This window comes from Pristiophorus japonicus, chromosome 18 (assembly GCF_044704955.1).
Source record: "Pristiophorus japonicus isolate sPriJap1 chromosome 18, sPriJap1.hap1, whole genome shotgun sequence".
In the NCBI taxonomy this organism is placed as follows: domain Eukaryota; kingdom Metazoa; phylum Chordata; class Chondrichthyes; family Pristiophoridae; genus Pristiophorus; species Pristiophorus japonicus.
Window position 1 is genome coordinate 18954498 of NC_091994.1, and position 144179 is coordinate 19098676.

Below are 144179 nucleotides of genomic sequence, written 5' to 3' on the forward strand. Positions count from 1 at the left end.
AAAATGCCAGACGCTGGAGTTTAAATCCTCCTGCTGCCACTAATGCATGAAATAAATTTAAACCGAGGCCCCGTCTGCTCTCTCAGGTGGACGTAAAAGATCCCTTGGCACTATTTCGAAGAAGAGCAGGGCAGTTATCCCCGGTGTCCTGGCCAATATTTATCCCTCAATCCACATCACTGAAACAGATTATCTGGTCATTGTCACGTTGCAGTTTGTGGGAGCTTGCTGTGCGCAAATTGGCTGCCGCGTATCCCACATTAAAACAGTGACTACACTCCAAAAGTACTTCATTGGCTGTAAAGCACTTTGGGACATCCTGAGGTCATGAAAGGCGCTATATAAATGCAAGACTTTCTTTCTTTTACTACAGCACTAAGTTCTGACTGTGGATGTTCTCCTTCAATTTGATTTTTCTAGTAATTACTGAGATTCTCTTCTGTTTTGGTGCATCCTTTAAGGGGGCTCTCCTCCCTGGCACACCCATTTTGGTGAGAGGTGTCCACCCTAGAAGTTAATCTGTCTTTTCTCCTTTAATTCTCGATTGACCTGCAGTGGCATTTACTGTTCTTATTACTGTGGCTCAGTGGGTAGCACTCTGGCCTGTGAGTCAGAAGGTTGGGGGTTCAGGTCCCACGCCAGAAACTTGAGCACAAAAATTTAGGTTGGCACTTCAGTGCCATGCTGAAGGAGTGCTGCACTGCCAGACTTTCAGATGAGATGCTAAAACAAGGCCCGGTCCACTATTTCGAAGAAGAGCAGGGGAATTATCCCTGCTGTCCTGTCCAATAATTATCCCTCAATCAACATAACAAAAATAGATTATCTGGTCATTATCACATTGCTGTTTCTGGGAGCTTGCTTGTGCGCTAAATGGCTGCTGTGTTTCCTACATTACAACAGTGACTACACTCCAAAAGTACTTCCTTGGCTATAAAGTGCTATAAGATGTCTGGTGGTCGTGAAAGGCGCTATATAAATGTAAGTCTTTCTTTTACTGATAATTAGTTTTTAGCACTTTAAAAAATATATGTTTAATTGCATCTGCTATACAAACCTTCTTGGTATGTTTTGTAAAAGTGTTAGCTGTGGCTTAGTGACAGCACTCTCATCCCTGAGGCAAAGGTTGTGGGTTCAAATCCCACACCAGGGACTTCAGCACAAAATCTAGGCCAACACGCCAATGCAGTAATGAGGGAATGCTGCACTGTCGGAGGTGCTGTCTTTCAGATGAGATGTTAAACTGAGATCTTGTCTGCCCTGTCAGATGGGTGTAAAAGATCCCGTTGTACTATTTTGAAGAAGAGCTGGGGAGTTCTCCCTGGTGCCCTGTCCAATATTTATCCCTCAACCAACATCACTAAAAATCAGACTAGCTGGTCATTATCACATTGCTGTTTGCTGGAGTTTGCTGTGCGCAAATTGAGTGCCGCTTTTCCCACATTACAAAAGCGACTACACTTCAAAAATACTTAATTGGCTGTAAAGTGCTTTGAGATGTCCTGAAGGGTGCGAAATAAATGCAAGTTATTTCTTTATATTAAAAAGTGCAAGTTGGTTTATGTGTATTTGATTTGCACACTATCACAAGGTCGGAGACATCGCTGGTGGTATTTCTCCAGCGACTTGAGGTGTCTACTGTACATGGTCCACATCTCTGAGCCATACAGGAGGGCGGGTATTACTACAGCCCTGTAGACCATGAGCTTGGTGATAGGTTTGAGGGCCTGGTCTTCAAACACTCTTTTCCTCAGGCGGTCGAAGGCTACACTGGCGCACTGGAGGCAGTGTTGGATCTCGTCATCAATGCCTGCTCTTGTTGATAGGAGGCTCCCGAGATAAGGGAAGTGGTCCACGTTGTCCAGGGCCACGCCGTGGATCTTGATGTCTCAAGTCGCTGGAGAAATTCCACCAGCGATGTTTCCACAAGATCCTACAAATCTCCTAGGAGGACAGACGCGCAAACATTAGCGTCCTCATCCAGGCCAACATCCCCAGCATTGAAGCACTGACCACACTTGATCAGCTCTGCTGGGCAGGCCACATAGTCCACATGCCAGACTCGAGACTCCCAAAGCAAGCGCTCTACTCGGAACTCGTCCACGGCAAATGAGCCAAAGGCAGGCAGAGGAAACGTTACAAGGACACCCTCAAAGCCTCCCTGATAAAGTGCGACATCCCCACTGACACCTGGGAATCCCTGGCCATAGACCGCCCTAAGTGGAGGAAGTGCATTCAGGAGGGCGCTGAGCTCCTCAAGTATCGTCGCCGAGAGCATGCGGAAATCAAGCGCAGGCAACGGAAGGAGCGTGTGGCAAACCAGGTTACCTGCCCACCCTTTCCCTCAACGACTATCTGTCCCACCTGTGACAGAGACTGTACAGCCACCTAAGAACTCATACTAAGAGTGGAAGGAAGTCTTCCTCGATTCCGAGGGACTGCCTATGATGATGATGATCACAAGGTGCAAAGTATTATTGTTCAAACAAAGACAGATGACAAATAAAGCCAAGATTCCATTGTCTAGAGCACAGTTTGTGATATAGATTTTACCTCTTAAGAACACTCACCTTTACTGGGTGTAACAGCAGCCATTCGAAAGTATTCATGAAGGCAGATTTGGTGCATAGGAAGTCCTTAAGGGATACCCCATCTGCCCTTCATAGGGATTGAATATACCAGAACATCAAGATTAGGGACTTATGAATCATCATTTTTTTTTGACTTGTTCCCCCTAGTCTCACCAGTTTGCTGAAAGCCCATTTCAATCAAATCTGCTTCCAAAGAAAATCAGTTCTGTTATTCACTAGAATGTCTTGTGAACGGGCACCAAACCTACACAAATAGCAAGCTCTTTCTTTGCGGTCAGCAGTGCTGTCTGGGCTCAAGGCATCAAAACTGGCTTAAGAATGTAATTACTAATCAATTTGATGAGGCAAAATAATTCAGTCCATTACAAGTGGAAAGGCCTGGCTGTCACCGCCGATTTGATTAGTACTTACGTATGCATCACTTGGTCGAGAGGAACACATTGAGCTGGGATTCAGAAGGCCACAACAGATGCAGCTCAATGAGACAGGATGACCTATTTCGTTCGAAGCTGACATCCATATCCACTCCATTGACATGACAGGTGTTAGGAGAAGGACAATGAATGACATTTATGCCAACATGTCCCTAATGAAGGAAAACTGGAAAAGAGACACGTTTTGACATTTTGGCATGTGATGACTAGAATATTACTCATTGAAATTAGGTTTTCTTTCCCTGACTAATCTATAAAACCTCCTCTGGATTCTTGTAACAATTTACTTAAAGGCTGAGGGGGAAGTCTTGTCACTTCATCTGTACCATTAGAAACTTTATAGTGAGACGAACGAGTGGTTAAAATGCTTTGGCTACGTTTGCAGTTTGATCGAAAGTGTCAAATTAAATTCTCACCAACTAAATGTTCCTTTTGCTGGCAATTCAATTTGTAGTTGTGAATCACTGATATATCCCACTGTGTTTTGTTTCGATTTCCCCTCCCCATTGTTCTCTTAACGTTGGCAGTTTCATTTCTTCTCTTCCTCCAACACAGACACACACACACAAAACAAAACAATCTGGTGCATACACATAGGTATACAAATACATACAGAAATACAAACAAGCACAGATATTCAAATACACGTATATACATATACACAGACACCTGCCTCTATCGGCTGAGTAGGCACAACAGTCTTGTTGCAGAGAATCACCCAACGTGACATCAGTGAAGCAGACGGACTCGTTCAGTTTACGCTAGACCCGCAACATGTCGGAAGCTCAATTAAAGACTGGCAAAATTCACCCCCGCACCCCCAACCACCCCAACACCCTCGCAGCCCCACCCCACACCCCAGCATCCCCACCCCAACACCCTCACACCCCCATCCACCTCCATCTCCCCAACACCCCCACCCACCCGAACACCCCCCCGTCCCCACCCACCTCAACACCCCCACACTCCACCCCCACACCCCGCACCTCACCCCAACACCCCTGCATCCTCACTCACCTCAACACCCCCGCACCCCACCCCACATCCCCACTCACCCCCACATCCCCACCCACCCCAACACCCCCGCACTCCCACCCCACACCTCCGCATCCCCACCCACCCCAACCCCTGCCCCCACATCCCCACCCTCACACCCCCACCCACCTCCATCTCCCCAACACCCCCACCCACCCCAGCACTCCCCGCACCCCACTGCAGAAGAAGCTTGGTTTAACATCTCATCCAAAAGCCAGCTCCCTCTCAGTATTACACTGGAGTGTCAGCCTAGATTTTTATGCTTAAGTCTCTAGAATGGGGCTTAAAGCCACAACCTTCTCACTCAGAGGTGAGAGTGCTACCCACTGGGCCACAGCTGACCCACACTCAAATGCAAACTGATTCTGGTACCAATAAGCCTAATCATCTTATACTTGATGCTCCACAGCCCAAAGACATTATTTTGACCAAGAGATGAGAGTATGGGGCCAGCTGACAGTGGCAATGACCGGCGGCGGCGTTCCCGTGGGCCAATTTCCCACGGGCGAATTTCCAGCGTGGGACGGAAAGTGGGTCGCCGCCGGCCAGTGTGGGTGTGGGGTCGGCGCGTGCCCAACAGGCGACAGCACAGGCATCATGGAAACCCGTTCCTGCTCTCCCGGCCTGGGGCCAATATAGGAAGGGTCGGCCCATCCGTCTGCCCCCAGTCGGTACAGCCTATCCGCTCCGAGGGGCAGTAATGGAGCTTAAGGAGGGGGACAATTTCGGCCCCTATGTCTTAGAAATCTAAACACTTTTGTGAAAAATGCACAGTCTTGTTAAATACTTTAATTTTCTTCTTTAAATCAAATTGTTGGATGAATAATCCAATGGATGTGGTGGGAAAATTTAGCAAACTGCTTGTTTTAATCTGCAGTTTATATAAATCCTGATCCCAGACAAATCCTTATTGTAGTACAATATTTCTTGGCAACCCAGTCACATAGTTGTAAGGATTCTACTATACTGCTCTCCAAAGTGTTTGTTCTACATCCCACAGTGTGCTGAAATAAATAATTTTTGCGCCTGTGTTTAGGCGGTCCATTTTTCCATCAATATCGAGTTATACTTTTAATTTACAAATGCTCTCCCCTCGTCCCCTGAAGATACGTGGGCTAGAAATTCGACTTCCACACAAAGCGGGCGCGAAGTCGGGGCAGTGAGTGCAGTTCCGCTCATCGGTCCGTGTCGGCTTGATGCCTGAACCAAATTCGGGTTTGGGCCTCGTGTAATCGCTGTCGGCTCCCGCAAAAGTTATTTTGCCCCCCCCCAACCCCAACCCCCGCAAAAGTTATTTTGCCCCCCCCCCAACCCCAACCCCCGCAAAAGTTATCGCCCCAAACTTGGCGCTCCGCAATTTCCAGCTCAAATCATTTTAAACTAATTCTTTGTCCTCGGGTGTACATTAAAGTTTAATCTCTGTGCATTTTATGTGGCTTTAGCCAGGGATAGAAACATAGAAAATAGGAGCAGTAGTAGGCCATTCGGCCCTTTGAGACTGCACCGCCATTCAATATGATCATGGCTGATTCTCTATCTCAACACCATATTCTCGCCTTTTCTCCATACCCCTTGATGCCTTTTGTTTCTAGAAATCTATCTATCTCCCTCTTAAATATATTCAGCGACTTGGCTTCTGCAGCCTTCTGTGGTAGAGAATTCCACAGGTTCACCACTCTCTGAGTGAAAAGATTTCTCTTCATCTCGGTCCTAAATTTCCTACCCCGTATCCTGAGACTGACCCCGTGTTCTCGACTTCCCAGCCAGGGGAAGCATCCTCCCCGCATCCAGTCTATCCAACCCAGTCAGAATTGTATCCGTTTCAATGAGATCCCCTCTCGTTCTTCTAGGATGCAACAGGGGAACACAAGCTAGTAATAAACGATGTTGTGCAGGATTGACGGAGTAATCGCCTTCAGGCTCGCACATGCAGCTGCCATAAAAGGCAAATTCCCAATTCCAAATGGGTCACATGGGGGCAAGGGGCTCACTTCAAGGAATGGAAAGGTAATTCCCTTCCTGGTTACCAAACAGCGTTGTTCGAGGCCCGAGTGTGAGGAGGGAGAGCCATAAACTAACAGGGAAATGGGGGATACAGAGATAAATTTAAAAACAGTGTAAATCTTGAACTTATCTATTATCTACGTGTTTGACCTAATCTTACCACCGTTTTTTAATACAAGTGAGCTTGCCATTCTTAAGAACAGCGAGTATAATTTTGAAATGTACATTAGCCCAATGTAACATGTTTACAGTCCAGCAGAGGGTAAAGAATGAATGCGTATGGAATTGCTTGCAGTTAACAAGGGTTAACAATAGTTTAATATTTCAGACTGTGCACATAATACATTCTTTTAACAAATTTACAACTGTGACTTTTTTTACACACATTTGTGGTGCTGGTAACTCTCAGTCAAAATGTACAACAGAAATTAGCGGCGAAATGATTATTGTGTGTTTAAAAACAGGAAAAAAACATCCTGAAATAAAAAAGGAGTGAAGGGAGGTGGTTCACACAAATTTCAGTAAAACAAAATCTGTGTGGAATCTGACAATTTAAGTGGAACAACTAAAATATTCTGCTGTGGTCTGATGCTGAGCAAAACATAAGTTGTCCAGCCTGCTCATTATTGTAAGAAATCATGAATTGGAAGAATTAACTTGAGACCAAAAAGTCTCTTCAGACTGGTGTTGGAATTGAAGATTCTGTCTGAAAACACTTATGAACCTAGAAAAGACTCTTGACAACATTAGTGCTTTACATGTTTTCATGCATAGGTCTGTCCACTGTTTTGATGCAGGCGTTAACCTACTTGCTTTAAGTGAGCCAGTGACTCATGGTAAGATATCAGACAGAAGAACTCAACGGTAACAAATTGGGGTCATAATTTGTGGCACGTACGGGCATAGAAACATAGAAACATAGAAAATAGGTGCAGGAGTAGGCCATTCGGCCCTTCGATCCTGCACCACCATTCAATCTGTCAAAATCCTTTTGACAGATCCAACGCATCCCTGAGAAAAGGGCGTTTGCGGGCAGAGAGTTGGACTATTTGCCCAACTTCTGCCCAGAGAATGCCCGTGAAATTCTTACGCCTGTTTCTTAAAAACAGGTGGAAGGCCTACTTTTACCAGGAGTTTTATAAAATATAAAAATGACTTTTTTCATTCATTTAAACATTAAAACACATGTACAATAGGTAAGGTTATTTTTGGCCCTTTTAAAACATTTAAATTTATTTTTCAAAAAATTACATTTTTGCTTTAAATGTTTAATTAGATTGTATTTTAATTCATTTTAAATATGTAATGTTTTTTTATTTATTTGTCATCTTATATATTTTTTATGTGATCCCCATTCATGCTTATGGGGATTCCGTGTGGAATCCATAGGGAAGCCTCATGAGCATGAATGGGAATCTCCTTCTTTGATTGGTTGGCCGGTCCACATGTTCCCAGTGGCCCTTGCAAACCACATGTGCCCCTGGGATGCGGGGGCATCGACGCAGGCCTACGCATAGAGGCCCAGGAGCGCCAGTCTCTGTGGATCCCGAGGCAGAAGGTCAGTATGTAGATTTTTTGCTGGTGGGAGTCATCTGCCCTCGGGAAGACTCCGACCGCAAATTCAGCCCCTTGCATTTCTATAGCATATTTAATGTGGTAAAATGTCCCAAGGCGCTTCACAGGAGCATTACCAGACACAATTTGACAATGAGCCAAGTAAGGAGATTATTAGGACAGGTGGAGGTTGGTTTTAAGGAGCGGCGTAAAGGAGGAGAGAGAGAGTTAGAGAGGTGGAGAGATTAAAGGAGGGAATTTCAGAGCTTCGGGCCTAGGCACCTGAAGGCACAGCTGCCAATGGCGGAGCAATTAAAATCAGAGATGTGCAAGCAGCCAGAATTGGAGGAGAGCAGAGATCTCGGAGGAATTCAGGGATTCTCCATAAAATCGCATGAAGCATCCATCCGGTATTATCATCAACAGAAATGTCAAGATTATAAAGAGATGTTTAATGGAGGTTTGTTTGTTACAAATTAAACAAGTGAAAATCCATCATTCCTTTGCTATGGCATGTCTGTGCTTTTGCCTCTCTGACATACCCGTATGATACCGAACCATTTACTTTGCCAGCCTGTTGCAAACAGTAAGTGACACTGGTGAGAGATGATGACAGCCAGCACATCACAGCTTTCCTTTTCACATGTGTGATAGAATCATAATTTGTAAGAGAGGCGGACCCCATAATCATGTGAAAATGATCAATAATGGAATAATGCTGCCCTTGCTTTTCAGGTCATTATTCTTGTCAGGGGTTAAAAGATTGCAGAGTGAATTGCATATGGAGGACAGTAGTGTCAGAAATGGTCTCAAAATAAATTGTCTCACCGCGGTACATTACCACATCAGATACTGTGAACAAAACAACTGCCAACTGGTGAATGTCAGCTATTACATCAGTAGTGGTCAGCAGTGTGAATTATTTTATCAGTAAATTAAAACGTGACAGGGTGAATCATCCTTTCTTCCCACAAGTGAAATGGTCTCCCCCCCCACCCCTCTGTCCCCCCCCCCCCCCCCCCCCCGGAACCCACCCCCATGAATTATTCAGCTCAGCCCATGTCTGAGATATAAAGGTCAAACAATAGACATCTGAAACCTCTGAATACATGGAGCTGTATGAGTCAGTCTGGGGTTTCGCTGGTTAAGAATAGCTGTTATTTCACACGCTTGCTTTGCACTATGCTGTCATAATAGTGAGCTCTTTTGCATGGAAACATTAAAACAGTGTGAGTTGTCAGTGTGTGACAGGACTATCAGTGGCCCAGTATGTCAACAAAGAAAGGAGATGCAAGTTGCTTTTGCATCTGTTGATTTTTTTTTTCCGGTCCCCTTGCATTTTGCAGGTAGCTAAACTCTTTCCCTGCCATCGCTGTAATAACCCACCGCTAAGCTCCAGGCTAAGAGTATGTGTTTCTTTGAGATAGTATCAGTTTTTTGTGGTACAATACAATGAATGAAAGAAAGAAAGAAAGAAAGAAAGAAAGAAAGAAAGAAAGAAAGAAAGAAAAAAAGAAAGAAACAATGAAAGAATGAAAGAAAGAAAGACAGACATACAGCGTCTTTCATGACCACTGGGCGTCTCAAAGCGCTTTACAGCAAATAAAGTTATTTTTTTGAAGTGCAGTCATTGTTGTAATTTGCTCACAAGCAAGCTCCCACAAACAGCAATGTGATAATGATTTTTGCAGCGTGACAGCTGCAAGAAAAATGCAGGGAACAGCGCCAGCCCTTATACATGGCCTTCTTCGACCTTACAAAGGTCTTTGACACTGTCAACCGCGAGGGTCTGTGGAGCGTCCTCCTCCATTTCGGATGCCCCCAAAAGTTCGTCACCATCCTCCGCCTGCTCCACGACGACATGCAGGCCGTGATCCTTACCAATGGATCCACTACAGAACCAATCCACGTCCAGACCGGGGTCAAACAGGGCTGCATCATCGTCTCAACCCTCTTCTCAATCTTCCTCGTTGCCAGGCTCTACCTCACACTCAACAAGCTCCCCGCTGGAGTGGAACTAAACTACGGAATCAGTGGGAACCTGTTCGACCTACGCCGTCTCCAGGCCAGATCCAAGACCACCCAACCTCTGTCGTCGAGCTACAGTACGCGGACGATGCCTGCGTCTGCGCACATACAGAGGCTGCACTCCAGGACATAGTCGACATATTTACTGAGGCGAACGAAACCATGGGCCTTACGCTAAACATCCGAAAGACAAAGGTCCTCCATCAGCCTGTCCTCGCCGCACAGCACTGCCCTCCGGTCATCAAGATCCACGGCACGGCCCTGGACACCGTGGACCATTTCCCATACCTCGGGAGCCTCTTATCAACAAGAGCAGACATTGACGACAAGATTCAACACCGCCTCCAGTGCACCAGTGCAGCCTTGGGCCACCTGAGGAAAAGAGTGTTTGAAGGCCCTCAAAACTGCCACCAAGCTCATGGTCTACAGGGTTGTAGTAATACCCGCCCTCCTGTATGACTCAGAGACATGGACCATGTACAGTAGACACCTCAAGTCAGTGGAGAAATACCACCAATGATGTCTCCGCAAGATCTTACAAATCCTGTGACAGGACGGATGCACCAACATTAGCGTCCTCGACCAGGCCAACATCTCCAGCATTGAAGCACTGATCAGCTCTGCTGGGCAGGCCACATCGTTTGACACGAGACACCCAAAGCAAGCGCTCTACTCGGAACTCCTTCACTGCAAACGAGCCAAAGGTGGGCAGAGGAAATGTTACAGAGACACCCTCAAAGCCTCCCTGAAAAAGTGCAACATCCTCACTGACACCTGGGAGTCCCTGGCCAAAGGTCGCCCTAAGTGGAGAAAGTGCATCTGGGAGGGCGCTGAGTACCTCGAGTCTCATCGCCAAGAGCATGCAGAAATCAAGCACAGGCAGCGGAAGGAGCATGCGGCAAACCTGTCCCACCCACCTCTTCCCTCAATGACTATCTGTCCCACCTGTGACAGAGATTGTGGTTCTCGTATTGGACTGTTCAGCCACCTAAGAGTAGAAGCAAGTCTTCCTCGATTCTGAGGGACTGCCTATGATGATGATGATAATGACCAAATAATCTGTTTTTTTTTTATGTTGATTGAGGGATAAATATTGGCCCCAGGACACCATGGATAACTCCCCTGCTTTTCTTCGAAAAATGCCATGGAATCTTTTACATCCACCTGAGACGGAGCCCCGGTTTAACGTCTCATCCGAAAGACGGCACCTCCGACACTGGGGAGAAATATAGTCTGTATTCACTCAGGGATATCCACCACTCACAATTCAAACCACGGAACGATGTGAAGCCCAGTTGTGTACTGAGCAGCTGATATGAGAATGGACCTTCCTCATGAAGTCTTACCGGCTTGTAAGAAATTTTAATGGGGAATTATTAGTTTCATGCCCAGTTCACGGCACATAATTTGTGAGCTACACTTGACTCAGTTATTGTTTGTCCAGAAAACCATTCCTCTCAGACCCACCCAGAGTGACTTGTTTCCATTCATTGTGTAATGTAAATGTTTAGAAACATCTGGGTGGGAAAAGGTTAACTAAAGCCATCATCTGTATCATCTACAGCAGACGGAGATCAAGCCCAGTAAATACTGTGAATCATGAGAACATTTAAAATAATATATGGCATTGTGCCTCAATTCTATTGCTCTAAATTCAGACATGACATTGTTCTGCCATGGAGTTCTGGCCCATTTGTATAAGCAGGGTCTGCTCATTAATTGGACTTTCCTCCTTTACTGGAACAGTTACGTGTACAAGCTTTGCTGCAGATACTGGGCCAACTTCTAAGCCTTCTCTAATGTAAATCACTGATTCAGTTCCAGGAACATTCACCCATGGGTCACACAGAGGTGATCAGGCTCACATAAAAGTCAATATGTTCTTTCAGATCGTATGTTGTGGTTCATTTCTCTTTCCTTTTGATTTTCATCTTATATTAATCAGAACATTTATACAATTGATAATCTACAAATGTTGTATGCTCCTGAAAAATAAATCATTGTTTAATTAGTTACTCACTGGTTATTCCATTCTTCTTTGTATTTCATAATTATTCTTCCCTGGACACTTCTTGTGCATATATATGTGTGCGCACTCGTGCGTGCATCTACATCTGTGTGTGCATGTGTGCGTGTGTCTGCGTCTGTGTGTACATGTGTGCGTGCGTCTGTGTGTGTGCGCGTTTGTGTGCGCATGTGTGCGTGCGTCTATGTCTGTGTCTGTGTCTGTGTCTGTGTGTGCGTGCATCTGCGACTTTTTGTGTGTGTGTGTGTGTGTGTGTGCGTGTCTGCTTCTGTGTGCGTGTGTGCGTGTGCCTGCATCTGTGTGTATGTGTCTGTGTGCATGTGTGTGTGCTTCTGCGACTGCGTGTGTCTGTGTGCGTCTGTGTACATATGTGCGTATGTCTGTGTCTGTGTATGTACATGGCAGGGGTATGAATAACAGTCTGAAAGTTACAGCTCCATGTGGCTCAACCAACTGAAGTCATACTTAAAATGGAATTGTATATTGGGGTCAATTTTAACCTAACCCGTCTGGCGGGAAACTGACGGGATGAGATGAATTGCACATTTTATACCCGACCCGATTATACGTCATTGTCTTCAATGGGCAGGGTGTAACACAGTCAGCTGATCCATTTCTCACTGCACTGAGTTCTGAACACTGCAATCTAGTTGTGAGTAGCATGTGAACCTGTATTAGAATTTTAGTAACTAGGGAATGAAAAATGTCGATTTGACCCATTTTTAATGACTCAGACACAACATACACTGCCATGGCCTGCCCTGATCCGACTCTCAGGACGTTCTTATGTTCTGGTCTGAATGAGCCGATGTCTGTCTGATGATAACGTGAGCAGAGTATCAAAAGGAATTCCAAAAATGGCTAAATTTGGTCAAGTCTCGCGTGCAATCAGGTGGGTTTCTGACAAAATGTACTTCACACTGTTGGTGTCCACCTTGTCAGTAAACACCATTGCCCATGCTTCAATCGATGGCACCTGGGACTTCAGAGTTAGTGCGCCAACAGGAGAGTTGAGCTTTGATTGTTCAGTGAAACAGCATCAGTGGTGTTGATGGAGTTTGTGTTAAGTCTTTCATTTCACAATTGAATGTAAATCAAATTAACACTGGAGAAGAAGAGCTAAGTGGATTGCTGATAATATCTACTTTCAATTTCAAGTTGTTAAGACAAGATGAAACCCTGTTGTTTCAACCAACGCTTTGCAGTTGAAGCAGCTAATAAAGAACGAGAAAAAAATCTCTCCTGGGCACAATGCACCATGAAGATACCCAACTTTTTGCCGTGGGAGATCATGTAAAGAATGTGCCGCATTAACGTCATCATTTTTATCTCTAGTTCTCGTTTCTTGGATACCATCTGGGCCTTTCAGCCTCTCACTTGCAACACCCCAAATCTTCAGCCATAACTTTTCACAGATGTGATATGGTTGACTGCCAACAGGAAAAAAAACTGTCTGCTGGTGAAGAGTCTGATAGAAGGTGTGATTTAACTGTTTGTATCTCAGAAAATTATCAAAACATTGCTTTTATTTAAAAAAAAATGCTGTCTCTTGCCAGGCACACAATCTTTGGTACTTTAATTCCGATTCGCACATTTACATGTATGGAATGAATCGTTGTTAAAGTCAATTGCATTGAAATGAGGCTCTTTGAACATTAGCATGAAGCTTAACACATTTAATTGGGTATCTTCATTGTGCGTTGTGCCCAGGAGAGATTTTTTCTCGTCCTTTATTAGCTGCCTCAACTGCAAAATCTTGGTTGAAACAACAGGGTTTCATAAGAACATAAGAAATAGAAGCAGGAGTAGGCCATATGGCCCCTCGAGCCTGCTCCGTTTTATCTTAACAACCTGGCCAATATTTATCCCTCAATCATATCACTATAAAACACATGTTCCTTTTTCCACTATTTTAATAGAGGTGGCAAACCATTTAAAGCAATGGGTTAATCTCTCCATTAAAATAGTAGACAGAGGTATAGTGCACATGCATTAATATTTGACGAGCCTAATTTATTCTTAATAATATTAACAATAATATATTTTATTTATATAGCGCCTTTAACGTAGTAAAACGTCCCTAGGCACTTCACAGCAGTGTTATAAGACAAGACAGATAAATTTGACACCGAGCAACAAAAGAAGAAATTAAGGCAAATGACCAAAAGCTTGTTTAAAGAGGTAGGTTTTAAGGAGCATCTTAAAGGAGGAAAGAGAGGTAGAGAGGCGGAGAGGTTTTGGGAGGAAGTTCCAGAGCTTAATTTCAAGATAGATATTTCACCACGACACAGCAAGGTGGGTTTGCACATGCTTGTAAGGCTCCCAAGGTGCCTTCTATATCATAAGAGTCCCTGGTGGAAATTCAGTCATGCCTCTGTTGCGACATTAATCCAGGTGGAGCGGCAAATTTTGCGCTGGGAAATGGTTTGCGTAACCAGCCGCAAAATTCACCAGCTGGGACCTGAGTGTGGAGCGGGGTGCTAAGGGGAGTGTTCCAAACCTCTCTTAGGGTGCTAGACCGGCTGAACAATGGAATATCCCGATCGTACATGGAAAGAAATAAGAGCGAACATTGCATGTGATGCTGCCATATTACTATATTCTTCAAAAATGTCAACTGAATTTTGCAAACAACATTGAACAAAAAAAGGCCTGTCTTTATAAATCAACCAATGGAAAATGTGAGCCTAGGATTGTATTATTTCTCCCTTTGATGATCTGCCCTTTTCCTGAAGTTGGGTTCCATGGGCACTGGTCATTCTCTGATACTTTGTGCAATTGGCAATCTTCATGTGTGTCCCTAAACAATGATTGTTGTCGGGCTAATTGATTATTGGGCAGGAGGGAAGGGGCATGAAATTCAAGCCGAGCACCTACTCACCTGCCCATTCCAGCAGGAGTCACTAGATGGAACTCATAAGTGGCAACCCTGACTAATTTATCCCCTCATAACCCAAGTCACTGAGGTCAATCCTGGCTTCTTAATGCAGCAATGGTTGATCCTAGCTAACTCAGCACAGATTTGAGGTTGAACATGAAACCTTCCCGGTCCATGTGATTGGGTTTCACACTCGACAGTACACTTCCTATCTCTATTGATTTTGAAACAGCTTACAAATGATCTTGGAGCCTTTAAAGGATAAATATATGTCTAAATGCCCAGGGTTCATCACTTTGTATCTCAGTCACTACATTATCAGTGCACAGTAAAATGTGGCTGCCTTCTGTCAAATGTCCACTGTGGCTCAGTGGGTAGCACTCTTGCCTCTGAGTCTGAAGGTTTGTGGGCTCAAGTCTCACTCCAGAGGTGTGAGCACAAAATCAAGGCTGACTCTCCAGTGCTGTGTTGAGGGAGCATGGTGCTGTCTTTCAGCTGAGATGTTAAACTGAGGCTCAGCCTGCTCTTTCAGGTGGACTTAAAAGATCCAATGGCACTATTTTGGGTGTTATTCCTGGTGTCCTGGCCAATATTTATCCCTCAATCAACATCACTAAAAGACAGATTATCTGATCATTATCACATTGCTGTTTGTGGAACCTTGGAGAGTGCAAATTGCAAATTACTTTACATCAGTGACTACAATTCAAAAGTACTTCATTCACTATAAAGCGGTTGGGATGTCGTGAGGTCGTGAAAGGCGCTATACAAATGCACGTCTTTCTTTCTCATAGTGAGAAATCTGTAAGTTTGGAGATTGCATAGAAGATGAAATATTGACATAGCCTACACACATCAAATATAATTGCTTTATTCCACATGAGCCAGATATGATGAAGTTCCTACCAGAGTGACAGACCAGAAATGTCTCCATTTGTATTCATGCGCAGAAAAGATTTATCAACATGAAATGTCAACAAGTGACTGATTGAAAATGCATTATAAAAGTGAGTTTGAAATATTGAAAAATTTAACCTGCAACAACATAGCATGTTGACTGAATAATTAACCAGCTTTTCACTCCATTCCCAGTGAGCTAAACCATTAGTTTCCCATTTTTCTGTACGGTGAACTTGTTGCAAATATTGACATCTACTGTGTCCTCGAAAAACTTAGAGGGAACACAATACAATGAATGATTCAATCTGTGCCCTGACCACACCTGCCAGGTTGGAATTGGAGGGGGCGGGGCAGATAACTTTGGAAAGTGAAAAGCAGCTAACATTCAGATTTACACTTAAAAAACAAAATGTCCTTTCCTAGTTGAAAGATCAATGTGAGATTAGTAATGATCAAGTTCTTCAATACGTGCAGCCAATCAGCTTAACGTCTCATCTAAAAGACAGCACCTCCGACAGTGCAGCGCTCGCTCAGCACTGTACTCGTGTCAGCCTAGATTTTGTGCTCAAGCCTCTGGAGTGGGACTTGAACCAACAGTACAACTGGAGCATCGATGTGAAGTGGTTTTGCTTTGTATTGTTATATCCATACAGTGTACGCAGCCTGAATCTGGCATCAAGGTTCAGGCTGACATTGCAGCAACAGTGAGACCCCTGGCAGTGGAAAGTCTTGCTCTGCTTCGATTTGACTCTCAATATCAGATTTACACTCCATGAGGTTGACAACCCGAGGGCCTCCGATTCTGGTGTTAAGTGCTGGGTTCGGCCAGCTACCCACTTCTGCTGCTGAATCTGCCCAACTTTCTGGGGTCAGGAGGCGACTCCTTCATTTTTCAACATTCTGCTGTGCCACTCAGGGCACAGGTTTTGGGTACCTGCCCAATGGGAGAAGCCATCCCGGGGGGGGGGGGGGGGTGGGGGGGAGGGCAGGGTTGCCACAACCACCACCCCCCTTCTTTCTAGAAACATGTCATAATGTGGTTCATCAAACCACTGTAGAAGAAAAAGGGCTTTGGGTATCCAGGGCAGCTTCCAGGTACATCTCCTTTCACTGGGTCTATCAGCCACTGCTGCTTTGCCAGGCCAGGAATGAGGAAACTTGCAGCCTGGGTTGTCCACTCCCTATGCCTTGTCCCCTCTGACATGGGTGACCTTGTTTGGGATGGACGGAAGTTCACCCCAAACCCACTGGTGGAGAAGACCAGGATCCTCCCATCACACTCATTGTAGGAATGCACCAGAGAAGTCGTAGGTTTTTGCCGCTCACAAGTATAGTCAGGGGGGAAAGCTGGAATTGCTTGGCACTAACACTAAATTTGTAGCGTGAATAAACTCTAAGGGGCTTGGGTAAAGGCTTACACAAGTTTCCCCACCCAAGTTTTGAAATTTTGCCAATCAGATAAGATCTTTTTTTTGTCAAAAGTGACAAAGTCCACTCCTTCAATGGATTGGCCTGCTTACATCGAGACAAGGGAGGTCACAGGTTTGACCGCTGGTCTGTGCTGAGCTGGCTGACCTCAGTCCGAATGGCGACAGGAGCACTACACATTAGGAACAGGAAATTAGCTAAGGACAAGGGCTGGGTTGCGATGGCCCCTGTTACTGAATAGCCCAGGCGGCGCTCATTGTGACACCTGAATAATGATCACGTGGGCAAGGTGTGGGAGGGGGCGACGGGCACAGGTGAACACGTTCCTCAGTGAGGGGCCAACTCCTTCAGGCAAGGAGGGGAGGGGAGAAAAATTGGCGAGGAAAATATTTGCTACATGATTCTGGAATTGGCACTTTTAACTAGTCACAGCTGCTTTGTGGACAGTGAACTTGGGGATTGATACTGAGGCCACTAGATGGCGCTCTATTTGCACCAGTCATAAACAGAGCACGTTTATTCGGATAAGCAAAGCTAAATGCAGCTTAAAATGACACATAGGATTACTCCATCACAGCCACTTAAAACAATAGGAAAGGTGTTAGAAAATCAACCTTCTGGAGACATAGTGACTGATGAGAATCTTTTGTACACTCTGTTGAATCACCAGAAGGAAACAAATGTCTTAAGAAAGGAGAAGGTTTTTAAACTTGTGAAATTCTACACTTCCATAGGCCCAGCCCTGTGTGTACTGGGCTGTCCTGGGAATGTACATTTGTAAAGGAGGATTTGCGAGGAGGATGCAAAGAGACTTCAAGGGGATTTAGACAGGCTAAGTGAGTGGGCAAGAACATGGCAAATGGAATATAATGTGGAGAAATGTCAAGTTATCCACTTTGGTAGGAAAAATAGAAAAGCAGAGTATTTTTTAAATAATGAGAGATTGGGAAATATTGGTGATCAGAGGGACCTGGGTGTCCATGTACATGAATCACTGAAAGTTAACATGCAGGTACAGCAAGCAATTAAGAAAGCAAATGGTATGTTGGCCTTTATGACAAGAGGATTTGAGTATAACAGTAAAGATGCCTTATTGCAATTATATAGGGCCCTGGTGAGACCACACCTGGAGTATTGTGTACAGTTGGGTCTCCTTACGTAAGGAAGGATATACTTGCCACCGAGGGAGTGCAACAAAGGTTCACCAGACTGATTCCTGGGATGGAGGGATTGTCCTATGAGGAGAGATTGAGTAGATTAGGGCTATATTCTCTAGAGTTTAGAAGAATGAGAGGTGATCTCATTGAAACATACAAAATTCTTACAGGACTTGACACGGTAGATGCAGGGAGGATGTTTCCTCTGGCTGGGGGGGTCTAGAACCAGGGGTCACAGTCTCAGAATAAGGGGTCGGCCATTTAGGACTGAGAGGAGAACAAATTTCTTCACTCGGAGAGTGGTGAAACTTTGGAATTCCCTACCCCAGAGGGCTGTGGAGGCTCAGTCTTTGAGTATATTCAAGACAGAGATCAATAGATTTTTGGATATTAAGGGGATCAAGGGATATGGGGATAGTGCAGGAAAGTGGAGTTGATGATCAGTCATGATCTTATTGAATGGCGGAGCAGGCTCAAGGGGCCGAATGGCCTACTCCTGCTCCTAATTCTTATGTTCTTATGTAAAGCACAACAGTTCAGAAGCTATCAATATTAATGACTCGTATAGATGATGAGGGGGGAAAACAAATGTAAAGATCAAAAGCTGAAGGTCAGTGGAATAAGTCTTAAATCGCTTTAAAAAAAATGATTGAAGTGCGCCTGAGCAGAGTCATATGGGTCTCCCTCCATTCTCCAGGGTAAGGAATCCATGCTCGGGGTACTAACTGCCCGAACATGCGAGTCTATGAAAGTGCTGACGACTTAAGGGAGCCTGAGTGAAACTTCTTCACTCAGAGAATTGTGAACCTGTGGAATTCTCTACCACAGAGAGTTGTTGATGCCAGTTTGTTAGATATATTCAAAAGAGAGTGAGAAGTGGCCCTTATGGCTAAAGGGATCAAGGGGTATGGAGAGAAAGCAGGAATGGGATACTGAAGTTGCATGATCAGCCATGATCGTATTGAATGGTGGTGCAGGCTCGAGGGGCCAAGTGTCCTACTCCCGCACCTATGTTTCTATGTTTCTATGAAAGTGCTGACGGCTTAAGGGCGCCTGTTTCAGGAAAGTAAATGCAGGCAGCAGCCGATCACACCTGTTTCCACAGATATCACAGTTGGGTCTCTTTGTTTCACAGTGCTATTGTTAACAGTAAAAGAGGAAGAGTGATACGTAGCAGTCCCTCTCCCCAGTTATAATCAGGGATGCTAAGTCACATTGCTGTTTGTGGGAGCTTGCTGTGCACACATTTGGTGCCATGTTTCCCACATTACAACAGTGACTACATTGCAAATATACTTCATAGGTGGTAATGCGCTTTGGAATGTCTGGTGGTCGTGAAAGGCACTATATAAATCCAAGTCTTTCTTTCTTTTGACTCAGCATCCCTGATTATAACTGCTCAACCATTGGTGGCTGTGCCATCAGCTGCCTGGGCCCCAAGCTCTGGAACTCCCTCCCTAAACCTCTCCGCCTCTCTACCTCTCTTGCCTCCTTTAAGACGCTCTTTAAAACCTATCTCTTTGACCAAGCTTTTGGTCATCTGCCGTAATGTCTTCTTACGTGGCTCCGTGTCAAATGTATTTGTTTTGTCTTGTAACACTCCCGTGAAGCACCTTGGGACATTTTACTACATTAAAGACACTATATAAATACAAGTTGTTGTTGTTATTGTTGTGTCCTGAGTGTTTGCTCTAGGTTTGTACTCACTGAGAGCGTGAGAGGGCAGTGTTTGTTTATATCCTTTGCTTTGTCTCGGAAAAGGTTAATTTCAAATCATTTGTGAAAATGCCACTCATGAAATAAAGAATGCTTCCTGCCAAGTGTTACCCATGACCTATTTCTGACTGGTCTTTGATTGTGTATTTCCTAAGAACAATCAAAGATGAAATCCAATCCAATCTTGATAAGTTAGTGACGAAGTAACTTGCCAGTAGAATTTGATACGCTGCAAGGCACTAATTTCCAAAGGGAGAGCTGCATGTATCTCGCACTCCTCAATTCCTCACAATGTCCCAATGCATTTCACAGCCAAGGAATTACTTTTCAAGTGTAGTCACTGTTCTGATGTCGGCACACACAGCTGCCAATTTGCACACAGCCAAGTCCTGCAAATAACCAGATAATCCATGTTAATAATGTTGGTTAAGAGATAAATGTTGGCTAGGACACCAGGAGAACTCCCTTGCTCTTTGAATAGTGCTATGGGATCTTTTACTTCCTGAGTAGGCATGTAGGGCCTTTGTTTAACATCTTATCCATAAGGCAGCCCCTCTCAATACTGCACTGAGGCATCAGCTAGATTATGTACTCAAGAATCTGGAATTGGGAGTTGAACCCGTGACCCTCTGACACAAAGATGAGAGTGCTACCTCTGAGCCAAGGCTGACACCTTAAGAAGGATTATTAATGGATTTCACTTTGGATGTAGTACGATAGGGAGAGATATGTTTTGTGCGAACTGACGCGAATTTATGATTCAATACAGAAATCGTACATATTAAAACAATCGCCAACAGTAAAGGCTGTCATTAATGGTAGACTAAGCTGACCATACGTCCCCATATTCCGGGGACAGTACCCTGGTTAGTTACTGTGTTAGGCAATTAATGTCCCCTGGCGAGTCCCCGGTTCAGAAAACTCGTCCCCGTATACAGTACATTTTTTTTTTCAACGTAATGTACAGGAACCCTGGGCGGGGTGGGAGATTCTTGGCCCCTTCCCGCTTGAATTAAGCTCAGGAACTGATTCCAGCAGCCCATTGAATGGAGGTGACGATGGCGGCCCCGCCTTCCCACAATGCAGCGCGGTGGAGACAAGGCCCCATTGATAGCTCAGGCCACACTGCACTCTGGGGGATTGAGTCTCCTGACTCTGTGTTTCGGCCAATAGTGACTGGCCGGAGGGCAGAACCTTTGAAATGCATGAGGGAAGCCGAGCGTGCGGTGCGAGCTGGTGGGTGAGTGGATTTACTTTACCTCAGATTAGTATGGTGCAATGTGAGTTACGGAATAAGGCAAGCTCTAAGTTCTCCCACCAGGAAGAGGTTTCTGAAACCTTCTGAGACAGAGGGTGTCTCACACATTACGTGGAAAATCTCAGTCTGTTTGGAACAGATTTAAAATAGAGAAATTAAAAGTTAGGTTAGTCGGGGACGAGTATAGATGGTACAGCACTATTCCTAGAATACACACAAGATGCGAGATTCGGTGGAAAGCGAAAGTGACGTTTTCTTTACGCGTATTCCACTCGCAGAAGCAACAAAGTCGTCATGCTGGTTTTCTTGACATGCGTCCTGGCTACTTTGCTGTGCTACCACCCTGTGTGTCCCCAGATTCGGTTTAGCAAATATAGTTCCCCTGTGGTAGACAGTCGTTAAATCAATTTATGAGCCCGTTTCTCACACACACAAACACACACAGGCGCATACATAAACACGCACACACATGCACAAGCACATACAAACACACATAATTACACAAACACATGCATGCGCAGAGCAATTTATTGTATTTCGACCCATTATAGCCTATTTGCTGAATGAGGCAAAGTGTATCCTGTTCCCAAGATGCGCCTTAGTGATAAATCTATATAGTGAAGCGATATATAGCATTGCGCATCAACTGGAAAGCTCTTTGAAGTTGTAAAAGCTTGTGTGTGTGTGTGTGTGTGTGTATGTGTATACGACTGCACACATGAAACAACAAGATATCAGCTGCCCACACTAATTGCAAAAGTGTTTATTTCAGATCCCCACTTAAGATTGCTGAACGTTAAACATTGATTAAATAAGAGCTCTTACACAACAGTGCGGAATGGCTGGAAGACTTTAAAGGGTGCTGCGAAACAGAGATAGCTCACCCACCCTGCTTGTATTTCCACACTCTGCAGCACTGCAGAATATTATATATCACTGCTTTATGGTGGCCTTTTCAATCAGTAGTCACATACCTCCACACAACTGTGGGCGGGAGAGGGGGATGGGCAGTTCCAACCAGCCCACGCAAAAGGGGGAGCTGACAGCAATGAAAGCAACTTTGTCCTTCATATGCTTTTATTTTAAGTGATTGTTGCCAACCACAGGCAAGGCAAGTCAGGTCAGAGAAGTACAGAAACAGTTCAACGGTGCACAGATGACAAAAGCGATTGTGAAAATCTGTTTTCCTTCGATCTGGTCTGCAGGGACCCGCCACAGAAAGCTCTCGGGAGTATTAGGGAGCTTTTCTTTCTTGCTGTGCCATCGAATACCTGCGGCAGATACATATTTGCATCATAGAAGAATGAGAGGTGATCTCATTGAAACATGCAAAATTCTGACAGGGCTTGACAGGGTAGATGCAGGGAGGATGTTTCCCCTGGCTGGAGAGTTTAGAACAAGGGATCACAGTCTCAGGCTAAGGGGTCGGCCATTTAAGATTGAGACAAGGAGAAATCTCTTCACTCAGAGGGTGGTGAATCTTTGGAGATCTCTACCCCAGAGGGCTGTGGAGGCTCAGTCGTTGAGTATATTCAAGACAGAAAGCGATAGATTTTTGGATATTAAGGGAATCAAGGGATATGGGTTTAGTGCAGGAAAGTGGAGTTGAGGTCGAAGATCAGCCATGATCTCATTGAATGGCCTACTCCTGTTCTTATTTCTTATCTTCTTGTGTCATCAGTTTTAATTTCCTGCAGTGTCTGTAAATAGGGCTTGAATTCTGAAAACATCATCAATCTCATGCAATGGGAGATTGTTTAAAATGCATCTTTACATTCAGAGTTAAAAGTTACAATAGTTCAGTACTTATGGTTTACAGGAGTAATTAGAGGGTGTTTCTAGATTTAAAGATTATACAGTGATTCATATGGCCACCTAAGTTTTAGAAATGTGTCATATAAACTGCGTACACAAGGCCACATTTCTTGGGTCAGGTCAGGAACCACTGCATCATCACGCTAAATAAATACCACGTTAAAATATATGACTACATAATTTGGAGAACTGCAATAAGGATTAGTGTCTCCTCCCCCACCCCTACTGCCCCACCCCACTCCCACAGAACGTGCATGCCTGTGGAATCTGGGGGAGAACTGGATTTGATTCGGCTGTGATGCCCTTAAACTGTTGAAGAGCTTGCCCAAAGTCACTGTCTAAGCTCTCGAATGAAGGTTGCCCATTGGAGTGAGGTGCTGAGAGGGGAGGGGGAGGAGGGGGTGGCCTGCCTGGACTGCAGAAAATGTCAGCAGAAAAGGAGGAGAAAATTGGAACCAAAAATGTAAATCTTAAATGGCAGTAGCATTGCTCATAACAACACTGGTGAACAAGCATCCCTTGCATCTTACGTTGCTATGACGCAAATTATGGAAACTATATCAGATGATGTGTGTCCCTTATTTGCGTATTATTACAACATGGCCGCACATATAAGGAAGAAAGAACTTGCATTTATATAGCGCCTTTCATGATCTCAGGACATCCCAAAGCACTTTACAGCCCAATTAAGTACTTTTGACATGTAGGCACTGCTGTACTGCAGGAAACACAGCAACCGATCTGCGCACAGCAAGCTCCCACAAACAACAATATGATCATGAGCAGATGATCTGTATTTAGCTGTTGGTTGAGGGAAAAATATTGGCCAGGACAGATGGGAGAACGCACCTGTTCTTCTACGGATAATGCCTTGGAATTATATTCGTCCACCTCTGAGGGCAGAAGGATATAAGAGGGTATATACTGTATGAGTCCCGACCCAGTCGATGGGAAGGCAGCAGGAGCGAACGCAGAGCCAGTGGATTGTCTTCCATTGCGTTTCCCCCCCCAGTCTGCTCCGACCACGTCGGGAGGATCCAGGCTTATGTATCTACTGTTTTTAAAATTCGTTCCTGGGATGTGGGCATCGCTAGGAAGGTCAACACTTATTGCCCATCCCTAATTGCCCTTGAGAATGTAGTGGTGAGCTGCCTTCTTGAACCACTGTGGTGAATGTAATATAGAGCTCCACCTTGTGGACTATTTTGGTAATGGAACTGCTGCTGTAAATACAATAAAAGCATCATGTGACAAGGTCACCTGACATGTTCCTGTAGAGCCATCTTGTATGTGTGTGTTTGTAATGTCATAAAGAAGATATCACAGTGAAGCTACTCCCACAGTTCTGTTAAGGAGGGAGTTCCAGGATTTTGACCCCGTGACGATGAAGGAACGGTGATATATTTCTAAGACAGCATGGTGTGTGACTTGGAGGTGATGATGTTCCCATGCATCTGCTGCCCTTGTCCTTCTAGATGGTAGAGGTCGCTGGTTTGGGAGGTGCTACCGAAGAAGCCTTGGCGAGTTGCTGCAGAACATCAGAGTTGCTGTAGATGGTGCACACTGCAGCCACGGTGCGTCGGTGGTGGAGGGAGTTAATGTTTAAGGTGGTGGATGGGGTGCCGATCAAGTGGGCTGCTTTGTCCTGGATGGTGTTGAGCTTCTTGATTGTTGTTGGAGCTGCACTCATCCAGACAAGTAGAGAGTATTCCATCACACTCCTGACTTATGCCTTGTAGATGGTCATATATTCTTTACAACATCACAAACACACATACACACAAGATGGCTCTACAGGAAGCTGTCATATGACCTTGTCACATGATGCTTCATTGTATTTAAATCAGCAGTTGCATTACCACAGTAGTTCACTCGGTGGAGCTATATTACACGCCTCCCTCCTTAATGAAAAAGTAATCATAACAAAATAATCATCATACATAACTTGCATGGTTATACACAACAAAAGATATGGACTTATTTTGCCATATTTACAAATCAAACTTTACCACTGGTTTTCTGTTTCAAAGAGGATACCTTCGCTCTCGATCAGAACTTCCCAAACTTGTCAAACTTAGACTCATTCTAGGCTGAGCCTGAGGAGAGTTTTTCTCCAAGGACTGACCTTGATCTACATTTGGACTCTACAACTTCAGGCTGTTTGTCTGCCTGACTCGGACTCAGACTTAAATTCTGACTTTCTCTTGGATTTGTTTCTAGTACATCTGCTGTAGGATTTGCTACTGGTACTCTACTTGTAACAAGACTCCAGTGAGTCAGAAATAATCGAATCATTCCAACTTTCAACTCCTTCCATATTTGTGGGTAAAATGTGATCAATGTGAACAAACCTAACGTGTCTATGATCAAGCAACTTGAACAAATATATGCAAGGGCCACATATCTTCACTGCTCTTCCAGGCAACCACTTTAACCATTTATGGTGATGGTTCTTTAGGTGGGTGGAAAAGCTTTGGGCAGTCAGGAGGTGAGACACTCACCACAGAATACCCAGCCTCTGACCTGCTCTTGCAGCCACAATATTTATGTGGCTGGTCCAGTTAAGTTTCTGTGTGAAAGTCAACAGATTTCTAGTGGATTATATTTGAAATAATGTATTACGTGTAAGAATGCAAACTGGTGTGTTAAAAGAAGACTTTCAGTTTCCAAACACAGCGATTGATCATGTACCAGCTATATATCGCGCACCTCGATGCTGATGCAGATGGTGTGATTGCTGTAGAGAAAGATGCCATTCATATATTTTTCTGCACAGGAAGATACATGCATGGAGAGTATAGGTTTAAGATAGGGCGACAACACTGTCGCACTGGTTCGCCGAGTGCAGCTCCCCCCTGGGAGCACAGTTGTTGAAGGAAGGGTGCCCGGGGGGGCGGGGGCGGGGGGGTGGTGGTGCGGGGTGGGGTGTATGGGCTGGGGGACTGAAGAAGGTCAGAGTCAGAATGGAACTGTCATGGTAGTTGCTAAGCAGCTGGTGTAGAGGCGATCCCAGAACGCAAAGCAACGCCAACAGCTTTACTGGCATTGTCATCAGGCCAATTACTGGCAACCTGCCATCAGTTGAACGCAACAGATCTCGCCAAGAGTGACGGCCAGCTGCCTCAGGGAGTCTCTTCCTCAAACTTCACTTTATGGAAACACAAATGTGGGTTACACCCTTTATGATGCACATTTGCTGGGACAAAGAATCTTTCATTAATGAGCACATAAATCTAGGCTGACACTCCAGTGCAGTGCTGAGTGAGTGCTGCACTGTCGGAGGTGCCGTCTTTCAGATGAGACGTTAAACCGAAGCCCCGTCTGCTCTCTCAGGTGGATGTAAAAGATCCCATGGCACTATTTCGAAGAAGATCAGGGGAGTTATTTATCCCTCAATCAACATAACAAAAAACAGATTATCTGGGCATTATCTCATGGCTGTTTGTGGGAGCTTGCTGTGCGCAAGTTGGCTGCCGCGTTTCCTACATTACAACAGTGGCTACACTCCAAAAGTACTTCATTGGCTGTAAAGCGCTTTGAGATGTCTGGTGGTCGTGAAAGGCGCTATATAAATGCAAATCTTTCTTTTACCCCTCTGGTTTTGCTTTTTTAATTTCTGCTATTACTTTTATTGGCCTTAATTCCTCTTTATTTTCTTTATTTGCTCCTCCAGCTTCCTATTTTTCCCCCTTCTCCCCTTTCCTTTTCCTTTGATCACAGGCTTTTATATTCCACCAGGTTCAGCAACATTGGCCCTCAGTTACATTGCTCGGCAGTGAATTACATGCTGATCCCACACTTCTCAAGCTGGAACAATTGCCTCTCACCTCCAGTAACACAGCTGACAAACTAACTTCACCATCATAGGTACTGAGAAGTCTGCAGAGTAATGTGTAATTCATTTTGTAATGAGGTGCACCTTTTAAAAAAAATCTTTTAGAACTTTTTTTGTCTTATCAACTTAAACTCATTCTCCGCTTCAGTTCCATCACCCTCTGGTAGCTCAGACAAATGTCCATTCATCATCATTTTGCTGTGGGCCTGGTGAATGTGGGTTCCATTTTTCCTCTGTTATCCAGCCCGAAAATGGATGGGCTGGCATTGGAAATGGAGGAAAGATAGAATGGTGAGGGCGACCATTGCCCTTACCCGCTTCACCAGGACTGCAGCTGGCTTGCCCCTTTCCCGGACAGCACGTGCAAATGCCTACTGCCAAGGAATGGGGGAGAGTGGGGAGTAGTTCCCGATGGATCAGCCTTATACCTTCTTGCGCATCCCCTACTTCCTTCGGGCCACCATTGGCGACCGTGCCTTTAGCCGCCTAGGCCCTAAGTTCTGGAATTCCCTCCCCAAACCTCTTTGCCTCTCCATCTCTCTCTCCTCTTTTAAGATGCTGCTTAAAAACGATTATCTTTGACCAAGGGTTTGGTCACCTGTCTCTTTCTTTGGCTCGGTGTAAATTGTTGTCTGTACGCTCCTTTGACAGCGAGTCACATACAGAGATATTCGGACAGGTGACCAAAAGGGTCAAAGTCTAAAGGATGAGGAAGAGGGGAGGTGGAGAGATTTAGCGAGGGAATTCCAGAGCTTAAGGCCAAGGCAGCTGAAGACACGGCCACCAATGGTGAGAGAGGTAACATACCTCATTTCGGCAGACATTCTGAGTGTGGGAGCTCCCATTCCCAAAGGGGACTGTGCCAGCAGACGACAAGTGGCGAGACGATGCAATTTGAAGGCCCAACTAACCGTTATGCTTGAAGGCTCTTCATCGGCGCAGTATGTCATACTTTACGTGATACTGCATGAGAGAAGGCACGGCAACATGATCGGGAGCCTGCGTTGCCTGTTTAGCCACACCTGCCAAGATGTCACCAACCCTTTCCACAGACCCTGGCAAACCAACCGAGTAATGACCTGCTCTCTCCGGGTCGGGGACAGCAGATGCTGAGCTCTGTCACCCAGCTGTAAGGACACCCGCGCTTACCTTACAGTTTGCACATGTGCAGGGGCAGGAATGCTCAGCTTTGGCCTGATACATGGCTGCACCTGCTTGTAGGCCCACTGCAGGGCTGACCTATGTGGTGGGCAAGCACAACCGTCCTCACGAGTACCTCACGCAGCACAAACGTTGACTTCACCCTGCCGTCAACGAGGAAGCCGGGTGCCAGGCTGCGCTGTCACTTGTCTACAGGCTCAGGCCTGCAACTAGGGGCTGAGTCCACACTGCGGTGCGCGCAAGCTCGTGCAGCGGCCTGGGAGGTGCCGTGCAGGCCGCTCACCGGTTTACATTGTGGAAACTGCGTAAGCGCAACAATTTAATTGGGCCACACATTGGGGGAGGCGGGCCACGCAGGAGGCAGCGCAGCTTACGGGGGGCATTGCGCGGGGTCCATTTTATCTTAACCTTAGCCTGCCCCTTCTTATCATCCTCATAGGCAGTCCCTCGGAATCGAAGAAGACTTGCTTCCACTCTAAAAATGAGTTAGTTGGTGACTGAATAGTCCAATATGAGAACCACAGTCTCTGTCACAGGCGGGACAGATAGTCGTTGAAGGAAAGGGTGGGTGCGACAGATTTGCTGCTCTTTCCGGTGTCTGCGCTTGATTTCTGCACGCTCTCGGCGACGAGACTCGAAGTGCTCAGCGCCCTCCCGGATGCACTTCCTCCACTTAGGGCGGTCTTTGGCCAGGGACTCCCAGGTGTCGGTGGGGATGTTGCACTTTATCGAGGAGGCTTTGAGGGTGTCCTCTGCCCACCTGGGGCTCGCTTGCCATGAAGGTGTTCCGAGTAGAGTGCTTGCTTTTGGAGTCTCGTGTCTTGTCAATGGCTGTCGATGAGTCGAGATGCCTTTTAATGCTCTCCAGAGCTTTCTGATATTTTTTTGGTCCCCTTCCTTGTGACACTCCCCTTTAATTGTCTCTACACATTTAAATTTGACTCACGTACTATTTTCCTCCTGTGCCTTAGTGTCATCTCAGTTGGCACCTGGAGTGTGAATAGTTATGCAAATGAAATCAGACCGGAAAATTGAGTGCTGTTTGCATGTGCGATTCAGTAGGGCCGTAAAGGAGTACAAAACAAATGAGAACTGACTCACACCTGAAAATAAAACTCGGCCTTGCTCCAAATCTATCAGCTCTTGTCGGCTTCCATTTTTATTGTACTGAATTCAAAACTTGTGTTTTTTTTTAATACACCTCAGTAGTACCGAGGAGAGTGATTTAGTCTCAAAATGCTTTTCTTACATTATCAGTAACTGGTAGTTCTATGCTCAAGATCTTTCCTATCCCATCCCCGGCCATCCCCGGCCTTCCCCTTGGACCCCATGCAACCTGCACTCAAGTAGTATCACAGACACAAATTTGTAAACATGAGTGTTAAAAAGGATCTGGGTTCACTGCATTGAGATTATCCATACCTAACCAGAAACTGGAGCACAACAAATCTAGGCTGACACTCCAGTGCAGTATTGTGGGAGTGGTGCACTGTTGGAGTTGCCGTCTTTCAGATGAGACGTTAAACCGAGGCCCTGTCTGCCCGCTCAAGTGAACGTAAAAGATCCCACGGCACTATTTCGAAAAAGAGCAGGGGAGGTATCCCCGGTGTCCTGACCAATATTTATCCCTCAATCGACATAACAAAAAACAGATTATCTGGTCATTATCACATTGCTGTTTGTGGGAGCTTGCTTGTGCGTAAATTGGCTGCCGCGTTTCCTACATTATAACAGTGACTACACTCCAAAAGTACTTAATTGGCTGTAAAGCACTTCGAGACGTCCGGTGGTCGTGAAAGGCACTATATAAATGCAAGTCTTTCTTTCTTGTTAACATGCTCCTCGATCACTAAAAGCCTTTCCCACTGGCTCCAAAGTGATAAGAAAACATAACAGTGCGTTCCTTCCCTGTGTGATAAGGGCGCTGATAATGGCTGTGTAGAGAGTGGGGGGAGGGGGGAGCAACTTTAAATCAAAGGAGCTCGAGTTGTGGGTGTCGACGAAACAGCTTCAATTATCTCACTCACCTGAAATTAATTCCGCCACTGCTTTGAAAGGTTTATTGAATTCCAGATAGCAATGGAACAGAAGGGTGGCTTTTGACCTTTCAAAGTTTCGGTCTTGTCACAAAATGTACAAACGTTCACACGTGTGGAGAAACAAAATGCTAATTTGTAGGTGACAGTGCTTAAAAATAGAAATCCAAACATCGCACCTTCCAGGTTCTGCATGGCAAGTTTTTTGATGCGAATAAGGTTAAAATATTTGAACCACTAAACCGTAAAATGTTTCAGTGTGGGATATTTGTCACCTGCATGCATCATTGGTACTGGCTCAACGAGTTCTGCACCCGGGCCCCCGCTGGACTTAAAAAGAGGGTCCAAATATATTTTTAAAAATCAAGTGATGACATTTGAAACAAAACAAAACGTAAATATTGAGAAGTCACAGCATTAATCAGCATTAACTTTTGCTGGCTTCCTGTCCCCACCCCCCCCAACTGAGGATCCTCCCTGGTTTTGCTTCTCATTTTATTCCCCCTGATCAAACCGACACAGAGGTCATGTGGCATTCGTTGTGAGATGCTGATTTGGCCTATCCTTCTATCCCCTGACTGTTTGTCTACTTCTGAGTATCACCCCTTTAAGATAATCCTTATCTACCCACCCACCCTGACCTCCCCAAACCCGCTAATGCCCCTCACCCCTCCCCCCGCCGCCCCCCACCCCCATTGGAAAGCTGTTCCGCTGGCTCCACATGTCCATTCACCCCAGCCCCAGAAGCACTTCTGAGACCTTCAACATAATGTTCCTGCCCAAATAACAACGTATTTAAAAAAATATTTGTTCATGGGATGTGGGTGTCGTTGGCAAGCCCAGCATTTATTGCCCATCCCTAATTGCCCTTGAGAAGGTGGTGGTGAGCCACCTTCTTGAACCACTGCATTCTGTGTGGTGAAGCTGCTCCCACTGTGCTGTTAAGTAGGGAGTTTCAGGATTTTGATCCAGCGACGATGAAGGAACAGTGATTTATTTCCAAGTGAGGATGGAGTGTGACTTGGAGGGGAACTTTCAGTTGATGGTGTTCCCATGCGCCTGCTGCCCTTGTCCTTCTAGGTGGTAGAGATCGTGGGTTTTGGAGGTGCTGCCAAATAAGCCTTGGCAAGTTGCTGCAGTGCATCTTGCAGCTGGTACACACTGCAGCCACGTTGCGCCAGTGGTGGAGGGAGTGAATATTTAAGGTGGTGGAAGGAATGCCAACCAAGTGGGCTGCTTTATCCTGGATGGTATTGAGCTTCTTGAGTGTTGTTGGAGCTGCACTCATTAAGGCAAGTGGAGAGTATTCCATCACACTCCTGACTTGTGCCTTGCAGATGGTGGAAAGGCTTTGGGAAGTCCGGAGGTGAGACACTCGCCGCAGAATACCCAGCCTCTGACCTACTCTTGTTGCCACAGTATTTACGTGGCTGGTCCAGTTAAGTTTCTAGTCAATGGTGACCCCCAGGATGTTGATGGTGGGAGATTCGGTGATGGTAATGTCATTGAATGTCAAGGGGCGGTAGTTAGACTCTCGCTGATTGGAGATAGTAATTGCCTGTCACTTGTGTGGCGTGAAAATTACTTGCCATTTATCAGCCCAAGCCTGAATGTCGTCCAGGTCTTGCTGGATTTCCCGGTGAGTTGCAATATTGGACACAAGACACGGATGCCAGTGTGCCCCAGATATCCAGTGTTGCTAAGGGCCTGGGTGGGGAATTTAAAGTTTAAAGGGCCACTGTCAAGTATCTAATCCTCACCATTATGGTGGAAGGACAAGCAACAACAACAACAACAACAACAACAACAACAACTTGCATTTATGTAGCATCTTTAACATAGTGAAACATAATACAGGAGTGTTATGAGATGAAAAAATTTGACACCGAGCCGCATAAGTAAAAATTAGCACAGGTGACCAAAAGCTTGGTCAAAGAGGTAGGTTTTAAGGAGCGTCTTGAAGGAGGAAATGAGATAAAGAGGTGGAGAGGTTTAGGGAAGGAGTTCCAGAGCTTGGGGCTGAGGCAACAGAAGGCATGGCCACCAATGGTTGAGTGATTATAATCAGGGATGCTCAAGAAGGCAGAATTAGAGGAGTGCAGACATCTCGGGGGGGTTGTGGGGCTAGAGGAGATTACAGAGATAGGGAGAGGCAAAGCCATGAAGGGATTACATAGAAACATAGAAAATAGATGTAGGAGTAGGCCATTCGGCCCTTCGAGCCTGCACCATCATTCGATAAGTTCATGGCTGATCATTCCCTCAGTATCCCTTTCCTACTTTCTCTCCATACCCCTTGATCCCCTTAGCCGTAAGGGCCATATCTACCTCCTTCTTGAATATATCCAATGAACTGGCATCAACAACTCTCTGCGGCAGGGAATTCCACAGGTTAACAACTCTCTGAGTGAAGAAGTTTCTCCTCATCTCAGTCCTAAATGGCCTATCCCTTATCCTAAGACTGTGTCCTCTGGTTCTGGACTTCCCCAACATCGAGAACATTCTACCCACATCTAACCTGTCCCATCCCATCAGAAACTTATATGTTTTTATGAGATCCCCTCTCATCCTTCCGAACTCCAATGTATAAAGGCCCAGTTAATCCAGTCTCTCCTCATATTCAGTCCTGCCATCCCGGGAATCAGTCTGGTGAACCTTCGCTACACTCCCTCAATAACAAGAACGTCCTTCCATAGATTAGGAGACCAAAACTGAACACAATACACCAAGGCCCTGTACAACTGCAGTAAGACTTCCCTGCTCCTAAACTCAAATCCCCTAGCTATGAAGGCCAATGTACCATTTGCCTTCTTCACCGCCTGCTGTACCTGTATGCCAACTTTCAACAACTGATGAACCATGACACCCAGGTCTCGTTGCACCGCCTCTTTTCCTAATCTGCCGCCATTCAGATAATATTCTGTCTTTGCATTTTTGCCCCCAAAGTGGATAACCTCACATTTATCCACATTATACTGCGTCTGCCATGAATTTGACCACTCACCTAACCTGTCCAAATCACCCTGCAGCCTCCTAGCGTCCCCCTCACAGCTCACACCGCCACCCAGCTTAGTGTCATCTGCAAACTTGGAGATATTACATTCAATTCCTTCATCCAAATCATTGATGTATATTGTAAAGAGCTGTGGTCCCAGCACTGAGCCCTGCGGCACTCCACTAGTCACTGCCTGCCATTCTGAAACGGACCCGTTTATCCCGACTCTCTGCTTCCTGTCTGCCAACCAGTTCTCTATCCACATCAGTACATTACCCCCAATACCATGTGCTTTAATTTTGCACACCAGTCTCTTGTGTGGGACCTTGTCAAAAGCCTTTTGAAAGTCCAAATACACCATATCCACTGGTTCTCCCTTGTCCACTCAACTAGTTACATCCTGAAAAAATTCCAGAAGATTTGTCAAGCAAGATTTCCCCTTCATAAATCCATGCTGACTTGGACCGATCCTGTCACTGCTTTCCAAATGTGTTGCTATTTCATCCTTAATAATTGATTCCAACATTTTCCCCACTATTGATGTCAGGCTAACCGATCTATAATTACCTACCCGCTTTCTCTCTCCCTCCTTTTTTAAAAAGTGGTGTTACATTAGCTACCCTCCAGTCCATAGGAACTGATCCAGAGTCGATAGACTGTTGGAAAATGATCACCAATGCATCCACTATTTCTAGGGCCACTTCCTTAAGTACTCTGGGATGCAGACTATCAAGCCCCAGGGATTTATCGGCCTTCAATCCCATCAATTTCCCTAACACAATTTCCCGCCTAATAAGAATATCCTTCAGTTCCTCCTTCTCACTAGACACTTGGTTGCCTAGTACTTCCAGAAGGTTATTTGTGTCTTCCTTCGTGAAGGCAGAACCAAAGTATTTGTTCAATTGGTCTGCCATTTCTTTGTTCCCCATTATAAATTCCCCTGAATCCGACTGCAAGGGACCTATGTTTGTCTTCACTAAATAAGAATGAAAATAAAAATGAGGCAGCTGAAAACCGTAAGGACTAAGTGTGGAGCATACATCCGCTGCCCCTGCCAAAGATGGCAGGCGAACCACAAGAGAGTTCTATCCAATATCCAACAATGGATGGATGAGTATGGTCGCCTCATCATCAGGCATCAGCTGGATGAGTGCAGCTCCAACAACACCCAAGAAGCTCAACAACATCCAGGACAAAGCAGCCCACTTGATTGGCACCCCATCCACCACCTTCAACATTCACTCCCTCCACCACCGGCGCACTGTGGCTGCAGTGTGTACCATCTACAAGATGCTCTGCAGAAACTCGCCAAGCAGCACCTCCCAAACCCCCGACCTCTACCAACTAGAAGCACCAGGGCAGCAGGTGCATGGGAACACCAACCCTGCAAGTTCCCTTCCAAGTCACGCACCATCCTGCCTTGGAAATATATCGTCCATTCCTTCATCGTCGCTGAGTCAAAGTCCTGAAACTCCCTCCCTAACAGCACTGTGGGAATACCTTCACCACAAGGACTGCAGCGGTTCAAGAATGCAGCTCACCACCACCTTCTCAAGGGTAATTAGGGATGGGCAATAAACGCTGGCCTTGCCAGTGACGCCCACATCCCGGAACAAATTTATTAAAAATCACTCAGTCAAAAAAAATGACCACTCTTTTTAGGTTTGAAATGTGCTCCCCTGAGAGAGCAGATTCATGTTCTCTGCCCCTCCCCCACCTTATCTGGGTGTTCCACTGCTGTCACAAAAGGAATATCATCCACAATGTTTAAACATCCTGATTCAATTTTCCGGGTCAGGGCTCCCACCTCAGGCCGGCTGGAAGTCCCATCCCACTGCATTCCGGTAGTGGAACAGGATCACAAGAATTTCAGGGGCCCTGGACTGGAGAGTCTAATCTGATTCTGGACTAAAACTGGATTTTCGTCAAAAATTCTATTGTGCCTTTCTTTCTGTCACAATCCTTCGCGCAGTAACAACATTTTATAAATTACTAAATACAGTGTGTTACCTTTTAATGGACCAAGAATAAGATTACAATCTTAGACATGACAGTAATAATATTTATTTTGCTTTTTCTTATCAAACGGGCGGACCTATTAGAATAATACTGGCTTTTATACTGCGCCTTTCATGTTTAACTGTCTCAAAGCACTTTACAAAATGAGTTTCTTTTTAAGTGTAGTTCTATGTCGTCTCTGAAGCTAGATGTATCTGAACTCCTATATACTGCTTCCACAGAAAGTGTTCTTTTTAATCTATCCGTATCCTGCTGTACTAAACTCCACTTTCTGCAAATCATGTCAAAGCTTTATTAAATGAATAGCTTGTTGCACAGCAGGGTATATGTTTTAGTTTAGGAGCGCTTGATAGTTGTATTATTTTAGTCATTAAGTAATGAAATGGAATCTAATAACCAGAACTTTGTGCCATATTACAAAATCCATTCAGTGAACTGATTAATAGATGTTCAGCAGAGCCTCTGCTATCTGTAGATTTTTGAATATGAAGAGAATCAAGGGATATGGGGATATTGCAGGATAGTGGAGTTGAGGTCGACGACCAGCCATGATCTCATTGAATGGCAGAGTACGCTCGAGGGGACAAATAGCCGACACCTGCTCCTAATACTTATGTTCTTATCTATGCCTCTGTTTTCTGCCATCCTGTCTATCCATCACAATGTTTACAGGACAAAGCTTTGACATCACCTTTTTGCACACTTTTGTTTAATATTTGTATTTCGTTTCATTTTCCAGTTGAATAAAACTACATAAAAGGGTCGATTTTGCAACATGGTCACCCAAATGGATTGAATCGGGCATTCAGCGGAAGTGAATGTGTGCCGTTTGCATGCAATTTTTCACAGTCAGCTCGTTCTATTTATGCACAGCTTCAAGTGCAGATTTGGACATGTGCAGGGAGCAGCCGGGTGGAAATTTGTGTAAAGGTAAAATGTAAAGAGGTGCAGATGAGTAAAAGGGAAGTGTCAGAATTGTGGACCGCAGATCCCGACTGCCTGAAAGGCAAGAGGGCTCAGACATGGCAGGCAAAAATGAAATGAAAGCAAACATAAGGTGCAGACGTGTCTTCAGGCAAGTGATGGTGCAGATCAGCATGCTCTCTGTCTGATGGATGGTAGTGGAGGTGGTGCTACACAGGGTGGTTGCAAGGAAGGTGATGCACCTTGTCATTCCATGGCATAATCTCCATAGAAAGAAGAAAGAAATACTTGCATTTATATAGCACCTTTCACGACCACTGGACGTCTCAAAGCACTTTACAGCCAAGAAGTACCGTCACTGTTGCAATGTGGGAAACGCGGCAGCCAACTGCTACACAAGCAAACTCCCACAAACAGCAATGTGATAATGACCAGATAATCTGTTTTTGTTATGTTGATTGAGGGATAGATATTGGCCAGGACAGCGGGGATAATTCCCCTGCTCTTCTTCAAAATAGTTCCATGGGATCTATTACATCCACCTGAGCAGGCAGAATCTCAGTTTAATATCTCATCTGAGAGACAGCACCTCCAACATTGCAGTGTTCCCTCAGCTGAGATTTTTGTGCTCAAGTCTCTGGAGTGGAACTTAAACCCACAACCTGTGACTCCAAGGCAAGAGCGCTACCCACTGAGCCACAGCTGAGAGATAACATTGGAGCATGTTTGCAAGGAGGTGAAGGTAGGTTTGAGGCTTGTACTAGCACTGGCTGCGCCTGAAGTGATGCATAATTCCGATATTAAGAGGCCCATGTAAGACTGGGTCCAATAAGCGCACCACATTACATGATGTCCCAGCAGCAAATGGCACAACTCTGCCAGTAGCCCAGACCCTGTGAAAACAGTTTCCTATGGCTATGACCAAGTCAGTGTGACAATGTCTGCACTCATGTTTGATGCCAACTTGGCAGGTGTGGCCAACCAAGCTACACTGCCTGTTGATCACTCCAGTATGCCTTCTTTCCTGAGGCACTACTAAAAATATGGCACACAGTAACTGCGGAACCTCCAACGGAGCATTCCTGTAAGCAACGTTCTCTATACGCTGCGTAGCCACGCATCTCTCTGTCGGTCCCACGCAGCCTAGGACTGGCTTTGGCAATGTTAAAGTTTGGCGCATTGGAAGAGTTACGCCCATTTTTTTTTGACCCCGACTACTCAAAAAAAAACGAGCAAGTTTCCCCATTCTATTTTTTGAAATTGGCGCGCGCAGCCTGTCCTTTAGCTTCGGGGATGGAACCTAATGTCTGCAGCAAAAAAACTATGCCCCCACCCCCCACTTCTGCGGGAAATTTTTTTTACGTTTTTGACGTGATTGCTATGGGCGCGCACGCCCAGTACAGCTCCCGGTCTGCATTCGGCCATTTTTAAAGAGCCAGTTGTGTGCGAGAACTTTAATTCTCAGTGGAAAAATCGGAGCTGCAATTCAATTTGCAACGCGGCTCAAGGACCAAGAATTTCTCACAGGATGAAGTGGAGGCACTGGTTACCGTGATTGAGGCCAGATGGCACGAGCTGGACACCAGCAGAGGTCACTTAAAAGTTTCACCAAAAGAAATGAAGAAACGCTGGAACCAACTTGCAGAAGATTACTGTGCAATGGTGAGCACCCCCAGGCTTGGAGGCCAATGCAAAAAGAAGTGGCAAGACCTTAATCAAGTAGTTAGTATAAGAAATATTTTCATTTATTTACTGGAATTGCAATTGTAAATGTGATCATCTGAATATATCCCACCCAGCAGGAAGACACTCTCTCGAAAAAGTTATATTTTCATCTTTGCAGAGGAAAGTGGCACACAACAAAAGGAAAATAACTCGAAATGGAGGCCCGGCAAATCTGCAGCCACTGACACACTTGGAAGACAGGGTCGCTGCTTTGATGGGTCCTGCCTGGAGAAAAGCAACCACCACTGCACAAGCTGGGCCCACACTCGAGGGAGAGGGTAAGTCCTGCAAATTCCACAGTCTGGCTTTGCTAAATGTTAAATGCTACGCGGGCAAGCCATGCTTCGGTTCATGGGGATGTCTCCATCAGCTACGCTTTGGTTGATGCAATGTGCTAGCATTCATCGTGGTCCTTCAAATGAGCCTGCTGCCTGCACTGTGTGAGTCCACTCATACCACCCACCCTGCCCCCTCCTCTGCTGCTAACCATTTGTCTGTCCTGTTATATTTTGCAGAACTTGAGACTAACCCTGACGAGGCTGAAGCCGATGCAGAAGAAGATTCAGACGAGGACGAGCCTGAAGAGAACATCTTCCAATCCCACCTTCCAGACCAAGAGCATGGGGGTGAGGGGAAAGGGGAGGTGAAGCATGAAGCCCCCACTGTTGTACTCAATCTGGCGGAGGTGCAGGTGCCGCCCATTGAGGTGCAAGGCCCTTTCCTGAGTGGTACGAATGTTGGGAAATTCTATGGCTGCGGGTCCCAGTGGGATGCAGCAAGCCACACCCAGGGTGAGGAGGGGTTGGAGAGTTCGACAGTGCTCTCCCCAGATGCAAGATTTAACAACAGATGTGGTTCAAATGATGGCAATGAGTGGGGAGAGCATTGACCTTACCCAATCACGTCTGGACACCATCAGTGGGGTGGGTGATGAGGTATCGGGACTGTCGGGAGAAATAACAACCCTCTCACGAGAAATGGGAACACTGTCCAGGCACATGAGGGAGGGAATGTCGCAGGTAGTTGAGACACTGTCAGGGCACATGAGGGAGGGAATGTTGCAGGTAGTTGATACACTGTCGGTGAACATGAGGGAGGGAATGTCGCAGGTAGCTGATACACTGTCGGTGAACATGAGGGAGGGAATGTTGCAGGTAGTTGAGACACTGTCAGGGCACATGAGGGAGGGAATGTCAGAGGTAGCTGCTGCAATAAGGGAACATGCCCAGACCCCGCGGCCATTGACAGAATCAACTGCCACTCCCACTCCAATCCTCAAACCAGCCTCTGAAGAGGCCCAAGCCAGGTCTTCCACATTACTACCTGCCCACGTCCCCCATCAAGAAGTGCGCATTACCTGAGATGTTTGAAAGAATAAGCTTGGTACCAACCCGAGAAACACTGTGCCTCCTCCTGTGGGCAGGGGAGGGGTGGAGTCAACAAGACCAAGCGCAGTGGGCGGTCTTAGAATAAGGTGGAGGAGAGATGGGTGCAGCCTTTCCTTGCTGCTGCTGCTGTTGTTGTTATTATTATTGTTGTTACTGTTGTAACTGTTCTCAAATTAAAAGTTTTTTGTAAGTTATGTAAATTTACAGGTTTAAGGGCCCGAAATTGATGCCTTACCGCCCACTGCCGACTGCCGCCCACTGCCGCCGACATTTCTCTGGTCGAACCGCCCAGTGCTTCTTTCGTCGTGGCCTGGAGCGGGCGGGAGAGGAGAGCCGTCGGGAAGCGGACGGCCGATGCGCGTAAGTAGACTCCCGCCTGCCGAGACGCCAGACTGGTGCGGGCGGGAGTCGGCAGGAGTCGGCGGCAGGACGGCGGTGGACCGCTGCATGGAGGCTACTCTGTCCTCAACGGTAAGTGTGAAGGTGGGGGGGGGAGAACAGGTTAGTGAAGTTTATTTAAATTATTTCTTTACAGGTGGGGGTCCCCTGAAGGTCATCAGATGTTTTTTTTTTGTTTTTGATGCTTTTTATTTTTAGTTCTCCGACCCTCCCTCGGCCCGACTCCATCCTCGGCGGCACTTGGGCGGCAAGCGCCTTTGCCGCCGGGAATGAGAGCTCCCGGCGGCTGCTGCCCAAATTGGCGGCGTACATTACAGTTTTACCGCCTGCCGACCATCGCGGGACCTGAGTGATGAAAACCCCGACCAAAGTACCGTCATGTTCCTTTGGGCGGCACTTGGGCGGGCGGAGGCTTTCATCAAATTCGAGCTCTAAAAGTTTGTAAGTGATCTTAAAGTTTGTAAGTGATCTTAATTGAAAACTTTAAAGTTTGATACAAGAATATTTTTATTAAAGTTAAGTACAAACAAGTGTTAAACTTGTGAATAAAATATTTTAAATTAAAACTGAATAATTTACATTATTTGCTCCATTATTAACACAACTTTTTGAACTGAAGAAGAATCATTTCCATTATTTGTTTCATTATTAACACAATGTTTTGAAGTAAAGAAGAATCATTCTCATTATTTGTTCCATTAACACAACACAACATTACGGAACAGGTCCAAACAGTAAACATGATCCATTTGGAATAGTTGGTGCTGAGCCTTCAGGCAGTAAAGTGTTCACGGATGAGCTGCTGGCGCAAGGCTCGAGCAATCGTTAAAGGGGCACGACGGCCCGCCCTCCTCCGCCGTCGTGCTCCGGGTTCAGGTAGTTACGTGGCTTGCTCATCCTCATCCTCCTCCTCCTCGTCATCTGCATCTTCCTCCTCATCATCAGCCACTCTCACCTCAGGTGAGTTTTCTACTACAAGCTGCTGCTGCCTCATGATGGCTAAGTTATGCAGCATGCAGCACACAACAGTGAACTGACCGACAATCTGAGGAGAGTATTGCAAGCAGCCTCCGGAATGGTCCAGGCATTGGAAATGCTGTTTCAAGTCCTCTCCTTTTTTGCTGCGCGTCGCAGTGTGCGACATGTTTTATTCCCGGCCAGCTTCCATCTGGGTTACGCGTAGGGGCGTCATGAGCCAAGTGGCAAGGCCGTACCCTTTGTCCCCCACCAGCCAGCTCTGCTGCTGCTGAAACATGGCAGATATAGTGCTCTCGCCTAGGATGAACGCATCATGGGTGCTCCCAGGGTATCTCGCATCAACTGACAGTGCCATTCCTCGCGCAAGCTTTCTGCATGATGGTGCTGTGGAGTTGCACATTAACGGAGTGGAAGCCTTTTCTGTTCCTGTACATCTTGGAATTCTCCAAAGGTGCTCGCAAGGCGATGTGGGTACAATCATTGCAGCCCTGTAGCTTTGAGAAGCCAGCAATCCTGGAGAAGCCCACAGCTCTTTCACGCATTGCTTGGGCAGTCATGGGGAACTTTATGTCGTCAATACTCCGGGCATATAGTGCAGCAGTCACCTGCCGAATGCAGATATGTGTTGCATGTTGAGAAATGGCGCACACATCCCCAGTTGTGGCCTGGAATGATCCAAATGCATAGAATGAAAGTGCAGCTGTAACTTTCACTTCAACTGACAAAGCAATCCTCCTGACATTTCTAGGTTGCAGGTCTGCTTTTACTAACTCACAGATCTCAGTTACAACTCATTTGCGGAAACGCAGCCTTCTCACACAGTCTGCATCACTTAGGTGCAGGTACGAATGCCTGTCTCAATATACCCAATGTGGGTAAGGCCTCCTGACCATCATCCTATGTGCTCTGAGGTTTCTCATGCAATGACGTCGAATTAATCGTCTGCAACGCAGCACCATCATGCAGAAGGCTTGCATAAGGTATGGCATTGTCAGTATTGTCCATGATTAAATTATACATTTGCAAGAAGCTCAAAACAGCAGGTCAAAGCACTCACACCTCTTCTTTCCTCTCTTTCTCCAAGGTGGATGCCCTAGTATGGACCACACCCTGGTCTGCGCATGCGCAATAGGCTTGCTTAGAACAGGAAGCTAGGCATTCAATGAGGACATTTGGGGCAACAAAATCTAATGCAATCCTTTAATTTTAGATTTTTTTCAAAGTATCGCCCCACCACCGACCAAATGTCTCCTCACTGGGCTCGAGGGCCGGCCGGCAGAATGGCTCCCTCGCCCGGACACAGGGGCTTGGCAAACACCACCCCGCCTCCCCACCCATGGCTTCTTTTGAAGCTGCTGCATAGTGTAAGGCTTCTCATTCCTTCAGTTGAGCTTCCACACCCTACCAGGTTTCTTTTCAAGCCGAGTCCCGAGCCCCAGTTTCCGACCAAGGGAGCAATTCTGCCGTCCGATGCTCCGACCCTCGAGCCCGGTGAGGAGACGTTCGGTGGTGGCATGACACTTTGAAACAAATCCAAAATTATAGAATTGCATTAGACTTCCATCTTTTCTGTTTTAAGTTTGAAATATTAAGCTTCTTGATGCATATTTAATGTCTTCTTGACTCCCTCCAAAACATCGCATAAAAACAATGGCGTCTTTCTGTGCCGATTTTTCAATGTGCACTGGTTTTTCTTAAGTGCCCAGAAGGTTTTTTGGGAGTGATCACATATGCCGTCCTAGAAAAAATGTAGGTTGGCCAAACTTGCATAAATCTGAAAAACTGGCACCCAATGATGCAAAAAAAAAACAAACCGAAAAAAAATCGTAACTAACTGAGTTACGCTGGTGCAGAAACTTGGGGGAAACTTGGATATTTTAATTTATGCCAAAAAAAGTGGCGTGCGCCAAAAAACTGGTGCAGATAACTGGGGACCATTGAGCGCCATGAATGGGCCGCGTAGCTCCTTAAAGGGGCGTGCACCCAAACAAAAGTTAAGGGAAACATTGACGGTAAGTCAGACATTCACATATCTCATTCGTGACGCTCATTGCCTCTGCATGGACTAATCCTCAATCAAAGAATGGTATGTGCACCACCGAAGGTGCAGCTGAGGAGATGTCGGCTGGTGAGCACAGAACATCTCTGGTGTGGCCTAACCAGCCTAGAATCCTTGGTTGCTCCTCCTGTTCTTCCAGAAAGCTGACACATGGAGGGGATTCCCACTGCAAAACCCATTGGTGGCAGTAAGGCAATGTAAGAAAGAAAGCAGCAGAATAATTGGTGCATAGCTTCATCTGAACCTAAATGACTGAAAAAACAATAAAGGCCTAGAGTTTTCATTAAAACTGCAGAAATAGTCAACCATTGCTCACAGTTGATTCCCTAGCAACCCTAGATGGCCAGAAACATTAGTGTGCATGAGTTAAACATTTTAATGAAGTTCCAATCTGTTTTATGTGGCCACTTTCTATGTCTGTTTTCCTTGATCCAACCTGTACGTGATGCGTTATGTGGGCAGAAATCGTGTTACTGATCTTCACCCAATTTTCCATTATTTTCCCATTTCACATCTGTAAATCAGACAGATACACTAATTTTTGTTTGTTTATTGGGTTGAATTTGTCTGCATTCCAGTCGCTGGCAGATTGCTTTACTATTCATGTGGAGCCACTATTAGGGGACTGTCAGTTATCTTCCAATTAATATTATTCACCAGGGTAGAAAGCCTGCTCGATTATAGTGGAAAATGGACGTTATGCTGAACAGGAGTGTGTGATTTATTGTAAATGTTACTGTCAAAGTTCAGTGTGAATGATAAAATACAGAGGAGCCAATTAATGAGGAGTTTGCTTGGAAGTGGGGCAGGGTTGGGTCTGACAGCCAAGTATTTTTATGTACGTCCAGTCTAGATTCTGTTTTTTTTGGGATGGGGTTGGGGGTGAATGAAGAAAGAGAATAAGAGAAAGTTGTACACCGAGAAAAAGGTTCATATAGGACAGACAAAGACAGAGATACATATAAACTGTGTGAGAGTGAGTGACAAACAAAGGTACACAATGATAGTAAAAGGCATTTAGAAAGTAATATGTCTTACTATACAGTATAAATGTATACGAGGCCCATACTTGAGAAAAGTTCACTCTTTGACCAGTTACCTTTATTACCAAGACCTCAAGAGGCAAACGGTGGGTGGAGCTTCCCCTTTTATACCGGAAAGTCCAGGTTACGAGTGTCTCCAAGTTCACCCCCTGTGGTCAGTGTTCTCAAGGTATACAACTTAGGTCAGCTTATACATGGGTTACAATGACAGTTGAATACATGACATCACCTCCTCCCCAAAGTCTTATTGGGATCACAGGTTAAGTCTCTCTGGTGGTTTACGCTCCCTTGTAGAGTGCCTGAGTTGGGGCTCCGGTTGTTGGGCGCTGGCCTAAGTGTCTGCTGTTTGCGGTGCCTCAGGCCTGTCCGGACTGCCCACAGTGACTGGGCTCTCCTCCACTTGGTTCCGGTGTTCGGTCACCTGTGGTGGAGTAAACTCTACGTCGTGTTCTTCCTCTGCTTCTTCTATGGGGTTGCTGAACCTCCTTTTTGTTTGATCCACGTGTTTGCGGCAGATTTGTCCATTGGTAAGTTTAACTACCAAAACCCTATGCCCCTCTTCGGCAATCACAGTGCCTGCAAGCCATTTGGGCCCTGCCGTGTAATTAAGGAAAAAAACAGGGTCATTAACATCAATACATCGCACCCTCGCATTTCTGTCATGGTAGTCACATTGTGACTGATGCCTGCTCTCAACAATTTCTTTCATAGTAGGGTGTATGAGGGATAATCTGGTTTTGAGCGTCCTTTTCATTAGCAGCTCTGTGGGTGGAACCCCTGTGAGCGAGTGTGGTCGGGATCTATTGGCCAATAGGAGGCGTGATGAGTGGCTTTGTAGGGAACCCCCTTGGATTCTGAGCATCCCCTGTTTGATTATCTGCACTGCTCATTCCGCCTGGCTGTTTGAGGCCGGCTTGAACGGTGCCGTTCTGACATGGTTGATTTCATTGCCTGCCATGAAGTCCTGGAATTCAGTGCTTGTGAAGCATGACCATTGTCGCTGACCAAGACATCCGGTAGACCATGTGCGGTGAACATTGCCCGTAGACTTTCTACTGTGGCAGAGGATGTGCTTGAATTTAAAATGGCACACTCAATCCATTTGGAGTAGGCGTCTACAACAACCAAAAACACTTTTCCCATGAAAGGACCTGCGTGACCATGGCTTGGCGGGCCAGGACTAGGGGCTAAGGGGAGCTTCCCTGGGTGCGTTGCCGAGCTGGGCACACGTGTTGCACCTGCGAACACAAAGTTCCAGGTCTGCATCTATCCCTGGCCACCAAACGTGTGACCTAGCAATTGCCTTCATCATGACAATGCCCGGGTGCTCATTGTGAAGTTCTTTGATAAACACCTCTCTGCCCTTCTGGGGCATGACTAGTCGGTTTCCCCACAGTAGGAAATTGGCCTGAATCGAGAGTTCATCCTTGCGCCTATGAAACGGTTTAAACTCCTCAGGGCATGCCCCGTACATGGCTGTCCAGTCCCCATTCAGGACACATTTCTTAACTAAAGACAGTAGCAGGTCTTTATTTGTCCAGACTTTAATCTGATGGGTTGTCACAGGTGAGCCTTCGCTTTCGAAAGCTTCAAGAGCCATGACCATCTCAGCATCATGCTCAGCTGCCCCCTCAGTGATGGCTAGTGGGAGCCTGCTGAGTGCATCGGCACAGTTTTCAGTGCCCAGTCTGTGCCGAATTGTGTAGTCATAGGCGGCTAACGTAAGTGCCCACCTCTGTATGCGGGCCGATGCATTCGCATTTATGGCCTTGTTGTCGGCCAAAAGGGACGTTAGGGGTTTGTGATCTGTCTCCAGCTCAAATTTCCTGCCAACCAGGTACTGGTGCATTTTTTTTACTGCATTCACACATGCTAGTGCTTCCTTTACTACCATCCCGTAGCCCCTTTCTGCCCGGGACAGACTTCTGGAGGCATAAGCTACCGGCTGTAACTGACCATTGGCATTCACATGCTGCAACACACACCCGACCCCATAGGATGATGCATCACACGTTAAAACTAGTTTCTTACACGGGTCATATAACATTAACAGTTTGTTGGAGCATAACAAATTGCGTGCTCTATCAAAAGCCCTTCCTTGGCTGTCCCCCCAGACCCAATCACGACCTTTGCGTACGAGCACATGTAGTGGCTCTAACAGCGTGCTCAATTTGGGAAGAAAGTTGCCAAAATAGTTCAGGAATCCTATGAACGAACGCAGCTCCGTCGTGTTACGGGGTCTGGGTGCTCTCTGGATCGCTTCCGTTTTGAACGCAGTAGGTCTGTTCCCGTCTGCTGCTACCCTCCTCCCCAGGAATTCTATCTCTGGAGCTAAGAAGACGCACTTCGCCTTTTTCAGTCGCAGCCCTACCCGCTCCAGTCTGCGTAGCACCTCCTCCAGGTTGTGGGGGTGTTCTTCAGTATCGCGACCCGTGATGAGGATGTCGTCTTGAAAAACCACCGTCTTTAGAATCGACTTGAGGAGGCTTTCCATATTTCGCTGAAAAATCGCGGCGGCCGAACGAATCCCAAACGGACATTTGTTATACTCAAACAACCCCTTGTGTGTTGTGATGGTGGTCAGCTTCTTCGACTCACTCGCCAGCTCCTGGGTCATGTAAGCTGAGGTCAGGTCCAATTTTGAAAAAAGTTTGCCACCGATAGCGTCGCAAAGAGGTCCTCCACTCTTGGTAGCGGGTACTGGTCTTGGAATGACACCCAATTGATGGTGGCCTTGTAATCGCCACATATCCTGACCGACCCATTCGCCTTGAGCACCAGCACAATCGGGCTCGCCCAGTCACTGAATTCGACTGGTGAGATGATGCCTTCCCTCAGCAGGCGGTCCAATTCGCATTCTATCTTTTCCCGCATCACGTACGGCACCGCTCTGGCCTTGTGGTGTACTGGCCTGGCGTCCGGGCTTATGTGAATCACTATCTTGGTCCCCATGAAAGTGCCGATGCCGGGTTGAAATAATGAGTCAAATTTGTCCAGGACCTGTGAGCATGATACTTGCTCCACAGAAGAAATTGCATTGACATCGGCCCATTTCCAGTTCATGACAGCAAGCCAACTCCTCCCCAGTAGTGTGGGACCGTCCCCCGGGACAATCCAGAGTGGCAACCTGTTCTCCGAATCTTTGTGGGTCACGACTACTGTGGCACTGCCTAGCACCGGAATGATCTCCTTTGTATATGTCCGTAGCAGTGCGTCAATCGGCAATAATTTTGGCCTCCTGGCCTTGGACACCCACAACCTTTCGAACTGTTTGATACTCATCAGGGACTGGCTGGCTCCCATGTCCAGCTCCATTCATACTGGGATGCCATTGAGGAGCACTTTCATCATTATCAGTGGCGTCCTGGTATATGAACTGTATATGTGCTCCACATGAACTCACTGAACTTCAGCTTCCAGCGATTTCCCCCAGTATTCATTTGGCCTCGTAGGGCTTACATCGGGCCTGTCCTCCTCGTTCATCAACCTGGCTGCAGGCTTCCTGCACATACACACCAAGTGACCGCTGACGTTGCAGTTTCTGCCGTATATTGCTGATACCTGCAAGCTCTGGCTGGGTGTTTGCCTCCACATCTCCAGCATGAGCTGGAGGCGCCGTTGTTGGAAACAAAAGGTCCATTACCAGTCGATCATCTCAAACTGTCTCTGTAACTGTCCTTAAGCGCACCATTAACAGATGTTGATGGCCCCATTACTGGCCGCATTATCCATTGCGATGGCATGAATCAGTGTTCAGCTAGCGATTGTCTCTATTGAATTCCCCCTTTGGGTTCGACTAAATGCTTGGGCATGTCCGATTGCTCCTGTCTGCCTGGAGAACTGTGTGCCGCGTTAACAATGTTGACTCCCTGGTCGTTTACCGCATTTGAGCCAAGATTTTTGCCATAAATCATTCTGGTCTCTTCCTCCCCTGAGATAATTGTCTGGGCTATCAGAGCCGCAGCTTCCAAGGTCAAGTCTTTGGTCTCAATCAGTTTCCTGAAACCCCCAGTGTGCCCAATGCCCTCAATAAAAAAGTCTCGCAGCATCTCCGCCCTGCATGCATCTGGGAACTTACATAGGCTCGCCAATCGCCTGAGATCTGCCACAAAGTCTGGTACGCTTTACCCTTCTCGCCGCCGGTGCATGTAAAACCGGTGTCTCGCCATGTGCATGCTGCTCGCCGGTTTAAAGTGTTCCCCGATCAACTTACTGAACTCTTCGAACGTCTTGTCCGCTGGCTTCTCGGGCACTAGAAGGTCCTTCATCAGGGAGTACATTCTGGATCCACAAACCGTCAGGAAATGAGCCCTGCGTTTGTTGGCCGAATCCTGTCCCAACCATCCCTTAGTGACAAAACTTTGCTTTAGTCTCTCAATAAAGTCGTTACCAACACAGTACCTCTCTTCTGTGTGCTAGTGGCCATGCTCGCGTGGTTTAAATCCCATCCTCGTCGCCAATAATATGTCCTTACTATACAGTATAAATGCACACGAGGCCCAAAATTGAGAAAAGATCACTCTGTGGCCAGTTACCTGTATTACCAAGACCTCATGAGGCAGACGGCGGGTGAAGCTTCCCCTTTTATACCGGAAAGTCCAGGTTAGGAGTGTCTCCCACAAGTTCGCCCCCTGTGGTCAGTGTTCTCAAGGCATACAACTTAGATCAGCTTATACATGGGTTACAATGTCAGTTGAATACATGACTGAATGCTTATGAATTGATTAATTTGTCCAGCTTATTTTGTTATTCCCCATCCTTTTATCAATGATGTTCTGTAGCAGGTCACAGAAGAGTTGCGGAAATGTGAGCTCATTCTTCCACAGCAGAAGTGCTTTATATATCATTCATTCTGCACCTGCTCTGATTCCCCAGCCAAGCTCAGGAACTCATCATGAAGGAAATCTGATGTTCCACTTCTCCATGATACAAAGGCCTGGATTTCATTCAACCCATCCCAGGAGGGTCGGAGTGTCTCTTCAGCCCTGATCACACGTGACCCTGAACCAGTTTCCAGGTTCTGGGGTCAATAGCAATACAAAGCTAGCTCGCCGCCACCAAGAGTTAGACCACCACTAGCGCCATCCTTACCTCCTGCCACATATCCGCGGCATAACTAAGACCGCCTATTTCCACCTCCATAACGTCACCCATCTCCGCCCTTGCCTCAGCTCATCCGCTGCTGAAACTCTCATCTATGCCTTTGTTACCTCGTGACTTGACTACTCCAATGCACCCCTGGCTGGCCTCCCACGTTCTACCCTACATAAACTTGAGGTCATCCAAAGCTCGGCTGCCCGTGTCCTAACTCGGAACAAGTCCCGTTCACACATCAGCCCTGTGCTCGCTGACCTACCTTGGCACCTGGTTAAGCAACGCCTCGATTTCAAAATTCTCATCCTTGTTTTCAAATCCCCCATGGCCTCGCCCCTCCCTATCTCTGTAATCTGCTCCAACCCCACAATGCCTTCCCCCCCCCCTCCACTGAGATATCTGCGCTCTTCTAATTCTGCCCTCTTGAGCATCCCTGATTATAATCGCTCAACCATTGGTGGCTGTGCATTCTGTTGCCTAGACCCTAAGCTTTGGAATTCCCTGCCTAAACCTCTACGCCTCCCTACCTCTCTTCCTCCTTAAAATCGCTCCTTAAAATCTATCTCTTTGACCAAGCATTTGGTCACCTGCCCTAATTTCTCCTTATGTGGCTCGGTGTTAAATTGTTTTGTCTGATAACACTCATGTGAACGTTTCACTACATTGAAGGCAGTTTATAAATATAAGTTGTTGTGGTTGTTGTTGTTGCCACTGACAAACCCCAGGGACCATTAGTAGAGTGGACCAATAGTCTCTGGGATAGCGCTTGAAGCCCTACTGGACCCCTTTTGGACGGAGAGGTCTCTGTCCCTACCTTCAGGTCCAACCATTCTCTGGAGAAGGCCCTCAGCCCAGTCCGAGGTCTAAATGAAAAATTGAATGCTGATCATCAGGGATCTTCTGTCCCCTTTATTTGGTCCCCTACTCTTTGGCTAGTCGGCATTTCCCGTTTCCTGGCAGTGAAGATTTTGCGTTCTTCAACTCTTCATTGAAGATATTACATTTTTGATCATGCAAAAAAATTTTATCGGTTAATTGAACTGTACCCTAAACAGAGCAATTTTGAGCGCATTTTGGCCGCAATATCCCGATTGTGCCCAATGAGAAAACTCTATCCCCAGATTTTAGCTACACCCCTCCTTCATTGCACCAGGCAATAAGAACATCATCATCATCATAGGCGGTCCCTCGAACGAGGATGACTTGCTTCCACAAGAGTTCGCAGATATTTCGATGAAGGATCTGATGTTCCAGTCCTGAACTCCAATTGAGGGGGTGGAAGATGCCTGTGCGTGGATTTTTTTAACATGTGGTGACCGTTGCACATCAGCCACCACACGAGCTCGACAGAGCTAGGCCTTTATCCAGTGGCAAGGGTTAAACCAGGACGACTGGAGACCAGCTCTGTTGCACGGACCTAGTGCTCACACATATCGCAGTGTGGGCTGGCCCGTGGTGCCTCTGGACTCTTGACTCTTCTGAGCCCCGTAACCTCATTCACCGCACTTTCACCCACGATGTTCCAGGACCCGGCGCTCCAGCTCTATTTATAGCCCCGACCTGTGGTGGTGTTCTCACACAGGTCGCGGCGGTCCATGATGTTCCAGGGTCGATACAGGAGCAGGCCATTCAGCCCCGTGAGCCTGCTCCACCATTCAGTTAGATCATGGCTGATCTGTGCCTCAACTCCATTTATCCGCCTTCGCTCCCTATCCCTTGATATCATTACCTAACAACGATCCATCAATCTCTGTCTTGATAGCTCCAATTGTCCCAGCATCCACGGCCTTTTGAGACCTGATCTAAAATTCAAGCGACAGAGAAAATAGGCAGCACAAGCAGAGCATGTTCGCTTCCTTTATGTTACACGCTGAAAGTTCATAACGTTTCAATCAAGGCTGGAAAGTGCAGAAGGTTCCCTGTACAATATTTGATCAGTGACGTGCTGTCTACATGATTTCATGAAGTGAAGCTGCTTTTTGACATCTGAGAATGTGGCTGATTACATGGGTCAGTAGTCATATTTGATTAGCTATCAGTTCAGGCTGTGTTAGCAAAGTGTAAAGATGCAATTGCACATGTGGAGTCCTTCTGCAGAAGATGACATGGCAGATTTAGAGATTAATATAATAATGAAAGCATCTGTTGCAGAACTTTATGATTGTGAAATGGTACTTCATGTGAAAAATTGACGAGCTGACATTTCTGTTTTTTTTCATATTATGCAGGTATTTTGTCCTTTTTAACCCTTTCAATATAAGACATTTTTTTCTACTGTTAGTAGACTGAGCTTCTCTATGCAATCTGCCTGTGTGTACCTTGTTATCAGGTATTCTTTCTGTTTCTTGCTACTTTTTAATGATTTCCTTCATTCCTGTAACAATGCAGCTTGCCTGCTCGTATTTATCTATCTTTTAGTTGCTTTCTACTTCCCAGCAATGCTGGAGTTTGGTCTTGATCCGACACTGGAATGGAATTGTGTGAATCCCCCTCACGGAGGCCATAAAACCTCACAATAGCAGAAGGAAGCCATTTCGTCCATCAAAGCTGTGCTGGCTCAATGAATGAGCTATCCATTCAGATCCGTTCCCCTTCCCTTAACTCATATCCTTTTATTTTTTTATTTTCTACATCTACTTCTTAGCTATAGTGGATTCTGCTCCAACACTGTTTCTGGTCGGGCATTCCACGTTAAAAAAAAACTCCCATTGTTTTTTTTTGGTAATGATTGTGAATTTATACCCTGTAGTTACTAACTCACAACCATGCAAGTAGTTTCTTTCCTATTGAATCTATAAAAGCCTCTCAGAATATTGAACACCTCTGCCAAATTTCCTCTTTGCCATCTCTTTTCTTCTGAAAAATAGAGTTTGACACTATACAAGGATTATAACCCCAGTGTGACGTCAAACTGGGTTTTAAAACTATGCAGAAGGTCTCTTGTACCAGGTCTTTCTTAATGTTTTCAGAATGTGGAATGCTTCTAATTGTGTTTTCAACAGAGTTAACATTTATTAGCTCGATTCAGAGCCAGGCAACATAAATGTGTTTCTGCCAGGCTCAAATTGATTCTATCGCTGCCAGTAGATGTTGGTTGTTACAGTGCAAGAACAGCTTAACATCTCTAAGATTGGAAAGAGTAAAGGAGAAAAACATATTGGTTCACCGATACACTCTTTTCTTCTTAGGAGTCGAGGATGACTTGCTTCCACACTAAAATGAGTTCTAAGGTGACTGAGGAGACCAATGCAGGATCTACAGTCTCTGTCACAGGGGGGGCAGACAGTGGTTGAAGGGACGGGTTGGTGGGGTGCTTGATTTGTCGTACGCTCCTTCCGCTGATTGTACTTGGCTTCCGCTTGCTCCCGACGAAGAGACTCGAAGTGTTCGGCGCCTTCTCCGATGATTTTCCTCCACCTTGAGCAGTTTGGGCCAAAGATTCCCAAGAATCGGTGGGGATGTTGCACTTTTTCAAGGAGGCTTTGATATGATATGTGTATCACTGCTGTGATTTCTGCACAGTGAGGTCTTGGCCTTGATCTTGATCTTGGCTTTGCTCCATGGCTGGGGGAAAAGATGGAATGACAGGAGGAGAAAGAAACTACTTTCATATTGGACTACCAATGTCTGTCAACATACAGTGAAAAGAAACCCAATTTAAATCATCTGACTAACATACTGCGACTACAAGATGGTGTCAACGCAAGTGCACCATTTATACAGAAAGGTCAGTTTACATGGTCAGCGAGGGCAGCAAGTGGGTGCAGCATGTCCTAGAACATAAGAAATAGGAGCAGGAGTAGGCCATTCGGACCCTCGAGCCTGCTCCACCATTCAATATCATGGCTGATCTTCTACCTCAACTCCACTTTCCCACACTATCCCCATAATCCTTTGATTCCCCTTGAGTCCAAAAATCTATTGATCTCTATCCTGAATATACTCAACGACTGAGCTTCTGCAGCCCTCTGGGGTAGAGAATTCGGAAGATTCACCACCCTCTGAGTGAAGACATTTCTCCTTATTTCAGTCCTAACTGGTCTTATTCGTATTCTGAGACTGTGACTCCTGGTTCTAGACTCCCCAGCCAGAGGAAACATCCTCCCTGCATCTACCCTGTCAAGCCCTGTAAGAATTTTGTATGTTTCAATGAGATCACCTCTCATTCTTTTAAATTCTAGAGAATATAGGCCTAGTCTGCTCAATCTCTCCTCATAGGGCAAACCATCATCTCAGGAATCAGTCTGGTGAACCTTCACTGCACTCCTTCTATGGCAAATATATCCTTCCTTAGGTAAGGAGACCAAAACTGTACACAATACTCCAGGTGCGGTCTCACCAGAGCCCTATATAGTTGCAATAAGACATCTTTTATCATCATAGGCGGTCCATCGAATGAGGATGACTTGCTCCCACACCAAAAGGGATGAGTTCATAGATGTTTCAATGGAGGACCCCATATTCCAGTCCTGAGCTCCAGGGGTGGAAGATGCCTGTGCGAGAATTTTTTTAACGTGTGGTGACCGTTGCACATCAGCCACCGCATGGGCATGACAGAGCTAGGCCTTTATCTAATGACAAGGGTAAACCAGGAAGACTGGAGACCTGCTCTGCTGCACGGACCTAGTGCACACACATATCACAGTGTGGGCTGGCCTGTGCTGCCCCTGGGCCCTCAGCTCTTCTGGCTCCCACACCCTCACTTGCCGCACGACAATACTGCTATTAACTGCATTCGCAACCATGGTCTGGATATCTTTCTTCAAAATATTTAATTGCACCAAGCACAATCCGTATGTTAAAATACTGATGATTCCTAGTTTTTGGTAAGAAAAACATGAATCAGGTCAGCAAAAGTCCTCAGGGGAAGGTCCAGCAAAGAGCATTAGGAGCAATTCCTTCCCCCATCAAAACTGTGATAGAGCCTCCAAGGCCAAAACCTGAAGAGACACCAGAATGCTTAGCCTTTCCCATGGCATGTCATAGCATCCTCTGGGGAATATATCGATTGCTATGAATAATAGTGAATCAAGATAAACAGAAAGGAAAGGAAATCCGATGTGCCTGTCACCTCAGCCTGTTCGGACTCTGAGCAGCCAACTCAAGGCTGGTACTGGCAGGTGTCTGGAAGCTGGTTGTCAGCATGGATTTATGAAAGGGAAATCATGCTTGACAAATCTCCTAGAATTTTTTGAGGATATAACTAGTAGAATGGACAAGGGAGATTAGTGTGCAAAATTAAAGCACATGGTATTGGGGGTAATGTATTGACGTGGATAGAGAACTGGTTGGCAGACAGGAAGCAAAGAATAGGAATAAACGGGTCCTTTTCAGAATGGCAGGCAGTGACCAGTGGGGTACCGCAAGGTTCAGTGCTGGGACCCCAGCTATTTACAATATACATTAATGATTTAGACAAAGGAATTGAATGTAATCTCCTCTAAGTACAGAATGTCAGTGTTGCTTGCTATCATTATATGGAATTCATTATCCAAGTTTAGCTATGTGTTCGCTGGATTTAAGTATTCAGTATCTGGAATATGTGATGATGCCATTCCCTCAATACAATGATCATCATGGTACTAGTAATCATTTGGGCTAAGACATCTTTACTCTTATACTCAAATCCTTTTGTAATAAAGGTCAACATGTTTTCTTAATTGCTTGCTGTACCTGCATGTTAACTTTCAGTGATTCATGTACAAGGACACCCAGGTTCCTCTGAACACCAACATTTCCCAATCTCTCACTGTTTAAAAAATATTCTGCTTTTCTATTTTCCCTACCAAAATGGATAGCTTCACATTTCTCCACATTATATTCCATTTGCCATGTTCTTGCCCAGTCATTTAGCCTGTCTATATCCCCTTGAAGCCTCTTTGCATCCTCCTCACAACTTGCATTCCCACTACAGTCCGGGAGTTGCTCTGTTGCTGTTCTCAGTGCTTTACAGAAAGGAAAGGAAACCCGATGTGCCTGTCACCTCAGCCTGTTCGGACTCTGAGCAGCCAACTCAAGGCTGGTACTGGCAGGTGTCTGGAAGCTGGTTGTCAGCATGGATTTATGAAAGGGAAATCATGCTTGACAAATCTCCTAGAATTTTTTGAGGATATAACTAGTAGAATGGACAAGGGAGATTAGTGTGCAAAATTAAAGCACATGGTATTGGGGGTAATGTATTGACGTGGATAGAGAACTGGTTGGCAGACAGGAAGCAAAGAATAGGAATAAACGGGTCCTTTTCAGAATGGCAGGCAGTGACCAGTGGGGTACCGCAAGGTTCAGTGCTGGGACCCCAGCTATTTACAATATACATTAATGATTTAGACAAAGGAATTGAATGTAATATCTACAAGTTTGCAGATGACACTAAGCTGGGTGGCAGTGTGAGCTGTGAGGAGGACGCTAAGAGGCTGCAGAGTGACTTGGACAGGTTAGGTGAGTGGGCAAATGCATGGTAGATGCAGTATAATGTAGATAAATGTGAGGCTATCCACTTTGGTGGCAAAAACAGGAAGGCAGAATATTATCTGAATGGTGACAGATTAGGAAAAGGGGAGGTGCAACAAGACTTGGGTGTCATGATACATCAGTCATTGAAAGTTGGCATGCAGGTACAGCAGGCGGTGAAGAAGGCAAATGGCATGTTGGCATTCATAGCGAGAGGATATGAGTATAGGAGCAGGGAGGTCTTATTGCAGTTGTGCAGGGCCTTGGTGAGGCCACACCTTGAATATTGTGTACAGTTTTGGTCTCCTAATCTGAGGAAGGACATTCTTGCTATTGAGGGAGTGCAGCGATGTTGGGGAAGTCGAAAACCAGGGGTCACAGTCTAAGGATAAGGGGTAAGCCATTTAGGACTGAGATGAGGAAAAACTTCTTCACTCAGAGAATTGTGAACCTGTGGAATTCTCTACCACAGAAAGTTGTTGAGGCCAGTTTGTTAGATATATTCAAAAGGGAGTTAGATGTGGCCCTTACGGCTAAAGGGATCAAGGGGTATGGAGAGAAAGCAGGAATTGGGTACTGAAGTTGTATGATCAGCCGTGATCATATTGAATGGTGTGCAGGCTCAAAAGGCCGAATGGCCTGCTCCTGCACATATTTTCTATGTTTCTATGTTTCTAAATGGTATGCGATAGAGGGGGTTAAGTTTGATATCGTCATCTGTAATACCTTAGCAGACTGACTGGCCACAATAGCTCATGGGACACAGGTTCTCAATTATTCCTTCCTCTGCTGCTATACGGCCCCTGATTTTCACCCCCACCCACCCCTCCCCACCCCCGCCTCCCCACTCCCCCTTCTCCTCGATGCTAATTCTAATCAAGGAGCGTGGCCACAGTGTTTAATGGTGAGAGAATGTCATGACACAAAGCCATGATTTTGCCCTCTGGCTTGGTGCTATTAGTATCAGTGTTAATTTGTGTGAACTAATCAACACGTTCCTGTAAAACGTAGAGAAATTAACATGAGTTAGGTGCTAATGGTGCATGGGGCTCATTTTGATGCCCCAGCATTCTTTGCGCTACAAGGAACTTAGCAAATGTGCAGACGCTGCAAGAGTAAATGGTTTGCAACACAAATAACATTTGTAGGATACTAAAGTGGATTTACTAATTTAAAAAGTCTCTTGGAGCATTAAAAAGTTAATTATCAGGATGTTCTGCCACCCACCAACCAGAGATTGCAAGTATTATCAATGCAATCTCCCAGCTCGAAATGAATGCTTTCATAATCTGCACAGAGCAACCTAGCTTCCATCAAGTACTCCATGGAGATGAGCAAAAATGACCTGGCACTATAGAACAACTTGCCTTGGGTAACAAGACAAGTATCCAGCTGCTTTCTGCAGAGGATGCAAAGGGTCAGGAATTTAAAGTCCAGGGCCTGAGTGAAGTACAGCCTTATGGGAAGTTCTGAAGAAGGGTGTTTGATATGGCCTCCTCTGTGTCAACTATCAAAACTTTAACATAGGGGCTCTTAAAAAATGAGCACTGGGAACATTGCGGACAATTGGGTAACATATCTGATGACATCTTTAGATTGCCATGCAAACATAGGGGCCTAAATTGGTGAAGGCCCCCGCCCGCCCAAGTGCCGCCCAAAGGACCACCAATGGCCACCGAGGTACCTGACGGTAATTTGGACGGGGCTTTCATCGAAAAGGTCCTTCAAAGGTCGGCGGGCGGCAAAAGAGGGACTTACGCCACCAATCTGGGCAGCAGCCGGCGGGAGCTGCCAATCTCGGTGGCAAAGACGCTTGCCGCCCAAGTGTCGCCGAGGGTGGAGTCGGGCCCACGGAGGGTCGAAGAGCTGGAAAGAAAAATCATTAAAAAAAAACGGTAGACCTTCAGGGGACCTTATCCAGGCAAGTCCCTGTAAAGAAAAGCATTATAAAATGTTTAGTCGCCTTTTTTTTACGATCTTCATACTTACCATCGGGGACAGCCCAGCCTCCTCGCAGCGGTCCACCCCTGTTCTGGCGCCGACTACCGCCCGCATCAGTATGACATCTCGCCGGGCGGGAGTCCACTCACGCCACTCGGCCGTCTGCTGACGTCAGCGGGCGGTTCCCGGCGGTTCTCCCCTCCCACCCACTCCAGGCCAAATCGAAAGTGGCACTGGGCGGAACCCGAGGAGGAATGTCGGCGGCAGTGGGTGGTAAGGCCATTAATTTTGGGCCCATAATCTACTGATTGATATAAGATGTGATCAAACTGTATAGTGCTCTGGTCAGAGCATATCTTGATTACTGTGTCCAGTTGTGGTCACCAAGAAACAAGGGAGGCATTCAAGTGTAAGAAGCAGTGCAGAGAAGAGTCGTAAGGCTGATCTCTAGTGGTGAGGATCTGTGGATGACTGAAAGACTAGAAAAACTTGCGCTTTTCAGTGTGGAAAGGCGGCAGCTGAGAAGTGATCTTATAGAGATATATATGATAGTAAATGGTATGGAAACGTTTAATCTGGGATTAGGACAAGGCAGTTTCAAATGAGTAAAATGGTAAATTTAGGACTGATATCAGGAGGTTCATCTTCATGCAGTGATCAAGACATGGAATGAACTTCTGGACGGGCAGAGTTGCATGGATAAAAACCATAGACTCATTTAAGAAAGAACAAAATGCTATGGATTCAGAAAAAGATTGAGACTCCCAACATGCTGGTCTGTGACCTGTGATGTTTTGAAATTCCACCTTGGTCCTACAAGGCCAGTGATGCCCGGGGGAAGGAGCCAGGGGCAGTGTGTCCTGGAAAAAACTCAGCTATAACTTGAACTAGAATTGTTCCCCGGTTCCTGCTTTCCCGACCCATTAGGGACCCATTATCTTTGTGAGGTGTACGGGCTTCCAGAAGGATGCAAGTGAGCCCCATCAGGGGGCTCAGACCAGATAAGAAGACTGGACAACCAAAGATGTTTTTTTAAAACAAAATGTTTTGGTATGAACCCCCTTACAAACAGTCCAAAGAGGGTGGTAAATGGAGTCCCTGGACGGGGCACTAGAACATCTAACAGTAAAAGAAAGAAAGACTTGCATTTATATAGTGCTTTTCATGACCACCGGACATCTCACAGCACCTAACAGCCAATTAAGTACTTTTGGAGTGCAGTCACTGTTGTAATGTGGGAAACGCGGCAGCCAATTTGCGCACAAGCAAATTCCCACAAACAGCAATGTGATGATGACCAGATAATCTGTTTTTGTTGTGTTGATGGGCAGGAAGGCATCCACGATGACCCAGCAAACTCCAGCAAGATCAGCACTGGAGGGCACTGGCAAGTGTGTTCTCAGCATAACATGTGACCCATGGATTTTCAGATGTAAAGGAACAGGTCAGCTTATACACCACACAGGTCCATTTTAGCAGCAGAATAATACATTGCTCTGTTAATGGTGTAAAACAGCATTTGATCTAACTCAATCTGAGCAATGCCACTGAAGATTCACTAGCTTTATGATGTCCACCTGATTTCATAAGATCGATAGTGAATAAAAACAGATGTAACGCATCAGCTGCCACATGCATATCCTTCCTTCATCCTCAGGAATAAATAATTTGGGGTAAAACATATTGAGGCTTGAGGCTTGAGGCTTGAGGCTTAATGTCACCGCAGTAGCAAATAAAGAGAAATTCACTGAAACACAAACCAAGTGTTGCTTGCACTCGAAAATATTTATAGAAAAGTCAGCAACACAGTCAAATTGAGACTAGGGTTTTAGTTATCTATCTCCACTTCTGACAGCATCAGACACCCATTCCAACTCACGCTAGCATTTACATTCAGATGAAGGGACACAGGGAATGTTCTCTTTGAACTTTCCTTTTTCTTTGCTGCAGCTGCAAGAAATAAAAACACTTTGCATCTGAGGCATTCTCAGCTTTTGGGATCAAGTGAGCAATTAGTAGTTGGACTCATGCAACAGCCCATCAATCATGCACTTAACCATCCTGCTCATTTAGAGATGCAGTTCTTCCCAGAGTGCAGTGGCAGTGCGATATAGTATTCTATGGAGGATATATCCGAGGCAAATATTTGGACACTTGGCAGCCATATTGAGGAGAGCAGCTGTGGGTTACTAATGCAGATGCCACAATACACAAGACATTATAAGCAGCTGTGGCAAAATATATAAACAAGTTTTATTGAAGACTACATGTGCCAAACTGAATGTTTCTGTAAACGGAGATTATTTTAAAATTCTACATTGGAATACATCTCACCTATCACCTGCAGTATCAAAAATTGCTACAGTATACATCAATATGAAGAATAATAGAAGCTCTTCATCCTATTAGGACCTTCGAAAATACTGCGTACGAGACATTAGCATTATAACAACAACTTGTAATTATATAGCGCCTTTAACGTAGTGAAATATCCCATGGCGCTTCACAGGAGTATGATGAGATTAAAAAATTGACACCGAGCCACCTAAGTCGAAATTAGCACAGGTGACCACAAGCTTGGTCAAAGAGGTATGTTTTAAAGATTGTCATGAAGGAGGAAAGAGAGGTAGAGAGGTGGAGAGATTTAAGCAAGGTGTTCCAGAGCTTGGGGCCAAGGTAACAGAAGGCATGGCCACCAATGGTTCAGCGGATATAATTAGGGATGTTCAGAAGGGCAGAGTTAGAGGAGGGCAGACATCTCGGGGGATTGTGGGGCTGGAGGAGATTGCAGAGATAATTAGGGGCGAGGTCATGGAGGGATTTGAAAACAAAGAGGAGAATTTTGAAATCGAGGTGTTGCTTAACCAGAAGCCAATGTAGGTCAGCGAGCACAGGGGTGATGGATGAGAGGGACTTGGTGTGAGTTAGGACATGGGCAACCGAGTTTTGGATCACCTCTAGTTTATGTAGAATGTGGGAGGCCAGCCAGGAGTGCGTTGGAACAGTCAAGTCTAGAAGTAACAAAGGCCTGGACGAGGGCTTAAGCGGCAGATGAGCTAAGGCAAGGGTGGAGACGGGCGATGTTACGGAGGTGGAAATAGGTGGTCTTAGTTATGCTGTGGATGTGTGGTCGAAAGCTCATTTCAGGGTCAAATATGACACCAAGGTTGCAAACAGTCTGGTTCAGCCTGAGACAGAAGTTAGGGAGAGGGATGGAGCCAGTGTCTACGGAACGGAGTTTGAGAATGGGGACCGAAAACAAGCTATTGTGAAAGTAATAAAAAATGTACTTTGGCCATGAACTTATGCTGTAGGATAACAGCGGACAAACACTCAACATGTCCTTCATAATTTCCTTTGTTCTTGAATTAAGCTGAATCAATTTTTCATTTACTAGTATTTTAAATGGGTTAATACCACTGCTAAAATAATGAAAAATGGAATTTCAGACAAACAGGTCAAGTTTTCAGATGTTTATATCCCATCCTGTAATTTCAAGTCAGTTCTTTCACAGTAACTGCTCCGGTAAAACTTCCTGGTGAAATCATGAAGCAGCTTTTCTGCCTTCAGCGTTAGCTGCGTTCAGTGCACTTCAGCCAACTCGTTAATAGACATCAAACTCACTGATGTCTCTCAATTTGTTCCTTTGATGAGATCAAAATTCAAGTGGGAAACCATGAGATGTTCAGCTTATTGGTTCATGAGTAAAACCTTGATTGCTCACTTGTGATTCCATTATTCTTGAGGTCTTTGTTGTGGATGGGATAAACTAGTGCATTCAATTATCCTCACTATATCTCCTCTGTAATTGCTCATAGAAATTGAGAAGTTGGTAACTTGTATGAATTTCATCTGTCTGCTATTTTTACAAGGGTTTAAACCTGAATAATAAAAAGGGATTAAAATAAGAAATTTCATATGCATGCATTAATGGGGTCAAGTTTTGGGCCACGCCTAGAACGGCGCAGCCCCGACATGGATGCCTGTTTCTCGCGCCTAAAAGCGCGACAAAAACTTACTTCAGAATTCTCGGGCGCCTTGCTGGTCCCTGGGAGCTTGGTGGGGCGCGCAGACAGCAGCGGGGGGCGGAGCCACAGGGGCGCGCTGATTCTGCAAGTGGAGGGGGGCAGGGCTAAGTCAAATGAGGGAACGTTGTGCCGGCAGCCTTGCGCGTGTGCGTTGGAGCGCGCGCGCACGCGCAGTAGCCCAGAAACATTGCCACTTGGCCATTTTTAAAGGAACTTAAAGAAAAGTGCTGATTTGTCTCTGGAAAGGCTTGGGATTGAATTTTAGTGATTTTTTAGTGTCTGAAGGAGTGCTTTTAGCAGCACTGTTGAATAAATCACCTGCTGAAATCAGTGAGTGCTGCTTTTCACTGCTAAACCTCCAGAACAGGTGCTGCATAGGTGCATGCAAATTAAGGACTATGTGTTTTGAAAAATAAGAGTGTCAATTCAATACAGCAATGGAACAACGTCCACCAAGAACAAAGAATTTCTTGCATGAGGAAGTGGAAATATTAGTCAACGTCATTGAGCAGAGATGGCAGGAGCTAGATACCAGCAACAGAGGTCGCATAAAAGTGGCACCTAAAGAAATAAAGAAACGTTGGAACCAAGTTGCAGAAGATTACTGCGCAGTGGTGCATACCATGAGATCTGGAAGCCAGTGTAAAAAGAAATGGCACGACCTTGGTCAAGTAGTTAGTGCAAGTAATATTTTCATTTTTTAATGTAATCGTAATTGTAACGTGACTATCTGTATGTCCCACCCTGCAGAAAGATGCACTCTGTAAAAAATTATATTTTACTCTTTGCAGAAGAAATTGGCCCACAACAAAAGGGAAGCAACTCGGACAGGAGGAGGCACACCCAATCTGCATCCACTGACACCCTGGGAACAAAGGGTAGCTGCAATGATGAGTCGTACATGGAGAAAAGCAATCAGTACAGCATAAGCTGGGCCCGCACGCGAGGAAGACGGTAAGTCCTGAAAATGCATCGTGGCCCTTCAAATCAACCTGCTGCCTGGCCTGCTATGTGTGAGAGTACTCATGCCAACCATCCTGCCCCCTTCCCTTGCTGTTAAACATTTGACTGTTCTGATGTATTTTGCAGAACGTGATGATGATGATGATGATGATGATGCTGCCAACCCTGAGGATCCTGAAGATACAGAACAAGAACCAGTACAACCAGATGCGGACGATCCAGACTGAATGATGGCGGCGACGACTGAAATGTCTACAGGGGGAGAGCTTCCAAATTAATGTTTATGAGCACCCATTAAGGGGCATCAGAGTTTCAACCCCTTGCATAGGTTCTCGTTCCACCTTCCATGGCTTTGATTCTGACGTTGCGGGTCCCAGTGGTGCTGGTGATATAATGGAGCATTCACCCACCATCCCAGCCCACGGCTCGCACTCGAGTGCTGTCATCTGGAACACCGAGCGCCCCAGCGTCCCAGCCCGCACCTCTCTCTCTAGTACTGGAATACAGAGCGTCCCACCATCCTAGCCCACGCCTCTCTCTCTAGTACTTCCGTCTGGAACACAGAGCGTCGCACCATCCTAGCCCACGCCTCTCTCTCTAGTACTTCCGTCTGGAACACAGAGCGTCCCACCGTCCCAGCCCGTGCCTCTCTCTCTAGTACTGCCGTCTGCAACACCGAGTATCCCATCGTCCCAGCCTGCGTCTCCTTGTGTAGTAGTGCCGTTTGGAACACCGAGCATCCCACCGTCCCTGCCTGCGCCTCCTAGTGCAGTAGTGCCGCGAGGCAGACCCAGGCAGAGGAGAAGGAGATTGGAGACACGCTCTCCTGAGATGCAGCGTGCAACAGATGCGGCTCAGGTTGTGGCATCGGGTATGGAAACCAATGAGCTTACCCGATCACTCATCGGTAGCATCAGTGCAGTGGGTGAACAGGTGGCGGTCCTGACGGGAGAAATAGCAGTAATGACACGGGAACTTAGGGAGGGAATGTCGAGGGAGTGCAAGTGTCGGCACAGGCCATCAGGGAGGTAGCTGCTACAATAAGGGCACACAGCCCCACCAATCAAATGACACCCTCATGAAGAAGTGAACATTCACTGAGATGTGAATGAGAGATGGTTGCAGCCTTTCTTAACTGCTTTTGTTCTTGTTCTTGATATAGCTGTAGTAACGTTTTTGAAATTGAAATTGTTTTGTAAGTTTTGTAACTTTACAACTTAGGGTTTTTAAGTGATCTTATAGTGTAAATGCTCTCATATTTTGTATCTTATTTAATTTTGCACCTAAAAAGTGATCGTGAAGTCTAAGTGATCTTAAGAGTGTAAGATGTTTCACATTGAAATTGTTTTGTAACTTTACAAGTTTATGTGATCTTAAAGTTTTTAAGTGATCTTCAAGAGTCATATTAAAAAGTAAAGTTTGATACAACAAATATTTTATTACAGTGACAACCTTTCAATAAAATATTTTTTCATTAAAACTGAATCATCTTCCATTAACACAACACAACGTAGGAACAACTCCAAAGAATAAACATGTCCATGCGCAATAGTGGTCGCAGAGCCCTCAGGCATCAGTAATTGAAGCATTCACGGATGAGTTGCTGGCGCAGGGCTCGAGCAATCTTTAAAGGAGCACGATGGACGGCCCTCCTCCGACCTTGTGCTCCGGCATCAGGCACTTGCATGCTTTCCTGATCGTCATCATCATCCTCATCCTGCTCTTCCAAAATACTATCATCAGGCACTGGACCCTCACGTGGGTTTTCTGGTTCCACTACCAGCTCCTGCTGCCTCATGATGGCTAAGTTATGGAGCATTCGGCACACAACAGTGAAGTGACCGACAATCTGAGGAGAGTATTGCAAGTGGCCTCCGGAATTGTCCAGGCATCAGAATCGCTGTTTAAATATGCCAATGGTCCTCTCAATGATGCTGCGCATCGCAATGTGCGCCATGTTGTATTGACGGTCAGCTTCTGTCCGTGTCACGCGTAGGGGCGTCATGAGCTAGGTGGTCAGGCCGTACCCTTTGTCTCCCAGTAGCCAGCTCTGCCCTTCTGGCTGCTGCTCAAACATGTCAGATATAACGCTGTCACATAGAATGAACGCATCATGGGTGCTGCCAGGGTATCTCACATCAACTGGCATGATCTGCTTGTCGTTACACACGAGCTGCACATTGATGGAGTGGAAACCTTTTCGATTCCTGTACTGCTCGGAATCCTCCACAGGTGCTCGCAAGACTATGTGGGTACAATCAATGCTGCCCTCTACCTTTGGGAAGCCAGCAATCCTGAAGAAGCCCACAGCCCTCTCATGGATCGCTTGTGCGGTCATTGGGAAATTGATGAAGTCATTCCTCCGTGCGTACAGTGCAGCCGTCACCTGGTAAACGCAGGCATGTATTGCACATTGAGAGATGGCGAACACATCTCCAGTTGTAGCCTGAAACGATCCCGAGGCATAGAAGGCAAGTGCAGCTGTTACCTTCACTTCAACATACAAGGCAGTTGGCATTCTGCTTCAGGGCTGCAAATCTGCTCTCAGCATATCACAGATCTCAACGACAACTTCGCTGCGGAAACGCAGCCTTTTGACACAATCAGCCTCGTTCATGTCCAGGTACGAGCGCCTGGCTCGATATCGCCGACGTGGGTAAGGTCTCCTGCCCATCAGCCTACGGGCTATGACGTTCCTGGTGCGGTGACCTCCAATCAATTCTCTCCTATGCAGTGAATTGCTGGTGAACCATTGCATAATCCGTGGTGTTGACAATGCAGCACCCATTCTGCAATTACAAATTTAAGTTTCAAACTGGCTATCTGGCTGCCTCTCCCTATCCCTGGCCGAATGGCCTCAGCCCCCCTCGCAGCTCGAAGGATGCTTGCTGTGTCTTCGGCCGCCGTCAGCCACTGCCACCACCCCTATCCCGTGGCCGAATGGCCTCAGTTACCCTCGCAGCTCGAAGGATGCTTGCTGTGTCTTCGGCCGCTGTCGAGCCACTGATGCCGCCCCTGTCTCCTACATGGAAGGAAGGCCTGCCTGAAGCACTGCAGCTCGAAGGCTGCTGCTGCTTCACACAGGTAGGAATATTCAATATTTTGTCTTTGCTTTGTTTATAATTTTTTATTCAGGGTGCCTCTTTATTTGTATAAGTAAGACTGTTGAATGCTTGTAGAATTTAATTACTTCCCTTCCTCCCCCCCGGCCTCCCCCCCGCCCCGCCTCCCCTCGTTCCCTACGCCTGATTTGTAACCGACGCCTGATTTCTAAAGTGTAGGCAAATCAGAGCTTTAAACAACCTCACACTATAAATCCAGACATATAAATTTTGGAGAACCCATTTATTGATAACTTTCTCAGAGTCACAATGCTTTTTTTTCAGTGTCCATCTTCCCCAATATCACATTTTTTTTAATATATACACCTTGCTATTTCATCATATTCTTGTCAGTGTATTGGATAGAAGTACAGTATTTACAGCACTTCCTCAAAATAAGTCAATTTGTTACACAAAGGTTCACTTTAAATGTATCATGTATTTTACCATCTTGCAATGACATAGTCATGTAACTGTAACTCATCTACACTATATCTGTACCCTAAAAATGCACACCCTGACCACAGGGGGTGAACTTGCGGGAGAAACTCCTCACCTGGGTTTCCAGGTATAAAAAGGGAGGTCCCACCCAGGGTCAACACTCCTTGGTCCGGGCAATAAAGGTGAAGGTCACAGAGTGACCGTGTCTGATATATCTATGCCTCGTGTGAGTTTGTAGTAAGGTGCTGGGACACTACATTGGGCGACGAGGAACAGGAATCACCGAACCACGAGGATGGACACCTGTGGCACAGAGGAACGTTACTGTGTGGGTGAGGACTGGGACGACTTCGTGGAAAGACTCCAGCAGAGCTTTGTCACGGAGGACTGGCTGGTAGCGGCAGCGGCTGACAAGCGGAGGGCGCATCTACTGACCAGCTGCGGACCACAGACGTATGCGCTGATGAAAGACCTGCTCGCACCCCAAAAGCCGGCGGACAAGTCCTTCGAAGAACTCAGCCAGCTGATCAGTGAGAATCTCAAGCCGGCAAGTAGCGTACACATGGCCCGTCACCGGTTCTACTGTCACTGGCGTCGGGAGGGACAAAACGTCTCGGACTTCGTGGCGGAACAGCAGCGTTTGGCCAGTTTCTATAAGTTCTCCGATGCCTGCAGGGGGGAGATGTAAGGGACTTTTTCATCGAGGGCATTAATCATGCCGGCATTTTCAGGAAGCTCATAAAGACTAAGGACTTGACTTTAGAAGGGGCGGCATTGATAGCTCAGACCTTTATGGCAGAGGAAGAGGAGACCAAGCTAATTTATGCGTGCAGCCCTGGTCCAAACGTGGTGATGGACCAGGGAGTTAACTTGGTGAACGCGGCTCGGGACCCCGCAGGCAGGCAAGGGCATTTCAAAACCGCCCAGGCAGCAACAGGTTCTAGGGTGGGCCCGCAACAAGGACAATGGAAAGGGGATCGGCAATTCACGCCATCTCGAGGAAAATTGCGCCCCGCGATGGGACCATTAACACCCATCATCAGAGTGCTTAGAAACAGCCAAATGGGCAATCAGAGAGGAATACCTGGTAATAGTCCTTTTGTTAACAGCAATCTCAATCTCAGCTCATGCTGGAGGTGCGGGGGTAGACACACTGCGAGAAGCTGCAGGTTCCAGCAATATACCTGTAGGATTTGTAACGTCAGTGGACACTTGGCCAGGATGTGCAAAAAGGCAGTAGCGAGGCTAATCTGCGAGACAGAGGAACCAGATGAGGGGTCTGCAATTCAGGATGAGGCCTGCGGTAAAGCCATAGATGCTGAAGTTCATGTGGCTGACGTCCACAGCTCATACACTAAAACGCCACCCATAATAATGAAAGTCTTACTGAATGGAATCCCGGTGCACATGGAGATGGACACAGGAGCTAGCCAGTCACTCATGAGCGCCCAACAATTTGAGAGACTATGGCCACACGGAGCTAGCAGGCCCAAACTGGAACGCATTGAGACGCAGCTACAGATGTACACCAAAGAGATCAGCTCAGTGCGGGGCAGCGCAAACTTGGTGGTAACACATAATGGATTACAGAACCGGCTGCTACTCTGAATCGTTCCGGGAAATGGCCCTGCGCTTTTGGAAGAGTTGGCTAGCTGAGATGAATTGGAAATGGGAGGATGTCCATGCCATTTCATCCGTGGAGCGAAGTTCATGCTCACAGGTCCTGCAAAAATTCGGGTCACTGTTTCAACCTGGTGTCGGTACGTTCAAGGGCACTAAAGTAGTGATACGCATCACTCCGGACGCCAGACCAGTGCACCACAAAGCCAGAGCGGTGCCGTATGTGATGTGTTAAAAAATTGAATGTGAACTGGACAGGTTGCTCAGAGAGGGCATAATTTCGGCCGTTGAATTCAGCCACTGGGCAAGTCCTATCGTTCCCGTCCTCAAAGCAGATGGCTCGGTTAGGATTTGTGGCGACTACAAAGCCACCATCAACCGAGTATCACTGCAAGACCAATACCCGCTTCCGAGAGCGGAGGACCTCTTTGCCACGCTGGCAGGTGGCAAGCTGTTCACGAAGTTGGACCTCACTTCGACCTACATGACTCAGGAACTGGCTGAAGAATCCAAGCTTCTGACCACCATCACGACACACAAGGGATTATTTGTCTACAACAGGTGTCCGTTTGGCATTCGTTCGGCAGCAGCCATCTTTCAGAGAAACATGGAAAGCTTGCTCAAATCCATTCCTGGAATGATCGTATTCCAAGACGACATTCTCATAACGGGTCGAGACACCGAAGAATACCTCCACAACCTGGAGGAGGTGCTACGCCGATTGGATCGGGTAGGCTTGCGGCTGAAAAAGGCCAAGTGTGTGTTTTTGGACCCAGAGGTCGAGTTTTTGGGCAGGAGGGTTGCCACAGACAGGATCCGGCCCACTGAATCAAAAACGGAGGCGATCCGCCGGGCGCCCAGGCCCGGCAACACGTTGGAGTTGCGATCATTCCTGGGACTTCTAAACTATTTTGGGAACTTTTTGCCGAACTTAAGCACATTGTTGGAGCCATTACACATGTTCCTGCGTAAACGTTGTGAATGGTTTTGGGGGGAACTGTCAGGAACGGGCTTTCAATAAGGCAAGGAACCTGCTGTGTTCCAACAAACTGTTGACTTTGTATGACCCTTATAAAAAACTGGTCTTAACATGCGATGCATCATCCTACGGGTTTGGGTGTGTGTTGCAGCAGGGTAATGATGACGGCCGACTCCAACCGGTGGCTTACGCCTCCAGGTCGCTCTCCCAGGCAGAGCGTGGATACGGCATGGTCGAAAAGGAAGCACTTGCTTGTGTTTACGGTGTGAAAAAGATGCACCAGTATCTTTTTGGTAGACAGTTCGAGCTAGAGATGGACCACAAGCCGTTAACATCCTTGTTGTCCGACAGCAAGGCTGTCAACGCCAATGCGTCAGCTCGCATATAGTGCTGGGCCTGAAATGATGGCACTGATTTCATCATGAGATATGATTCCACGGGTGCTGAGGGTCATTCTTCATGTGTAACCCTCGATAGTGGACTAGTCAACATCGTCAAGGCATTTGACTGCATCCACACTCTACCCTGCCCTCACCCACTTGCACACTTCCAGCTTGGGTTGATGGACAGTGATCAATAGTGGGAACTCTGGCCCACTTCCCCTTCTCTAACCCAGGGCACTGAAGCGAATTATAGCACCTAGCTCTGACTTGGTTACTCGGAGGGTTAAATCTGTGACCTTCCTGGCTATTGTGGCTCAGCTGCTCTCTGTAGGAACCCTCTGAGCCATCGGGAAAGCATTCAGCAAAGAAAGAATGACTTGCATTTATATAGCGCCTTTCATGACCACCGGACCTCTCAAATGTGGCAGCCAATTTGCACACAGCAAATTCCCACAAACAGCAATGTGATAATGACCAGATAAAACCATTTTTGTTACGTTGACTGAGGGATAAATATTGGCCGGGATACCGGGGATAACTCCCCTGCTTTTCTTCGAAATATTGCCATGGGATCTTTTACGTCCACCTGAGAGAGCAGACAGGGCCTCAATTTAACATCTCATCTGAAAGACATTACTGAATGTAAAAGGTACCATTAAAAAAAGCTACAGAACCAAAGACTGTTCTTTCTGCATATTAATCTCTGAATAAACTAATCAGTTGGAATCTGGTTTGACTCTCCAACACTGGGATATTACTATTATTGCATTACACAAAATGTTATTCACCACAGTGTATGTCACACTCCAGACCATCACCTAATTATCCTGAGCACTTATCTACCTCAGACCTTTCTTTTCAGAGTCAACATTTCCAGTGCAGGATTAACTATTGCTTTATGTCAACATATGTTGGTTTGTGGCACAGTTGTAAATCAGAACAGGTTCCCACTGGTTCTATAGTTTAGTTCCACTCCAGCGGGGAGCTTGTTGTGCGTGAGGTGGACATTTCAGCGAGGAAGATCAAGAAAAGGGTTGGCGCGATGGTGCAGTCCTGCTTGACCCCGGTCTGAACGTGGATTAGGTCTGTGGTGGATCCGTTGATCAGGATCCCGGCTTGCATGTCATTGTGGAGCAGGCAGAGGATGGCGAAACGGAGAAGGACGCTCCATAGTCCCTCGCAGTTAACAGTGTCAAAGGCCTTTGTGAGGTCATAGAAGGCTATGTACAAGGATTGGTGCTGTTCCCTGCATTTTTCTTGCAGTTGTTGCGCCGTCTCCAATATCTCCGCAAGATCCTGCAAATCCCCTGGGAGGACAGATGCACCAACGTCAGTGTTCTCGATCAGGCCAACGTCCCCAGCACCGAAGCACTGACCACACTCGACCAGCTCAGTTGGGGGGGACACATTGTCCGCATGCCCGACACAAGGCTCCCAAAGAAAACGCTCTACTCGGAACTCCTACATGGCAGGCGATCCCCAGTTGGGCAGAGGAAACGTTTCAAGGACACCCTCAAAGCCTCCATGATAAAATGCAACATCCCCACCGATACCTGGGAATCCCTGGCCAAAGACTGCCTTAAGTGGAGGAAGGGCATCCGGGAGAGCGCCGAGCACCTCAAGTCTCGTCGTCGAGAGCATGCAGAAAGCAAGCGCAGGCAGCGCAGGCAGCGGAAGGAGCGTGCGGCAACCAGACTCCCCACCCACCCTTTCCTCCAATGACTGTCTGTCCCACCTGTGAAAGAGACTGTAATTCCTGTATTGGACTGTACAGTCACCTGAGAACTCACTTTTAGAGTGGAAGCAAATCTTCTTCGATTTCGAGGGAGTGCCTATGATGATGATGTAAATCAGAATTTTTGGTGAGATATATTGCAGTCACATATGGACTTCTCCTCCTGCCCATAATCACTTGTATTTCTTATGATTGTACTTTAAACCCAACAGAATTTGTGTTTAGTTCTGGTGCTAAGTCTATAATTCTAAAATAATAAAATTAACTTGCACAGATGAAATGTAGGCAGTTAATTTGCATAACAAGATTATTCAAACCCTCTTAAACACTTACACAGTCAATCATCACATAGTCATTACTCTGCCTCATGCAAAAAGCTATTTTCTCTCACCAAAGTCATTCATTAGCATTTTTTTCCAGTGATTAAATCATAATGACCCAAATCAAGTTCCTTTCTGAGATAGCCCCTTCACCGTTGCGTTATTCCTACTGTAAGTTTAATATATTCTGGCTGCTGTAAAGTTATCCGATCTGCTCATTATTCTCCCCTCTCCTTCAGAAGGGGTTCTTTCTGGGTACAGATTCCGGGTGCTGACAACCCTCGGATAATGGTGCAAGGCACCATTTTTCCTCCATGAGCTGAGGCATTATGTGTTGGCAGCCTATGCAACCTCAGCACGCACCATATCTGAGCCTAATCCGGCTCTCACCTGGTGTCCGACGCATGAACACTTCTCAGCAGCAGTCAGCGGATCATGCTCAGGAGTAGGATAACTGGTGGAGTTTTTCATCCCCCTAGCCCAAGGAACGCAACAGCTAATTAGAGCATCCCAACTGTTATCCCAGTTGAGTTCAGCTAATTGGGAATCCAATCTAAAACCTCCCTGGTCCGTACTACGGAAAGCACGGAAACATAGTGGTTATGCTGGACTAATATAAGAACATAAAAACATAAGAAATAGGAGCAGGAGTAGGCCATTTGGCCCCTCAAGCCTGCTCCGCCATTTAATAAGATCATGGCTGATCTGATCCTGGACTCAGCTCCACTTCCCTGCCCGCTCCCATAAGCCTTCATTCCATTATCGCTCAAAAATCTGTCTATCTCCACCTTAAATATATTCAATGACCCAACCTCCACACCTCTCTAGGGCAGAGAATTCCACAGATTTACAACCCTCTGAGAGAAGAAATTCCTCCTCATCTCAGTTTTAAATGGGCGACCCCTTATTCTGAAACTATGCCCCCTAGTTCAAGATTACCCCATGAGCGGAAACATTCTCTCTGCATCTACCTTGTCGAGCCCCCCTCATTAAGATGTTTCAATAAGATCACCTCTCATTCTTTTGAACTCCAATGAGTATAGGCCCAACCAGCTCAACCTTTCTTCATAAGTTAACTGCTTCTTCTCAGGAATCAACCTAGTGAACTTTCTCTGAACTGCCTCCAATGCAAATATATCTCTCCTTAAATAAGGAGACCAAAACTGTACGCAGTACTCTAGGTGTGGCCTCACCAATATCCTGTACAGTTGTAGCAGGAATTCTCTGCTTTTATACTCTATCCCCCTTGCAATAAAGGCCAACATTCCATTTGCCTTCCTGATCACTTGCTGTACCTGCAAACTAACTTGTTGTGTGTCATGCACAAGGACCCCCAGGTCCCTCTGTACTGCAGCATTTTACAATTTTTCTCCATTTAAATAATAATTCGCTTTTTCATTCTGCCAAAGTGGATAACCTCACATTTTCCCACATTATACTCCATCTGCTAAATATTTGCCCACTCCATATCCCTTTGCAGATTTTTTGTGTCCTCCTCACAATTTGCTTTCCCACCCATCTTTGTATCATCAGCAAACTTGGCTACATTACACTCGGTCCCTTCATCCAAGTCATTAATATAGATTGTAAATAGTTGAGGCCCCAGCACCGATCCCTGTGGCACCGCACTAGTTACTGTTTGCCAACCGGAAAATGACCCATTTATTCCGACTCTCTGTTTTCTGTTAGTTAGACAATCCTCTATCCATGCGATTATATTACCCCCCAACCCATGAACTTTTATCTTGTGCAGTAACCTTTGATGTGGCACCTCATATAATAATGCCTTCTGGAAATCCAAATACACAACATCCACTGGTTCCCCCTTATCCACCCTGCTCATTACATCCTCAGAGAACTCCAGCAAATTTGTCAAACATGATTTCCCTTTCATAAATCCATGCTGACTCTGCTTGATTGAATTATGCTTTTCCAAATGTCCTGCTACTGCTTCCTTAATAATGGATTCCAGCATTTTCCCAACGACAGATGTTAGGCTAACTGATCAATAGTGTCCTGCTTTTTGTCTGCCTCCTTTTTTAAATAGGGACATTACATTTGCGGTTTTCCAATCCGCTGGGACCTCCCCAGAATCTAGGGAATTTTGGTAGATTACAACCAATGCATCCACTATCTCTGCAGCTACTTCTTTTAAGACCCTTGAATGCAAACCATCAGTTCTAGGGGACTTGTCCACCTATCGGGCTCAATTTTGGCCATGACTTGCTCCAATTTTTTTGGAATAAGTTGATTTTTCTGGCGATAGTTAAAAAACACCACTTTCCCTTATAAACTTGCTCCAGAGTAAATCAGTTAGCTACGATTTTTTTTAGTTGATTTTTTTTTTCAAAAGGGGGCGTTTCCAGACACTTACGCCAGTTTTGGCCATTTATGCCACTTTGGCCTGATAAAACTTACTCCAAATCGACTTAGGTCAGCGTATGTGGTCAGCTCTGAAAAACCTTGCGGGTAGTTAAGAAAGCAGCACACATTAGTACATCGGCGGACATTAGGCCAGGGATAGCAGAGTGGAGGGAACCGGAGAGGATAAGCACCAAACATTGCAAGGAAAAGCTCAAACAATTAAAATACTAATAGAAATCAAGTAAATCCTTCCTTAATCTTTAAAGTCAGCCCAGGAAGGCAGCGGGCTGGCCTGTGCGTGAGGCCATTCGGCCAGGGATAGGGGCGGCAAGACGTGCACCGGGAATCGAGTCGGCCAGAGCTAAGGGCAGCTGCAAATGAACGGAGTGGGGGTGGGGGGTGCAGAAGCAGAGCGACTCAATGCGGCATCGGTGTGGGGAGGGGAAAGAGAGAGTGAGAGATGCTGGCCATGATATCACTGGGGAGGAGGGGCGGGCAAAGCAGAGCGACTGAACGCGGCATCGATGGGGGGGGTGGGGGGAGAGAGCGAGAGAGACACTGCCCTTGAAATCGACTGGGGTGGGGGGGGGAAGCAGAGCGACTGAACGTGGCATCGGTGGTGGGGGGGCGGTTTAGAGAGAGATGCTGTCCTTTAAATCAACGGGGAGGCTGGGGGAGGGCGGGAAGAGGAGAGAGGCAGGTCACAAGACCCGGGGGGGGAGGGGGCGAGGAGAGAGGTCACAAGACCCAAGGAGGGGAGAGAAGAGGACAAAGGACCTTTGGGTGTGGTCCATTTGGGGAGAGAGAGAGAGAGAGAGAGAGAACTGCAAATCTGTGCTGTGCTGCCTGCTTTGACCTTCTTTGAAAATTTAACTTTAAGTATGGGGGCAATACTCATAATGCCATACCTTTTGCGAGCGTTCTGCATCATTGTGCTACGTAGGAGACAATTGATTAGAGCTCATCACATCAGGAACTTCGGAGCCTGTAGGCTGCTGGGCAAGAGGCTTTACCCACATCGGCAACTTCAAGTGAGGCGTTCGTACCTGGACCTGAGTGATGCAGACTGTGTCAGAAGGCTGTGTTTCCGCACAGAAGTTGTCCGTGAGATCTGTGACTTGCTGAGACCAGACCGACAGACGAGAAGCAGCAGGTGGATGCCTTGTCAATTGAAGTGAAGGTTACAGCTGCACTTTCCATCTATGTCTCTGGATTGTTTCAATCTACAACTGGAGATGTGTGTGCCATCTCTCATCATGCAATACATGTCTCCATTCACCAGGTCACGGCTGCACTGTATGCGTGGAGGAATGACTTCATCAAGTTCCCAATGACCGGCCAAGCAATGTATGAGCGGGCTGTGGTACCTTCCCAAAGGTACAGGTCTGCATTGATTGTACCTACATCGCCTTGCGAGCACCTTTGGAGGATTCCGAGATGTTCAGGAAGAGAAAAAGCTTCCATTCCATTAATGTGCAGCTCGTGTGTGACGACATGCATCGCATCATGTCAGTCTATGCAAGATACCCTGGCAGCACCCATGATGCATTCATCCTACGCGACAGCTTTGTCTGAAATGTTTGAGCAGCATGGGAAGAACTGGCTACTGGGAGACAAAGGGTACAGCCTCGCCACCTGGCTCATGACGTCCCTACGCGTAACCCGGACGGAAGCTGACCGTGAATACAACATGTCGCACATTGCGACGCGCAGCATCATAGAGAGGACCATTGGCATCTTGAAACAGCATTTCCGATGCCTGGACCAGAGGCTACTTGCAATACTCCCCTGAGATTGTCGGTCAGTTCACTGTTGTGTGCTGCATGCTGCATAACTTAGACATCATGAGGCAGCAGCACCTGATAGTGGAAGAAGACCCACCTGAGGTGAGAGTGGCTCATGATGATGATGTGGAAGATGAGGATGATGATGACGAGGATGAGGAAACCATGCAAGCGCCTGAGGCCGGAGCAGGATGTCGGAGGAGGACGTGCCATCGTGCCCCCTTAACGATTGTTCGAGCCTTGCGCCAGCAGCTCATCCATGAACACTTTGCTGATGCCTGAGGGCTCAGCGACAACTATTCCACATGAACATGTTTCTTTTTTGGAGCTGTTCCTAATCTTGTGTTGTGTTAATGGAACATGATTCAGTTTTAATGTCAAATATATTTTATTCAAAATTTTGCAATGTGCTTAACTTTAGTGTAATAAGATTATTCTTGTATCAAACTTTACTCTTTACGATCACTTAAACTTTAAGATCACTTATAAACTTGTAAAGTTACATAACTTACAACAAAATCCAATGAGAACATTTACACTCTAAGATCACTTCAACTTTAAGTTTATTTATAAATTTGTAAATTTACATAACTTACAACAAAAATCTAATGTGAGAACAGTTAGAACAGTGAGTGAAGTGACACAAACAAAAACAACAGCAGCAGCAAAGAAAGGCTGCACCCATCTCTCATCCCCCTTAGTCTAAGGCCACCCACTGCGCTTAGTCTTGGACTCTCCCCCACCCCTGCCCGCAGGCGGTGGTGCAGTGTTTCCAGGGTACACGCCAAGATTCTTCTTTCTAACATCTTGGCCACTGGGCACCTCTTGAGGGTGGGGGGGCAGCATCACGTTGGAAGTTGCAGGACCCAGGCAGCAAATTGGAGGGCGCGGCTTTGGGCTGTTCAGAGCTTGGTGCGGGGATTGGAATGGGAGTGGCAGTTGATTCTGTCAATGGGCGCGGGGTCTGGGCGTGTTCCCTTATTGCAGCAGCTAACTCACACATGCCCTCCCTCATTTGCTCTGACAGTGTCTCAGCGGTCTGAAACATTCCCTCACTCATGGCCTTAGTCATTGCAACTGTCGTCCTTTCCACTACCTCTGACATTCCATCCCTCATGGTCACCATTCCCTCACTGATGGACACTATTGCCTCACTGATGTTAGCGGATATGGTTCCCATTTCCCGTGCCATTACTGTTACTTCTCCCGACAGTCCCGCTACCTCCTCACTCGCCGCAGTTATGGTGTCCAGGAGTGGTCGGGTAAGGTCAATGCTCTCCCCACCCAATGCCATGATCTGAACCACATCTGTTGCATCCTGCATCTTTGGAGAGCGTGGTCGATTTCTCCTTCCCCTCCCCCTGGATCTGGCTCGCGGCATCCCAGTGGGAGGCACAGGCTGGGACGTTGGTACCCTGGGTGTTCCCTGCTGATTTCCACCACCACCATCCCCACCACCACTGGGACCTGCAACCTCGGACGGTGGGGCCACGGGTGTGCAATGCTGCGGCACAACACCGCCACCACCACCGGACGCTGGGATGTCAAACTACTAATCAAGGAAGGGCCTGGCAAGTCAGATATGTTGACCTCCTCAAGATTCAGTAGAACACTCCTATCATCGAACCCCTCCCCCATCCAATCAAACTGTCCCCCATGCCCATGTTGGTCTGGAGGGTCGATCTCCTCTTCAGGCTCGACCATGTCTGAATCCTGATTTGGGTCCTCAGGATTGCCCTCAAGTTCTGCAAAATATAACAGAACAGTCAAATGGTCAGCAGTAGAGGAGGGGGCAGGATGGGTGGCATGAGTAGGCTCACACATAGCAGGCCAGGCAGCAGGTTGATTTGAAGGGCCACAATTAATTTTAATGACTTACCCATTCCTTTGTGTGCGGGCCCAGTTTGTGCAGTACTGATGGTTTTTTCTCCAGGCAGGACCCATCAAAGCAGCGACCCTCTCTTCCAAGGGTGTCAGTGGGTACAGATTTGCCAGTCCTCCTCCTGTTCGAGTTGTTTCCCTTTTGTTGTGGGATAGTTTCTTCTGCAAAGATGAAAATGCAACTTTTTAGAAGGGTGTCTTTCTGCTGGGTGGGACATATACAGCTGGTCACATTTACAATTGAAATTGCATTGAATAAATGGAAACATTACTTACACTAACTACTTGACCAAAGGTCCTGCCACTTCTTTTTACACTGGCTTCCAGACCTCTTGGTGTTCACCAATGCGCAGAATTCTTCTGCAACTTGGTTCCAGCGTTTCTTCATCTTTTTGGATGGCACTTTTGTGTGACCTGTGCTGGTATCCAGGTGCTGCCATCTGGTCTCAATGACAGTAACTAGTGAACTCGACTTTGTCATGCAAGAAATTCTTTGTTCTTACGTTGCTGCATTATTGCTGCAGCTGCTCTGAGACACTTATAGCACTTTTGCAATGATCCCAAACACTGTCCTTATTTTGCATACAAACAGCACCTTTTGTCACTTTTCCAGGCATGCGGCACTTAACTTGAGGAACCAACTCAGGCAGAACACTGCTGCTTGTATTCAGCAGTTAATTCGGTTCAGAGCTCTCCTTCTGGCACGAAAACAAAACCAGCTGCGATTACCTTTAAAAATGGCCGAGTGCCAAGTTTCGGTGCTACTGAGCATGCGCGCACATCGGACCCGACACCACTTCGCATGCAGGTAGGTGCCGGCACTGTTTTCGGCACAGGGCTGTAGCTTCGCCCCCCTGCCCCCCCCCCCCCCCCCCCCACTGCACTATATACGCCGTGCCAGGGCCCGGGACACTCAGCAGAGCGGCCAGGATGGGGGCACATTTTTTCCGCGTCGTTTCCAGCACACAAAGTTGGCGCATCTAGGGTAAGTGCGCCGGTAAAAGGGGCTGGGGAAAATTGAGCCCTTAGTCCCATTATTTTACCAAGTACTTCTTCTTAAGTGACAGTCATTGTTTTAAGTTCCTCCCTCCCTATAGCCCCTTGATTATCCATTATTAGGATGTTTTTGGTGTCGTCTTCCGTGAAGACCGACACAATATATTTGTTCAAAGTCTCTGCCATTTCCATGTTCCCCATTATTAATTCCCTAGTCTCATCCTCTAAGGGACCAACATTTACTTTAGCCACTCTCTTCCTTTTTATATACCTGTAGAAACCCTTACTATCTGTTTTTATATTTCTTGCTAGTAATTCAGAGCCATGTGTTCAAAGCCCACCATGGCAGCTAGGGAATTAAATTCAATTAAAAAATCTGGAATAAAATCCTATGAGACTACTGGATGGTTGTAAAAACCCATCTAGTTCACTAATGTCTTTCAGGGAAGGAAATCTGCCAATCTTACACGGTCTGGACCTATGTGACTCCAGACCCACAGCAATGTGGCTGACTCTTAACTGCCCTCTGAATTGTCCTAGTAAGCCATTCAGTTCCATTCACCGCCACCTTCTCGAGGGCAAATCCGGATGGGCAATAAATGCTGGCTTTGCTCGCGATGCCCACAGCCCGTGAATGAAGTTTTAAAAAAAACTGCACTGGGCTTTGATTATACAGACTAGGCCATACATGGGAGCTATCTCATTCCCTTTTCTATATTGTGGATCTTTTGTAATCGGAAATATTTCTTCTGCTATAATTCCTTCTTTTGTCATGAATACAAAATGGAAAATGGGACTTTTTCTATAACTGACAGAGAGCATTTTCACCCAGGTTTATTGGAGGTGAGTGGCTGAACCGTCACTTGAGGTTTCATCCTTGAGGTAAAAATAGACTGGCATTTATAAAACATCTTTCGCAACCACTGGATGTCCCAAAGCGCATTGTAGCCAGTGAAGTACTTTTTGAAGTGTAGTCACTGGTGTAATGTAAGAAAGGCACAGCAAGCTCCCACAAACAGCCATGTGATAATGACCAGAGAATAAGTTGTTTTTAGTGATGTTGATTGAGGGATAAATATTGGCCAGGACATTGGGGATAACTCCCCTGCTCTTCTGTGAAATAGTGCCATAGGATCTTTTACATTCACCTGAGAGGGCCTCAGTTTAACGTGTCATCCGAAAGACAGCACCTCCAACAGTTCAGCACTCCCTCAGAATGTCAACCCTAGTATTTGCATGCCCAAGTTTTTGGAGTGGGACTTGAACCCACAACTTTTTGATTACAGAGGCGAGTAGTGCTACCCACTCAGCCACAGCTGACATAAATGGAGTTGGGAATGTTTGATGTTAAGACTGGGTGGAAAAAGTGGTCAAATGTTAGTAAGATTCATGGCGCCGACATCCCTCACCTTGTTGAGTATGAAGATTCACTAATTATATAACATACCTATCAAGGTTATTAAAATGTCTTTTTGTCTGTAATATTATAAAATTGTGATACTCTATGGTTTTAGAGAATCTCTAACATTACTGATCAGCCCATGCTAACCATGTGACCCCACAGACCAAACATTGGTCCATACTAACCATTACAGACCAATCAGATCACTAAAAAAAGAAAGACTTGCATTTATATAGCACCTTTCACAACATCAAGTGCCAAAGTGCTTTATAGCCATTGAAGTATTTTAGAGGTGTAGTCACTGTTGTCAGAAACACAGCAGTCAATTTGCACACAGCAAGGTCCCACAAACATCAGTGTGATAATTACCAGATAATGGGGGCAAAATTGCTCTTCGCCCCAATTTATCGCCCGGCCTGGAAGTCCCGTTCCCGACGCAGAATTGGGTATTCCTCTCCTGAAAGAAAGCGGAGCTCTGTTTCCAGCGTTCCGCTTCCTTTGAGAGGCACTCCTGGGGCGGCAGCGCGGTACTGGGGCCAGCGCTGATGTGCTAAATGCCCCCCCCCCCTTCCATTAAAGGGGATAGCCACTGTGCACTCTGCATGGCCCTTTGGTGGCCATAACTGGACCACCAGGGCAGCGCGAGATAGGGCCAGCAGCCCAGCATCAAAAATGGAGTGCCAAGCTGCATGAAGGGCCGCGATGGTCGGGCCAACCCAAGAGTTAGCAAGCCAACAAAGATGGCCGCCCAGGGCATTGTAGGCCTCCCCTTTAAATAGTGCCCTTGGAGCAGATGTCTGTCAGCATTGCAACCCGCGAAGCTGGCGTTGACATCCGCCCGTGCCAGCCTCGTGACAAGCGGGACGGTAAGGGGTCGCCGCAGGGTAGTGAGGGGTTGGTGCACATGGCGACCTAGTATTTGCATGCTTATGGGGACAACACCACCCGAACCTCTGGGGCAATTTCCCGGGAGGTGGTAGCGCCCTCTCCCCCGGATATAAACTGCTCCCCGGAGGCGCTAACGGGGTGCAATTTCTCTGCCAACCTGTTTTAATGACGTTGGTTGAGGGATAAACGTTGGCTAGGGGGCAGTTAGGCGATCTCTTCTGCTCTTCTTCAAAATAGTGCCGTGGGATTTTTTATGTTCCCCTGAAAGGGCCTTGGCTTTAACATCTAATCCGAAAGACAGCAACCTCCAACAGTGCAGCATTCCCTCATTGCTGCATTAGAGTGTCAGCCTAGATTTTTGTGCTCAACTCTCTGGAGTGGGACTCAAACCCACAACCTTCCGAGTTAGAGGCGAGAGTGCTATCCACTGAGCCGCAGCTGAGGCTGAAAAAAAAATACAATCCAAATTTAGAAACTGACAGTTCCCCATTTCCTCTTCCATTATTTCTCCACCCAATCATTTCGTCTTCCACTCCACCTGGAATCTGTTCCCTTCCATCGCCTCACCTAACCGAATGCTGCTTCTGTCTGCTATTTTAATGCAGGTGTTGGGGGTAGGCACAGATCGGGGAGACCCATTGCAGCAAACCCCTATCCCTGGCCTGCCCTCCTGCCCTAACAGGCATGGGGCTAGAGTTTGATGCCTCACCCACTCCCAAGCTAACCCCCTACATGGCAGATGGTGGGATAGCGGTGTAAAAAAATACCACCACAATGCTTGCTGCTGTCAATAAATACAAATGAAGTGAGATAAAATATTCCAAATAATATGCAACAAAAGCGAATCAAAATAAATGTGCCAATAATTCAGTTGCTTCACCTTATTTTAGATGGATTAACAGCTCCATTAATCTGATGGCTCAAAGAATGTAATACAAACATGTTAATCCTGTAATATCACCAACAGTCCTTCCGATTTCTAAGCTATTGTTGGGCGGGTGTAGAGGGAACATGCTAAGATACATTTAATCCATGCTATATCTGGGCAAAAGATGGGTGTAAATGAAGAGAGGTATTTCATATAATGTGCGGCAAAATGTAATCAAAATAAATACGAAACATAAACAATCCAGTGTGTCGAGGGTTACGGTGAGCGGGCAGGGAAGTGGAGTTGAGTCCAAGATCAGATCAGCCATGATCTTATTGAATGGCGGAGCAGGCTCGAGGGGCCAAATGGCCTACTCCTGCTCCTACTTCTTATGTTCTTATGTTATGTTCCACTAGTTGTGTGCTGGAGTCCCATTAACAGAGCTTTGCAGCTAGAGTCTTTCTAACGAGAGGTTTCCTTAGCTCTTTATTTGGATGCCAAAAGTCGGTTGGAACATTGTCAGGGAGAATTATTCTCTGCACAAAGCATGTTTCTTTTCAGCTGATACAGAGCAGTACTGACAGACCAAGAAACATACCCATTGCCCGACTCCTCCACTGACCTGGTGAAAGGAGCTGGGATTCAAGGAAAGAAAATGAGAAAGGAAGAACTTGTATTTACATTACGCCTTTCACAACCGCAGGACGTCCCGAAGCGCTTCACAGATGATGAATTACATCTTGAAGTGTAGTCACTGTTGTACTGGAGGAAATTAGAACCAAGAGTCAAATTATCACCAAAACCTACAAAATAAATAAATAAAATGTGTCAATAAATAAAAGATGGCAGTGTCATGAGCACTGCATGGGTTTATTCAATCTTACAGTTAAAACACATACAGGTACCCTGTGTAGCAGAACTTCTTTATAATGATGTCCTTTGGGATCCATACAAATTGCCTGTTAGAAAGCAGGAGTGCTTTATAAAGTGAGTGCTTTATTTGGGTTTTCTATTAGTGAGGGAACCATAAAAATGTATATCAAAGCTTGTGGGACATTGGAGACCCTTATAAAGGAGGTCTACTGTACATAGGTACATGCTATTGAAAGACTAAAGGACCTGACTTTCGGCGCTGTCCCGCCCACTGATGCCGACTGCCGCCCACTGCCATCGACATTTCTCGTGAAGATCCGCCCCGTGCTACTTTCGATGTGGGCTGGAGCGGGCGGGAGGGGATAGCTGCTGGGAAACGCCCGCTAATGTCAGCGGACGGCCAAGTGGCGTAAGTGGACTCCCGCCCGTTGAGATGCTAGATTCACACGGTCGGGAGCTGGCGGAGTTGGCCCCAGAACAGGGGTGGACCGCTGCAAGGTGGCTGGTCTATCCCGAACAGTAGGTATGAAGATCCTGAAAAAAAGGTTAGTAAACTTAAAAAAAAACATTTCCACAGCGACTTTCCTCAATGGTGTCCCCTGAAGGTCTTCCGATGGATTTTTTTTCTGATGATTTTAATTTTCAATTCCTTGACCCTCCGTGGGCCCGACTCCATCCTTGGCAGTACTTAGGCGGCAAGCGCCTTTGCCGCCAAGAATGAGAGCTCCCGCCCACTGCCGCTCAGATTGGCGGCGTAAGTCACAGATTTGCCACCCACCGACCTTCGAGGGACCTGCGTGATGAAAACCCCGCCCAAAGTACCGTCAGGGACCTCGCCGGCCATCCTTTGGGCGGCACTTGGCCGAGCGGGGGCCTTCGTCAAATTCAGGCCATTAATTTCATAACTGGTAATAGGCAGCATGAATTTTATTTCATGTCATTTTATGAGGTACCAGGACAAGGAAATCTGTCATCGCCCTCATCATCACTTGCATTGCTTCAATACAAGGTTGGCTTCACAGACAAGTGAGGCCATTGCATTATTCACCATAATTCTTAACCATTCTTTAAGTCAGAGGTTTATTGGAAATACCGAAGAACTGATACCAAGGTGTAAAACCTTCAATCCCCCCTTTACGGGCTTCGAATAGGCTAACAATGTTGATTGGCAGTGGCTGTGATTGACAGTACATTATGGGTATGAGTCTGGAATACAAAGTTTCAAGGGCAGAAATTCCAAATCCATCCTTCCCCTCAACACCACTGCCGAATCTGTGTCAAAATACCTTTGGAAATATAGAAATAAACCTGGAATTGTTTTGTCCAAAATGCTAACAATAAACCAAGAATGCTCAAGTAAAGTAGGAAACCAACTATGCAGGGGGATAAAGCACAAATTTAAAAAATATTAATGCCTGTATTGGTGAAGAAATTGAGAAAATTGTGGTAAGGTGGACTGTGAGTTGCAGAAGATAATTGAGTGCAAAAACTTCACCCGTACAAAGGAAATTTGGATGAGCTTAATATTAAAGAAACAGTTGGATATATATCTTGAAGGGGGAAACATTTGCCGGACGATGGGGAAAGAGCAGGGGAATGGGACTAATTGGATTGCTCTTTCAAAGAGCCGGCACAGGCAAGATGGTCCGAATGGCTTCCTTCTGTGCTCTATCATTCCATGATTCTATGTCAAAATGTAAAACAACTTTTCAACCAAGTTCCTTTCATTCAGCAGATTCATACAATCAGGTGCAAGGTCCGTATACATGGCAGCACTAATATATTTCGTGTTTTAGCAATTAATTAATATTTTATATTAGAGTTTGGTTCCTGATGCATCCCGCTTATCTTAACTGTCATTTATAGCATAATAATGTTTAAGTACTGAAGTGTACAAAGTTGTACATCTGTTCTATGCTTTCTCGTTCCTCCTACGGCAACAAAGTTAATTACATTTTCTGATGCAGATGGAATATGATGCCTGGCAATTAATGGGCATTCTGATAATGTGAAAGGAACATTTATTCAGGTACTGACTCCTTCCCTATACATTCTGCATTGTTTGCATAATAGGAATGACTTTATAATGGGGCATACTTTGCAGCCTGCTGAGCTGCTCCCATTAAGAAGCTACTATCAGTGATTAAATTGGGATGAAACGCAACTGGATATAACTCTTGCCATTCTTACTGATGAAGGAGCTTTTACTCTGGACTTGAGCATGTGATCGAGGCTGTTAACTGCAGAGTAGTATTGCGCCCACTGTGTCATTCACTGAACAGATTTTGAGCCAAGGTTCAGGTGGATGTTACAGCTCCCATGGCACTATTCAAAGAAGAGCAGAGAGTTCATAGAATCTTACAGCACAGAACGAGGCCATTCGGCTCATCGTGCATGTGGCGGCTTTTTGAAAGAGCAATCCAATTAGTCCCATTCCCCTGCTCTTTCCGCAAAGCCCTGCAATGTTTTTTTCCTTTTCAACAATTAATTCCCATTTGAAAGTTACTCTTGAATCTGTTTCCACCACCCTTTCAGGCCATGCAGTCCAGATCATAATTACTCGTTCCTCACCCCCCTCTTTTGCCAATTACCTTAAATCTGTGTCTTCTGGTTACCAACCCTCTTGCTCGTGGAAACAGTCCCTCCTTATTTACTCCATCCAAATCCCATATCATTTTGAACACCTCGATTAAATCTGTCCTTAACCTTCTCTGCTCTAAGGAGAACAATCCCAGCTTCTCTGGTCTCCCCACATACTGAAGTCCCTCATCACCGGTATCACTCTGGATTCTTCTCCATTTGCTGTTCTCCCACCCTGTTTGTCCCCAAATTTGGTTTAGAAAACATGGTCACCTTATAGTAAATACTATGCTTCAACGGGCATCTCTGCAGCTTTATCTGTATCTCAGCAATGGGCCTGCGCTTACTTCAGGCACAAGCAACCTGCTCCACCCTCCAGGGAAGCCATCATCATCATCATAGGCAGTCCCTAGGAATCGAGGAAGCCTTGCTTCCACTCTTAAAACGAGTCCTTAGGTGGCTGAACAGTCCAATACGAGAACCACAGTCCCTGTCACAGGTGGGACAGATAGTCATTGAGGGAAAGGGTGGGTGGGACTGGTTTGCCGCAGGCTCTTTCCGCTGCCTGCGCTTGATTTTTGCATGCTCTCGGTGACGAGACTCAAGACGGAGGCATGTTTTAGAACATACATAAGAAGATAAGAAATAGGATCAGGAGTAGGCCATCAATAAGATCATGGCTGACCTGATCCTGGCCTCAACTCCATTTCCCTGCCCGCTCCCCATAACCCCTGACTCCCATATTGTTCAAAAATCTGTCTATCTCCGCCTTAAATATATTCAATGACTCAGTCTCCACAGCTCTCTGGGGTAGAGAATTCCAAAGATTCACAACCCTCTGAGAGAAGAAATTCCTCCTCATTTCCATTTTAAATGGGTGAGCCTTTATTCTGAAACCATATCCCCTAGTTCTAGATCCTCCCACGAGGGGAAACACTCTCTCTGCATCCACACTGTCAAGCCCCTGCAGGCAAGGACCAGGAAAATCAACCCTATGATCCCTGAAAAAGACTGGAAGAATCTGTGGTAACTACTCAGAGCACACATTTTAACGAGCAGGCCATGGTGTTCACAATAAACCAAGTGATACACTGTTTTGTTATACCATATAGCGCACAATGTATTTCATCTGACTTGTCCCACAAAGTCAAATTGCTGTTCGTAAAGGACAATCTGAATTCAATTAGTGGTTAATTGCTGTTAAGGGAAGGAATTGTTACTCATAAATCAAAATGCTCCCATAACTTACTTTAGCCCGTTCTGGGCTGTGCTGTTCAGGTTTTTGGCCACCATGGAGTGATGGAACCCAGATCCCTGCTTGCAATTTCCCTACACGGTGAGCTCGAGATTTTTAAAGTGGGCAACTGCCAAGAGGAGATCAATCATTTCCTCACAGGAAAAGAGAAAAAAAACTACAGAAAAATGGTCCTATTGAATTATTAAGGCCCTTCCACCTGCATTATAGAAACTGGGAAAGCTCCACCTCCTGCGTAAAATCCCTTGCCTGCTTTTCATGGACAGCAAGAAAAGACAAAGGTAACATCACTGAATCGCAGCTGAAGTATTTGTTGTGCTTTCTGTCATAACAGAACTGTACCTTTCACTCCCAATACGTGGGCATAAATCCCACTACCTGAACTTTGCAAAGTCCCTTTCCTTTGAAATGACTGGGGAAAAATACTCTCCGTTTGTCCCTGAAATAGTCTGTGAATGTCGGCCTAGAGATATATGGAGCATCACGTCTCTTGAGGGTCCGAGGTGATGGGGAAGTGGTCTGCCAATGTGGTATGAATCCCTGTTCATAAAAAGGTGCAGCAGCCCATTATACAAGCACAGCTTTGCATGTCTCTCTTTAGAGACCCAAATCTGCGCATATAATTGCACCCTGGAAGTATTAATGAAAATTTATGAAGTTACAGCAGTCATCTGTGTGACCTTATCACACAGAAGAAAGATGTTACTGTTCTGCAAAGGAGAAATTAAAACCAGTGTGCCCATTACTTTTAATTTGTCTCTTAATGGAACACAAAGATGAAACAGAACAGTCTGATAATGAAAAGCACAGGGTGGGGATCTGTAAAAAATAAACAATACAGAGACTGCACAGCAATTGATACATAATTAGATTAAAATAACTTTAATGGGATTAGTTCTCGTAATTTGTTTGCCTCATGTTGTTAACCTTTTCTAAAATGTGAACGAACATTTCATACAACTTGTTTGAAAACAGTGCTTGATTTGGATTGAAGATATGAAGGAGAAAAGTGCTGATGTAGCTACGAATTGCATTGGACACTGTTAGCTTCAGGCACTATTGTAATTTCATTTAAACAGCTATTGCAAGGTAATTTAGCACAGGGTACTAGTCACACAATAAAATGGCTTTAATATCTCTCTGTTATATTAATGCAGCAGTTCTAGTTGATTATATTTTTGCATCGGAATGTAATAGACTCACAGAACTTTTTAAGGACTGCCTAATAAAGGACGTCAGGCACTTGTCGCTCGTGGGTTATTTGAGGCTGGGGTCTCCAGAGATTTACAGTTGTGCAGTAGGAAAGCATCACGAGGGATTCACTGGAAAAGCAACTTTCACTAAACTAAACAAGTGGCTATGGTGGAGCAGGGGAAAGTAGAGAAATGAAGAAACTAGCACTTACTTCGCTAAGGTAATTGTCCACTTCTGTTGTCTGTGTGTGTACTTACGTGTCAATTCAGGTGAGTTCCACGGACCATTCCTTTTCTTTATCAAAAATGCTTAACCTGCTCCCATCTTATTATGAATTTCTCCACAATATAACATTCTATTCCCCAGAGATGGGTGGCTATCAAACTGCTTTAGGGATTTTGCAGTAGCACCTCTCTAATCTGCACCTCCCTTAAGTGAAGTGGCTCACTGGAGAATCTTTTTTCCCCGAAAACCTTCCCTCATGGGCAATCTGTACACCCAGCCACGATCCTAGTATCGATTAGTCTATTTTTGTCTGTCATTCCAAGCTTTTCCCTTTAAGAGGTTCGACCAAGTAAAACAACTTTCAGGAATATGACTTGCATTTACATAGCGCCTTTCACGACCACCAGACGTCCCAAAGCGCTTTACAACCAATGAAGTACTTTTTGAAGTGTAGTCACTGTTGTAATGTAGGAAACATGGCAACCAATTTGCACACAGCAAGCTCCCACAAACAGCAATGTGAGTATGACCAGAGAATCCGTTTTTTTAGGGATAATTATTTTCCAGGACCCCAGGTATAACTCCCCTGCTCTCATGGGATTTTTTAAGTTCATCTGAGAGAGCAGAGGGGGTTTCGGTTTAACGTCTCATCTGAAAGACGGCACCTCAGAAAGTGCAGCACTCCCTCAGCACTGCACAGGAGTGTCAGCCTAGATTTATGTGCTCAAGTCCCTGGAGTGAGACTTGAACCCACAACCTTCTGACTCAGAATCGAGTGTGCTACCCGCTGAGCCACAGCTGACACTGGAAGAAGAAGGAAGAAGAAAATTAACGGCCCGGATTTTGCGGTCACCGCTGGTCCCGAAGTAAGCTTCATATGAAAAACCGGCGTGAGATATTTCAACATGGTGAACCACTAAATAAATGGAAGCATTATGCACTTATTAATCGATCAGCAGGCCGGGGCTATTAGAGGGAGTAGCGTGCGGCGGTCCGGCCACTTTAGGGAGCAGCGTGTGCTGCTGCAGGAGGGCGATGGCTGATTGCAGTGCGGGCAGGTACAGCAGGAGCGGCGAGGTCGGGGCGAAGGAGCGGCAAGAGACCATGGAGCGATGTGATCGGGGCGAAGGAGAGGCGTGAGTTTGGGGCCAGAATAGGCGTGGGCCCAGGGGTAGCATAGGCCAGCCCACACTGCAATATGTGTGCCTGCTAGGTCCGTGCAGCAGAGCTGGTCTCCAGTCGTCTTGGTTAACCCTTGCCACTGGACCAAGACTTAGCTCTGTCAAGCCCGTGTGGTGGCTGGTGTGCAACGGCCACCCCATGTTAAATAAATCCACGCACAGACACCTTCCACCCTTCAACATGTAGTTTGGGATCTGGAATATTAGGTCCTTCATTGAATTATCTGTGAATTCATCCCTTTTCGGCGTAGAAGCAAGTCATCCTCGTTTCGAGGGACCGCCTATGATGATGATTGTTTTATAATTGAATTTTATACTGTATTTTGTAAGTCTTACAAAGCTACCGGCTTGAAACTACACTGCAAATATTTAAACACGTGTTATGTGTTTTAGAAAGGTTAAGACCTCTATAAGGTAGTGGACTGAGGAATTTCATGGAAATGTGATATTTTTGCACACTAATGTCTATCGAGCATAATTTCTAGTTCAGAAAGAAAGCAAAACTGACATGTTTTCCTGTGTAAAAACCAATGTCAGAAAAATTCCACTCATCCACCAGCCCAGTTGAGTTATTGGCCCTGAAATTCTGGTCGGAGGCTTCTTCCAGACGAACGCCTCCGACCGGAGAATTTTTACGAAATTACCTGGTGGTCTGGGAGGAGCGTGGGATTCCGGTGGGGAGGCCTTCTCTTCCCGCACTGCGAAGCACGCTCCCATCCTCCAGGTTCCCACGCAGAAGGTGCAGTCATGTGTGACTGCTCCACCAATCACGTACAGTATTCTCAATTAATAGCAATGGGAACTCCGTATCTACGAGTTCTCATTGCTAGTAATGAGGGAAAAACCCAAACACATTAAACACCATAATAAAAAATAAAAACACGCCTCACATAATTAAAATTAATTGAAATTAAAGATAATAAATACCTTAGAAAAAATATTTTTTTTTCCAATTTTTAAAAAAGTTTTGTAATTAGGGTTAAAAATAAACTTACCTTAGTGGGCAGGGTTTTTAACAATAAAATGTGTTTTTAAAATTTTATTTTATTATATTTGTTGTATGTTTTAAAACTCTTACGACCGTAACAGTAGGCTATGTGCCTGCTTTTATCAGGCGCAAGAGTTTTGAGGACATTTGCTGGGCAAGATATGGGTAAATCCCGCAATCTTGCCCTTGCAAATGTCCTCGCTCCCGAGATACGGAGAATCTGTCAAGTTCCAACTTGATAGATCGGAAAAGCTGGTTTTCAGCGCATGCACATTGTGCGCTGACAACTGGCCTTTGCGATGCCTTGCCAGGTCCGTAGAAACTCCTTACCAGGCCAATGTCAACTTTGATGTATTGGAAGTTGGCCAGATGCAGCTTGAGCACCCCATCGCCACACCAACCCCCCCACCCCCACTTCCCTCCTGCAGCTACAATCCATCGTTCTGACGTTTCTGGTTGAATCTGATCGCCTGTGGTCTGTTGTAGTTCTTGGCATATCAAACTGTCTATTTCCTCCGGTGCATATCACCCCGCCTCCCCCCCCCCCCCCCCCCGCCCCACCCCCAAAATGTTAATCTTTAACCTGACAGTAATGATGCTTCTCAGTGTACATTTCAACAGGCAGCTTCACACCCTTGCCCAATTTCCCATGGTTTACCTATAATTCGAGACGGTGACAATTGGCAGGTTAAATGACCTTGGAATCATCATAACCAGGTCTGATCTCATCCCTACTTGACATTCACACACACACACTGTGTGGTGAGGACCACAAGATAATAATCAGGAACAGGAACTCAGCTTGATTTTTTTATTCTTCCAACCTAATCCAGGGATATTATGAATCAACTGAAGAATCCAACTTCTGTCCCAACCGCAATAATTCACCACAGACCCGTGATTGAAACTGGAACTAGCCAGATATCAGTAGCATACTACACACCCACTGTGGCATCTGGAAGCCAGTGGTGCATTATATTCCTTTTTTAAATTCATAGAATCATAGAAATTTGCAGCACGGAAGGAAGTTATTTCGGCCCATCGTGTTCGTGCCGGCTGACCAAGAGCTATTCAGCCTAATCTCACTTTCCAGCTCTTGGTCCGTAGCCCTGTAGGTTACGGCACTTCAAGTGCACATCCAAGTACTTTTAAAATGTGGTGAGGGTTTCTGCCTCTACCACCCTTTCAGGCAGTGAGTTCCAGACCCCCACCATCCTCATGGGGAAAATATTTCACCTCAAATCCCCTCTAAACCTCCCACCAATTACTTTAAATCTATTCCCCCTGGTTGTTGACCCCTCTAATAAGGGAAATAGGTCCTTTCAATCCACTCTATCTAGGCTCCTCATAATTTTATACACCTCAATAAGGTTTCCCCTCAGCCTCCTCTGTTTCAAAGAAAATAACCCCAGCCTATCCAATCATCCCTCAGAGCTAAAATTGTCCAGTCCAGGTAACATCAGGGTAAATCTCCCCTGGACCCTCTCTAGTGCAATCAGTTCTTTCCTGTAATGTGGTGACAATGGCTTACAGAAGGTGATAAATAAAATGTAGAAAAATCCGAGAATCTTCGGCTTCATTTACACTGCATACCACTATGGAGTAGCTGCAAAAATGGGTTTTGCTTCACTCAAGTCAGGGCCCATTCCTGACGTTAGAGCAACGTAGAATAAGTCACTCTCTGGAGTCAGCTGGAGGCCTTCGGGCTGAAATTCAGGCCCACCAGAAAACTGGTGCACTTACGATTGTTTAAGTGTTTTTACCGCCGTCTTGATCGATATTCAGATCTTTGTCTTTTTTTTCCGAGCGAATTGGTAGCCGGTCATAAGTCGGGGGCGGAAGTCGGAGGTGGATGTGCGGCGGTAAGTCCTGGTGAGGGGCGGAAGTTGGGGCGGGACCAAGTCTCCGCCGCTGTCACTCAAAGGCAGCGCGGTGCTGACATCAATGCGCGTGTGCGTCACCACGTCTCTCACCTCATTTAAAGGGGAGAGAAGCAGCGAATTTTTAGGTTCAGCCACTGGGCCACCAGGGAGGGTTTCGGCCGGGCCAGCAGCCTGGCACCCAAGAGGGGGTGCCAGGCTGCCTGTTGGCGGCCCAGCCGAACCCGAGGCCATAATTATCCGACATATCGGGAAGTCGGCCGGCAAAAAAAAACATGGCGGGCGCGGCAGTGCGCCCTCCCCTTGAAGGGCTACCACGTTGCCGTGACCCACACACAAAAAACAAGGAGCACCGACAAAAAAAAGCTGGCGGGGGCACCACGCAGCAGATCAAAGATTTTTTTAGGTAAATTTTGCGTGGAGTGGGAGATCAACGGTGCGCGCTTTGATGACGCACTTGGGGCGGTCGGCACCAGCGGGGCGGAAGTGGGGACTGCCCGAAAAATCCCCGAGGTGAATTTGGATCGTGGCGGTCAATCGACTGCAAGGCGGTGGCCACTCAATTCCGCCACATGGCCACCGCAAAACAACGGCAACGGGCATTATCCCGGACCCTGAATTTTGGCCCCTTGACTCTGGACGGGTTATAGAAAGCATTTATCTAGTACCTTTCACATCCTCAGGATGCCCCAAAGCACTTCAAAGCCAATGAAGTACTTCTAAAAGTGTCATCACTATTGTAATGTAGGAAACCAATTTGCGCACAATAGGGTTCCACAAACAACAATAAGAACATAACATAAGAAAAACATAAGAACATAACAGAAGAATTAGGAACAGGAGTAGGCCATCTAGCCCCTCGAGCCTGCTCCGCCATTCAACAAGATCATGCCTGATCTGGCCGTGGACTCAGCTCCACTTACCCGCCCGCTCCCCATAACCCTTAATTCCCTTATTAGTTAAAAATCTATCTATCTGTGACTTGAATACATTCAATGAGCTAGCCTCAACTGCTTCCTTGGGCAGAGAATTCCACAGATTCACAACCCTCTGGGAGAAGAAATTCCTTCTCAACTCGGTTTTAAATTGGCTCCCCTGTATTTTGAGGCTGTGCCCCCTAGTTCTAGTCTCCCTGACCAGTGGAAACAACCTCTCGGCCTCTATCTTGTCTATCCCTTTCATTATTTTAAATGTTTCTATAAGATCCCCCCTCATCCTTCTGAACTCCAACGAGTAAAGACCCAGTCTACTCAATCTATCATCATAAGGTAACCCCCTCATCTCCGGAATCAGCCTCGTGAATCGTCTCTGTACCCCCTCCAAAGCCAGTATATCCTTCCTTAAGTAAGGTGACCAAAACTGCACGCAGTACTCCAGGTGCGGCCTCACCAATACCCTATACAGTTGCAGAAGGACCTCCCTGCTTTTGTACTCCATCCCTCTCGCAATGAAGGCCAACATTCCATTCGCCTTCCTGATTACCTGCTGCACCTGCAAACTAACTTTTTGGGATTCATGCACAAGGACCCCCAGGTCCCTCTGCACTGCAGCATGTTGTAATTTCTCCCCATTCAAATAATATTCCCTTTTACTGTTTTTTTTCCCAAGGTGGATGACCTCACACTTTCTGACATTGTATTCCATCTGCCAAACCTTAGCCCATTCGCTTAACCTATCTAAATCTCTTTGCAGCCTTTCTGTGTCCTCTACACAACCCGCTTTCCCACTAATCTTTGTGTCATCTGCAAATTTTGGTACACTACACTCTGTCCCCTCTTCCAGGTCATCTATGTATATTGTAAACAGTTGTGGTCCCAGCACCGATCCCTGTGGCACACCACTAACCACCGATTTCCAACCCGAAAAGGACCCATTTATCCCGACTCTCTGCTTTCTGTTCGCCAGCCAATTCTCTATCCATGCTAATACATTTCCTCTGACTCCGTGTACCCTTATCTTCTGCAGTAACCTTTTGTGTGGCACCTTATCGAATGCCTTTTGAAAATCTAAATACACCACATCCATCGGTACACCTCTATCCACCATGCTCGTTATATCCTCAAAGAATTCCAGTAAATTAGTTAAACATGATTTCCCCTTCATGAATCCATGCTGCGTCTGCTTGATTGCACTATTCCTATCTAGATGTCCCGCTATTTCTTCCTTAATAAGAGGGGATCTCATAGAAACATTTAAAATTCTGACGGAACTGGACAGGTTAGATGCAGGAAGAATGTTCCCAATGTTGGGGAAGTCCAGAACCAGGGGACATCGTCTAAGGATAAGCCATTTAGGACTGAGATGAGGAGAAACTTCTTCACTCAGAGGGTTGTTGACCTGTGGAATTCTCTACCACAGAAAGTTGTTGATGTCAGTTCATTGGATATATTCAAGAGGGAGTTAGATATGGCCCTTACGGCTAAAGGGATCAAGGGGTATGGAGTGAAAGCAGGAAAGGGGTACTGAGGTGAATGATCAGTCATGATCTTATTGAATGGTGGTGCAGGCTCGAAGGGCCGAATGGCCTACTCCTGCACCTATTTTCTATGTTTCTATGTAAGATACTGATCCGATAATCTGTTTTACTGATATTGGTTGGGGGATAAATATTGACCAGGATACCAGGAAGAACTCCCCTGCTATTCATTGAAAAGTGCCATATGATCTTTTAAGCCCACCTAAGAGAACAGACGGACATCGATTTCACGACTCATTCGAAAGGCGGCACCTTTGACAGTGCAGAACTCCGTCAGTACTGTACTCAAATGTCAGCCTTGATTAAGTGCTCAAGTCCTTGGAGTGGGATTTGAGCCCACAATCTTCTGGCTCAGAGGCGAGAATGCTGCCACTGAGCCAAGGAGCATATCTTGATCATTTCTTAACATCAGTGTGAATTAGAATCACCTTACACTGACACAGCAGTGGCCATTTAAATGCACCCTTATTTGCCAAGTGAGAAGTAACTTTTCATACATTTTGTCAGTACTGATTTATAGATTCCAGGTCATAATTATTTATAACAAGTTTTCTGTCAGTCAGCAGTCAGACAGGTTTTCTCTGAATGCCTCAATTCACGCTAGCCTTTACATAACAAATTCAGACCTTCAATCTCTGCACTGTATGATTATCTTAAACTCTGTTCAAATGGCTACACTGGGGAGCGGGGGACCTTGATAAATAATATTCTTGTCAAATACTCCATTTTAAATTCACATAATGTAGCAGAATGCTTAACAGCACATACCAATGCTCTTCAAATAGCATAAATCTTTAGCAGGAGAGTGGAAGAATTTATTGACTCAAACCTCACTGACTTAGAAGTATTTTCACCAAGGCTCTGGCTGCCTCCCCTCGCACCCCCTCCCTTCTTTATGTGGGAGTGGATGGAGGGAGGAGGGAAATTTCTTCTGTTTTATTTCATTGACCGACCCAGCTGTTATATTTAGGGTGCGCCACCAGCGGTAATTATAAAAATAATATGTGCATTTATATAATACACATCAAAACCTCCCACACAGTGAAGGGCAGAGCCTGTCTGTAGGCAAATGCACTAGCTATCCAGACCTACAATGTACCACAAACACCAATGAGATGAATGACTCTGTTAAGAAAGAAATAAGATGCATTTATATCGCACCTTTCATGACCTCTGGACATCTCTAAAGGCTTTACAGTCAACCAAGTACTTCTGAAGTTTAGTCTCTGTTGTAATATAGGAAACGCAGCAGCCAAAGTGCTCACAGCAAGATCCCACTAACAGTAATGAGATAATGACCAGATAATCTGTTTAGTGTGGGTTGAGGGATAAATCTTGACATGGTTCTTCTTCGAAATACTGCCATGCGCTCTTTTATGTCCACCTGAGGTGCAGACATCTGAAAGACAACACCTCCAACAGTGCAGCGCTCCCTCATTACTGAAGAGTCAGCCTTGATTACGTGCTCAAGTTCCTGGATTGAGATTTGAACCCACAGCCTTCTGACTCAGAGGCACGAGTGCAACCATTGAGTCACCCTGACAAGAGTCAAAGTGTTGATTGAGAGGGGAATGCTGGCCAAGAAACCATCCACTAATCGTCAAATAACACCATCCACTAGAACTGGTCGGTGAAGCTCTCATCACAAGTACGGCATTGGCAACAGTACAGCACAAAGTGTAAGCCTAGACTAGCAAGCATTGATGTCTGATTCGGTGCTTCAAAGCATGAGCTTCTGAGCTGTGGGCACAAACCTCCCCACCGTACTGATTAAAAGTTCTTTGATCTTTTTGTCCTTTTCACATTAGTTAGCATTGGGAAATGGAGCCTAAACTTAAGTTGTTTCCTTGTCCAACAATTTTATTCATCATATGCATTCTTAAATATCTGAATAAATATTGCAGGGCTGAATTTTAGACTTTTATGTTTTTGGGGCGATAATGTTCTTTGCAAAACCGGACCTGACGATCGCTGCAGGGTGCTGGAGGCTGACTGCCCACCCAGAAGACCTTACCGTCACGATTGCCGCCGCTCCTGGATGAAAAACGGAGCGTAGAAGACCGGAAAATCCAGCCCAAAACTCCATTCTTGGTCAATCTCACTTCAGCTGAATAATCTTTGTTAAATTAAAAAGAGATTGACAGTCAGTTATTTCCTCCTGGCTTTCTAATCTTGATTACCTGGCCTCTTCCCGAAGGCGGGAGCCAAGAATTTACAAGCAACCGCCAATCTACAGAAACATTCCTCAACAATTAGCCTCTAGTTGACCTCATGACGTGCACACCTTGATCACTTCCCTATCGTTAAAGGCCAGTTTTAACTTCGGGTGGGAATCGGGTGGGTGGTGCGGGGATCGAAGCAGGCAGCGAACCGTCGGGTCCCCTGATCCACTGGAGCATGAAGCCCGGGAGATTTCAATTCCCAGTCCACATTTGCATGCTCTGACTTTGACTCCCATCTGAAGCCAGTGGAAATTACACCAGCGGACGCGAGTCAAAATTGAGGCTCGGGGGGTGGGGGTGGGGGGCGGGGGGAGGGGGCGTCTGTCTGGAGCTTGGGACTCACGGACATGGTCCCTGTCAAGGTATTTTTACTTGTAAATACAGAACATAACTTCTGACAACGTTGGGCTCAAGATCTACTTAAGTTCATTGCAGAGGCGCAGGAATGGCTATACCAGCTGACCACGTGGCTGTCACTATGTCCTAGGAAATATGTCCATGAGCAACGTGGCATCTTCCCCTTTGAAAACGTTTGATTTGTGCTCAGTCACCTCCGTCAAGGGAATAAAGAAATTGAGGAGAACAAAGGGTAAAGAGTCCAGCAGAAGCACTCGGCTTGATGCGTCGAATGGTCTTTCCTGATTTGGTGGTTTCCTTTGTTCCTAAGGTGTGGTTGAACCATGTTGTCAGAAATATAATCAGTATAAATGGGCTTGTGCTTTCATTGTCTTTTCATTAAAAGGAACCAGAACTTCCTGTAGTTCTAGTTGTCACACATTACCATTCAGTAGCTTCCCAGAACCTTGGAAATATCACATAGGAGCTAGTCAGTGGCGGCACACCCTCGGAATAAATGTTGAAATCATTACTGCGTGAATATTTCATAAACAAGTTGTTTCTGTGAATCTTTTGTTTCAAAAATAGGAACATTCACAAGTATCCTAGAAGTCTGATCATTTGCCCAGAAATTCTGTGTCTGTAAGAACTCTGTGTCCTATTGTGTCTTGCAATTGCGATGGCAGAGAGAGGCATGACATCATGCAGTAAACACATACACATGTTCCGGAGCAGACTGCTGGCATTGTTACAAGAATGAAACAAACATGGAGATGTATTTTTAGCCTTTCATTTATTAGCTGGACAGCTAACAGAAGTGCTGGCCAAAAAATGTGCTTCAGACGAGTTGAAGATCATTTCTACAATGTCCTTGGTTAATTGTTCTTTCTAGCACAGCAACCTGTTGACATTGAGGGAGGGATTAGTATCTAATCATTGCATTCAGTGATGGAACATTTGATTAGAAAAATAATTATTTAACAATGCTTCAGTGAACTGTAGCATGTGATACTGTGAGTGTCTAAATCAGTAGTCTCTTACTAAGGGACTCAAGGCATTTGGGAATAGTGCGGGAAGGTGGAGATGAGGTCGAAGATCAGCCATGAACGTACTGAATGATGGAGCAGGCTCGAAGGGCAGAATAGCCTGCACCTGCTCCTATACCTTATGTTCTCATGTTCTTATTACTCTTGTGTTATGACTCTTGCTTCAGTAGATACTTTTTTGATGCCCAACAAAGAAACCAACTCCCATAGGCAAGCCCACCCATCTTATGTAGCATGATCTTGTGTACAAAATAAATCGGGATAGCAAACCCAGTTATTGTTTTCTGGATTACACATAGGAATTCCACTATGGGTCTCCATTACATCAGAGGATGATTTATATCAATCTCACCAAAGACTTCTGTAAACCACCATACGGGTTTTGATAGACTTCTGACAGGGTCATTTACAGAATGCTGTAGTAACAACCAATTGTTGAAGTCAGTTCGATACTGCAACAATTTGGAACTAGTTCTTGAGCAGGCAACTTAGCCAGTTGAGTTTCTTTAAATGGCTTTCTTTATAGGCCTTTTAACAACAACAACAACGTGTATTTATATAGCACCTTTAATGTAGTAAAACGATCCAAGGCGCTTCACAAGAGTATTATAAGACAATAAATCTGATACCGTGCTGCATAAGGAGAAATTAAGGCAGATGACCAAAAGCTTGGTCAAAGAAGTAGGTACTAAGGAGCATCTTAAAGGAGGAAAGAGATGTAGAGAGGTTTAGGCAGCGAATTCCAGATCTTGGGGCCTAGGCAGCTGAAGGCACGGCCACCAATGGTTGAGCGATTACAATCAGGGATGCTCAAGAAGGCAGAATTAGAGGAGCGCAGACATCTCGAGGGATTGTGGGGCTGGAGGAGATTACAGATCAAGCAAACGATGGACAATCATTTCTTAGGAGTAGATTAATCATTCAATCCCTGCCAGTTACAGTTTTGTTTTATGGAATATTTTACTCATGGAGTCACATCTTGTCTCCATGTCTGTTATAGCTAGGTCCATAATGTAAATGATGACTGGTATATGAAAAGTGATCAATCTTTATACCTGTAATACTCATTTAAATACAGCCTTATCTTTGAGAAGACAATCTGTAAGACTGTGCCAATTTCATCATCATCATAGGCAGTCCCTCAGAATCGAGGAAGATTTGCTTCCACTCCTTAAGTGAGTTCTTTGGTGGCTGAACAGTCCAATATGAGAGCGACAGACTCTCACAGGTGAGACAGACATTCGTCGAGGGAAGGGATAGGTGGGACTGGTTTGCTGTATGCTCCTTCCATTGCCTGCGCTTGACCTCTTCACGCTCTCAGTGTTGAGATTCGAAGCGCTCAAAGCCCTCCCGGATGCACTTTCGCCACCTAGGCCGATCTTCAGCCAGGGACTCCCAAATGTCAGTGGTGATGTCACACTTTACCAGGGAGGCTTTGAGGGTGTCCTTGTAACGTTTCCGCTGCCCAACTTTGGCTCGTTTGCTGTGAAGGAGCTCCACATAAAGCATTTGCTTAGGGAGTTCCGTGTCTGGCATGCGAACCATGTGGCCTGCCCAGCGAAGCTGATTGAGTGTGGTCAGTGCTTCAATGCTGGGGATGTTAGCCTGGATGAGGACACTAATGTTGATGCACCTGTCCTCCCAGGGGATTTGCAGGATCTTGCGGAGACATCGTTGGTGATATATCTCCAGTGACTTGAGGTGTCTTCTGTACATCGTTCATGCCTCTGATCCATACAGGAGGGCGGGTATTACTACAGCCCTGCAGACCTACGCCGCCTCCAGGCCAGGTCCAAGATCACCCCAACCTCTGTCGTTGAGCTACAGTACGCGGACGAATGCTGCGTCTGCACACATTCTGAGGCTGAACTCCAGAATATAGTCGATGTATTCACCGAGGCATATGAAAGCATGGGTCTTACGCTTAACATCCGCAAGACAAAGGTCCTCCACCAGCCTGTCCTCACCGCACAGCACTGCCCCCCCAATCATCAAGATTCACGGCACGGCCCTCAACAACGTGCACCATTTCCCATACCTCGGGAGCCTCTTGTCAACAAAGGCAGACATTGATGCGGAGATTCAACACCGCCTCCAGTGCGCCAGTGCAGCCTTCGGCCGCCTGAGGAAAAGAGTGTTCGAAGACCAGGCCCTCAAATCTGTGCCAATTTACTTGAACAATGAATTGTCAGTACCAGAACACGTACACAAACGAATGCCAGTGGCCACCTGTGATGTCTGACATGCTGCTTATACTGGGACTGTCCTGATTAGATTACAACATTAATTAATAGCCAGGTTAGAATACATGACAATTATATCCAGTATTTGGATATATTTGGTGATTTTTTTTTCCCCAGTTGTACATGTTTTGTTTAGTGATCAGCAGTATTGGCTTGGCTGATCTCTTTCTGATATATTCATACAGAGCCAAAAGATAATAAGGCAATTTCCCAGATGAAGCCATTTTGAAAGTGATATCTTAATTAAAGGAACCTGATTCTAAATTACAAATTGCAGTACAATGAGAGAATCCAAAAACTAGAGAAAATAATATGGGTTATAAATTGCATAGCGCCCTATTTGGGGCGACAACTTTTGCTGCAGCGCAAAAGTATCGGCGGGCGTTAAAGATTTGATTCTGGCCGGAACTTCCGCTTTAGCACTCCAAGAGGGAAGTGGAGCGCTAAATCAAGTGTTATCACTTCCCTTAGAGCGCTAATGGGAGTGAGAGGGGCGGTAGGGGCAGAGCGCTGCACAATGTTCCGTGCAGCACTGACAGTTTTACAGGCTCCTCACCTCCTTTAAAGGGAAAGGCCAATGCTGCGGTGATTGAATCCTAAGGCTGTATCTGTTGGCTGACGGCGCCTGTGATATGCGCATAGCAGCCCCAAGCACACAAAGAGAGTGCAGGGCTGAGCAATGGCGGGTTCCAAAGAAATCAAAATGCAACACACTGGGAACATAATTACATTTTGGCCGATCTGACCACCACTGCATTTAATTAGCGTTACCCAAGCGGCCGGCCGAGGTGACAACGTTGTTGACACCCGATGATGCTGCAGGGGATGGAAACAAATTTTACATTTGGGGCGATAACGGGGGCGCTGCGCACTGGATGGCATCACGATCTCCGAGGCACAAAAGATTGAGGAGTTAAGTTTTAGCGCCAGTGCAAACCCACCATGCAAGTTCACGGGTGTCGGTAACTTTGCCGCGCCCGGTAACCCTTTAGCACCCCGTTACCACCCCCCAGAGGTGCTAACGGGAGGCACAAAGGAGAACAAATTCTCCCATATTTTCTTCATTGAAAAGATTTGCTTTTTTTTGGAAAAAAAGAGAAATGAAGGGTCAAGATCAATAGCACCGGATGACACCAAGGGTGCAAAGAATAGGAGAGAAAAGACAAATCTGGAAGTAAGAGTAATTAAGCATCAAGTTTGGGTTTTTAAAAACAGTAGATTATAGGAAGAACAGAAGACTGAAGAGGTAAAAAGTTCCAATTCTGTAAAAGAATAACTTGGATAAGGACACAATTCAATGAGTTTGTACTTAAATATCGTTAGAATGAAGGGAGGAGGAAGAGAGTGCATGGTAATATATTTAGCGCTCAAAAGGAACAAGAGAGGATAATTCAGAGGAGCTGTTATGATACTACTAACAATAAATTAGAGAGAATGAAAGACAAGTTACAATGGAGAAAGAGAGGAGACTAAAGATAACAGCACTGGCAATCAAAATGCAAACTTTTGTTTGTCATTCCCAGGAGCGTGAGATGCATTAGAAGTGCCTCCACATATATGGGAATATTATTTGAGTTTTGTACAGACTTGGGTAGGATAGTGACCTTGCAAGCCCAGGCACTGTTGTTTGTGGAGAAAACTGTAATTACCTGACAAAAAAACTGCCAGAAACATAAAAAAAAATATTTGAAGGTAGTTAGGGAACTAGCTGAAAACCAGGAAAAATTGTTTTTGCATAAAAAACAGTTAAGATTGAAGGTTTACTGGTTACAAAATTCTGTTTAAATTCAAGCGCTCGGTGCAAAAAAAACAATATGCAAAATATCTCATCCTTGTTCCAATATTCTGGGTATTGTTAAACTCCAAAAATATGTACAACCACACTTGTATGATTTCGCAATGTTCTTTGACATTACATTATTCACAGATCATTGAACTTGTTCTAATGCATCATTTGTGTGTGTGCGTGTTTCCCTGCTCAGTACACTGTATCTGATCTTCATCAATCCCTGCTTTATGCAAAACAAACTGTTTTAGACTCTGAAGATAAATGCTAGGATTCTTTGGGTGCCATGTCAAAGGATTCGAATAGATCCCCCGAATCATCCTCCCTCCCCTACCCCCAGCCCACCGTGCCCCCAACCAAATTTTTTTTGGACCGTTCTTTTTTTCTTCACTGCTGAAAGTTGCAGGGTTACAGTTTACTGCCAATCCTCCAGAACCATGCCAAAGTGTATGCATCATGCACGAGGCTAGTTAGTGACCCAGGTCGATTTGACTCTTTTCAGGTCGGTGAAACTGTGGCCAATTGGTGCCCTGGCTGAAATGAACCGGTTTCAAAACAGACCAAGGATTTACCTACTGAACCATCTGGGGATATTCATGTGAAGCCTACATTTAGATAAGGACAAGTCTGAATTTGCCATGACTCACTTTCTGGACTTATACGGGACGAATATGTAAGGCACTTGGGAACGGTACCAGAGAGCTGCTGGCACCTATGGAATATCACTCTGTGTCTGTGGTTTTGGGAGACGATAGGAGGAAGTATATAGTACCTTTTTGGAGCTAGAAGCACTTCACACACAATAATTATCTTTCAAGTACAGCACCTGTTATGTAGACAAATGTGCAGTCACTTCACACACAGCAAGATTCCCAGAAACAGCAATGAGACAAATGACCATTTGATCATTTTTTGGGTTGTGATGTTGGTTGAAGGAGAAATATTAACTAGGATAGCTCCATGTCATAGGATCTTTAACAGCCACTTGAATAGACAGAGTCTCAGTTTAATGAACATGGTCCTTGCCATTCGTAACTTTATTGTGGATGATTGCATTGACAACTGGTTTAGCAATTCATCACCAGCTCTGGCTGGATGACATCAAGCATTATTAGGCCCTGCTCTCCTCGACCAAAACTGCTTATTACTCCAGGATGATCCTGAAATGCAAAAATAACAGCCAGTTTCTTTTTTCCACTACCAACTGTCTTCTTAATCCCCTCCCCCCTGTTCCCCTGCCAACCTTACCTTTACCTTCCACAAGAAGTGCGAGGCGCTCACGGACTTCCTTGTCACACGTTCAGTTGCCTCTGCTACTTTCCTTTCTTCCTCGAGCTCATATCCAAGCTTCCCCCAAGTTTCCCTCCTGCCTTAGCCCTGAACTCGCATCTTCTCCTAACTTTCCCCATTCCCTCTCTGAGTTCATCTTGTCCATCTTGTCCTGTTTTCTTGACCCTATTCCCACTAAAGTGCTGATTACCCAACTTCTCTTCCTGGACCCCATGCTAGCTGACATTGTACATGATTCGCTCTCCTCAGCTACTGTCCCCCTCCCTTTCAAATCTCCCATCATTACCCACAAGCCTAAAAATCCCCTACCTTTAATCCTTCAGTCCTTGCAAACTGCTGCCCCATCGCCAACCTCTCTCCAAAGTCCGAAATTGGTGCTCATCTTTCCCACAACTGCATGTTTTAACCTTTGCCATTTGTATCCAGAAGGCACCCAGGTCTACCTCACCCCCACCTCTCTCGATTCTATGATTCTATGATTCTATGACCCCTCCACTGCCTCTGTGTTGCTGGACTGCTTGTTGACCAAAAGTTCAACAAGGATCCTTCGCCTGCTCCACGCCGACATGCGGGCTGTGATCCTTACCAGCGGATCCGTTACAGACCCATTTCAAATCCGAACCGGGGTCAAACAGGGCTGCGTCATCGCTCCAACCTTCTTCTCAATCTTCCTTGCTGCCATGCTCCACCTCACTGTCTACAAGCTCCCCGCCGGAGTGGAACTAAACTACAGAACCAGTGGGAAGCTGCTTAACTTACGCCGCCTCCAGGCCAGGTCCAAGACCACCCAAACCTCTGTCGTAGAACTGCAGTACCCGGACGATGCCTGCGTCTGCGCACATTCGGAGACTGAACTCCAGGATAGAGTCGATGTATTCACCGAGTCATATGAAAACATGGGCCTTATGCTTAACATCCGTAAGACAAAGGTCCTACACCAGCCTGTCCTTGCAGCACAGCACGGCCCCCTAGTCAGTAAGGTTCACGGCGCGGCTCTCGACAACGTTGACCACTTCCCATACATTGGGAGCCTCTTGTCAACAAAGGCAGACATTGATGCGGAGATTCAACATCGCCTCCAGTGCGCCAGTGCAGCCTTCGGCCGCCTGAGGAAAAGAATGTTCGAAGACCAAGCCCTCAAACCTACCACCAAGCTCATGGTCTACAGGGCTGTAGTAATTTCTACCCTTCTGTATGGATCAGAGGCATGGACGACTTACAGAAGACACATCAAGTCACTGGAGATATATCACCAACGATGTCTCCGCAAGATCCTGCAAGTCCCCTGGGAGGACAGGCGCACCAACATCAGTGTCCTCGACCAGGCTAACATCCCCAGCATTGAAGCACTAACCACACTAGATCAGCTTCGCTGGGCAGGCCACTTAGTTCGCATGCCAGACACAAGACTCCCGAAGCAACTGCTATATGCGGAGCTCCTTCACGGCAAACGAGCCAAAGGTGGGCAGCGGAAACGTTACAAGGACACCCTCAAAGCCTCCCTGGTGAAGTGCGACATCACCACTGACACCTTGGAGACCCTGGCTGAAGACGATCCTCGGTGTAGAAAGCGCATCCGGGAGGGCGCTGAGCTCTTCGAATCTCAACGCCGCGAGTGTGAAGAGGTCAGGCGCAGGCAGCGGAAGGAACGTGTGGTAAATCAGTGCCACCCCCCCCCCCCTTCCCCCACTGAATATCTGTCCCACCTGTGACAGGGTCTGTGGCTCTTGTGTTGGACTGTTCAACCACCAATGAACTCACTTTAGGAGTGGAAGCAAGTCTTCCTCGATCCCGAGGGACTGCCTATGATGATGGATGATGACATGCAGTCCTACATGGGCACCGGTTCCCCCAAAGCCTCACGTTTAAAATCTCATCCTGGTGTCTTATCCCTTCCTGTCCATGCCAATCCTATCTGTGTAACTTGTTTCAGTGCTGCAACCACCCCCCCCCTCCCCCCTCCCCACACACCGCTCACCCACGAATCCCCACTCCTCTCACTCTGGCTTCTCGTGACACTTTTGGTGGGTGTGCCTCAAGATGCCTAAGCTCCGTGCTCTGGAATTCTCTTTCTAAACCCTCTACCTCTCCATCTCCCTTTCCTCCTTTAAGACCCTCCTTAAAACGCACCTCTTTGAGCCAGCCTTTACTCACCCACGACCTCTTTTGGCTCAGCTCCATTTGTTTTTCAATGTGCCTCTGTTTTTCGATGTTAAAGGCCCAATATAATTGCGAGTTGTTATTGTTATTATTATTACTGCGCAGCGTGTCAGCCTAGTTTCTGAGCTCAAGTCCGAGAACAAGATTCTGACTCAGAGGTGAGAGTGCTGCCAACTGGGCTAAACTGACAAAAGGAAAGCAATTTTTATAATGCCTTCCCTTCGTAAAATCACACTATATCTGCCCTGTTATTATATCAAATTGACCCTCACATAATATAAAATAAAAACAGAAAATGCTGTAAATCTCAGCGGGTCAGGCAGCATCTGTGGAGATAAACAGAGTTAACGTTTCAGGTCGATCACCCTTCGTCAGAACTCTGTTTTGCTCTGCGCAGAACTCTGCTCGGTAGTTTGCTTTTGTGTCTGACCCTTTTATAACATTGGCTTGGATGTTGCAGGGTCGATGACGGCATAAGCACAGCGTACGCCGCAGTGAGCCCTCAGAATAGCCCCGTGAGCTCTGGGTTTCTGCAGGCGGTGCGTATGCGCGAAAATCTCGAGCGGATCGCCTTGACAGATCGTCCGAATGTGTACCAAAAACACTTTCATTGGGGCAGAGTTATTTGTCCAACTACTGCCCAGCAAATGCCCACGAAACCCTTACGTTTAGTAAAAGCAGGCATAGGGTCTGCTTTCATCAGCGTAAGTGTTAAAATAAATGTTAAATTAAAATATTTTTAATGATTAAAACTACAAAAAATATTTAACATATGTTAACGTAAATATTCACCCAGATTAAAATGTTTAAAAGTATTTTTCAAGAAAATATATTTAATTTTAAATGTTAATTAAAGAGACTTTTAAATAATTTGGAATATGGGAACATTATTTTTATTTCAGTTGTGTTCATTATTTATTTATTTGGGGAATTCTGATGAGCTGATGGGGATTCCGTTCATAAATGGAATCCCCATAAGCTTATGAGGAACCCCCCCTTTCGAATTGGTTGACTTGTCCCACCTAATCCTCGGGATGTTTCCGAACCGCCTGTGTCCCTGGGATCCGTGGGCCTTTACCCATGCGGACGTCTGCAGGCCCAGGACCTCGACCTGTGTGGGAACACTGGAGCAGCAGCCCAGACAACCCCTGCAGGGAGCAGCGCGAGCAGCAGAGAGAGGGTGGCAAAGGCAAAGAGGGCGACTACATTCGACATCACAGGAAGGCAGGGAAATGATTGGCTGGCGAGTTTTTCTCTCTCTTTTCTTGCTTTAAATTAAGGGCCTTAAATTAGGGGCTGGGATTAAAAACAAATTCTAGTTAATTCAATACATTATAGATGACAGGGCAGGCAATGAGTCACTGCTGCAACATGTGGAAGCTGGTAGACACCAATGAGGTTCCCGTCAACCACATCTACTGTCATGTATGTAGACCATGTATACTAACTGTATAGTCACATAAGGTGTGCCACCAGTGTGCACTGCGGTGGGAGACCCGAGGGTCACCTGCATAGATGTGCAGGGCCCAGTATAAAAGGCTGCCCACCATGCTTGTGCCTCACTCTGGAGTACAATACTAAACCTTGTGGAGTCATTCATAAGAATATTAAAGACATAACATCTACAGCAAGTGTCTGACGCTCGAGGAACTTCGGCTCCGCGTTCATGAGCTGGAATCCAAGCTGCAGACACTACGACACATCAGGGAGGGGGAGTGTTACCTGGACACCGCGATCCAGGAACTGGTCACACCAATTTGATTAATTACTTCAAATTTGATCCGTGGTCAGGGACAGGAAGGTGTGACTACGAGTGAGGAAGGTATGGTGTGATAGAGGAGCCTCAGCCCTTGCTCTTGTCCACGAGGTTCGAGGCTCTTATCCATTGTGTGGACGAGAGCAGGGACTGCAGGGAGGTTGAGCAAACTGACCACAGCACCGTGGTACAGAGGGCGAGTCAAGTGGGGGGAGTAAAAAGAAACATTGTAGTGGTAGGGGACAGTGTCATTGGGGGGATAGATACTCTTCTCTGCAGCCGAGAGTGAGAGTCCCAAAGGCTGTGTTGCCGACCCAGTGCCAGAGTTAAGGACATCTCCTCTGGGCTGGAGAGGAACTTGGAGTGGGAGGGGGAAGATCCAGTTGTCGTGGTCCATGTGGGTACCAATGACATAGATAGGACAAACAAAGAGGTTCTGCTGAGGGATTATGAGCAGCTAGAAACCAAATTAAAAAGCAGAACCACAAAGGTAATAATCTCTGGATTACTACCCAAGCTACGAGCAAATTTGCATAGGGTAAATAAGATCAGAGAGTTAAACATGTGGCTCAAAGCCTGGTTTGGGAGTAATGGGTTTTGGTTCGTGGAACACTGGCACCAGTACTGGGGTGAGAGCATTTTTCAATGCAAATGCAATTGTAATTGTAACCATCTGTGTAAGTCCCACCCAGCAGAAAGACACCCTCCCCAAAAAGTTATATTTTCATTTTTGCAGAGGAAGGTGGCACACAACAAACAAGAAAGAACTCGAACAGGAGGAGGCCCAGCTGCAGCCACTGACACCCTTGGAAGAGAGAGTTGCTGCTTTGATGGGTCCTGCCTGGAGAAAAGCAACCACCACTGCACAAGCTGGGCCCACACTCGAGCGAGAGGTTAAGTCCTGCAAATTCCAGAGTCTACTTTTCCTAAATGTTAAGTACTGCGCGGGCTAGCCATGCTTCGGCTCATGGGGATGTCTCCGTCAGCTACGCTTCGATTGATGCAATGTGCTATCATTCATCGTGGTTCTTCAAATCAGCCTGCTGCCTGCACTGTGTGAGCCCACTCATGCCACCTTGCCCCCTCCTCTGCTGCTAACCATTTGTCTGTTCTGTTATATTTTGCAGAACTTGAGGCCAACCCTGATGAGGTTGAAGCTGATGCAGACTCGGACGAGCCTGAAGAGGAGAACATCTTCCAATCCCACCTTCCAGACTAAGAGCATGGGGGTGAGGGGGAGGTGATGGATGAAGTCCTCATTGTTGTACTCACTTTGGAGGAGGTGCAGGTGCCGCCCATTGAGGTACTAGACCCTTCCCTGAGTAGTGGTTTGAGTGTTGGTGGGACATTCCATGGTTTCCCACCTTCCGAGGCTGGGGATTCCAGTGGGGTGCAGCGAGGCACACTCAGGGCTCCACCGTCCGAGGCTGCCGGTCCCACTGGGATGCAGCGATCCACACCCAGGGTGAGGAGGAGAAGGAGAGCTCGACAGTGTTCTCCTGAGGTGCAGGATCTAACAGATGTGGTTCACATGATGACAATGAGTGCGGAGAACATTGACCTTACCCGATCACTCCTGGACACCTTCAGTGGGGTGGGTGATGAGTTAACGGAACTGTCGGGAGAAGTAACAACACTCTCACAAGAAATGGGAACACTGTCCGGGAACATGAGGGAGGGAATATCTCAGTCAGCAGAAACAATGTCGGTGCACATGAGGAAGAGAATGTCGCAGGTAGTTCAAACACACTCAGTGAACATGATGGAGGGAATGTTGCATGTAGTTGACACACTTTTGCTCAACATGAGGGATGGCATGTCACAGGTAGGTGAGACACTGTCGGCGAACTGAGAAACGATATTGACTCAGAAGATCAAGATATTGAATCAGTTTGGGTGGAAATAAGGAATAATCAGGGGAAAAAGTTTCTGGTGGGCATATTCTATAGGCCCCCTAACAGTAGCTACACTGTTGGACGGAGTATAAATCAAGAAATAATGGAGGCATGTAAAAAAGGAACGGCAATAATCATGGACGATTTTAACCTTCGTATTGATTGGACAAAGCAAATTAGCCAGAGTAGCCTTGAAGAAGAGTTCATACAGTGTATCCAGGATAATTTCCTTGAACAGTACGTTGCGGAACCAACCAGGGAGCAAGCTATCTTAGATCTGGTACTGTGTAATAAGACGGGATTAATAATCGATCTCATAGTAAAGGTTCCTCTAGGAATGAGTGACCATAACATGGTTGAATTTCAAATTCAGTTGGAGAGTGAGAAAGTTGGATCTCAAACCAGTGTCCTAAGCTTAAGTAAAGGAGATTACAAAACGTATGAAGGCAGAGTTGGCTAACGTGGACTGGCTAAATAGACTAAAATATGGGACGGTTGATGGGCAGTGGCAGACATTTAAGGAGATATTTCATAACTCACAACAAAAATATATCCCAATGAGAAGAAAAGACTGTAAGGGAAAGGATAACCATCCGTGGCTAACTAAGGAATTAAGGGATGGTATCAAATTGTAAACAAGAGCATACAATGTGGCCAAGATGAGTGGGAGGCCAGAGGATTGGGAAACTTTTAAAAGCCAACAAAGAATGACGAAAAAAATAATAAAGATAGATTATGAAAGTAAACTAGCACGAAATATAAATACAGATAGTAAGAGTTTCTACAGATACATTAAAAGGAAAAGAGTGGCTAAAGTAAATGTTGGTCCCCTAGAGGATGAGACTGGGGAATTAATAATGGGGAAGAGGGAAATGGCAGAGACGTTGAACAAATATTTTGTATCGGTCTTCATGGTAGAAGACACTAAAAACATCCCAGTAGGGGATAATCAAGGGGCTATAGGGAGGGAAGAACTTAATACAATCACTATCACAAAAGAAGTAGTACTCAGTAAAATAATTGGATGAAAGGAGGATAAGACCCCTGGACCTGATGGCTTACATCCTAGGGTCTTAAAAGAAGTGGCTGCAGAGATAGTGGATGCATTGGTTGTAATCTACCAAAATTTCTTGGATTCTGGGGCGGTCCCAGCAGATTGAAAAACTCTAAACTTAATGCCCCTATTTAAAAAAGGAGGCAGACAGAAAGCAGGAAACTATAAACCACTTAGCCTAACATCTGTCATTGGTAAAATGCTCGAGTCCGTTATTAAGGAAGCAGTAGCAGGACATTTGGAAAAGCATAATTCAATCAAGCAGAGTCAGCATGGTTTTATGAAAGGGAAATCATGTTTGACAAATTTGCTGGAGTTCTTTGAGGATGTAACGAGCAGGGTGGATAAGGGGAAACCAGTGGATGTGGTGCATTTGGATTTCCAGAAGACATTCAATAAGGTGCCACGTAAAAGGTTACTGCACAAGATAAAAGTTCATGGAGTTGGAGGTAATATATTAGCATGGATAGAGGATTGGCTAACTAACAGAGAACAGAGAGTCGGAATAAATGGGTCACTTTCCGGTTGGCAAACAGTAACTAATGGGGTGTCGCAGGGATTGATGCTGGGGCCTCAACTATTTACAATCTATATTAATGACTTGGATAAAAAGACCAAGTGTAATGTAACTAAGTTTGCTGATGATACAAAGGTGGGTGGGAAAGCAAATTGTGAGGAGGACACAAAAAACCTACAGAAGGATATAGACAGGCTAAGTGAATGGGCAAACATTTGGCAGATAGAGTATAATGTGTGAAAATGTGAGGTCATCCACTTTGGCAGAACAAATAGAAAAGCAAATTATAATTTAAATGGAGAAAAATTGCAAAGTGCTTCAGTACAGAGGGACCTGGGTGTCCTTGTGCATGAAACACAAAAAGTTAGAATGCAGATACAGCAAGTGATCAGGAAGGCAAATGGAATGTTGGCCTTTATTGCAAGGGGAATAGAGTATAAAAGCAGAGAAGTCCTGCTGCAATTGTACAGGGTATTGGTAGATCACACCTAGAGTACTGCATACAGTTTTGGTCTCTATATTTAAGGAAGGATATACTTGAATTAGAGGCTGTTCAGAGAAGGTTCACTAGTTTGATTCTGGAGAGGAGGGGGTTGACTTATGAAGATCAGTTGAGTAGGTTGGGCCTATACTCATTGGAGTTCAGAAGAATGAAAGGTGATCTTATCGAAACATATAAGATAATGAGGGGACTCGACAAAGTTGATGTAGGGAGGATATTTCCATTCATAGGGGAAACTAAAACTAGGGGACATGGAGCTAGAATCTCCACTTTTGTGCTTAGCGCCCAAAAATGGGCGTTATTTCCGGCGTGGGCATTCAAAAAGAGTTTTCAGATCGCTGACTTCTCGCCCATTCTCAAAGCACCTAGTCTCCATTTTTGAAAATGGGCGTTACCGCGAGCGATATGAAATGGGCGGTAGGGTAAAAATTTTTTGACCTTCTGCCGTAAAGTGTGGCCGTCCTTAGCAACGTCATGGCAATGCTCGATTCCTGCAATTCAGGAGGTCAAGGTCATGATGACATGCACAGAAGAGGAGACAGAGAGAGAGGGAACTCAGAGAGACGGAAGGGGTGTCTGGGTGTGGTGTGGCTGCTTTGGGAGGAAGTAGGGAGACTTTAGAGCTTCACAGCAAGTAGGCAAACAAAAAGTAGCTGTTCGAAGCCACATTTGTCCTATAATGGAGAGAGAGGAGGAGGCATCACAGCGTGCTGGAGATTGACGCTGGAGAGAGCAGTGAGGTGGGAGAGGAGCACATTGGAGGGTGCAAAAGAGCCAGGAGATTCTCAGACGAGGCAAATGCCTCCCTCCTGCGGGAGGTCGAGTCACGCTGCGGTGATTTGACACAGGGAGGGCGTGGGAAGCCCACCCCAAAGGCATACCAGAGGATGTGGACCGAGATAGCAGAGGTGATCTCATTGGCGACCAACAAGGTTCGTGAGGGCAACCAATGCCGCAAACGATGGAACGACCTTGTGAGATCCGCAAGAGTAAGTATTACATTGATGTACATGTACTTATGTATTTATATAATTTGATTTGTAAAAGTCATGGGTGACTATCATCAGATGTGAGGTCTTTCACTCTTACCGGGAATGTTGTACTCAAAGCCTGCAGTCACGGTGTACGTCTTTAGGTAAAGAATGACAATTTTCATAATAATCATGATTACATCTGTCGGTTGTTGTATCAGTCTCTGTGACAGTACCTAGCAATGATATCACGCAATGATCTCATGCCATGTCGTCCTGTCACCTTTTACAGAAGAAGCTATCGACGATGAGGTCTGTGCAGAGGCGAACGGGTGGGGGGCCACCAGTCCCCAGCGACATCACTGACATGGAGGAGCGGGTGCTTGCACTCGTGAGGAAGCACCGCCGGACAGCCATGGATGCATCTGCAGACCCTGAAGTGATGCCACATGAGTAAAGCTTACACCACTGCGTGATGTGAAGTCAATAGATGCCACACCCACTCATATCCGAACAATCATATATGATAAATAATTTCTAAAATTGTCATAGAAATAATGATGGCCTAATGAAAATCATTGGAATGCAAATGTCTCGATGGTCATGAAATGTGATGTCTGCGATGATATTCAGAGCGGTGTTGCTTTTGTCGTGCATATGCTGTGTATAGCGCTGGACTCACCTTTTGACCCCAGCACCCCCTTCTCCTCTAATAACCTAATTTGTGCTTTGCAGCTCAGCCAGCAACGCGGACCCGGGCAAGCCCACAGAGGCCAGAAGGTGGGGGCACGGGGCCCGACTCTCCGGACGTCCCAACATCTGGTGCTGAGGAACTCCGATTCTCGCCCGTCAATCCACTGGGTCTGTTCTCCACGGATGAGAGCGCGGACTTCGAGGAACCTGCATCACCATGCTCCAGAATCCATTCCACCCCAAGGCCATCTAGTGGTCCTCCGGTCATTCCCGCCTCCACTCTGGAGGTACTGGCCCCAAGCACCTCGCCACAGGGCACCCCATTTGTCCCCAGGACAGCGCCAACCCCGCGGCAGTCTTGTGGATGTGGCAGGTCTGTTCCACGAGCGCCACATGACAGCGGAGAGATGGTACAGTTGTCCAGGAGAACTGTCGACCTTGGTGACCAACTCATCGAAGTATTGGGGGCATATCCCGACAGCTGGCCACCATGACCGAGTACATTCCGCGGATGGCGGAGGCCTTGGATGCGATAGCTAGGAACACTGCATAGTTAGGCCTCCCAGTGGTCCCCGAGCATGGTACTCCACCCCTAGGTTCTGCACCACCACTGCGAACGACAGATGAGAGCAAGGACCAAGATCCTGCTTCTGCATCAGAGAATATTGCCCCCTCGGCACTCCCCGCTCCTGTACCCGTGCAACCAACACATCTGTCTTCATTCTCCCCAGTGAGGCACCGCCTGAGGAGCTCCTCGGCCAGGCGCCGTGGAGCGAGGAGGGGATGGGGTAGAGATGGGCAGAAGAAGGGGAGGGGGGAAGGAAAGTGAGGTGCATGTCCGCAGGTGATGGCTGTGTTATATCTCCATCTGGATGTATGCAATTTGTTGTAATGTATGGGGGCTGGGAACCACTCTCCTGCTTTGCCTTTGTATTCTGTGTTGCTGGACATGTTGAACATTTGATTGATGTCAATGGTGGAAAAAGTGGGGTGTGGGCGGGGGTTGGGTGTTATTGCCTGAGATACTTATGATTTCAGACCAATGTTGGCACTGGTGATTCCTTAACGTGAAAGGGTTAACATCAATCAACGTAAACTTTAACTGGCACCAAGATGATGGGCACGATTGGTGTCTGAGCTGCACACACACACAGCAGTGTGTCAGCGTTGTCACTCACATCAACGCTTTTTCAGGCAAATCGTTCAGATATCAGCTCCTCACATAAGAGTCTTGGTTCAATGTAGCCACCACGGGCCATTTCCTGTGGTCTAGAGGAGGTCGTGGGCATGGTTGCATAGCCAGCCTGATTGTCTGGACCTAGGTCAGCATCCAGCCTCTCGTCGTCCTCTTCCTCTCTCTCCTGAGGTGTAGCATCAGTGCCTTCTGGCAATTCTTGGCCTCTCCTGATAGCCAGGTTGTACAGCATCGAGCACATGACCACGAATTTAGCTATTTGCTCAGGGTTGTATTGTAGCTCCCCTCCTGAGTGGTCAAACAGTTATTGTTTGGTGGCCCTATTGCATTGGAAGTATAATAGCGATTGATGAGAAGCAATGATTTCTTCACTAAAATACACCTGGAGTAAAGCCCCAATAGTCCAGAGTCTGAAAATATGTCTGTTGAGACGTTCATTTCACCTGAGAACTCCGGAGTCAATGCAAACTCCCCCGAAGTTGAGGCAGCCTTTTGAATGAAGCAACCTGGAATTTTAAAAATGCCAGCCATACCGCTGGCGTTCGTTCAGAACAGTTCCACTTTTCTGGGTGTTTTTTTGGGCGAGCGATATTGTGGCGATATGTGTGCGAGGTGGTGAAAGTGACAGTGGGCGATCTCTGGGCGTTAGTTTCGCTAAATGTGCTCTTTACGACAAAAAAAAAGTGGGCGGGTGGTATTATTGAATCTCGGTGTTAATTCCGTGCGGAAAGTAACGCTGGATGATATTATGGGCATTGATTTTGTTCATTCTGATGATTCTGCCCAAAAAAAGTGGGCAGGCGGTAATATTTTTTCCTGGCATTAAGCACATGGAGAAAGTAACGCTCGGCGATAAGTTTCCTAAAAATGCCTGTCAGTTTCCATTTTGTGCCAAAATGGCCAATATATGGGCGTTATACGTCATTTCAGCGGTACAATGGGCGTTAAGTGGGCGTAAAGCATGCAAAAAAAATGGAGGTTTTAGCCCATAGTCTCAGAATAACGGGCCGCCCATTTAAAACTGAGATGAGGAGGAATTTCTTCTCTCAGAGGGTTGTAAATCTGTGGAATTCTCTGCCCCAGAGAGCTGAGGAGGCTGGGCCATTGAAAATATTTAAGGCAGAGATAGATAGATTTTTGAGAGTTAAGGGAGTAAAGGGTTATGGGGAGCGGGCAGGGAAGTGGAGCTGAGTCCATGATCAGATCAGCCATGATCTTATTAAATGGCGGAGCAGGCTCGAGGGGCCTAATGGCCTACTCCTGCTCCTATTTCTTATATTCTTATGATCCAAAGACTCTGAAGCCAAGGAGCCAGCAGGTAACCTCTGTGTTTTTTTCGGGTCGGTGGTGTACTCCGGAGATACGCCTCCGAGGGCAAATTACAACTCATTGTTTTCCACACTCATGGAAACTCTGGATGCTTCAGCCTTCTCTGAGAGAACATTTTTTTTTATACTACTGACAATTTAAGCAACATTTATGGAGATTCACATATCTGACTATATTCTTGCAGGGAAATATCAGCACATAGTTTGAAGTCAGCGGGGGAGCAAAGGCGTTGTCCGCTGACTCCGGAGTAAGCTTCCCACAAAGATCTCGTAATCTCTGTGGCGAGAACTTTGGCTTTTCCGACATGCAATTGAAATCAGCGCAAGTTAATGGGGAATCCCTAACGCGAGCCGCTGTGACGTCAACAAGCAGCCAATCACACTGCAGAAGTCGCTCACACGGAGAACCAGGAAATAAGTAAGCTCCTTTGATTCTAACTTGTTAACGATGTTAGAGAGAGCAAAACAAAGATCGGGGCGCTCACATGGGGAAAAGGTAAACCTGAATTAAAGATGAACAAACATTTTAAAAAATAATTTCTTTTTCAAAGTTTCTTAAAAATAGTCTTTTTTTATTAACATTTGACACTCCACAAAAGTAAAATTAGTTTTTCTGGGCCAGTAAATTTGTTTAGCAGTCAATACGCAGTTAAAATCCCAGTTGCACCTAATCCAAAACGGTTTAACTTTTGGGGTATTTACCAGCGATATTACCGTGCAAGGGCTTCAGTTTTTGTCAGTCTCACTGATTTCACAGATTTCACTGCCGGCTGTTTGGGGGTTGGGCGGTCCACAGTGCAGTCAGTGTCGGACCAGTGAATGACTTACTGTAACTTCAGGATTTCCTCATTAGGATGCACATGCGATACCAGCCTGATGTTCCGGTCAGTTTCAAAGGAGTAATAAAAGCGAATGCTGTTTGTTCATTGTTGATACCCACTGCAAATTATTTGCAGTTAAAAGGCTAAAAGGGCAAGGTCTAATATACTTATCTCAAGACATCAAATGTCAAATATTCAATAAGATATCATCTTCTACAATACTTTAAAGGGAGTTTCATTTCTATGAGTGTGCACAGGTTAATGGGTTTGTGTAAGATTCTTTTGTCTGTTAATTTAATGCAGTCACTAACCTGTTTATGATAAACCGCACAAAGAAACCTTACATGAGCACATTAATCTCCCAGAGGAAATGAAATCCTTTGGAAGGGAGAAATTTGGGAGTGTCCCGTTTGGGGTGCTAACTTTAAAAAGTTGAAAAAATTAGCAGCAGGCACTAATGTTTTTCAACTTTAAGAACATTCAGGGTTTGCTCCACTTCCTTGCTGGAGCGCATCAGGATGCAGGCAAGGGTGCTACTTGTGCAGTGCTGCACAATGGGCCATGCAGCACTGCCGCATTGGAAGGCTCCTTCCCTCCCTTAAAGGGAAGGGCCTTCGCTGCAGGCTTTGCAAGGGAAAGACTTACCTGGTTCCCGAAGGGAGGCACAATCCGGCCCAATCAGCCCGATGCACTGCAGCAGAGTTCTGGGCTGATCGATCAGGACGGAAAAGGCTTGAAAAAAATCGATTTAGAATATTGCATAAATGTTTTACTTACCTCGGCCACCTCGCAGCACCTGGCCCTCCGACCAACGCCTCTTGCAGCTGCCGATGTTTGCGCCCGGTGATGCTGCAGGGAGCAGAACTGAAGTTTGGGCTCGGGGGGGGGGCTACGGGAGCAATGTGCACGGCGATGACATCACGATCTCCGGGCGAAGGAGATCGGGGTACAATGGCCTACCACCGCTGAAAACCTCCCGCCGAATTTAGCGGGAGTCGATCTTCTCACCGCGCCCGGTCAGTAACTGGTTAGCGCCGTGTTACCGCCACCCAGAGGCGATAATGGGAGGTGTTAAGGAGGCCAATTTCTAGGCCATAGACTTTTCACAAGAAGTCTTCTTCACCGAATGAAATTAAATGTATGTCCTATAGCAATTCCTAGAATATATATGTTTTTTGAAGAAAGAATTGGGATGACTTGAAATCAGTTGTGGCCATGAAATAATGGTGTAAAAATATGAGTTGCACAACATATTGTTTTGACACCCACTATATGTCACAGTCCAAAGGACTGAATGTTCTTTGAACAGTGTGTTTTAAGGTTGCAAAACATATTGCACAAGAACTTACAACTTTCAGCTTTGCTGATAGTACTTCAAATGGTATTACTGTCTTAGTTTCAGCTTGTGGATTACAGAAACCTACCTTGTTTATGTCATAAATCTCATCTGATGAATAAAACATAGGGCTCGGTTTAGTTTTCTTCCCCCATCTCTCCTGAAGACAGTGTTTGGAGTATGGTTACACAGGGGGTGCTAACTCTTTGCTACCACATGGAAGCAATCATTCTCCATGTGTCTAGACCTGTGAGTGTTGCCAGGCTATTTTTGTAATGGATGCATCCCAACCAAGCCACATTCTGTCTGGCCCAGCCTCCCAGCCACTAGGGGTCACTAGATATCAATTAGAAGCAAAATATTAGGTCGAGAAATTCTGGTCGTTTGCGCCTCCCGTTACTGCTCCTAACGACTCCTGCTAAATTCGGCGGGAGTTTAGTGGTGGCGGTAATTGGTAGCGCCCGGTGACGCTGCAGCGGCGATGCTGACGCCATCACCGTGCACCGCGCCACGTTAGCGCCCCGGACCCTACATTGGGTGCCGCCTCCTGAAGCTGCGCTGGGCGATGACAGCGACAGCTCCAGGGGACGCGCACCAAGCGGCCGGCCGCTTGCGGGGCAAACGTTAAAGGGGAGGTGTGCTGCAGTTAAAAAAAAAGCTCCGATTTGTTCCTGTGTCCCGTTGACGCTTTGAACATGGGGTCCGTGCCGCGATCGGTCAGCCCGGCACTCTGCTGGTAGGACCCTTAGTTTGCTGCAGAGTGTGCAGCTTGGGACCTTCCCTTTAATTAAGGGAAGAGACCCCCCCCTCCCACCCATGGGGCAGCGCTACGCGGCCCAGTGCAGAGCGCTGCGGAGCCGTGTGCTCCGCTCCCGAGGTGTCTGCCTCGCTACCGCCCCAGAAAGAAAGTGGAGCACTTTATTTTGCGAGAGGTTAGACATCTGCGCCTGGTGCAAAGTCTCGTGCCTTGCGAATGGTCCCCAATTTTACCCTGCAAGTCATTTTTTCCCCCTTCCCTAGCTCAGCAATGCTCCCCTGGTGGAGACTAGACCTGGTCTGCATAACTTCAGTGTTCACGAAACGGAGTGGAGGCTGGGGGAAATTTAATGAGGGGAGGGGGGAATTTTAGTGTGAGTGACATACATGAAGAACAGCCATTTGGATGATGTACTGAAGGATTGCTGGTGTCTGTGTTAACATGGGTCATGGCCTTCAGGAGGGGAAGATATTGTCTGCATTAGTGCTTCTCAGCTACAACAGGAGCTGCAATTGGCTTCATTAATCATGGGAGCAGAAGGCTGAGCAAGGTTCCTGCTCCTGATTGCTATTCAGTGACCCCTGTTGGAAGTACATGCCATTAGTCAGCAGGTGAATACAGGACTGGGCTAAGCTGTGATGCTCCTCGTGGTCAAATATATTCGTGGTCAAAGTTCACACATGAATAAATCATTTGGATGAGGTATTGGAGGCTGGCTGTGGGTGATGGAATTGTACGGAGCAAGGAGTCAACATTTTCAGGAGAGAAGGGAAAAGGAAAATTAATTGGTGAGGAAACAGAAATTATGAAGGAAAAGTTGGGGTTAAGAGGAGAAACTGTAAGAGGAAACGTTTCAGTTTATAACACGATTACAATCTTCTGGCATTGGATCAGAGCTTATCTGTTACCTGCTGAGTCACCGTCAGCTGTCACATATAGCTCGGTGTTCTGTACATTTTTCTTAGCCACGTCTTACACATGAAGCAATCTAAGAACAAGAGTTCAAAACTGCCTACGTCCGAGGGAGGGCTTCAACCACGTGATGCCCATCATATCTCCCGCTTTAAGTTCAGGTGAAGTGACAGCCCTTGCTGTATAAACAAAGACAATTTTGTTGGAACAAAAGGTATCGAACGTCCTGGGGGCTCAGTGGATATATGCTCTGGCTGTGTGGTACTGAGTCAAACAGACGAGGATGGACTTGCATTTAAATCACACATTATCACCTAATCTCAGCTGGGACAATGGCATGGGTGTATATTTCAGTTTACTCGAGAGCATACCACTTCAAGGTACAGCGCGAGACGGTCCAGGAGGGTGACGGCTGTGAAGAGGGCGACTGGATTGGACGTCACCAAGGTCCAGGTCTCTGATTGGAGCGTGGGCAGGTGCAGCAGGAGCGGCGAGGTCAGGGCGAAGGAGCGGAGAGAGATTGCAGAGTGACATGATCGGGGCCCAGGAGAGGCGAGGTACCCAGGAGAGGCGAGAGCTCGGGGCCCAGAAGAGGCAAGGGCCCAGAGGCAGCATGGGCGGCCCACACTGCAATATGTGCGCACACTAGGTCCGTGCAGCAGAGCTGGTCTCCAGTCGTCTTGGTTAATCCTTGCCACTGGACCAAGACCTAGCTTTGTCAAGCCCGTGTGGTGGCTGTTGTGCAACGGCCACCGCATGTTAAAGAAATCCACGCACAGGCGTCTTCCACCCTTCAACATGTAACTCGGGACCTGGAATATTAGGTCCTTCATTAAAACACCTGTGAACTCATCCCTTTTTGGCGTGGAAGCAAGTCATCCTCGATTCGAGGGACCGCCTATGATGATGGATGTGAATGTCAGATGATAACTGGATTAGGATCAATTGTGATACAACTGCAGTTGAATAGCCTGCCGATATTCAACAGCTAGGCTCCCACTTTAAGGGATGGACACTGGGGTTACCTGGGGCTGTGCAGTCCTATTTCAGCATTGGATCAGTGCACTCAGGGAAGGCAGGGGAAACATTTAACAGAACAACTTGACTTTATAAAATGTCTTTAATGTAGAAAAACATTCCAAGGCACTTCACAGAGGTGTAACCAGAAAAAAATGGATGCGGAGTTAAAGAAGGAATTGTGCTAGCTTTACATTATTTAGAACAGGGGAAATAAATGTCCTGAGTTCGGTTGACGGTGTGCATGCAGGTGGTACACAGTTTCTGCTGTTATATTTCCAGCTGCAATATATTTTTAGAAGGCTCAAGGTGCGGTGAATTAGAACATTGTCTTCTCTGGAACTCGTATTTCAGTCTACTCTAGAAATAGGATGTCATTGTCAGCTGTGGCACAGTGGGTAGCACTCTCGTCTTTGAGTCAGAAGGCTATGAGTTCCAGAGACCTGAGGACACAAATCTAGGCTGCCACTCCAGTGCAGTACTGAGGGAGTGCCGCACTGTCGAAGGAGCCGTCTTTTGGATGAAACGTTAAAACTGAGACCCCATTTGCTCTCTCAAGTCAATGTAAAAGATCCCATGGTATTATTTTGAAGAGCAGCAGAGGAGATATCCCCAGAGTCCTGGCCAATATTTATCCCTCAATCAACTAAAAAACTGATTATCTGGTCTTTATCACATGGCTGTTTGTGGGAGCTTGCTGTAAAGCGCTTTGGGATGTCCTGAGGTTGTGAAAGATGCTATATAAATGCAGGTCTCTCTTGCCCTGGCGGATTAAAGGGATCCTCAGTAAAATGAGGATTCTTGACTCAGTTGCAGCCAGGTCATGGCCCACAAAGGTCACGGACTTCGTACCTGTAATATATTTGCTTCATGAGTTCTTTGCTTAAGAATTCATAGTTGGTTTATTAGCAACGGTTTAACATTCACACTACACATTACCAGTTCACCAGGCTCACAACCACCTGCTTCATCATGGATTCCCTGAACCCAACTGGCTGGGGTTTTATTGAGTTTTGTGAACATCATGTGACTGACTAAGCCACTCCCAACTCAACAGCTCTACAACTATTTTAGTTGTGCACTTTAATCAAGTACGCCCGAGTTAAAGGAGGGGGGGCACACTCCAAACACTTTCAAACAAGTGCCCCCTTGTTTTTTTTTGAGGGCATTAAAAACACAAGTTATATGTGCCCCCTGGCTAAAAGGGGGGTGCACTAAAACCGACAAACGTAGACAAATTACACTTTAAACATTAAGGGTCAAATTAAAATTTAGTTGACGGGGGTGATGAGGCACTCCAGTCCCTCCGGCGCACACCTCTCATGAAAGGCCGCGAGCATACCGGTGGACACTGCGTGCTCCATCTCCAGGGATACCCTGGCTCGGAGGTAACCGCGGAAGAGAGGCAGGCAGAACGACTCCTTCGACCGCCCGCTGCCTGGACTGGCTGATGGCCCCTTTGGTCAACAGCTCCACAAACCTGTGAGCATACTCACAGGTGCTTACATTACAGTAGCCTACTATATTTCTTCATTAACCCTGTCTGTCAAAATGTATTCATCCCCGTCTTGAGATTTATTACATCTTCAGCTTCCCTATTCCACTTTACTACCCACTGCTTGCATTTATAGCCCCGATTTTAACTCGGGGTAGGAATTGGGGACCGAAACAGGTGATGATCCATCCGCCACCACTCCACACCCCAACTAATCCCCCACCCTTCCCGGAGTGTGAAACCCAAGACATTTAACTCCCGGGCCTCATTTGAATATCCCGACAATGACCTCCCCATATCTAGAGGGGATGCTGGCATTGTCAATAGATGGGAGTCAAAATTCACAGGGTGGGGGTTGGTGGGGTGGTCAGGTCTCCACCGGGAACACACAAAAATGGTGTACGCTAAGTAAGTGAGGAAGGGGGTGGATTAGTAAGGTTTGTGGCCAGGGCTTATGGCGACACCCAGGGCAGGGGTGGCCCACGGTATCCTTGGGGGCTTCACCGATCTCCAGTTGACGTTATGTCAAGAGACCAGGAGAAACCTTGTGGAATTTCAGGGCCATTGACTCTAATAAGGATTGAACCAAAAGCTTTTGGTTAATCCCACGTGGATCAAGAACAGGGTCAGAGAATAAGAACAGTACTGAAGTGATTTGAACCAATAGCTATTATCCAATGTCCCTCGCAGAAAAAGACCCCTGCAAAGATGCCAAGCCATTGCAGGATGAGCCATGAATGGCCTATCATCAACTGTAGGGGCCGCACAACCATGCTGAACTCTGTCCTCACCTGATGTTTACAAACACGTACTTCCAGCCAATTGGTAGCAGGAACCCAGGCTGATTTTTCTCTCCCTAACCCAGGCTGAGGCCGACTGGCATGCTCCGACTGATAGTAAGCTGTGACTAACTAACCCAAATTAGGCCTTCAACCAGAGATCGTCGGGACTTAGCAGCGCTCAGCTACTCACTGGTTACTTTACTGAGCCATCTGGAGTGAGGCCGGGTGGGTGTTTGAACACTAACAGCTCAGATTGATTGAATGAAAGGCTCTTCCCTATCACAACCCTAAGTACCAGCAGTTCTGTACAGCTTCTATCTTTCTGCTGTTTCAGTTCCGATTCTGGGAGACCAGCATCCGTGACCTGTGTCCCAGAGTTTACACAACCAAATTACACTCTCTTGACTTGGCAACAAAAGTATAGATTTGCTACTGGGATAAGGGAAGTGGATTTTGCAGTGTAACCACAGGTAGCTGCCTCACAGGCTCTGGTCTCCGAGAACCTGAACTAAAACAGCGACATGATCGGGGCCCAGGAAAAGTGTGAGTTTGGGGCCAAGAAGAGGGCCCAGGGGCAGCATGGGCCAGCCTACACTGCAATCTATGGACAGTAGGAGTATGTGTGCGCACTAGGTCCGTGCAGCAGAGCTTGGCCTCCAGTCGTCTTGGTCCTTGCCACTGGACCAAGACCTAGCTCTGTCAAGCCCGTGTGGTGGCTGGTGTGCAACGGCCACCACACATTAAAACAATTCACGCACAGGGATCTTCCACCCTTCAACATGTAGTTCGGGACCTGGCATATCAGGCCCCTCATTGAAACGCTTGTGAACTCATCCCTTTTTGGTGTGGAAATGGGTCATCCTTGATACGAGGGACTGCCTAATACTAATAATAATAATAATACACTATACATATAATGCACAGATTAATTATCCCCCCCCATTACTGGAGTAGCTTTGCCCTGCATCTAACCCATATCTGGGACCGCTTGATATTGACAGCGGATTCAAAACAGGTAGGGATGTTTTATCTCATCACGGACATCCCTTATTCAGACAAGTTCAAACATTCAAACAAAATGATAATTTAAAAAATCACTTAGTAATTTTTCAAGCCCAGCCACAAAGTGCCAATGCATAAATAATTGATGAATGCCAGTGAGACTAATGGCCAAGGCTGCTGATCACATTCAGCATCAGCAGTGGAAGAGTTTCTGCACTTGAGTCCACTTCTTATCGATTCACTTCAGAGTGTAGGTCTTCCCATTGGCTCATCCACCGGCAGTATTCGACTGCAGAGCCAAGGAGGTACCAGTATTGACTTTTGGACAATTTATATTGTCACTTCGGAGATATTCACAGTCACTGCTTGGCATCAAAGTATTTTCCTTGAGGTGGCCTGCTCTTTCTCTGCAGTGACTGGAATTGAGATTCTGATTGATGCTTTGATGTTGCACACGATTAGTTATTCATGGTATTAATTCCAAAGCCCTTGTCTGCGCGCATTTGAGTCACAACAAAGGGAAGAGATGTCAACATGATCAACGCAAACCTACTAACGGATATTAGTTCTGAACTGCAGAGGAATTTTCCCTTGGGTCTGGATTCTGTTAACTTGGGGTAATTCAGGGAATGAAGTTGCAGAGAGAGACAGAGAGATTCTAACTTGCATTGTACCAGTGCTGCTTTTGTACTGAAGCCTGAGTCTTGGGTTGTGCTGCATTCCGTCATTTAACTTTCGAATATAGAGGTAGTGTGCATACACAGGGTAGCAATAGAAAGAAAGAACTTGCATTTTTACCATGCCTGGATAGTCCTATGAGGAGAGATTGAGTAGACTCATCATTATCATCATCATCATAGGCAGTCCCTCGGGATCGAGGAAGACTTGCTTCCACTCTTAGCATGAGTCCTTAGGTGGCTGTACAGTCCAATACGAGAACCACAGTTTCTGTCACAGGTGGGACAGATAGTCGTTGAGGGAAAGGATGGGCAGGGAGCCTGGTTTGCTGCACGCTCCTTCCGCTGCCTGCGCTTGATTTCTGCATGCTCTCGGCGGAGGGTGGGTATTACTACGGCCTTGTTGACCATGAACTTGGTGACAGTTTTGAGGGACTGATCTTCAAACACTCTTTTCCTCAGGCAGCCGAAGGCTGCACTGGCGCACTGGAGACAGTGTTGGATCTCATCATCAATGCCTGCTCTTGTTGATAGGAGGCTCCCGAGATAGGGGAAGTGGTCCATGTTGTCCAGGGTCACGCCATGGATCTTGATGTTTGGGGGGCAGTGCTGTGCGGCGAGTACAGGCTGGTGTAGGACCTTTGTCTTACTAATGTTTAGCATAAGGCCCATGCTTTCATACGCCTCGGTAAATACGTCGACTATGTCCTGGAGTTCAGCCTCTGTGTGTGCACAGACGCAGGCGTCGTCCGCAACTGTAGCTCGACGACGGAGGTTGGCGTGGTCTTGGACCTGGCCTGGAGACGGCGAAGGTTGAACAGCTTCCCACTGGTTCTGTAGTTTAGCTCCACTCCAGCGGGGAGTTTATCAACTGTGAGGTGGAGCATGGCAGCGAGGAAGATTGAGAAGAGGGTTGGGGCGATGATGCAGCCCTGCTTGACCCCGGACCGGACATGAATTGGGTCTGTGGTGGATCCGTTGGTAAGGATCACGGCCTGCATGTCGTCGTGGAGCAGGCGGAGGATGGTGACGTACTTTTGGGGGCATCCGAAACGGAGGAGGACGCTCCATAGACCCTCGCGGTTGACAGTGTCAAAGGTCTTTGTAAGGTCGAAGAAGGCCATGTATAAGGGCTGGCGCTGTTCCCTGCATTTTTCCTGCAGCTGTCGCGCTGCAAAGATCAAGTCCGTTTTGCCCCGTGGGGGATGAAATCCGCACTGCGACTCCGGGAGGAGCTCCTCGGCCACGGGGAGAAGACGGTTGAGGAGGATTCTAATGATGACTTTCCCAGTGGTTGAAAGCAGGGAGATTCCTCTGTAGTTACCGCAGTCGGACTTGTCCCCTTTTTTAAAGATGGTCACGATCACTGCATCTCTAAGATCTCCCAGCATGCTCTCCTCCCTCCAGATGAGAGAGGTAAGGTCGTGTATTCGCGCCAGTAGTGCCTCTCCGCCATACTTCAGTGCCTCAGCAGGGATTCCATCTGCTCCCGTAGCCTTGTTTTTTAGCTGTCTTATGACCTTTTCTACCTCGTGCTGAGGAATGCTACCCGCCACCAACTCAGTGAGACCTTATTAGTCGGGAAATTGTGTTGGGGAAATTGATGGGATTGAAGGCCGAAAAAATTCCCAGGGCCTGATGGACTGCATCCCAGAGTACTTAAGGAGGTGGCCTTGGAAATAGTGGATGCATTGACAGTCATTTTCCAATATTCCATAGACTCTGGATCAGTTCCTATGGAGTGGAGGGTAGCCAATGTAACCCCACTTTTTAAAAAAGGAGGGAGAGAGAAAACGGAATTATAGACCGGTCAGCCTGACATCGGTAGTGGGTAAAATGATGGAATCAATTATTAAGGATGTCATAGCAGCGCATTTGGAAAGAGGTGACATGACAGGTCCAAGTCAGCATGGATTTGTGAAAGGGAAATCATGCTTGACAAACCTTCTGGAATTTTTTGAGGATGTTTCCAGTAGAGTGGACAAGGGAGAACCAGTTGATGTGATGTATTTGGACTTTCAGAAGGCTTTCGACAAGGTCCCACACAAGAGATTAATGTGCAAAGTTAAAGCACATGGGATTGGGGGTAGTGTGCTGACGTGGATTGAGAACTGGTTGGCAGACAGGAAGCAAAGAGTAGGAGTAAATGGGTACTTTTCAGAATGGCAGGCAGTGCCTAGTGGGGTACCGCAAGGTTCTGTGCTGGGGCCCCAGCTGTTTACATTGTACATTAATGATTTAGACAAGGGGATTAAATGTAGTATCTCCAAATTTGCGGATGACACTAAGTTGGGTGGCAGTGTGAGCTGTGAGGAGGATGCTATGAGGCTGCAGAGTGACTTGGATAGGTTAGGTGAGTGGGCAAATGCATGGCAGATGAAGTATAATGTGGATAAATGTGAGGTTATCCACTTTGGTGGTAAAAACAGAGAGACAGTATATTATCTGAATGGTGACAGATTAGGAAAAGGGGAGGTGCAACGAGACCTGGGTGTCATGGTACATCAGTCATTGAAGGTTGTCATGCAGGTACAGCAGGCGGTCAAGAAAGCAAATGGCATGTTGGCCTTCATAGCGAGGGGATTTGAGTACAGGGGCAGGGAGGTGTTACTACAGTTGTACAGGGCCTTGGTGAGGCCACACCTGGAATATTGTGTACAGTTTTGGTCTCCTAACTTGAGGAAGGACATTCTTGCTATTGAGGGAGTGCAGCGAAGGTTCACCAGACTGATTCCTGGTATGGCGGGACTGACAAATCAAGAAAGACTGGATCAACTGGGCTTGTATTCACTGGAGTTCAGAAGAATGAGAGGGGATCTCATAGAAACATTTAAAATTCTGACGGGTTTAGATAGGTTAGATGCAGGAAGAATGTTCTCAATGTTGGGGAAGTCCAGACCCAGGGGTCACAGTCTAAGGATAAGGGGTAAGCCATTTAGGACCGAGATGAGGATAAACTTCTTCACCCAGAGAGTGGTGAAGCTGTGGAATTCTCTACCACAGAAAGTTGTTGAGGCCAATTCACTAAATATATTCAAAAAGGAGTTAGATGTAGTCCTTACTACTAGGGGGATCAAGGGGTATGGTGAGAATGCAGGAATTGGGTACTGAAGTTGCATGTTCAGCCATGAACTCATTGAATGGCGATGCAGGCTCGAAGGGCCGAATGGCCTGCTCCTGCACCTATTTTCTATGTTTCTATGTTTCTATGAATCTGCTCCACTTAATGGTGGAGTGGTAAATCTGAAACAGCTGTTGAGACTAGGTCAATTGAAAATTTAAATACTAAGATGGAAAGATTTTTTTAGGCAAGGGTATTAAGGGTTACAGAACTAAGGCGGATACATGGTGTTAAGATACAGATCAGCCATGATCTAATTAAATGGCAGAACTGATTGAGGGACTGAATAACCTACTCCTGTTCCTTTGTTCCTATTTCTAAAGGATGGAATTTTAAATGATCTACCTGGTTTGACTTGTGTAAATGTCACCATTCTTAGTGCATGTTTGTAAACGTGTGTTTCTTTCCTTGCCTGGTTCCATTCTTATCTACCTAGTCGTAGCCAAAAAAATCACCTACAATGGCTTCCCACTCCTGCATCGTTACCTTTGGAGTCCTCTAAGGATCTATCCTTGGCCCCCTTCTATTTCTCATGCTGCCCCTCGGCAATACATTCCAATAAAAAAGTCAGGTTCCTCATGTGTGCTCACAGCACCCAGCGCAACCTCACCACCAGTTCTCCAGACTCCTCCACTACCTCTGATTTGTCACGCTGCCATACAGTACTAGATGAGTTGAAAGTTCCTCCAACTAAATATTGGGAAGACCAAAGCCATTGTCTTCAGACCTTGCCACAAACTCCGTTCCCTAGTCACTGACTCCATCGTTCTCCCTGGCAACTGCCTGAGGCATAACCAGACCGTTCACAACCTTGATGTCATATTTGACCCCGAGATTAGCTTCCGACCACATATCCGATCCATCACCAAGACTTCCACCTCCATAACATTGCCCAACTCCGCCCCTGCCTCAGTCATCAGCTGCTGAAGCCCTCATCCATGCCTTTGTAATCGCTAGAGTTGGCTATTCCAATGCACTCCTGGCTGGACTCCCATCTTCCACCCTACATAAACTTGAGCTTATCCAAAACTCTGTGGCCCATAACTTAACTCGCATCAATTCCCATTCACCCATCACCCCTGTGCTCACTGACCTAATTTGGCTCCTGGTCTGGCAAATCCTTGTTTTCAAATCCCTCCAAAGTCTTGCCCCTCCCTATCTCTGTAATCTCCTCCAGCCCTACAAGTCCCCCTTCATGATCTCTGCACTCCTCCAATTCCAGATTCTTGGTCCACCATTGGCGGCCGTGCCTTCAGCTGCCTAGGCCCTAAGCTCTGGAATTCCCTCCCCAAAACTCTTTGACTCTCGACCTTACTTTCCTCCTTCTTTAAGATGCTCCATAAAACCTACCTCTTTGACCAAGCTTTTGGTTATCTGCCCTAATATCTCATTATGTGGCTTGGTGTCAAATGTTATTTGATAACGCTCCTGTGAAACACCTTTGGATCATAGAATGATAGAATAATGCAGCACTGAAGGAGGCCATTCAGCCCATCGTGCCTATGAAGAATAGCATTGGGATATAAGTCAAGGTCTATACCCATAAATTATTTTTATTATGGGTATAATGGCTATGATGAAGAAATGTTTTTTGCTAAGTGAAACAATGTTTTTATATTTGTTGAATTTTTGATCCTATACTGGGAGAAGAACTTTTTGTTGTGTTCTTATTGTTTTACAGTCTGCACCAAGAACTAGTCTCCGTAATGCTGTTGTCAACTCCAGAACACTGCACAGTTCCCGGAAAAGCACGGAATTGGCTCCTTCATGTCAACTGCATTCCAGTTGTGGCAAGGGGCCTTTAACATCAAAGCTGTAACGAAATAACTCACTGCTGCAATCTGTTTATTGAGCCTGCTATGTTGTTGGTCATCAGCTGCCAGCTATCATAGTGTGAAACTTGCGTAAATGGCAGTCACATCAGAATAAACAACCGGATGTTTTAAAACATTGTTTTGATGTGTCACAATGTCGTGCTGCTATTGTTTCTGTACTGAAACTGTGACACAATTTCATGACATTTCTGGGTTCAAGTCCCAGAGACTTAGGCACAAAATCTAGGCTGCCACTCCAATACAGTACTGAGGGACTGTTGCACTGTTGAAGGTGCCGTCTTTTGAATGAGACGTTAAACTGAGGCCGCGTCTACCCTCTCAGGTGGACGTCAAAGATCCCATGGCAGCTCTTGAAGAAGAGCAGAAAAGTCCTGTCCAATATTTATCCCTCAACCAAGAGCAGTAAAAAATAAGCTGGTTATTGTCACACTGCTGTTTGTGGGACCATGCTGTGCATAAATTGGCTGTTGTGTTTCCTACATTATAACAGTGACTACACTTCAAAAGTATTTCATTGTAAAGCGCTTTAGGATATCCTAAGATCTGAACATAAGAACATAAGAAATAGGAGCAGGAGTAGGCCATTCGGCCCTTCGAGCCTGCTCTACCACTCAATAAGATCATGGCTGATCTTTTACCTCAACTCCACTTTCCTGCACTATCCCCATATCCCTTGATTACCTTAATATCCAAAAATCTATTAATCTCTGTCTTGAATTTACTTAACGACTGAGCATCCACAGCCCTCTGGGAATCCAAAGATTTACCACCCTCTGAGTGAAGAAATTTCTCCTCATCTCAGTCCTAAATGGCCAACCTCTTATTCTGAAAATGTGACCCCTGAGTCTAGACTACCCAGCCAGGGGAAACATTCTCCCGGCATTGACCCTGTCAAGCCTTGTAAGAATTTTGTATGTTTCAATGGTATCACTTCTCATTCTTCTAAACTCTCGAGAGTATAGATCTAGTCTACTCAATTCTTGCAGACACTTGTTATGGAGGCCTGGAGGGCAGACCAAGCACTGTGGGCATTCTGTGTCTCGGGGCCATCAAGGCACGCCAGGTTAGCTGTGAGGCATTGACTGTATAGGACTCTCTTAGCTGGGTCCTTAAGTGCCCCGGCATTGACTTTTTTGCGACACAGCTTCTGCTGCCCCCTTCGATTTGGGGCTATGTTGATGTCAATGATGGATCTGATTAGGCGGTGGTCCGTCCAGCAGTTGTCAACTCCTGTTATGGCACGGGTGATGCGCACATCCTTGCGACCCCTGGCTCAGACGATGACATAGTCGAGCAAGTGCCAGTGCTTGGAGCGAGGGTGTTGCCACGATGCTTTGTATTTGTCTCTCTGGTGGAACAAGGTGTTGGTGATGACAAATTCATGCTCTAGACATTTTGTCAGGAGTAGAGTTCCGCTGGAGTTGGCTTTCCCTACCCCCTATCTGCCAATCACGCCTCCCCAGTAGTCTATGTCCCTGTCGACCCTGGCGTTGAAGTCACCGAGGAGGATCAGTTTGTCGCCCGCGGGGACGCAGGTCAGGGATTTTTCGAGGTTGGAGTAAAAACCCTCTTTGGCCTCATCTGTTGCATTGAGTGTTGGGGCGTAAGCACTGATGAGTGTGGCGCACTGGTTCCGGGATAGGGTGAGTCGCAGTGACATGAGGCGTTCGTTAGTCCCGCAGGGGGAGTCTGTGAAGCGGTCGACCAGCTCGTTTTTGATGGCGAAGCCGACTCCGTGGAGGCGGCGTTCCACCTCTGGTTTCCATTTCCAGGAGAAGGTGTAACCTTCACCTTGTTCCTTGAGCTGGCCTTCCCCTGCCCGCCGGGTCTCGCTTAGGGCTGTGATATTGATATCAAAGCATCTAAGTTACCGGGCAATTATGGTGGTGCGGCGGTACGGTCTGTCGCTGTTGGGGCTGTCCATGAGGGGCCTGACATCCCAGGTCCCGAACTTCATGTTAGAGGAGTGGAAGATGCCTGTGCGTGACTTCTTTTAACGTGGGGTGATCGTTGCATGCCGGCTACCACACGGGCTTAGTTGAGCGAGGTCTTGGTCCAGTGGCAAGGGGGTCCAGGACGACTGGAGACCAGACACTGCTATATGGACCTAATTGCCGACAGCGAGGTGTTGGCCGCAGGCTCGGCGCTGGGTAGCGCCCTTGGAGGTAGGTAGTCCAAGGTTTGTTTGGGGGCAGGCATTGGGGGGGGCCAGCGGTACATTGGGGTTCAGAATGGGGGGGACAGAAGGGTCACAGCCATTGTACTCATGTGCTGGAGGAAGAGAGGAGGCCAGGCCATCAGTGGGGAAGGAGAGGTCCTGGGGGAGGAGGTGGAGGCCTGATAACCAGGTCCAGCCGCCCAGTCACCACAGGAGGTCCAGCCCGGAGGTCCAGGTCACGTCGAGTCATCCAGCCACTGAAGGAGGTCCAGCTGGGAGGCCCAAGTCGAGCAGATTCGCCGCAAGAGGTCCAGCCGGGAAACGCCGATGTGCGGTGTGGTGGAAGGCCTGAGGTAGGCCTGAATTTTGGGATTCGGGGGTTGGGGTTAGGGTGGGGATTTAAGTCTTCAAGGCCCCCTATTGGGGTCTATTAGGACTAGGGCTCGGGCTTGGGGAAGTTTAGACAGTGGGAATGGGGTGGGTTTGAGGGCCGAGGAGCTGTTTAGCAGGGGAGCTCGAGTGTCTGCAAGGAGACGCTCGGTCACTCAACCAGGAAACAGCAGGACTGGTTTGATGAGAATGATCAGGAGATTCAAGAACTAATAAACTGCAAGCGCAGGGCATTTCTGAGCCTTAAACAACAACCCAACTTGGGAGCAGCAAAGCAGCATTACAGACGGCTAAAGGCTAAGGTCCAACAAAAAACCCGGAAACTAAAGAACAGGTGGTGGATGGAGAAAGCACTGGAGATACAGCAGCTAGCTGACAGTCATGATGTGTGAAGATTCTTCACCGCAGTCAAGGCGACATACGGACCAAACTCCCAAGGCCCCAACCCACTCCTGGCCAAGAACAGGGAAACACTCATCAAGGACATCGAGGCAGTCAGGGCCCGCTGGAAGGAACACTTCAAAGATCTCCTCAACCGAGACTCTGCCTTTGACTCGCGTGTTCTCGACTCCATTCATAGAAACATAGAAACATCCGCAAATTTGGAGATACTACATTTAATCCCCTCGTCTAAATCATTAATGTACAATGTAAACAACACAGAACCTTGCGGGACACCACTAGGCACTGCCTGCCATTCTGAAAAGTACCCATTTACTCCTACTCTTTGCTTCCTGTCTGCCAACCAGTTCTCAATCCATGTCAGCACACTACCCCAATCCCATGTGCTTTAACTTTGCACATTAATCTCTTGTGTGGGACCTTGTCGAAAGCCTTCTGAAAGTCCAAATACACCACATCAACTGGTTCTCCCTTGTCCACTCTACTGGAAACATCCTCAAAAAATTCCAGAAGATTTGTCAAGCATGAGTTCCCTTTCACAAATCCATGCTGACTTGGACCTATCATGTCACCTCTTTCCAAATGCGCTGCTATGACATCCTTAATAATTGATTCCATCATTTTACCCACTACCGATGTCAGGCTGACCGGTCTATAATTCCCTGTTTTCTCTCTCCCTCCTTTTTTAAAAAGTGGGGTTACATTGGCTACCCTCCACTCCATAGGAACTGATCCAGAATCTATGGAATGTTGGAAAATTCAATGGGCATCCTGCACTACGGGTTTCTATTAAACTGTTAAAGGCCTGGTTATGTATTGAGGTTTCTTTTACTGCTTTTATGTTACAGATTTTGGCTTCCATATTTTGAACTATTCACTGAGGTGAGCCCCAGCTCCCTAAATCCCAGAGAGTGTTATCATTTGCCCCAAAAGTTGGGGGAGCTGAGAAGTATGGACGTAGAATGCGGGTGGACAGGATTAGGTGCGACTGTGATGACCGATGTTGACCGCCTGGAATTTATTGTCAAAGCTCCCACTTTAAGAGCGGTTACTTTTTTTTGATAGCAACCTGTTTGCACTCGCAACATCCCTCAAACAGCAATGAGATGACTAACCAGCTTATGGTGTTGGTGGAGGGAGGAACATTGGGCAGGGTACGGAGAGAACATCATCATCATAGGCAGTCCCTCGGAATCGAGCAAGACTTGCATCCACTCTAAAAATGAGTCCTTAGGTGGCTGAACAGTCCAATACAAGAGCCACAGTCCCTGTCACAGGTGGGACAGATAGTCGTTGAGGGAAGGGGCGAGTGGGACTGGTTTGCCGCACGCTCTTTCCGGTGCCTGCGCTTGATTTCTGCATGCTCTCGGCGATGAAACTGAGAGAACACACTGCTCTTCAAATAGGTGGGTGGAACCTTGGTTCCATGTCTCATCCAAAAGGGCAGTGCATCTACCAATGCAGGACTCCCTCAGTACTGCACTGAAATGCCAGCCTAGATTATGCACTTATGCCTTGGTGTGGGGTGCAAACCCGCAACCTTCTGGACTAATGGTCAGAACGTTAGCAATTGAGTTAACCTGACATCAACATGGCTCAGATACTTACATTTCATATGGCACATGCTATACTTGACATAGGAGTACGCGCTGGAGACATTGGGTGCTAAAGATAGAAAACTGTACCACTCCCCACACTGATACGTTTGTTGATCATACAAAAACTCATTCCCATCCCCAAAACAAACATGACGATTACGCCGACACAGCTTTAATGGTGAATAAATTCTTCTATAAACCGGTACAACAAATGTTATGTCTGCAAAAGTGAATAAAACAAACTGCTAAATTGATTGACGGAAAGAAATCTTCACCCCTCGAGGTTCTTGTGACTCATCCAATATGAATCGTGACTGACATGGTCTTCTACAGCTTACACAACGGGCAATTACATAATTATACCTGGTAGCCTAAGGGTTAGTAATAAATACAAATAGAAATAATTAAATATGTGTGGTTCCTGAGATAATGGCTCCATCTAAGTATGATGTTTATTCCAAGATGCAGAATAAATAGATATTCTGGAGGCAAAATACTGTGGATGCTATACATCTGAAATATCAACAGAAAATGCATGGAAACACATACAGCAGGTCAGGTGGATATTCTGGAGTTTTGCTTGGTTTACCATAAGGGGCAAGCAAGGAGAAAGTTTGCAAAATTTTCTCTCAGGAGATTAAATGGGCTCGGTGGGGTCCATTGTCATATGGTTGGTACAAGGTTTGTAGAGGGAATGGATGTGATGGGCTGACTGACTTCTTCTCATTCTGTTTCCTTTTACATAAGAACATAAGAATGAGGAGCAGGAGTAGGCCATTTGGCCCCTTGAGCCTGCTCTGCCATTCAGTAAGACCAAGGCTGATCTGATCTTGGCCTCAACTCCACTTTCCCGCCTGTTCCCCGTTTCACTCTCCTCTGTCACTCATCCTGTACAGTATTTCCAGTATTTTCACCTTCTGATTTCCAGTCCTTTACCGTTCCTCTCCTGAAGATGTTGTGATATGGTTGGCCTGTCATCATCAACCTTCCAATATCTGGCATTTCATTTACATTGCACAGTTCCCATCAAGGTGGGGGTGGCTGTCAATGGCAGCACTGATACCACTTCCTTAACAATGGATTCCAGCATTTTCGCAACGAATGATGTCAGGCTAACTGGCCTGTAGTTCCCTGTTTTCTCTCATCCTCCTTTCTTTAATAGCGGTGTTATATTTGCTACCTTCCAATCAGCTGGGACCATTCTAGAATCTAGGGAATTTTGAAACATCAAAACCGATGCATCCACTATCTCTGCAGCCACCTCTTTTCGAACCCTAGGATGTAGGCCGTCGGGTCCAGGGGATTTGTCGGCTTTTAGTGCCATTAGTTTCTCTAGTACCTTTTCTCTATTTATATTGATTACATTAACTTCCTTGCTCTCATTAGACCCTTGGTTCCCCAACGTTTTAGGTATGATTTTTGCGCCTTCAACTGTGAAGACAGATACAAAATATTTGTTTAACGTTTCTGCCATTTCCTTATTCCTCATAATAATTTCTCCTGTCTCAGTCTCTAAGGGACCAATGTTTACTTTTGCTACTCTCTTCCTTTTTACATACTTGTAGAAACTCTTACAATCTGTGTTAATATTTTTTGCTAGTTTTCTCCATAGTCTATTTATTCCCTTTTTATCAACTTTTTGGTCATCCTTTGCTGGCTTCTGAAACTCTCCCAATCCTCAGGGTAACTACTCTTCTTTGTAAGATTATAAATCTTATTTTAGATCAAAGGCAAATAAATTACAAGAAGCTGCCAATCTCCATTAGTAACCTAATAACATTTAAATGAAAACAACTTACTCATTGTTCTCTGGAATGAGGTGTGAATTTTGCTGTTATGGTATGCTAACCACCTATTACATATTTCTGCTTTTATCTCTTCTCCGAAACTGGGAGGAACAGTTAAAAGAATACTCCAGTGTCGTGTTGAAATTCAAACAAATAGTGGGTAAGCAAGTTCACTTTCAATCACTCTCGGATGTGGGCGTCGTTGGCAAGGCCGATATTTATTGCACATCCCTAGTTACCCTTGAGAAGATGGTTGTGGGCCTTCTTCTTCAACCACTGCAGTCCGTGTGGTGAAGGCGTCCCAAAATGCAGTTGAGCAGGGCGTTCGACCCAGCCACAATGAAGGAACGGGTGACATATATCCATGTTAGGAGGTGAACTTGGAGGGTTTTTATCAAGCACCTGCTGCACTTGTCCTTTGAGGTAGTGGAGGTCACGGGTTTGGGGCATGCTGCTGAAGAAGCTTTGTCGAGTTGCTGCAGTGCATCTTGTAGACAGTACACACTGTAGCCACGGTGGAGGGAGTGGATGTTTACACCTGTGAATGGGGTTCAACCATATATTAAAATAATCACAGCATTAGGGTGGTAAATATTTAGACTAGTGAGTAAAATAGAATTTGTTAATATAGGGTACACAGTTCTCCATTCCCAGCCAGCTTTTGTAACTTTTAGCCCCAACCTTTGCAAACAATATCCCTGGACTTGGCCAAGTTATTTTCAAATGAGTTAAAATCTCTCCCCCCATTAATTACTGCCATAAAAGTTGAGTGTGGTTGCCATCTTCCCCGTGGCTTAAGGTCCTCATTTATTAGGTGACAGAGACACCCTATTACCTCTTTGGTGAAGCATGCTTCTCTAATACACATCTGCTCATTAAGGTCTTTGTAGAACCTTTGCTACCTGTATATTCTTAGACTGGGTGGAGTTAATATCAGATGGGGTGCACCCTCCTTAAAAGTTGCCCAATTCTCTCCTGCTCCTCACCCTCCATCATAATGTTATACAAAGGTATGGCCATAGGGACTGCCATGCCTGCACCTGAGAAGCCCTCACAGTGAGTGCTTCTCCTGGCCCCACAAAAATATTTTGGCCTGTTGCTGGCTTGTCCATCCCTCCACAACCGCCACCCGTCCCCCCCTCCCCTGGCTTAGCTCCAAAATGGGATAGTCGGAATTCCCGCTCCTCCCCCAACTGTCGAGCAATTGGAGCACTGGCAGCTCCCGGAGTTTATGGAAATGTGGCCAAGGCCTCAAAATGGCTCAGGCCTCTCCCCAGGGACTTCACAGAATCATAGAGCACAGAAGCAGGCCATTCAGCCCATCATGCTTGTACCGGCTCTTTGAAAGAGCAATCCAATTATACCCACTTACCCTGCTCTTTCCCCATAGCCCTGCAAAACTTTCCTTTCCAAGTATATATCCAATTCCTTTTTTGATTGCGGGGGACCTCCCACTCAAAGTCCAGCCATGGTTAAAATCTACACCATAGACTGTTCAAGAAAACAAATTCAAAGACGTGTTGCATTCTGTTTCCTATTTGAGCTATCAGAAATTAATTAATTTGTGTGTATTAGCAATCCTTCACTACCTGCCCAAGTGGCTATCCTTCATATGTGAGCCTGGACAATAAGGCTATGCCACCCACGAGACATCAGAGCCAAGCCCAGTCCTGTTCCTGTCCACCGTCCACTTTCCAAAAGGGGATAGTAATTGTGATCAGGAGAGGCTGATTTTCCTCTTGCCTTGCCCAGGGGAACTGAAGTAAATAGTAATGTCACTAATGTCTCTAAGGTGATTAAGAAGGCATATGGGATACTTGCCTTTATTAACCGAGGCACAGAATACAAGAGCAGGAAGGTTATGCTTGAACTGTATAAAACACTAGTTATGCCACAACTAGAGTACTGTACATAGTTCTGGTCACCACATTATAGGAAAGATGTGCTTGCACTCGAGAGGGTACAAAGGAGATTTACGAGGAATATTGCCTGGACTGGAGAATTTTAACTATGAGGAAAGATTGGATAGGCTGGGGTTGTTTTCTTTGGAACAGAGGAGGCTGAGGAGAGACTTTATTGAGGTGTATAAAATTAAAAGAGGGGCCTATATAGGGTGGATAGAAATGACGTATTTCCCTTAGCAGAGCGGTCGACAACTAGGGGGCATAGATTTAAAGTAATTGGTAGGAGGTTTAGAGCGGAAATGTTTCCACCCAGAGGGTAGTAGGGATCTGGAACATTTAAAAAGTACTTGGATATGCACTTGAAGTGCCGTAACTTACAAGGCTACGGACCAAGAGCAAGAAAGTGGGATTAGGCTGGATAGCTCTTTGTCGACTGGCACGGACATGATGGGCCAAAAGGCCTCCTTCCGTGCTGTAAATTTCTATGATTCTATGATTCTAATGTTGCCCCAGCTGAGATCAGCTAAGCCAGCATTAACTAGGGATTCAATCTGAGACCTCCCTCATTGGTATGGTTCATACACAGCGTGTGGTACTCACTGAGGCATCGAGTGGGTTCTCCATTTATTACACTTCCATGTAAGTGGACTTTATTATACTTCTTACTTTTATTTCTCAGTTCGAGTGTTCTTTTATATAGTAGGAATAGTGCCAGAGATTATTGTATTCAGCGCAGCAAGTTAGAATGGAGCTGCCTTTGTTTATATAAAATAAAAGACCTTCAATGCTTCAGGGATCTCCAGCACTTTCTCTGTAATGCAGACATCTCTGCAATGTCCTTGACACTACTCTCAGAGTTATTTATCTTTGTATAGGGCTTCATGCTACCAATAGATCCTTCACCATTCAGTTATAAAATTCCTGCAAAATGTGAGCTCGAAGCTAGATTTGGCCCACTCTTTCTAAAAACTGAACAGCTGCTGCTTAGTGGCCATGGGAATTAGATTATAGATTGCCAGTACATCCATTCACGTAACCTTCAGATACAAACAAAAGGTTATCTGCAACTTATCCCTCCAATTTATTTTGCTTTACTTGTCCATTGTTTTACTTGCAAGCCATTTGGACATGTTCTGCTTCCATAAGAAACATGGCCTTCTCAAATGACATAACCACCTTTCAACTATCCAACTTCTTGGTAGTCTCGTGAGGAAAGGGAATGTATGTTAAGGCATGGGCAAACTGAGGTCTGGGACAGTGTATGAGTCTGGTGTGAAGTTGTGGGCATGTTTCCAGTTGTTTGGCATTCTACTGGGGAACGGGTATCACCACAGCTCTCCTATTCTAACTTATTCTTTTCCAGAACCTCAAACGCATTGAACTCATTATCTACCTTAGTGTTTCCATCTTTCTAAATCCATCCTCTTCAGCCTTTTAATACCCTAAGCTTGATGTCACGGAATCACTTCTTTCTGATTTGTCTTGTTTCTCTCCCACTCTTTTCAACTTTTAATCTGTCTTTTAAAAACTACGAATGCAATGCTTGGTGTCTGATGCCATTATGCATCTGAAGGCTGACAAAGATCTCTCCTGCCTCATGTTGCAAACACTTCAAGGTACGGGAGCATAGTGGTGATGTTGCTGGACTTGTCTTCTGACTAATAATCCAGAGGTGTGAGTTCAAATCCCACCATGGCAGCTGGGGGAATTTAAATTCAGTTAATTAAATAAATCTGGAATTAAAAAGCTGGTATACTTTCAGAGAAATGTGTCTATGTACAGCTTCATGCAACCAATAGATCCTGCACCATTCAGTTATAAAATTCCTGCAAAATGTGAGCCAGATCCTGGATTTGGCCCACTCTTTCTGAAAACTGAACTGCTGTTGCTTAGTGGCCATGAGAACTGGATTATAGAATGTCATGAAACTACCAGATTGATGCAAAAAAAAACATCTGGTTCACTAATGTCCTCCAGGGAAGGAAACTTGCCATGCTTACCTGGTCTCATTCCTGTGTCTCCTCCTCCTCCTCCTCAGGTGGTACTGCTGCCTCGACCTCCAGCAGCTGGCTCCTCATGATGGCCAGGTTGTGCCGCATGCAGTAGACCACGACGATTATGGAGACCCATTGAGGAGAGTACGGCAAGGTGGCACCAGAGCGGTCCAGGCACTGGAATCTCTGCTTGAGGTTACCTATGCACTGCTCGATGATGCACCTGGTGACACAATGAGCGTCATTGTGTGTATGCTCTGGCGCTGTCCTGGGGTTGAGCAGTGGAGTGAGCAGCCAAGTGGACGGGGGACATCCCTTGTCCCCAAGCAGCCATCCACAATCCTTGAGTTCAAATCCCACCACGGCAACTGGGGGAGTTTAAATTCAGTTAATCAAATAAATCTGGAAGTAAAAAGCTGGTATACTTTCGGAGAAATTTGTCTTTGCACAGCTTCATGCCACCAATAGATCCTGCACACTGGTCTGGCGCAGAATGAACGAATCATGGCTGCTGCCTCACTGCACGGTGCTGACAACGATGCCGTCTCCTGCGTGCCACCCTGCATCTGATCAGGTGCCGCCCTCCCAACTCTCCTCCCATCCTCAGGGTGAACCCGACCAAGCAGCTCTCTGCAGCCCACAGGCCTCCACTAAAGAGACAGACCTGAAAGTTGTACCCAAGTATGTGCAAACCTCTGAGCAGCAGTCAGCAGGTTTAATGGAGCCAAAACAATGAACAAGACCGATATGAAAACCTAAATACTGCGGATGATGCAATTTGATATAAAAACACTAATAATTAATAAAACTATATGAAAACTTAAATACCGCGGATGATGCAATCTGACATAAAAACAATAAAATTAATAAAACTATTTCCCTATCAAAGGACCCTGATCACAGCAACACTCCAGCGGTGTCGCGTTCGAGCACTGACTTGAATACCTCGCGGGGGCACTGCCTGAAGAGGTCCTATCTTTTTGGAGCTGAAAATCCCTATCCTGGCTGTTTACCAGTGGCCCACACGCTGCAGACCTCAATGCTGGATACCTACCTTTACAGCAGCTTCACCCCGTTGTTTCTGACGGAAGTGAGCAGCGTTCAACCACCCCCTGCCCCCCCCTGGAGCTGAATATGGCTCAGGGAGGGGAACATACCCGACCACGGTGGTCGATCAATTTTTTCGATCGCCCGCCCAAACCCGTCCCTTTGGGGACAGTGAATTTTGGCCTCCCTTGTCTCTATCAGATGGATGTAAAAGATCTTATGGCACTGAGCATGATATTTGCCTGCTGTCCTGGCCAATATTTTTCCCTCAACCATTGCCACCCAAAACAGAGGATCTAGTCATTAATATCATCGCTGTTTGTGGAATCTTGCAGGGAGCAAATTGGCTGCTATATTTTCCTACATTACAACATAAACTAACTTCATTGGCTGTGAGGTGCTTTCGGACTTAATGAAAGATATTATATAAATGCAAGTTCTTCTTTATTCATTTGTTTGCTGTTTCTGAGACCTTGCTGTATGGCAATTGGCTGATGCATTTGACTACATAACACTGCTTCCTGCGCTTCAAAAATAATTAATTGGCATTGATGCATTTTAAGATGTCAAAAGGAGGTGAAAGGTGTTACATAAATGTAATTTCATTCATTCTTTTTCTTAAAACCTACCTCTCTGACCAAGCTTTTGGTCAACTGTCCTAATATATCATTATGTGGCTCAGTGTCAAATTTTGTTTGATAATGCTCCTGTGACTCGCCTTGGGACGTTTTACTACGTTAAAGGTGCTATATAAATTCAAGTTGTTGTTAATATACTTTGCTCAGGATCAGTGTGATATGTTCCTTCTTACATTCCACAATCATACAGATAAGGTGACTTATTTGCTCATATATTTGGTTGAGATCATTTGATACAGCTTCAACGTAACCATTATTTCTGTGGTGATAACCCACAATGGCCTTAGTGTATATAACCCAATGAAGTGCATGATAGTACTGATACATAGATATACATCAGCCACAGTGATACGAAGCAAAAAACATTTGTTTCCCTCAGTTCTACTCTCCTGAAGGTTCCATTAATGAATCAATAGGTCAGTTGATGAGGGCAGTGTGTAACTGAGCCATATAGGCCAGTATAGATCAATTCCTGATCTATACTGTTTTCGCTGAGCACAAACAAGGTTATTAGCCTCAGCGCCCTAATTTAGGGAGGAGAAAAATCAGCCAAGTTTCCTGCTCCTGATCACAATGCAATGTGCATAAACGCTGAGTTAGGACAAGGCTGAGCTCGGCTGTGATAACCCCTATGGTCAGAACCTGCTGACCATCACTAGGCTCATGAGTGAAGGAAGGCTGCTTAGGTGACGAACAAGAGGATACCTGATGTGTGTGGGACCACGTCCACCATCTTCAGAAGAGATGGGGAGAAATTGGAAGAGAGAATTCAGTATGAAACTTGTTGATTTTCCTGACAAGACATCATAATAGGTAATGTTTTAAAATACTTACGAAAAATACAAATTATATTTCGACTATTTCGGCCTTCAGCGACAGCTTCTTCAAAATAAAATAGAAAAGCTACCAATTATGTGTCAGTCGTGGTTCAGTGGTAGCACTCTCGCCTTTGAGTCAGATGGCTGTGTGGACTGGAATTTCAGTGCAGTACTGTACTGAGGGAGTGCTGCACTGTTGGAGGTGCTATTTTTTGGATGAGACATTAAACCAAGGCCCCGTCTGCTCTCTTAGTTGATTGTAAATGATCCCGTGGCACTATTTGGCAGTGAGCAGGGGAGTTCTCATGACCTCTCAGCCAACACCTAACAAAGATAATATAATCATAGAATCATAGAACGGTTACAGCACAGAAGGAGGCCATTCAGCCCGTCGTGCCCATGCTGGTTCTCTGCAAGTGCACTGCAGCTAGCATCACTCCCCCACTCTTTCCCCGTAGCCCTGCATTTTATTTTTCCTTCAGGTACTTATTCAATTCCCTTTTGAAAGCCATGATTGAATCTGCCTCCACAACCCTCTCTGGCAGTGCATTCCAGATCCTAACCGCTCACTGCGTCAAAAAGATTTCCTCAGGCCGTCTTTGGTTCTTCTTAAATCTGTGTCCTCTGGTTCTTGACCCTTCTACCAATGAGAACAGTTTCTCTCTATCTACTCTGTCTCGACCCCTCATGATTTTGAACACCTCTATCAAATCTCCTTGCAAGCTTCTCTGCTCTAAGGAGAACAACTCCAGCTTCTCCAGTCAATCCACATAACTGAAGTCCCTCATCCCTAGAACCATTCTTGTAAATCTTTTCTGCACCCTTTCTAAGGCCTTTACATTCTTCCTAAAGTGTGGTGCCCAGAATTGGACACAATACTCCAGTTGAGGTCGGACTAGTGGTTCATAAAGACTCATCATAACTTCCTTGCTTTTGTACTCTTATGCCTCCATTTATGAAGCTCAGGATCCTGTATACTTTCTTTTAACCGCTATCTCAACCTGCCCTGCCACATTGAACGATTTGTGTACATATACCCCCAGGTCTCTTTGTTCATACACCCCCTTAAGGTTATATTGCCTCTCTTCGCTCTTCCTACCAAAATGTATCACTTTGCACTTTACTGCGTTAAATTTCATCTGCCACGTGTCCACCTATTCCACCAGCCTGTCTAAGGCCTCTTGAAGTCTATCACTATCCTCCTCACTGTTCACTATACTTCCAAGTTTTGTGTCATTATCTGGTCATTTATTTCATTGTTGTTTGTGGGAGCTTGCTGCGTGCAAATTGGCTGCCGTGTTGATTACAGTACAACAGTGATTACTTTTCAAAAGTACTCATTGGGCTGTAAAGTGCTTTGGGACGTCCTGAGATTGTGAAAGGTGCTATATAAATGCAAGTCTTTCTTTTTTTAAATATCAGGAGCAGATCACGTAGAGGAGAACAACATACCCGGATGCTGCATTGAATAAAATAGAATGAATAATAAGGTAATTAAAGGGATAAAGCAGAGCAGGTGATAATGGGTGGAGAGGAGGTGGCAGTAGGTGTAACACAGACAGCGGAGGTGGGAGTGAGAATAAAGTAGAAAGAGACTAGCTTCAGAGGTAGAAAAACTGGTCAGGCCATGAGTGGGGAGGGAACAGGAAGGAATAAGATGGCAGATTAGCAACATTCACTGTTTGCAATTTCTTCAGGTAGTTTAAAAATTGATGCTTGCTTTTTCAGATCGCTGGTCTCTGTGGCTGGGTTCCTTAAGTTTACACTGCTAATGCTGACTTGCTTGTTTCGAGGACAGAATCGTAAAAATAAAATGAGGTCTACGATTGTGCTACTGGGATAAGGAAGACAGATTTAGCAAGGTAAACACAGGGAGCTGCCTAATAGCTGCTGGCCTACAGCAATCCAAAGTAAGCAAGCACCAATGTAAAGGGGCGTCTTGTCAGAAAGGAGCAGCTCAGCAACTTTGAGAGGGATGCTAAAATGCTGTATTTTATTTTTGAGTGGGTGTGTATCTTTGACAAGCATAATCACTGCATTCAAATCAAACCTTCTGCAGAAACAATGTATTGAAGAAAATCTTCAAACTTTTTGAAACATCCTCCTGCTTCCATTTTCTGAGCCTGCGTTACTGTATGTCGGCTGTGCCCCTCCCCAAACCACACTCCACCCATTGGTGGCAGAGACTTCAGCCGGAATCACGGCCCTGCATTCTGGAACTCTCTCACTAAGCTATTTTGCTTCCTCTCATGTGACCTCGGACAAATCCTTTGGACCTGTTATTTAACCAAACCTCTGTGCGTTCTTCAACTCCCAGACCCTGCAGAGCCACCTCAAACCTTGCTCTGTGATAGGAAGGGGCATCAACTTGGAGTCCGAGGCAGACAGTGGAGTCCTTTGTTACCTCTAGACTTGACCATTCCAACGCACTCCAGACCGGCCTCCCATCTTCCACTCTCCATAAACTTGAACTCATCCAAAACGTGCTGCCCATATCGTAACTTGCACCAAGTCCCGTTTAACAATTACCCCTGTACTCGCTGACGTACATTGGCTCCTGGTTTGACAACGCCTCGATTTTAAAATTCTCATCCTTGTTTTCAAATCCCTCCATGGCTTCGCCCCTCCCTATCTCTGTAACCTTCTCCAGCCCTACAAACCTCCGAGATATCTGTGCTCCTCCAATTCTGGCCTCTTGCTCATCCCGGATTTGAATTGCTCCACCATTGGCAGTCAGGGCTTCAGCTGCCGAGGCCCTAAGCCCTCGAATTCCCTCCCTAAAGCTCTCTGCCTCCCTCGGGTGCCTTAAAGGGCGCCTCCTTTAAGACACTTCTTAAAACCAACCTCTTTGACCAAGCTTTTGGTCACCTGATCTAATATCTCTTTATGTGGCTCGGTGTCAAATTCTGTTTGATAACGCTCCTGTGAAATGCTTTGGGACATTTTACTACATTAAAGTCGCTATATAAATGCAAGTTGTTGTTGTACTCACCCGCTCCTGGAACCAGCTCATTCTCCTATTCAATCTCCATCCTCTAGCCACTAGATGGAAGAAATTATAGAGTCGCAGGACGTGCAAAATTCTGAACACAAGTAAAAAGAGAAAAGCAAATGCTAAATTTAGGCAGTTTGTGAAACCACAATTAATATAGCAGAGCATTTCCATAAGCCACAGAAACAGGAGAGGGTATTTTAACACACCCTCACGCCACCCCACACAATGGGAACGGTGTGGGCAGGGGATTAAGAATGGCAGGTGGCTTTGTGCCGCATTTCCACCACCCCCCCATCATTTTAATTTATCTAACATCCGGCATGAGACTAATTAAATAGAATCTACAGCATAGAAATAGGCCATTCGGCCCAACTGGCCCATGGTGGCATTTTATAGTCCACACAAACCCCCTCCCACCCCTCT

At 46.1% G+C, this 144179-nt stretch overlaps 1 long non-coding RNA gene across 1 annotated transcript; it reads right to left on the reverse strand.

Annotated features, from left to right (window-relative positions):
- Positions 1 to 51545: 51545 nt before the first annotated feature.
- LOC139229156 (uncharacterized) lies at positions 51546 to 116200 on the reverse strand. The gene is made up of 3 exons (XR_011587665.1): positions 115869 to 116200; positions 81306 to 81427; positions 51546 to 52044 (listed from the first exon to the last, which is right to left on the reverse strand). It is a non-coding gene; the product is annotated as an uncharacterized lncRNA (long non-coding RNA).
- Positions 116201 to 144179: the final 27979 nt, after the last annotated feature.